Source organism: Thamnophis elegans, chromosome Z (assembly GCF_009769535.1).
Source record: "Thamnophis elegans isolate rThaEle1 chromosome Z, rThaEle1.pri, whole genome shotgun sequence".
NCBI classification, from domain to species: Eukaryota; Metazoa; Chordata; class Lepidosauria; order Squamata; family Colubridae; genus Thamnophis; species Thamnophis elegans.
This window is the reverse complement of record NC_045558.1, coordinates 29,865,881-30,010,059: the sequence shown is the minus strand read 5'-3', so window position 1 is coordinate 30,010,059 and position 144,179 is coordinate 29,865,881. Positions and strand designations below refer to the sequence as shown.

Sequence of the window (144,179 nt, the reverse complement as noted above, 5' to 3'; positions counted from 1 at the left end):
TCCAACAGCAAACCATGGCCACAAAATACCTCCTTCTGCTATTGTGACACATATACTAGCTACGGGTCATCAAGTCAATTCAAACACTGCATTCAAAGTTTTGCTGCACCACTGGAACTCTCATTTTCTGCATTTTGCCGAAGTGATTACCATTAATCGATTGAAGCCTCCTTTGTGTGTGCAGAAACAACTGTATGTCAGTCCACACCTTCTGTGGGCGTAAAGTTTGTCATAGGCTGGTTTCCTCATATGTCACATGCTTAATAACTAACATTATCGCTAGACCCTATGTTCTATGTTGCTTTCAATCGTGTTATTATAAGTTTGGTACTGATGAGTCAATGCGAAATGCTTGAATGTACCACTGTTCGTTTTGTAACTGCATTGTTCAAAATGTTTCTGATTATTTTCATTTTCTGATTTTCTGTATATTGGGAACTCAGAATCACATTTGACTTTTGAGTCGCATATTAGGCTGTGTACCCTGAAAGTGAGCAATACTGAAGCACAAACCTGCAGAGAATTAAACAGAAAGTTGTGTTTTAAATCAGACAAGGATTACTTAAATGCAGTTAATATAATTTCTCATTGTTACTTAACAACTATCTACTTCTGTCACCTTAAAATAACTGGTGTCTGTTTCTAAAGGTGTTCTGGAATCTGTATCCCAATTTTTGGAACACCTAGGTCACAACTAAGATCTGAATGTTTGACTATTCCCTCATTCACTTTGTAAGGCAAAGAGAGTTCTTAAAGATACTTAAATATCAAATGCACAAGTTGCAAAAAAAGGATAAAACAAAAGAAAATGTGAACTCAAATCTCCCTTTAATTTTTGATATTTAAATGTCAGTTTTCCTATTGAAGTGGAAATCACAAGAGGACAGCAACTTTAAAAAGCTTCCAGGGGGAAGGTGCTCATATTGCCTGCCATTCACAAGAATGACACCAAGGCCACATATATATGTAACCAACTATGAAGACAACAATACAATTAATGCTTCCAGTCTTTGGGAAGGTAGGGGGGAAATTCATACACTTATATGTTTTGAGATCAATTTTTGGGATACTTCTGAAAAGCAATTTTCTAAAAATATCATGATACTCTATTCCATTTCTCTTATATAAGATTTCCATTATTACTCCTTAAGTAGCGTTTTCTGGTAACCCAAGATTTGGAACTGATATTAACATATATGATATTCTTTGCATGTCAGTAAACATGAGAATGATAGAAAACACAACTTAAAATATCTAAAGAAGCATCAATTTGGCTCTAAAGCATACACTATTCTGTGTTCAATTCACATAAATTATAGTCTGTCCTATTTACAGATATGTATCTTTATGGATTAAAGTCTGTGTGATTGGAGAACATAAAATACATTAAATTTTACTCATAACATTTGTTTAAATAAACTTGCACAATATTTCATTATTTAGCATAAGAAACACAAAGGAAATACTTCAAATGTCAAGAAAATGCTGGGTATGTGAGGTAATTGTAAAGATTAGAGGCTTTTACTTTATACACATGCAATTATCATTTACTTCAAAGGAAATTATGTGTTTTTATTTCTTAGCAAATTGTTTCTGAATAGATAAGAAGAGGAACTTAATGTTATTACATTGTGCTTATTAATTTATTATATAAATTAATAAGCACTGAAAACTGGATATTTTGGTTTGTTTTGCTAAATATATACATTAGGAAATATTTGCTGATGATGCCTGCTTTAGTTAAATGTGGCTGAGCTGACACTATGTTCTACTGTAATCTGAATTTAGATACTTAATGGACAACAGGATATTTGCTGTTGATATCCTCAAAATCAAAAAAATGTCAACATCTTATGAGCTATGGATAAGCTTTCCCAGATAAGAAGTCCTTTGTTTGCTATACAGAATAAACCAAGAACACCTGTTTATATAATGGAGTCCAATATTATTGTTGTTCTTCCAATTCTTATCAAAAAAAATTTTTTCCTGATTATCTAGTTAGAAATATTTTAATAACACTCCTTTCCCTAGCTGAATCAAAAACTAAAAATCAGCGTAGTCAAGTTTATTAGTAAAACTAGCAATTAACAATTACAAGTAATCAAAAGTCTATTTTATAGGCCTTTAAGATACCTATTTGATATTCACTTCAGTGAATATTTATGCCAAAAAGAATTTAAACTAGACAAGAATTTTGTGTTAGTCTTAGTTAGCACAAAATTCTGGTCTTCCTAGTTAGAAACGGAAGCCTATACTAGAGAACAGTTCTATAGCCGAGGAGTAGAAATAATTGAAAAAGAAACGTGAGATATTTGAATAAATTCCTAACAGTGTCAGCAGATGGATGATGGAATAAACTCTGGTCTTTAGGGATGGCATTAAAGAAGGAGCCTTAAGATTATCTGTCAGTGATGCAACCTGCCCTGAGCAGGCGAATGGATAATCTTATTCACTCTGATCATCATCACAGTATATTTTAGCTCTTGAATCCCAGGAATGACAGATTATAATGGGACCTTAAAGTATATGATGGGAAAGGAACCTGTGGATTCCTAAGGTAATATTGTTTTACAAGTACATGGTTGAAACAGCCTGAAGCCATCTATAAATATTCTTGTATAAGGGAAGAATTCTCCATCCTTTTGTTAAAGTAACAATGTCCCATTCTGCAATTCTCTGCAAAGAATTCTGGGAATTGAAATCCACATGTCTTAAAGTTGCTAAGGTTGAGAAACACTCAAGATGCATAAAGACCTCGTTTTGTCACCCATAATTCTTGAAATCAAGGTCAAGTATCCAGAATTGTGTTTGGGAGTGTTGGTTTGTCGGCAATCTAATCACTCTATTCATTAGCCAACTTCATCAATTCACTTCCAAGCATTGTACTCCCCATCCCATAAGCATTTGTCTGCTGGGTTCCTTCAGTACCACTCACCTCCCACCATCACCTCTATTTTTAGCATCAATTCCTCTCCAATTTTTCAACTACTTTGTTTGGGGAGAATAGGAGGGCCTATAGTGCAATTTTATTTTAATGATATTTGAAATAGTGTCACTAAGTATCTGTATCTTTTTATGCAGCAGCATTGCTTTTTGTTTTTGCAGTATCCAAGAAAATATTGATATGCAGTATTTTAAACTGTTTTTCCTGTTTTTCTTTTTGCCAGTTTCCTAATATTTGTGGCTTTCGATGGCATCCCTGCCTGTCCTCTTTAAAGTAAGAGATGAGGTTGCCCAGCAACTAGTCACTTTCTATTAGTTGTAGCAGGTTATGTTCCTTTCTCACTGGGACTATTTCAACCCTGACTCCTCCTACGTTTCTATACATATTTTAACTGAGAGCTGCATAAATGGAGAAGAGAAGGAAAGAAACTGGAGAATCTCATGCATAATTCTAAAGACAGATCCCATCCCATTTCTTCTGCAATGACACATATGGTAAATGTTTCATCAATAATGTGTGACATGCTGGAAAGGATGGGAAATCAGAACTTGCAAGACTGATGTCAGTCTTTCTAGGCAAAACCACATGAATTAATTCTACTTTATTACAGGGCTACAGGAACAGAACTTTGCAAGTCTGATAGTACAAATCTCCCACTGTCTCTTTTACAGCATGAAAAGTTATAAAGGTTCTTTTCTAAATGCCTTTCTCTCCTGATTATGCAGCTGCAGGGTATGTTTTCCCTTACCTGATCATTCTCTAGGCAGCAACTATCCCTAAATCATTCCCAAATACCATTACATTGCAAAAGAAAGAATGCAGCTATTTAAAAGTAGCTTCTATTATGGATCTGAATCAGGGTTGAAATCCAGCAGGTTCTGACAGGTTCTGGAGAACCAGCAGCAGAAATTTTGAGTTGTTCGGAGAACCAGCAAATGCCACCTCTGGCTTTCCACAGAGTGGAATGGGGATGTTGCAGTATCCTTCCCCTACCACGACCACCAAGCCACGACCACAGAACTGGTAGTAAAAAAATTGTGAAATTTTGAATTTCACCACTGATCTGAATCTACAAGCAATCTAAGAAATAATAAAATTCTCCAGAAACGTTGTCATAAGTAAGAGTTTTTCTTAGAGTTTAGACCAGTGGGTCCCAACGTGGGGCCCACGTCCCACAGAGGGGCAATTTAATTTTTAATGAGGGCAGTTTGAAAATGTGCTATAAACTGCATTTTTTGAAAGCCTGCTAATTGTTCTTATATATTTGTTATGAAGCAGCTGTGTTTCATTTACCTATTGTAGTCTTTGTTAAGTGCATTTCCTAGAGCTTGGTCTGAAAAGAATATCCCAGGTTGGGGGGGGGAGGGAGCAACTGCCAGCCAATCAGATTCCCTCTAAGGATTATGGGACTGGTGGAAAGTGATGATTCAGTGCTAGAAGGGAGTGGGGTTGGGGGGGAAGGAGGAGAATGGACAAAAAGGAGAAAGAGAGGGAGAAAGAGGAGGTGTTGTTGTTGTTGTTGTTGTTTATTGGTCTTGTATGCCACCCACTCCCGAAGGACTCCGGGCGGCTTACAATAAACAAGGGAAGGGGATAAATAGACAAAGCAACACTTTAAAATACACAACATTCACAGTTACCCTGGGGCTGGGTATTTCAAAAGCCTCCCGGCCTCCTGGAGCAGCCAGGACTTAGTGGCTTTGTGTAAGGCTGGGAGGGTAGTAAGGGTCCGGCTCTCCACGGGGAGGTCGTTCCAAAGGGCTGGAGCTGCAACAGAGAAGACTTTCCCCCGGAGAGTTTCCAGCCAACATTGGCTGGCAGATGGAATCCGGAGAAGACCTAGCCTGTGAGATCTGATCGGTCTATGGGAGGTAATCGGCAGGAGGCGGTCTCTCAGGTACCCAGGTCTAATGCCATGTAGGGCTTTATAGGTAACGACCAGCACCTTGAAGCGGGTCCGGAGACTAATGGGTAGCCAGTGCAGCTCGCGGAGGATAGGTGTAATGTGGGTGTACCTGGGTGCACCCACAATTGCTTGCGCGGCTGCATTCTGGACTAGCTGAAGTCTTCGAACACTCTTCAAGGGCAGCCCCATGTAGAGCGCATTACAGTAATCCAGTCTTGAGGTCACAAGGGCGTGAGTGACTATCTGAAGGGCCTCCCGATCCAGGTAGGGTCGCAATTGATGCACCAGGCGAACCTGGGCAAATGTCCCCCTGGTCACAGCAGACAAATGATGTTCTAAAGTCAGCTGTGGATCCAGGAGGACTCCCAAATTGCGAACCCTGTCAGAGGGGCGTATAATTTCACCCCCCAGCCTGAGAGATGGAATACTTGGCCAATCTTTGGGAGGGAACATCAATAGCCACTCGATCTTGTCGGGATTGAGTGCAAGCTTGTTCATGCCCATCCAGATCCTGACAGCCTCCAGGCACTGGCACATCACTTCAACCACTTCACTGAGTTGGCACGGGGTGGACAGATACAACTGCATATCGTCCACATATTGGTGGTATTTAATCCCGTGCCGGCGTATGATCGCACCCAGCGGCTTCATGTAGATGTTAAATAGAAGGGGGGACAGGACCGAACTCTGCGGCACCCCATAGTTAAGGGGCCTAGAGGTCAATCTCTGCCCTCCAACCAACACCGACTGTGACCTGTCCAAGAGGTAGGAGGAGAACCACCGAAGAACGGTGCCTCTCACTCCCACCTCTCGCAACAGAAGGATACTATGGTTGATGGTATCGAAGGCCGCTGAGAGGTCAAAGAGAACAAGGATAGAGGTGTGACCCCTATCCCTGGCTCGCCAGAGATCATCGATCAATGTGACCAAAGCAGTTTCCGTGCTGTAACCAGGCCTGAAACCCGACTGAAAGGAATCCAGATAATCGGTTTCATCCAAGGACTGTCGGAGTTGAGAGGCCACCACTTTCTCAACAACCTTCCCTACAAAGGGCAGGTTGGAGACTGGACGATAGTTGCTCAAAATGGCTTGGTCCAGAGAAGGTTTCTTCAGGAGGGGTCTCACCACCGCATCCTTTAGGAGGAGCGGGAAAATTCCCTCCCGGAGAGGTGTTAACAATCGCCTGGATCCAGTCGCATGTCTCCTCCCTGCTGGTTGAGACCAGCCAGGAGGGGCACAGGTCCAGTATACAAGTGGAGGCACTCACCACCCCCATGGCCTTGTCCACTCCCTCAGGAGAGACAAGTTGAAACTCAATCCATGAAATACGCTCAAGACCTTCCCCCGGTACCTCGGCTGGTACTGTGCAATTGGAGTCCAGCTCTGTCCGAATCCGAGCGACTTTATCCGTTAAATACTGAACAAATTCCTCAGCTCTGCCTTGTAAAGGGTCATCTGCATCCCTCCCTTTCAAGAGGGAGTAGGTTATTCTAAACAAGGCGGCTGGGCGCGATTCAGCGGATGCAATAAGGGCGGCAAAATGCGCACATTTCACCGCCCGTATTGCCACAAGATAGACTCTGATAAAGGCTCTCATCAGTACTCGGTCTGACTCAGATTTACTGGCCCTCTAGCAGCGCTCTAGGCATCTCTTTTGGCGCTTCATCTCCCAGAGTTCCTCGGTGAACCAAGGGGCCCTCCTGGATCCACTGCTTCGGAGAGGTCGCAAAGGCGCAATCCAGTTTAGAGCCCCCGCCGCCGCTGAATTCCAGGCAGCGACTAAGGACTCCACTGGATTGTGGACGAGAGTGTCAGGTATTTCTCCAAGCGCCGTCTGAAATCCCATAGGGTCCATCAGGTGCCTGGGGCGGAACCACCTAATCGGTTCCACCTCCCTACAGTGGGGGATTGGTTTCCGAAAGTCAAGCCTCAGTAGGAAGTGATCAGACCATGACAAGGGCAAGGTCTTGATGCCCTTCAACTCTAGATCACGTCTCCACTGCTCCAAGAGGAATACAAGGTCAAGCGTGTGACCCGCTGAATGAGTCAAACCCTGAATTACTTGGGTCAAATCCATGGCTGTCATGGAAGCCATGAACTCCTGCGCCCCGTCAGAGCATTCACCAAGTGTAGGCAGGTTGAAATCCCCCAGAACCATAAGCCTGGGGAACTCTACCGCCAACTCAGCTACTGACTCGAGGAGCGAGGAGAGGGCTGTTGCAACGTTGTTGGGAGGTAGGTACATTAGCAACAAACCCACTTGACCTCCAAGGTCCAACTTCATCAACAGGGACTCACACCCGACAAGCTCTGGAGCAGGGATCCTATGAGGAACTAAAGACCCTTGGATGATAACGGCCACTCCCCCACCCCTTCTCTGGGGTCGCGGCTGATGAAGCACCTGAAATCCTTCTGGGCACATTTCAGTAGGGGGACTCCTCCCTCCGGGCCCAGCCAGGTTTCAGTAATACATGCCAGGTCTGTCCCCTCATCTAAAATTAGGTCCCGGATGAGGGGAGCTTTGAGAACCACAGACCTGGCATTTAGCAACAACAGCTGGAGTCCAGGGCCCTGACAGTTCTCACCATCTGGCCCTGGAGTGGAACTAGCAGGGCCGGAAGGAGGGATCTCTGTGACGTAGCGAACCCTCCTTCCCCGGTAATGGCTAGCCCTGAAGTTCCTGCCATACCTGCCCCTCCCCATCGTGACCGGAATGTTCCAGCCCACTCCCGCACCCGTAGACCCTGTTTCCCCCCCCTCCCCGTAGCCTCCGCTCTCTCCGGCAGGCCATTGATTTCAAACATTCTAGGACGGGAGATAGGCCTGGGCCCCCTACCACTTCTGCAATGGCACTCTGTGGAGGAGGCACCCGGTTGCTCCCCCAGTCCCCTCATGCATACACAGACACTCACTCATCCGAACCACACGAGTCAATTAAAAATTATAAAATACAATGACAATAAAGGATAAAAGTGGGCACAAGCATCACATATACATCACATACATACCACATACATATCCCATACCAAAGAAAGAAAGAGAGAGAGAGAGAGAGAAAGAAAAAGAGAGAAAAAGGAAGATTGCACAGCTGTTAAAAAAAGTTCAAGTTCAAGTAGTGCAAATAGCTCTTAACATTCAAGATGGTTAAAGTGACTGAAACCCAGCAATGGTCCAAAGAAGGCATACAGGGGAATATCTCATATCCCGCTCTCCTGTAAGTCTGGGAAGGTCCAAAAAGTCCGGGGTGGTTGAGGGGAGCAGAGGGTCTTCTTACACACTGTGAGCACCCCCACTTGTCCAGGGTCCAAAGCACTGCAATGAATGGAATTAAACAAGTGCTGTCTGAAATAATATTCCAGAGGCAGTCGCGAATAATGATAGTCCAAGAGACTGAGGCTGAGGCAGCAAGTTCAGAGGCCCTGGGATTACAGTTAAAGGAGACTGAATATTCCGAAGCCCAGATGGAAAGGAGCCAGATGGCAAGCGGGGGGGGGGTAGAAAAAGGCTCCACAGCAGCGATGATGGGCTGAAGGGGAAACTCACCCAGGGAAGAGGTCCAGTCAAGCAACAAATGGAAGGAAAAGGAAAAGGTGGCAGCGTTGATGTAAAGGCTGAATCAAACAGCAGGGGGGAGGAGGGGCGTCCGGAAGGGCCATGGCGGCGGCAAATGCAGCCAGCCACCAAATTCGCCCATCCTCGGTGGGCGCCCAGATCGTTCTCCTCCGTTTCAGGGTGATGGCTGTGCAAAAGGGTCTCCAGGGGCTCAACAGGCCAGGCAGGCCGGGCAGGCGAAGTCAGAAGATGTCGCAAGCCCTGAGGGCTGGTAGAAAATGCTGCCATCATCCATACGCCGCTGCCGTCGCAGCCATCAAGCAGCAGAGATCGCTGTGAAGCCGCTGAGGGTTGCAAGGCCTGAGATCGTCTGGGAGTGAAGACCTCCCCAGCAAACTGGCCTCTTCGGGTCCCCCAGATCTCAGTCATCCCCGGGGACCCATCCAAAGGGTTATGCCGCCTGCTTGTAAGGTTTCCCAACATTTTCTCCGTCAGCTTGAAACGGAGCAAGAGCCATTCCGAGCTCGCACATGCGCAGAAAGCCAGGTGGGGGATAGTGGAATCCTTGCTGCTTTCTGAGCTTGGTGGTTTTCTTACAGACATTTCATTACCAAATTAGGTAATGAAATGTCAGTAAAAAAAAAAACACCAAGCTCAGAAAGCAGCAAGGTGTCTATCCCCCACCTCCTTTATCCTCCCTCCCCCAACTGCCCATTTAAAGTAGTCTAAGATACCTTCTTTTCCCCCCACAGCAAACTTGTGGCAGCTGTCCGAGCTCCCTCCCCGCATCTTCTTGCCTTCCCTTACGTTGAATTTGCTGGCACTCACCCTGTCTCAAGGCTCTGGGCTCCTATGGGGCGCCTTGCCATGGCGGCTCGACAAGCTCTGGCTTCCTCCTGCTGCTGTTGCCACTGCCGTCTGGCTCCAGGAGAACGCAGCATGGGAGGGCTTGGGGATGCAGCGCGACCGTCGCAAAATACCATCCGTACCGTACCTAGGACGTCCTAGGACACCGGCCACGCCGCATAAGCTCTTGTGCCCGCGCCCATGCTTTTTGGCGGCCTGTCATCTTGGGCAAGTCCAGGGACCTTGCAAAGTATTTTTTTATTATTTTTTTTTGAGTATTTTATTAAGATTTATAGGCCGCCCTTTTCCCTGAGGGGACTCAGGGCGGCTTACAATCATTAGGGAGGGGGTACAATACAAAATAAACAATATATAAACAAAATAAAGTAGTAAAAACACAACATGCATTCTACATTCAACACTCGGGTGGGGCAAATTAAGGACTTATCCCCAGGCCTGTTGGGAGAGCCAGGTCTTGAGGGCTGCGCGGAAGGCCTGGACGGTGGTGAGGGTGCGTATCTCGACAGGGAGATCGTTCCACAGGGTCAGAGCTGCAACAGAAAAGGCTCTCCTCCGTGTAGTCGCCAGTCGACATTGACTGGCGGATGGAATTTGGAGGAGGCCCAGTCTGTGCGATCTTATCGGTCGGAGGGAGGTAATCGGCAGAAGGCGGTCTCTCAAGTACTCAGATCCACTACCATGAAGGGCTTTAAAGGTGGTCAACAGCACCCTGAAGCGCACCCGGAGATCAACAGGTAGCCAGTGCAGCTCGCGGAGGATGGGTGTTATGTGGGCAAACCGCGGTGCGCCCACTATCACTCGCGCGGCCGCATTCTGAACTAACTGCAGTCGCCGGATGCACTTCAGGGGCAGCCCCATGTAGATCACATTGCAGTATTCCAGCCTAGAGATCACAAGGGCTCGAGTGACTGTTGTGAGAGCCTCCCGATTCAGGTAGGGTCGTAACTGGCGGACCAGGCGGACCTGGGCAAATGCCCCCCTGGTCACAGCCGACAGATGATGATCGAGAGTCAGCTGTGGGTCCAGGAGGACTCCTAAGTTACGGACCCTATCTGAGGGGTATAAAATTTGACCCCCCAGCCTGATAGATGGAACATTAGCCAAATTGTTGGGAGGGAAACACAACAGCCACTCGGTCTTGTCCGGGTTGAGTACCAGTTTGTTAGCGCTCATCCAGTTCTTAACGGCCTCCAGACCCTGGTTCATCACATCCACTGCTTCATTGAGTTGGCACGGGGCGGACAGATACAATTGCGTATCGTCCGCATATTGATGGTATTTTATCCCGTGCCTCCGAATGATCTCGCCCAGCGGTTTCATGTATATGTTAAATAGTAGGGGGGATAAGACCGAGCCCTGCGGCACCCCATATTTTAGGGGCCTCAAGGACGATCTCTGCCCCCCTACCAACACCGACTGCGACCTGTCCGAGAGGTAGGAGGAGAACCACTGCAAAACAGTGCCTCCCACCCCCACCTCCCACAGTCGTCGCAGAAGGATACCATGGTCGATGGTATTGAAAGCCGCCGAGAGGTCAAGGAGAACCAGGATGGACGCATGGCCTCCATCTCTGGCCCTCCAGAGATCATCGGTCAATGCGACCAAAGCGGTTTCTGTGCTGTAACCGGGTCTGAAGCCGGACTGGAAGGGGTCAAGGTAGCTAGCTTCATCCAAGGCCCGTTGAAGCTGGAAGGCCACCACCTTCTCAACAACCTTCCCAACAAAGGGAAGGTTGGAGACAGGACGGTAGTTATTTAAAATGGCTGGATCCAAGGATGGTTTCTTCAGGAGGGGTCTCACCACCGCCGTTTTTAGTGCGGCGGGGAAGTGCCCCTCCCGAAGGGAGGCGGTTACGACCGCCTGGATCCAGCCACGTGTCACCTCACTGCTGTTGGCAACCAGCCAGGAGGGACACGGGTCCAGAATACAGGTGGAGGCACTCACAGCTCGAATGGCCTTGTCCACATCCCCAGAGGCAACATCTTGAAACTCAACCCAGAGATGGTTTGCCAAGTGATCCTCTTGTGTCCCGGCTGGATCTGCTGCGGTGGAGTCCAAGTCCGACCAAAACCGAGCAACTTTGTCCACTAAGAATTGGGCATAATCCTCAGCTCTACCCTGCAAGGGTTCCCCCGTATCCCTCCTATTTAGGAGGGAACGGGTTATCCTAAACAGGGCGGCTGGGCGGGACTCAGCGGACGCAACCAAGGTGGCAATATGAGATCTTTTTGCTGCCCTAAGTGCCCTGATGTAATCCTTGGTGCAGGTTGTTAATAGTGCTCAGTTCGACTCGGACTTATCGGACCTCCACAAGTGCTCTAGGCGTCTCCTCCGGCGCTTCTTCTCCCGGAGCTCCTCGGTGAACCAAGGAGGTCTCCGGGATCCACTGACCCGGAGGGGCCGTAGTGGCGCAATCCGGTCAAGAGACTCTGATGCCACCGAGTACCAGGCAGCAGCCAGAGTCTCCGCCGAACTGTGGGCGAGAGTATCAGGAATAACCCCAAGCTCCGTCTGGAACCTCAAGGGGTCCATCAGTCGCCTGGGGCGGAACCACCTGGTCGGTTCCTCCTCCCTACGGTGGGGGTTTGGCCTCCGGAAGTCAAGCCTCAGTAGGCAGTGGTCTGACCACGACAGGGGTATGGTCTCATTTCCCCTCAGACCAAGATCACACATCCACTGCTCCGAGAGAAATACGAGGTCGAGCATGTGACCCGCTGAGTGGGTTGGGCCCCGAATTACCTGGGTCAAGCCCATGGCTGTCATGGAAGCCATGAACTCCTGCGCCCCATCAGAGTGTTCACCGAGCGATGGCAAATTGAAGTCCCCCAGAACCATAAGCCTGGGGAACTCAATTGCCAGCTCGGCTACTGACTCGAGAAGCGAGGGGAGGGCTGCTGCAACACAGTTGGGAGGCAGGTACGTTAGCAGCAGACCCACTTGACCCTTGAGGTCCAACTTCACCAGCAGAGTCTCACACCCGACAAGCTCCGGAGCAGGGACCCTACGAGGTACTAGAGACTCCCGGATAACAATAGCCACACCGCCACCCCTTCCCTGGGCTCTCGGCTGATGAAGCACCTGAAATCCTTCTGGACACATCTCTACAAGGGGGACTCCTCCTTCTGTGCCCAGCCAGGTTTCAGTAATACATGCCAGGTCTGCCCTCTCGTCAGAAATTAAGTCCCGGACGAGAGGAGCCTTGTGAACAACAGACCTGGCATTTACCAACAGCAGCCTGAGACCAGGGTCCTGATTACTCATGCCATCTGGCCTTGGAGTGGGACTCATAGGGCCGGAAGGAGGGATCTCTGTAATATAGCGAACCCTCCTTCCCCGGTAATGGCCAGCCCTAAAGTCCCCGCCGTATCTGCCTCTCCCTGTAGTGACCGTTATGCTCTGACCCACTCCCGTATCCCTGGTCCCCCCAGCCACCCCGATGACCCCCGCGTTCCCCAGCAGGTCCTCCGAGGCACTCATACTCATTCACTCACCCAAGCAGTCTCCACACGGTAATTAAAACACAAAATACAGCAGATAAGTCAATAAAAGTGGAACGATTCGCTCAATCACATGCGTATCCCATGCATATCCCATACAAAGGAAGAAAGAAAAGAAAAAAAGAAAAAAGGCCTTGCGAGGTTCCTGAACTTGTCCAAGATGCCGGCCGCACCGCATAAGCTCCCACCCCTGCCCCTGTGCTTTCTGGCGGCCATGCGGCCCTGCACTATAAGTGAGCCCGGGATCCTTGCAAGGCCGCAAAAGGTCACTGGACTTGCTTATAGTTCAGGGCCATGGCAGGCCGCTCCACATGGCCTGCCGCTGCCCCTCCTGCCCCGCGCTTAATTGCAGCTTAAGTCGGCAGGCAGCAATAGAGAGCTAAGCAGGAAAAAAGGTAAGTGGGTTTAGATAGGGTTCTTAGAGGCAGGTGGAGCGATTGGTGAGCCAGCCAATTAGTGAGCGGTAGGTGGGGCTACGATAGTGCGGATGGGCAGGGGGAGCAATGGAGCAATTTCCAGGCGGGCGGGGGCGACCGAGCAAGCAACAGGGTCAGGGCAGGTGTTCCGGAACTTACTTCTGGGTCCAGTGATGAACCGGTTCGTGAGAACCGGTGTGGACCGGCAGCAACCCACCACTGATTGTAATACATATAAAAGGCATGGCTTTAATCTGATAGTTGTGGCCACCTTCTTGATTTTATATGCACATTCCATTCACACTCCCATAAACCTCCCTGGTTAGATACCTCTTTATGAAGTAGAATGGTACAATCCATTTGTAAATGAAATCATATTTCATTCAATACCACTAGCACTGTTCCCTCTAAGGTGCGCGGCCGTGCACATGGGAAGTAAACATTGCGCAGCAGTTTCCCACTGCCGCACAGAGTCGTTTGCTGGACACGGACTGCAGCGCTTCGGATCTTTCAACAAAGCCTTTCCCCACCCTGCGCTGGGGGGGCGCGCTTGCATGCAAGCCGGTGCCCCAAACAGAGCTGGCTCCAGTCATCTCCTCCCTGCCTTTTCTTCCCTTTTTATGCCCTGTCTCGGACGTGCGGGCACGAATGCTGTGGACTCGCCCACTTAGACGTCGAGGTTGCTGCGTGCTTAGCTGCGGCCGTATCGCCTCTTGTTTTTCCCCCTCCCTCTTACATGCCCCCTTGCGGCAGCGGGCTAATGCCGTCAAAAGGAGTGGGGTGGACTACATGGCACAACTGGGTAAATTATAAACCACAGATTTTAATCCTATTTAATTTTTAATGGTATCAAATTTAGCTATAAAGTGGCTTTACCTACTTTTTTTCCCCTGGGCCTGCTAAATTCTGGTCCCTGGTGATACAATGAGTTAAATGCATTCTGGCCTGGATTTCCTATTGTGCAATTTGTGTCATGGACTTAATCATTTTAAATTCCATAAAATGCCAGTACACATCCTTTCTGCCAAGAGATCAGAAAAAACAATGCTCGAATCTTCTGATATTTAAATGATTTATACTGTTGTTTAGATATATAATTTGGATTACATTTGAAAGCTATGCATTGATTAAATACTACGGAATACAATCCTGCGGCAGTTTTTCTTTCTTTTTTGGTTTTAGAAAAAGATAATTCCCTTTTTAGCCAGGCTTTTTGAATTAGATTAACACCAGTTTTTAAGTAGATTTCAATTTAAAAAAAATCTGTTAGCTGCTTTGAATACCTTGAAGATGAAAAGATGGGGTACAAAACTTAAATTAAAAAAATGTACATTCATTTTGAAAAATAAATGCAATACTTGATTAATTTCACATCTTTATTTAAAATAGTTTTGGCATGGCATATGATTTTATTGACTCAGTTGGAAATGATGTGGATGTTGTATCTGATTCTGAGGTATATATATTCTTAAGTAACATAACATAGCATATAGTCCAAACTATATTTAATTGATCTTACTACTTTAAAGGGGGAGAGTTTCATGATAAATTATTTTATTACATTTATGTTGCATTTATATATTATATTTATTACATTTATATTCCAAATTATATATTTGTATTGTTATTTTAGTGTTTATTGTCAATTTTGATAGATATTATATTGATATATCAATACTGATTTTAATCATACTAAATAATAATTACTGCTATTATTTATCAGCATTAAATATTTACAGTTTTTAATATTGAGTTAATCATATTTTAGAATAATAGGATTATCTTTTAATAGGATAATTGGCAAAATCTAATTCAAATGTGATGGGTTGCATTCCAAAGAAAGGTGAGAAGACAGGTTGCCTGCAAAATGCCAGGACCCCGGCTGTTGGTGCCACGTCTCTCTCTAGCCAGTCTAACAATGTAAAAGCTGAGCAGAGAGCCTTTTTTTTCCAGTGTGAGCGGAAAAGTATAGTGTTTGAGTGGCACATTTTCATGCCTGGCATTCATCAGGCTGAAACCTCGCTCGCAATTGGCGATTGACGCTTGGAATGTTGCGCAAATGTCCAGCAGACGTGACAGCAGTTCAAACTGTTGCTCTCTTAGGTGCTCAGGCATGAAACTGTGCAGCTCAAACACTATACTTTTCCGCTCACACTGAAAAAAAATTAGAGGGAACATTGACCACTAGGTGGCACAGAATCATATGAATGAAAAAACAGATAGTCATATGATCTAAATAATTTAGATTATTTGTAAAATTGTATTTAGTGGCATTTTCTATGGCTTCTCTGAGGCAGATCTTAGATAACACAATCACCCTCAGATATTACAAATGCTTGGCTGGCTCATATTGCTTTTATTAAATAAATATAATCATGGCTACCCATGAAAAATAGCCAGTGACTAAGAAATAGAACTTTGATTTTTACCTGAACAAAATACTCAATTTGTTTTAAGAAATCATTTCTAGAACTTTTTTTTCTGTAGCATATAATCATATTTATAACTATCAATATTTTATGGCTTTGCCTAACTTTCTATTACATATTACACAATAAACTAATATTTACCTGAATATTACTTATTGACAGACTACATTCTTTGATATATACTTGCTGTCATTTTTAGATGACATTGAATATTTTCTAGGCAAACCATTTTTTTACAGAAGAACTGGCATCATTTGCCAATGTATAAAAAGGCTATGTATCACTATTATTTTCTCTATAAATTCAACATGATTGGAATACATTCTCTTAAAAATGTAGCGGTGCCATTGGAAAAGTTTTTTAATTTTTGCTAAATGCATGCATGACCAGCAAGGCCAATGGTTAAGAATGCTGAAATTGTCATACAAACTGCTTTCATGTCAATTCTGCGCATGTGCGAGGAAGATGGCTGCCTGAGCTTTTCGCTCGGGGTTTGAGGAGAAAGGAAACCTCGAAAAAATCGACCCTCTTCTGTAGCCAGACTACTGAAGGGCGAAGCCTGGGTAAGAGGATCTTGAGAGGGTGCTGGAAAAAACGAGCACCTGGAAAAACGCTGTTCGGACGGCTTTGGGCGACGCGGTATCGGGCGGTGCTGAGAAGCCTGCAGGCGGACTCCCCCCCTACAGACGGCGTGGGCGGCGGCTTCTAGCTGACGGACCGCCGCAGCTTGCCTTCCTTGTGAGAAGCAGCGGAGCCGCTGGAACGTGAAGCCTCCCCTCCCTCCTCTTGTGGACGGTGGTTTCCAGCGGATGGCAGTTCCAGCGCTGTGTTAGATTGCCGCGGTCCTGCCTTTGTTCTGCGTGGCGCCGTTGGGCCTTTGAACTGGACGCCCCCCCCCTTTCCACCCTCCATCGTGGATGCAGCGCTCAGCTTTGGACCCAGATTGTCATGGTCCTATTTTGTTCATGCTGCTGAGACGCTGGGTGTGCTGTCCTCAGGGGGGTTGGTGAGTTGTTCCTGAGACGCCGTGGGCCGAAAGGTTAGGCTCGTTGCTGTTATTGCTGCCGACCCAAACGCACCCCCCCCCTTCCATCTCACCCTTTGAACTTCTGACTATCATGGCCTGCCTTTCGGCTCATGTTGCTGTTGCCGCTGCTATCCGTGGCTGCTTTAGGAGCCCCCATTTTAGACGCTTGACTGTCCTTGCCTTTCGACCGGCTTTACCCCCACCTTTACCTTCAAGACCAACATTTTGGAATAAGCTGGGATATTTGAATTCACCTCCGGCCTTGCTGAGACTCCCAGCCATTTTCCTGTATACCATCCTGCACTTTAATTTTGCAGAAAGAAGAAGGCAGGGGACGAATAGGACATGGACAGGGGGCCTGCTTGGCACCTTCTCTCAACTGACATTAACCCTCTAACTATTTCAAACTTTTTAAACTCTTGGGCTTTGCCCCCTTTTGCTGGACTCCACAGAGGAGAAGTTCAAAAACATTAAGTTTCTCCTCTCTTGCGCAATTTTTAAATTGGTACGTTGAGTGTATGGGAGTTGGCTGGAATTGAATGAATGGCCCACTTTTAGTAATTGTTACCTTTGTATTTTATATGTTTTAATATTTTACGTGGGAACTGTTAGTGTGGATAACTGAGAATGTGTGACTCGGAGGACCTGCTGGGGAAGGCGGGGGGTACCGGGGTGGTTGGGGGGACCATGGACATGGGAGTGGGTCGGAGCATAGCGGTCGTGATAGGGAGAGGCAGATATGGCGGGGACCTTAGGGCTGGCCATTACCGGGGAAGGAGGGTTCGCTACATCACAGAGATCCCTCCTTCCGGCCCTAGGAGTCCCACTCCAAGACCAGATGGCGCGAGTAGTCAGGACCCTGGTCTCAGGCTGTTGTCGCTAAATGCCAGGTCTGTTGTTCACAAAGCTCCCCTCGTCCGGGACTTAATTGTTGACGAGAGGGCAGACCTGGCATGTATTACTGAAACCTGGCTGGGCACAGAAGGAGGAGTCCCCCTTGTAGAGATGTGCCCAGAGGGATTTCAGGTGCTTCATCAGCCGAGAGCCCAGGGAAGGGGTGGCGGTGTGGCTATTGTAATCCGGGAGTCTCTGTTACCCTCGTAGGGTCCCTGCTCCGGAGCTTGTCGGGTGTGAGTCTCTGCTGATAAAGTTGGACCTCAAGGGTCAAGTGGGTTTGCTGCTAACGTACCTGCCTCCCAACTGCGTTGCAGCATCCCTCCCCTCGCTCCTCGAGTCAGTAGCCGAGCTGGCAGTTGAGTTCCCCAGGCTTATAGTTCTGGGGGATTTCAATCTGCCATCGCTCGGTGAACGCTCTGATGGGGCGCAGGAGTTCATGGCTTCCATGACAGCCATGGGCTTGACCCAAGTAATTCGGGGCCCAACCCACGCAGCGGGTCACATGCTCGACCTCGTATTTCTCTCGGAGCAGTGGATGTGTGATCTTGGTCTGAGGGGTAATGAGATCCTACCCCTGTCGTGGTCAGACCACTGCCTACTGAGGCTTGACTTCCGGAGGCCAAACCCCCACCGTAGGGAGGAGGAACCGACCAGATGGTTCCGCCCCAGGCGACTCATGGACCCGTTGAGGTTCCAGACGGAGCTTGGGGTTATTCCTGATACTCTCGCCCACAGTTCGGCGGAGACTCTGGCTGCCGCCTGGTACTCGGCGGCGTCGGAGTCTCTCGACCGGATTGCGCCACTACGGCCCCTCCGGGTCAGTGGATCCCGGAGACCTCCCTGGTTTACTGAGGAGCTCCGGGAGAAGAAATGCCGGAGGAGGTGCCTAGAGCACCAGTGGAGGTCCGATAGGTCCGAGGCGAACCGAGCACTCTTAACTACCTGCACCAAGGACTATGTCCGAGCACTAAGAACTGCAAAAAGATCATATATTTCAGCCTTGGTTGCGTCCGCCGAGTCACGCCCAGCCGCCCTGTTTAGGATAACCCGCTCCCTCCTCAATAGGAGGGAAGCGGGAGACCCCTTGCAGGGTAGGGCTGAGGATTATGCTCAATTCTTGGCGGACAAAGTAGCTCGGTTTCGATCGGACTTGGACTCCACCGCAGTAGATCCAGCTGAGACACAGGAGGATCACTTGCCACACCAGTTCTGGGTTGAGTTCCAGGACGTTGCCTCTGGGGATGTGGACAGGGCCATTCGAGCTGTAAGTGCCTCCACTTGTATTCTGGACCCGTGTCCCTCCTGGCTGGTTGCCAACTGCAGGGAGGTGACACATGGCTGGATCCAGGCGGTTGTCACCGCCTCCCTTCGGGAGGGGCACTTCCCCACCGTACTTAAAACGGCGGTGGTGAGACCCCTCCTGAAGAAACCATCGTTAGATCCAGCCATTTTAAACAACTTTCGTCCTGTCTCCAACCTTCCCTTTATCGGGAAGGTTGTCGAGAAGGTGGTGGCCTTTCAGCTCCAACGGGCCTTGGAGGAAGCTAGCTATCTTGACCCCTTCCAGTCCGGCTTCAGACCTGGTTACAGCACAGAAACCGCTTTGGTCGCATTGACCGATGACCTCTGGAGGGCCAGAGATGGAGGCTATGCGTCCATCCTGGTTCTCCTTGACCTCTCAGCGGCTTTCGATACCATCGACCATGGTATCCTTCTGCGACGACTGTGGGAGGTGGGGGTGGGAGGCACCCACCCTTTCTCCCATTCAGTCTCAACTGTCTTATCCCCCCTACTATTTAACATATACATGAAACCGCTGGGCGAGATCATTCGGAGGCACGGGATAAAATACCACCAATATGCGGACGATACGCAATTGTATCTGTCCGCCCCGTGCCAACTCAATGAAGCGGTGGACGTGATGAACCGGGGTCTGGAGGCCGTTAAGAACTGGATGAGTGCTAACAAACTGGTACTCAACCCGGACAAGACCGAGTGGCTGTTGTGCTTCCCCCCCAAGAATTTGGCTAATATACCAACGCTTAGGCTGGGGGGTCAAATTTTATACCCCTCAGATAGGGTCCGCAACTTAGGAGTCCTCCTGGACCCACAGCTGACTTTTGATCACCAGCTGTCAGCTGTGACCAGGGGGGCATTTGCCCAGGTTCGCCTGGTCCGCCAGTTGCGGCCCTACCTAGACCGGGGGGCTCTCACAACAGTCACTCGAGCCCTTGTGATCTCTAGACTGGAATACTGCAATGGTCTCTACATGGGGTTGCCCTTGAAGTGCATCCGGCGACTGCAGCTAGTCCAGAATGCAGCCGCGCGAGTGATAGTGGGCGCACCGCGGTTCGCCCACGTTACACCTGTCCTCCGCGAGCTGCACTGGCTACCTGTTGGTCTCCGGGTGCGCTTCAGGGTACTGATGACCACCTTTAAAGCACTCCATGGTAGTGGATCTGAGTACTTGAGAGACCGCCTTCTGCCGATTACTTCCCTAAATCGACCAATTAGATCGCACAGACTGGGCCTCCTCCGAATCCCATCTGCCAGTCAATGCCGACTGGCGACCACACGGAGGAGAGCCTTTTCTGTTGCTGCTCCGACCCTGTGGAACGAGCTCCCCATGGAGATCCGTACCCTCACCACTATCCAGACCTTCCGCGCAGCCCTCAAGATCTGGCTCTCCCAGCAGGCCTGGGGATAGGCTTCCAATTCACCCGCCCGAGTGTTTGATTGTTGAATGAAAGTTGTGTTTTACTATTTTTTCTTTGTTCACATATTGTTTTGTTTTTGACCTTGCACCCCCCCTCCCCCCCCCCCTGTGGTTGTAAGCCGCCCTGAGTCCCCTCAGGGAAAAGGGCGGCATATAAATCCCAATAAACTACAAACTACAAACTCATGTCGGGTTTAATTGTTCTTGCTTCTCAATAATATTATTGAGATTATTTCTCCATCTCCTTGATCCTCATACTGTGTATTCCTCTTTCCGTTAGCTTACCTTTTCCATCTCAACAATCCTGCAATTTGGGTAACATTATGTAAGGTTCCAAAAATTTCAAAGCGGACTTTTTTTGACAGAATCCAATTACTTTGTTCCTTGTGCTACCCCAAATTGGCTTTCTGGAAAATGGTATTATTTATCTCTGCTATGTACAGCCAAGAAAACAAACTGATGGATGTTCAAGTAAATTTTCATTTGAGGCACAAATGATCAAAATTATCTTACTTCAGATACATTATATGAAGACCTGGTTCTCTGGAAAAGGATCCAATGCTGGGAATGGTGGAAGGAAAAAGAGAAGAAGGCAATAAGCAACAAGTTGGATAGACTCAGTTACAGTGGTGATGAATGCCTTTATTGGAAGACTTGAAAGAAAAGATTAGGGACAGATTATCATAAAGAAAATCTATCCATGTAGTCACTAGGAATTTATCATGATTTGATAAACACAATCAATCAATCAATGATGCAGCACCACTCCAATATTAGCAACAAGAAGTGGGACCTAATGTTTTTCAGACCAATTACTTCATTGTGGAATGTTAAGTTGGATTGTTGTTGTTAGTTGCGAAGTCATGTCCAACCCATCGCGACCCCATGGACAATGTTCCTCCAGGCCTTCCTGTCCTCCACCATCCTCTGGAGTCTATTTAAGCTTACGCTTACTGCTTTGGTGACTCCATCCAGCCACTTCATTCTCTGTCATCCCATTCTTCTTTTGCCTTCGATCTTTCCCAGCATTAGGCTCTTCTCCAGAGAGTCCTTCCTTCTCATTAGGTGGCCAAAGTATTTGAATTTCATCTTCAGGATCTGGCCTTCTAAAGAGCAGTCAGAATTTATATCCTCTAGGACTGACTGGTTTGATCATCTTGCAATCCAAAGGACTCGCGGGAGTCTTCTCCAGCACCATAGTTCAAAGACCTCAATTCTTTGGTGCTCAGCTGTCCTTATGGTCCAACTTTCACAACCATACATTGTAACTGAGAAAACCATAGCCTTGACCATACCCACTTTTGTTGGCAGGATGATGTCTCTGCTTTTTAATGTGTTGTCTAGATTTGCCATAGCTTTCCTCCCCAGGAGCAAGTGTCTTTTAATTTCTTGGCTACAGTCCCCAACTATGGTGATCTTGGAGCCCAGGAAAATAAAATCTGTCACTACTTCTATTTCTTCCCCATCTATGTGCTAGAAATTGAGAGGGCCAGATGCCATGATCTTAATTTTCTTAATATTGAGTTTCTGGCCAACTTTTGCACTCTCCTTCTTCACCCACATCAAGAGTCTTTAGTTCCTCTTCACTTTCTGCCATTAGAGTGGTATCATCTGCATATCTGAGGTTGTTGATATTTCTCCCTGCAATCTTAATTCCAACTTTTGATTCATCTAGCCCCGTCTTTCTCATGATGTGCTCTGCATATAAATTAAATAGACCAGGTGACAGTATACAGCCTTACTGGACTCCTTTCCCAATTTTGAACCAATCAGTGGTTCTGTGTCCAGTTCTCACTGTTGCTTCTTGACCTGCATATAGGTTTATCAAGAGATAAATAAGATGGTCTGGTACTCCCGGCTCTTTAAGAACTTGTCACAATTTGTTGTGATCCACACAATCAAAGGCTTTAGTATAGTCAATGAAGCAGAAGTTGATGTTTTTCTGGAACTCCCTAGCTTTCTCCACCATCCAGTGTACTTTGGCAATTTGATCTCTAGTTCTTCCACCTCTTCGAAATCCTGCCTATACTTCTGGTAGTTCTCGATCCACATACTCCTGGAGCCTAGTTTGTAGGATTTTGTGCATAACTTTACTAGCATGTGAAATGAATGCAACGGTGGGATAGTTTGAACATTCTTTGGCATTGCCTTTCTTAAGTTGGATAACAAATATTTAACCAATTCCCCTTCTACTGCCAATTGTTCTGGCTCAGCCTTCCCTTAATCTTGGTATTCTTTACAAGAAGGACTTTATTTCCTAGAATTCCCAACAATGGGCATTGCTAAGATCCTATATCCGGAGAATGGCCCAGTTAGGAAAGGGTGATTAAGTCCTGAAGGTGCATGACTGATCTTAAGTGAAGTCTCCAGAATCTCCTAGATATCATGGGATTATTGATTTGTCAAAAATAAATTGTCTTATTCATATAAGATCCAGACACAGGACAACTTTTTGGGGGTCCAACAAGCTGACTCAACTTTCTCAACCACATGCCCTCCAAATCTCAGCATTTAAATCATAGAGCCAATAACTAGGAATTATATTTACTCTGCACAATAAAGAGGATCAATTAAACAATCAAATAAGTACACAAAAATCCTTCAAAGTCAGCAGTGATCCACTTTAAATAAAATATTATGAAAAGCAAGCACTGATAGACAGGGAAAATTGCCATTCCCTTTAGCTCAGATGCAGAAATTAACACACAAAGTACAATAACTGGTTTAATGTGCTCAAAAGGTGAGTTCCAAAATGTCAGAGGAATCTACACAAGGGTCAAGCATTACATTATAGCGATGCAAGTTCTGTTCCTCTCCAACAGATGTCAAATATTTATACAGAAACGATACTGCTTGCATCAAATTTTTGACAAAACTGCTGCAAATACTGGCAAATGCCTCTTGAGGACAGCTACTCTGAAGTCACACCAGACAATGAGTCTGAATGTTGGATAAACGTGGTGTGTAGGAAGCAATTAAAATTGCATTCATTATCTAAGGATTTTCTTTAATGTGTCATTGCAGAGTCTTCACTGTGTAATCAAGGCCTTGTTCCTTTTTTTAAAATGTGCATTTCAATCTCTAATGTGTACCATGAAGGCACAGGTAAACCCCCAAGTGGCCTCAACAGCTCTCAGAGGGTGCTGACGATCAGATGACTGCAAAGAACTACAACTCTTCCATTCCCCCGCCCCATCCTATTAGAACCTATCCTTCTATCCCACCCACCCTTTCTCCCATTCAGTCTCAACTGTCAATACCTATACTTTCATCTACCTGCCATCAGAATGGATGAAGCTTCTTGGATGAGAAGCAAAATATTTTCTTCTTCCTCAAGGAAAAAAAAAAGTGCAGTTGCTTTTTGAAGAAAAAAGCACCTTTGAGACAACTATGACCTAGATGGCTGAGAATCTTCACAGATATGCATCGCAAAGGTTGATCACAAACTCTCAGTTGCCTTCTTAACATTTCTCTCTCTCTCTCTCTCTTTCTCTCTCTCTCTCTCTCTTTCTTTCTCTCTCTCTCTCTCTCACACACACACACACGAGCGCAAACAGCAAACTATTGATCATTGAAACTTTGTCTTGGAAAAGCTTCTGCCAGATTAAAATTAAAAACCTGCAATAGAAACACCCCACAACTTTTCATGTGCACGGTCATTACTATGCACAATAAATGCCTGTTAATTATGTAACAGTTTTGCATTGTCCATATGTTTTCTCCAAAACTGCCATATTGTGCTAAAAATTGCATTTTGCTGTATTGAATTGGATAGTGTTATGTGGAAATATATATTCAGTAATTCAAAACAATTGCAAGAGTTTTCCCAGCAGAGTACAATAGAAGGGGGAAAAATGGAATAGTGAATGGGGAAAACATGAAATAAAAGGATGCAATCTATTCGTTTCCTTTTGGCAGCATATTCATTCAAAAAGAGCTGACACTTGCTTTATTAGTTCTCCAGAATGGGCATCCTTCAACGTTTCTCCTAGCCTACTGACATACTTCTGGTACAATTATTCTCATACTTCACTCCACTATCAATAAAAAACCAAAAAATGGAAAGTAGAGTATGGCATCAATTGAGGCATCCATTCTTTTGTCCCTCACATTGTGTTGCCTAAACAATTTGTTGTCATGAGTCAAAGCTGATGTAACCTACTAACAGGTTTTGGGTTTTCCGTCATCACAGCTATTGGTCTATTATTGCAATAATTTTTCAATTATGCATTTCATTAGAGGAATAACATGCTGTTAATGGGAAAGAGAGGTGTTAACTAAGAATATACAGAGTTCTTCAACTGTAACTGTAAAAACCAAAGGTGGTTCCTATTTATCTACTTGCATTTTTTACGTGCTTTCGAACTACTAGGTTGGCAGAAGCTGGGACAAGTAACAAGAGCTCACTCCATTACCCGGCACTAGGGATTTGAACCACTGAACTGCCAACCTTTCTGATTGACAAGCTCAGCATCTTAACCACTGAGCCACCACGTCCCTTTAGCAGCTAACTAGAAGTGTGTAAAAAGTAAGGAAAATAATATTGATGGAAATATGCAGGAACCATTACCTAAGCAAAAAAGCTAAAATATATTTTTAAGTTCACAGTGCTGAGGACATCCAAAAGCAACTGAGGCAGATATCTCCCTACTTCAATACAGTACAAGAAGGGGGAGGAGATACGATACAATCATATTTGCAAGACTCTGTTATTACAATCAGTCACAACTGAAGTAATTATAGTCTTTTCTGTATCGATTTTCTTATCAATTCTACTTGGTGGAACTGACAATGTGAGATCCTCTATTTAAAGTTCATGAATTGATGGGATGGATGGATGGATGGATGGATGGATGGATGGAAGGAAGGATGGATGGATGGATTCATTTTAACTGGATCATATCTATTTGAGGTGCCTGGGGCACAGTTCCATGGGATTATCTGAGATAAGTGTGAATTTGTGACTCTCAATGAAGTGGACAGTGAATTTTCTCTATCTCTTTCAAGCAGGTTTCAGAACAGTATGCAATCTATTTCTTATCCTAATGCCTGAAAGGCAGATCAAAGTTCAATCCTGCCAAGACCAAATGGCCGCACTTTTTTAGCCCCTCCAAATCTGGTGATTTACCATCGTTAGATATGCATAGGGTTGCAGTCTCTCATTCAAGACTGGTTAAATCTGCGGATTGTCTTGGATTCACAGTTTCTGCTTAAAGAATAGGTAGCAATTGTGGCTAAGATCAGATTTACACAGCTTCATCTAGTACACCTGTTATTCCTGTTCTTGGACCAGGAGACATCTCAGACAATTACTCATACTTTACTCACTTCATATTTGGATTACTGCAATACACTCTATGTGGGGCTATTTTGAAGACCACTTGGAAGTTACAATTAATCCAGAATGCATCAGCATGGGCAGTGTTGGATGTGCCTTGGTATATTCATCCACTGCTCTATGAGCTGCTTTAGTTGATGATAAGCTCCTATGTGCAATTCAAGGTCTTGGTTAGTATTTATAAAGCTCTTTATAATGCAGAGCCAGGTTATTTGAGAGACCATCTATCTTCATGATTTCTGCCCATCCAATAATTTCAGACAGAACTGTTCTACTTCATGTGTCCTATGTTCAGAGAATAGACTTACCTAATCATTTGGGAATGGTTTGATTCTGTTGGATGTCAGCAAGTAGTTAGAATCCTGCACACTGCAAACACCATCTCCTACATATTAGATCTATGACCCCTCCTGGCTGACTAAAGCTGCCCCAGAGGTGGCAGGTGGGTAGTGGCAGGTAAGTGGGTGGCGGGTGGTGGCAGGTGGGTGGGTGGTGGCAGGTGGGTGGGTGGTGGCAGGTGGGTGGATGGTGAATTCATCCTTGTTGAAGGGAGTGTTTCCAGCTTTCTTTAAAGAGGCACTAGTGTGCTCCTTACTGAAAAAGACATTGCTGGATCCTACTATGTTGGACATTTTTTGCCCAATCTCCCATGGACCCTCCTAGGAAAGGTGACTTACCTAATCATCTGGGAATGGTTTGATTCTGTTGGATGTCAGGAAGTAGTTAGGATCCTGCACACTGCAAACACAATCATCTACATATTAGATCCATGACCTCTCCTGACTGACTAAAGCTGCCCCAGAGGTGGCAGGAAGGGTGAGAAGTTGATGGTGTTGCAACTCCAGAGGACCCTCATGGCAAAAAACTATCTGGAGTCTGGACTCTTTTCGGTCAGGTTTCAGGCTTTGACATCAGACCAAAATCGCATTGATCATGCTCATAGAAGATCTCTGGCAGCAGTGGGATGTGCTACATCCATATTTATTCTCCTTAACCTTTCAGAGGCTTTTGATACCATTGACCATAGTATTTTTGGGGCCAACTTAGAGAGTTGGGGGTTGGCAGCACATTTTTGTGCTGTTTCACTTCTTTCCTCCAAGGCTGGACTCAATTGGGAATGAGAGGTCCAACTTGCAGCCACTTCTCTGTGGGGTGCCAACGGGTGCTCTCTCTTTTTAACATCCTCACAAAAGTGCTGAAGAAATCATCCATTATTGTGGGATGTGCTGATGCTGATGATACTCAGCTATATATATCCATCCCAGGTGAAGTGAGTAATGCAGTGGGCATTCTTTCACAGTGCCAGGAAGCTTTGGGATTTGGGTGGAAAACAACACACTTCAACTGAACCCTGGTAAGATAGAGTGGCTGTGGATTGGCCCCGCTGTATCCAGTAGTTTATCATCTTCAGTTCTGGATGGATTGCACTACTCCAGACAAACCTGGTGCTAGCTTGGGGGTCCTTGTGGACTCTTGGCTCTTACTTGAAGAACAAAGGGCAGTCATACGCAGGAGAGCCTTTTATCAATTTCATATTGTGCAGCAGTTACGTCCCCTCCTCAACCAGAACGTTCTCCATTTGGTCACTCATGCCCTGGTAATCTTCTGTTTAAACTATTGCATTGTGCTCTACATCAGATTATCCTTGAAAAATATTTGGAAGTTTCAGCTGGTGCAGCTGCATGAGCCATATTGGATGGTCCAAAGAAGAGCAGATATAACTTCTTTGATCTGTGAACTGCACTGGTGCCAGTTTGCTTCTGGGTCCAATTTAAAAGGTTAGTTATCACCTATAAATGTCTACACATCATAGGGCTAGGCTATCTAAGGAATTGGCTTCTCCCCATTACATCATTACATCACTTGATCAGGCAGGGAAGGTGTGCTATAGATCCTGTCAATCAAAGAATTTTGACTGGCAGTGGTCTAGGAAATTAGTCCTCTCTGCCATTTCCCTAGAATTATGGAATATCTTGTCCCCAAATGTGATGTGTGCCCCTACTCTCCTGGCCTTCTGCAAAGGGATTGAAACTTAGTTGTGCAGCCTTGCATGGAGGGCACATATGCAATCATGAAACTGTGGGGCTAGCTGGCCCATGAGAACTGCCCCCCCCCTCTATATTAACTATTGTTAATATTGCTTGGAAATTTTTACCTTTTTGAAATTTTGTTATGTTTTATAATTTTTTTAAAATCTTAAATTTATTTTAATATTTTAATGTTAATTTTACACGTTGTTTATATAATGATTACATTGTAAAGCCCTCTCTGAGGGAGATGGGTGGTTATGAAACAGGTAATATAATCAAATAAATATAACCAATTTTCCTTACCACAATATTGTCAAGTGGGTTGGACTGAGAAAAGGGACAGAGCCAAAGTCATCCAACTGGCTTTCATGGCTAAGACGGGACTTGAAATCACAGTGGCCTGCTTTCTAACCTGGTGCCTTAACCACTGGACCAAACTGGCTGATCAAGTTAACTGGTTAAAATTATCTATCTGGTGTGCCAATTGCATCCATTCCTGAATTGGGAAGCCTTACTGACAGTCATCTTCTGTTTGAATTACTGTAAGGTGATCTACATGGGGCTGCCCTTGAAGGCCCTCTGGAAACTTCAATTAGTCTAGAATATAGTGAATACACAGTTTTGGGTGCCCCACAGTTCACCCAATAACACCTCCTGTCAGAGCTGCACTGGGCTTCCAGTTGCTTTCTGGGTGCAATTCAAAGTGTTGGTTACCATTTTTAAATCCCTATATGTCACAGGACCATCTCTGCTTGAGGATATCTTCCATCCCACTAGGTTACAGGTCTCCTTCCTTTTAAATGTTGCCATTTTATGGGATCTCGAAGTTATGCTTTCGCTGTGGCTCCCCCAGACCTTTGGAACACCTTCTCACCAGAGACCAATGGGACCTCTGCCTTTCAGACTTCCAGAAGGTTATGAAGATCTGACTTTTCCCCTAAGAATTTAACCAGCATGAAGGGGTTGAGTGATGATGTTTTGGTGCCTAGAGTTATTGTATGAAATAGGCAGCCATATAAATTGGGTAAATAAATAAAAAATAAACAAATAATGATTACACACAAAGTCACACAAAGAGACTGTAGGATTTATTAATGCAACACTGGGTAAAAGGGATTTAAATTTTTGCCAGATTCTCTAGTTAAGAGAAGACTCCTGGAGAAAGAAAATCATTTTAACAGGAACAGAGGACAATAAATAGAAAATCACCACATTATTTGCTCAAGCATTAGGATCAGTTGTTACATAAATGATATTACTTGCCCAAGAAAGGCATGCTAAGTATTTGATGAAGCAAAGCCTGTTAGAACTGTAAATAAAACCTATCTACTGAAGTCCAGGGTGCGGATGAGTCAGTTACAAAAACAGGTAGCAACCATGTCAGGAATATAATTGTTATGCCATGCCATCGCTCTGGAAGAAAATGCTTCAGGTGTTTAAGTGTGCTTTTGCTTTCAATTTAAGTTCTACCTGCCATGCTAGACCAAAAAACAGTATGCAATCTCTTACGTTTCATAAGCAAAAGGAGATGAAAAAGAAAATTTCAGACACATCCTGAATGGATTGAAAACTTAAAGAACGTGAACATAGTATTAGAAAACAACCAGTTTCAATGAAGCAAGCTGCACTAGTATTAGCTTAAAAGGAAAAGAAGGGGAGAGGAGAAAACACAAACATCAGAAAGGCTGTCCTACTGCTTTTTTTGCTTTCCTTGAAATTCTTTAGATATCCTTGCCTGAGTCGGAGCTAATTGTTCCAAAACATTTCTCTGAAGAAACCCTGAACACATGAGATACTAAGCTAGGATGAATCTGGGCAAAAACAAAATTGTTGCTCTTCTTCAGTCACTAGATCGTGTCCAACTCTTCACATCTACAAAATAAAAAAGTACCATAGTTGGATTTAATTTTATAGCTAATTTTAAATCAAATTAATAAAAAAACAGTTATTAGCATTTAATAATTTCGTCTAACATACAAAACTGTCCCTTGAGTTGTCTCCATATAATTACATCCATGAAATTTGTTTGCCAAAGTTATTGAAACTAATTGTCATTAAAACACCTACTTCTGTTTTTTTTTTTTTAAAAAAAAACATTCTAGCATCATTTTAGTGTTACATTAAAAATTACAATTTGAAGAAAGAGGTGTATGGAGAGTGGAAGAAGTATATTGGGTTTCTATTTTCTGGGGTATTGTTGACAAGAGGAATTGCTGCAATTATTGTTTAATACTGTATAGTGTTGGCTATGCACAGTATACATGTGAGTGTATGAAAATGAAAAAATAAAAAAGATTACTCATTAAAAAAATTGCAATTTGGTATCCCATTTTGGACGTGCTCTGCCAGTCTTCCTTCCAAATTGACATCTGTTTTTCCCATTACCTGGCATTCCCTCAAGACTTATTAATAGCTTTCAAATAAAGGATTAAGACTACAGAAAGTCCTCAATTTACAATCACAATTGAGCTCAGAATGTAAAGTGAGAAATTTGTTGAGTAAGTTTTGCCCCGTTTTACAACCTTTCTTGTCAGAGCTGTTAAGTTAATCATTCCAGTTGTTAAGTTAGTAACACGATTGTTAAGTAAATTTCCCTCATTGACTTTGTCAGGTGGTCACAAAAGGTGATCATGCGATCCTGGGACATTGCAACTGTGAGAAATATGAGTCACTTGCCAAGCATCTCAATTTTGATCAGGCGATTCTGGGGATATAGCTATGGTTGTCAGTGTGAAAAATGCTCATAATTTGCTTTTTTGTAACTTTGAACGTTCACTAAGTGAACTATTGTAAGTCGAGGACTACTGTAGCTGTTACAGCCACTCATTTTGCTGAAATGAATAGGCAACAGCATTTTTATGGTAAAAAGAAATATTCCATTTCTTCATCTATTGGATCACTGGTCCCACATTTAGTTAAATAAAGGAAGATAACAGTTTTAATACTACCATTCATCTTTTATTTGTATCCCACTTTTATTACTTTTACCAATAACTCAAGGCAGCAAACATATCTAATACACCTTCCTACTATTGTATCCACAACAACAAACCTGTGAAGTGATTTGGGCTGAGCAAGAGTGACTGGCCTAAGATCACCCAGCTGTCTTTCATGGCTGAAGTGGGCTAGAACTTAAGTCTCCTGATTTCTATCCTCATGCCTTAGCCCTGGACTTTTAAACAGAGGGCTTGAAAATTGCTCACAAGATTTCAGTGGGTTAGCTATTCAGCGTTGATAAAATTATGCAGCCAACAATCTTTTTCTCCTTTTTGCTGACTGGAAAATTACTCTTTTTTTTCCCCACCAGCTTCTACTGTTTTTATAATGGTAAGCTCAGAGTACATTCAAATTACATCATTATGAATCCAAAAGCATAGACACTGTACCTCCAGGTTATTAAAGAGATAATAGCTTATTCTCACTTATGCTCAAATTATAGCATTTTTCTTTTTGATAAAACAGAAGAACTTTGAAATTTATTCAAGAACTGTATATACAAATAGCAAATTCATTTTAATTGTAGACCGTGATACAGTTGAAATAGCAGTCTTACGCGAAAAGGTAGTAACCAGCACATTCAAAAAGAATTTTTTTTAACTTTTTTAAAACAGAGAAAGTACAAACCAGCCCAATTAGGACAAAGAATTATTGCAGAGTGTTTGGAGCTATTTTACAACTTTCTTGACATAGTTAAGTGAATCATTACAGTTGTTAAAATTAGTAGTACAGTTGTTAACTAAATTGGCTTCTTCATTGACTTTGCTTATCAGGTCATTAAAGGTGATCACATGACCCGGAACACTATAACCATCATATATATATATATATGAGTCAGTTGCCAAGCCTCTGAATTTTGATCACATGATCATGGAGAAGTTGCAACAGTCGTTAAGTGTTGAAAAGGTCACTTTTTTCACTGATGTTGTAGTTTTTAATTGTTACTAAATAAACTCCTGTAAATTGAGAATTATGCTAACAAGTTTTTGCCCGGTGGATTTTTATAATATGTTGTAATTTATGAAAAGACATCCACACCCACAAAAAAGATACAGGAAATAAGTAATGTAATTCATTCCTTGAAATGATTGACATAATTTATGACAACCTAGGTCAAAGGCATCCAATGGACCAGTGGTTCCCAATGTGGGGCGCACGGGGAGGCAATTTGATTTTTAATGGGAGCAATTTGAACCTTGTTTAAACCAAGTTAATGGCCTTTTGGGCTTCCTCCACTTGAGTAGTTCACTTTTGGAGTGAAGTAAGAATTATATGTCACAGGGGGAGCATCGGGATTTTAGAGATGCTTAGGTAGGGCATGGCCAAAAAAAGGCTGGAAACCACTGTTGTTGACAATATACACACATCCTTGTGTGTGTATATACCGAGGATATGAGAAGTCCAAAGTGTAGCTATGCATGTGGGGAAAAGCACTTCTTTACTAGTTCTAAACCTCTTGTGTGAAACTTTGGAGGATAGGGGATCATTTTCTTTATTATTCACCATTATTCAATGAATATGTACTGTATAATTAATGTGAATTGAATAAAATATTGACACTTCGTGCTTCTGGTGCTTCTGATGACTAAAATAAGCAGGGGATTGTGGTCCAAAATGAAGGACTTTCTTTGGAAAGGCAAAATGGGGACCCATCAGTCGCATAAGAAGATCAAGGTATGTAAAAAGAGAAGTCACCTTCTGGTTGGTGATTCAATCATAAGGGATGTAAATTTAGGAAAGGATATGGAGGTTTTAAAAGAGGTCAGGTGTCTGTCAGGTGCTACTGGCAGCAGAGACAAGAGGCGTATTCTTAAGATAGTCAAGAATGCAAGTAAGGACTGTGACGTTGATGTTATTATACATCCAGGCACAAATGATCTGTCCCAAAAAGATGTACTTTCTATGAAGAATGATTTCCAGAGCTTAGAGTATGAACTTAGTAGGTAGGTTGTAGGCTTATCTTTTCAAAGGTTTTACCAGTATATAAGGAACAAAAAGGGAAGGGCCACCATGTAGCAGAGTTTAATGTGTGGCCTAAGGAGTGGTGGCTTTGCTTTTCTTAGTCATGATGCCTGCATCTGGTCCAATGAAAAACTGTACAAAAGAGATGGTTTGCACCCATCCAAGAAAGGGACTGAGCTACTTGGCATTAAATTCACAGATTTTCTGGATAACCATTTAAACTGAACACCGGGGACGGAGAATTAATTGATACAGAAGATTTCTGTCCCCAGCAATCTAAAACTCATAGGGTTATCAATGCATGTTACATAGATGTTTGTGCGGGTAAGATTATCACTCCTGCTGTCAAGCAAAACCAAGCATTTAATAGTGAGTGCCATACCATGTGCATGAATCATACAAGTGGCAAGAAAATAGGGCAGTCAGGCATTATACAGGTTATGTAGACAGTAAACACAGGGTCAATCAAAATGGACTGAAATGTCTATACACCAATGCACAGAGTATGAGGAATAAATAGGGTGAATTAGAAATTCAAGTAAATGGGGACAGATATGATATTGTTGCCATCACAGAAACATGGTGGGATGAAACCCACAAATGAAACATACAGCCAGAAGGATTTAAATTATTGAAAAGAAATAGACCAAATAAAAGAGGAGGTGGAGTTGCACTATATATAAGAAATAACTACAGCTCTACAGAAATATAGCACAACAATGATGAGAACTATCTTGAATGCATTTGGGTCAATATTAAAGGTTGGGGGGCGGGGAATGACATTGCTATAGGTCTATACTACAGGCCACCCAACCAAGCAGAGGAAGTAGATGAACTTCTTGCCAGTCAGCTAACTAAGGTATGTAGGAAGCACACCACAATAGTAGTGGGGGATTTTAACTACCCTAACATCAACTGGGAAACAAACTCTGCACCAAGTGGAGGATTCAACAAGTTCCTAACGAACCTAGCAGACAACTTTGTTTCCCAAAAAGTAGAGAAGGGAACAAGGGGATTGGCCATATTAGACTTAATTCTCATTAACAGAGAGGAAATGATAGAAGGTGTTGAAGCCATAGGAACCCTTGGAATTCAACATTCTGCAAACACAAGTAGTAGAAAAAAGTCAGACTAGAGTCTTGGATTTTAAGAGAGATAATTTCAATAAACTTAGAGAGAGCTTGGGAAGAATTCCATGGATGAGAATCCTCAAGGGGAAAACAACTCAAGAAGCTTGGGAAATTTTGAAAAATGAGATTACCAAAGCTCAGTCTAGCACAATACCAATGAAGAAGAAAAATAACAGCTCCCAAAAGAAACCAGCATGGCTGCATAAAGAACTCTCTGACAAAGTGAAAGATAAAAAAGTTAACTATAAAAAGTGGAAAGGAGGGGACATAACTAAGGCAGAATATCAGCAAATAGCCCGATCCTGTAAAGATGAAGTGAGGAAAGCTAAGGCTCACAATGAAGAAAGGCTTGCCACAAAAGTAAAAAATAACAAAAAAAGCTTCTTCCAACATGTTAAAAACAAGAAAAAGGTTAAGGAAACAATTGGTCCATTGCTGGGAGAAAGCGGCAAGAAGGTAACAAGCAACAGGAAGAAAGCAGAACTATTTAACTCATTTTTTGCATCTGTCTTTACACAAAGGGATAAACAGTCCAACCTATCAAAAACAGCACCACAAAAATCAGATTAGGAACACAAATTGAAATAGGGAAGAAAATGGTAAGTGAGCACCTGTCTACCCTAGACGAGTTCAAATCACCAGGACCAGACGGATTACACCCCAGGGTTCTGAAGGAACTGGCAGATGAGATCTCAGAACCACTGAACTATATCTTTCAGAGATCCTGGAGCACCGGGGAACTGCCAGAGGACTGGAAAAGAGCTGATGTGGTTTCCATCTTCAAAAAAGGGGGAAAAAATAGATCCAGGAAACTATAGACCTATCAGCCTGACCTCAATACCAGGAAAGATTCTGGAAAAGATAATCAAGCAACAAATTAGTGAACACCTAGAAGTAAACAAAATAATAGCTAAAAGCTAACATGGGTTTTCAAAAACAGATCATGCCAGACTAATCTTATTGCATTCTTTGACAAAGTGACAAAATAAGTGGACCAGAGGAATGCCATTGATTTAGTTTACTTGGACTTCAGTAAGGCATTTGATAAGGTAGACCATAACCTACTACTAGATAAAGTAGAAGAATGTGGGTTGGACAGCATCACCACCAGATGGATTCATAACTGGCTGACCAACCACACTGAACGTGTAGTGCTTAATGGAACTGCATCTACATGGAAGGATGTATGCAGTAGAGTACCCCAACGTTCAGTTTTAGGCCCAGTACTCTTAAACATCTTTATCAATGATTTGGATGAGGGGATAAATGGGGAATCATCAAATTTGCAGATGACACCAAGCTGGCAGGAATAGCCAACACTTCAGAAGACAGGCTTAAGATACAGAAGAATCTTGACAAACTTGAACATTGAGCACTATCTAATAAAATGAAATTAAATGGTGAAAAGAGTAAGCTTCTACATTTAGGCAACAAAAATGAAATGCACGGGTACAGTATAGATACCTTGCTCAATAGTAGTCACTGTGAGAGGGATCTTAGAGTCCTAGTGGACAACCATTTAAATATCAGCCAGCAGTGTGCAGTAGCTGCCAAAAAGCCAACACAGTTCTAGGCTACATAAACAAAGGGATAGAATCAAGATCACGTGAAGTGTTAATACCACTTTATAATGCCTTGGTAAGACCACATTTGGAATACTGCATTCAGTTTTGGTTGCCACAGTGTAGAAAAGAAGTGGAGACTCTAGAAAGAGTGCAGAGAAGAGCAACAAAGATGATTAGGGGACTGGAGACTAAAACATATGAAGAACGGTTGCAGGAACTGGGTATGTCTAGTTTAATGAAAAGAAGGACTAGGGGAGACATGATAGCAGTGTTCCAATATCTCAAGGATTGCCACAAAGAAGATGGAGTCAAACTATTCTCCAAGGCTCCTGAGGGTAGAACAAGAAACAATGGGTAGAAACTAATCAAGGAGAGAAGCAACTTAGAACTGAGGAGAAATTTCCTGACAGTTAGAACAATCAATCAATGGAAGAGCTTGCCTCCAGAAGTAGTGAATGCCCCAACACTGGAAGTCTTTAAGATGTTGGATAGCCATGTGTCTGGAACGGTATAGGGTTTCCTGCCTAGACAGGGGATTGGACTAGAAGACCTCCAAGGTCCCTTTCAACTCTGCTATTGTATTGTATTGGTGGGCTATCATGTGACAGAATGTCAGGCTTGCCCACCTTTCAGCTTCAACCAGATCTTTTATGTTCAATGGACTTATCACTCCGATAGAGAATACATCATTTCTCATACCAACAGCAACCAGTTAGTGTGGAAAATTAGACCTTTTAATGTATAATGCTTTAATGTTTTCTGTTAGCTCATTTGACAGCCTAGATCAGCACTCCTTAATTTGGTGTCCCATAGATGTGTTGGGGATTCCCAGAATTTGCAGTCCATAGAATTTCTATGGTCCATGACCATAGAAATTATGAAAAATGCAATTGAGTTGCACTGGAGGATATTACAGAAGCTCAGGAAATGAAGTCAGCATCAAACAGAATCTAAGGTAAGAGCAATTCAAAGCATAGCTCAAGACACTTTGATGGAAAATTCAGATGGCACACCCCCTTTTTCTTAAATGTAGCATTAAAAGAATTTGTTGAGTTTCAGTGCTAAGAAAAAAATGAAACACATGATCCCTAAGTTCTAATTTTCAGCTTAACTTTGTGTCCAATGGCCAAACCAGCTCTTATCCAGACCTTATAGTAAATGATAGTTATCAGAAAATTTGCTGCCAAGGACATTTAACCTTGATACTCGTCTCTTTGAATTTTTCTTGCCTTTTCCTAGAGAGAACAGCCTCCCACCACAAAGAATTTTTAATTTTTTTTAAAGTTATGTTTATATCTACAGCTTTTTAATAAATGGATTCATGTTTATAAAAGTAATAAATATGCCTTTGCCCAGAACAGGGACAGAGCACACACCTATTTTTGTGGGTGAATAGTTACAAAATGACACTTCATTATCCAAATCATGGTTTCCGCTGGTGGTTCCCACTTCTGAACTGGACTAGTCTGGTTTATAAATTGATGTTAATCAAAATGAACTCAGGAGCAAAATTCTGTATGCTTCATCCAATTTAAAGTGAGAGCTTTGTTATTCTTCCACAATTGCAACCCTGGACATATTGCACTTGGGGCAGCATTCATTAATATTGCAAGGAAGTAGGCTTGAAAATCTCTATGTGGCAAAAACCCTCCTGTTTTGTGATTGGATTCACAGAAGAACCTCTTTCTACTGCTAGTAAAACAAGCAGACCTCCACTTCCATATTCTTAGGCAAATTCTGCTCATTTTTAGCACATCAGTTTATAGGATTTGATGCAGAGAGCAGCCTGATATCAAGTTAATTCCACTAAACATGACATTTCCTGTGAAATGTGGTTTCTGCAATTTGATTAGTACACAACAGGGTTTGTTGTAACTGGAATTACTGATTAGTCTATAACATGTTCTTACCTGTCCATGCTTATTCTATATGTTTGATTGATTACTATCACTGAATTACAGCATCGTATTGTAATTCTAAGCACCATGAAAAGTTCTATTAAACATGTAAACTGTTGCCTTTGGGGCTGAATGGTAGGAAGTCTTCTGGCCTGTAGTGGAAAAGTTACACCTTTACCACTTTGTGGTCCTAACAACTACATCATTAGGTATCTAACCTAACCCCAATAGGTAGCCCATTCTGTCTGCCCCCCCCCACAGACCCTGCAATTACAATCATTAATATATTATTTTGAAATGGAAAACACACTAAAATTAAGATTCAAATAAATTGGATTGTTTGTGTGAAAACTCTTCCCTGAGAAGTAAAAAACCCCAGCTCTGCTGATTTTGCATCACTGAACATTTGTAAGAGTAATATTTATCTTCTAACCAGTTTATGACTTTGGAGCTAGGTTATATATTAAATGGCTCATATAAAGTCTTTACATCTCAACCCTTTCCCACTATTTAAAAAGCAGAAACAGGAGGACAAAATTGTATCATGGAGATACTCCAACATCTACATTCATGACACTTGATTTTCAGGTGCACCTTCCTATTCACTATTCCTGGTGTGGATCCAGTAGCAAGCCTAGTGTCAAAGTACCAAAGAAAAAAAATTAGGCTTTGCCAAGAACTTTCGCTTTCTTTCTGCAGCCTAACCAGAAACCCAAAGTTTAGGACAGATGTTTTCACCCCCACAGACATGTATCAGAGATCCAAGCAAAACTATACATTTATTCCAGAATGCTAAGAATATTGCTATTATACAAATACAGTATAAATTCCAAAGTCACAAAATAAAAAAAGTACAAACTCCATTTAATAAATATATCTAACCATTTCAGTTCATTCAAAATTGAAGAGGGTGGTTTCTACCTTGGATGTTTGACCCAGCAAACCATACAAACTTAGTATAAATATATTTGTACATAATACCATGTTAAGCCAATTAGAAACAAAAGAATGTGATAAACCTGCTGATGAACTACCAAGGGGCAGACAGGAGCTCCTAAAAAGAGCAAGACTACTTTTAAAGTATCTTTTGTGTGTCTGCAGTTTTTTAAACCACATTGTTTCTGTGATTAACAAACAAAAAAGTCAAATACATTGAAAACCCATCTTACTCCAGCTAACTGAAGCCCAATTGCTCTCCACCTTTGCTAGAAAGCATTACAATTTTTCATTGAAAGAATGATACTGTGAATGTGTCAGATATTAACATAAAATAACTTATGCTATCAGCCACCTAGGCCAGAAAAAAATCTATAGGCAAATAAAGAATGAAATTAAATTTTATTTTGGCTGTGAACAAAGACTAGAAAAAGTGCAAAAAGAAAATCTTCTCTTAAAGAACAGAGTGTATGGAAATAAAGGAAACATTATATACACAAAATGAAAGATAGGAAAATAACTAGTATCTGATAATCTATAGATAAGCATTCATTATAAATCTCACTCTCCCTTCCTTCTCTTCAGGTTTTTGCTCCATATAAGAATTACAACTTCTAGAGAAAGAAATGGAGAACAATTAAGGCACCAGAACAGCAGGCAAGGGATGCAATGCCTATCTCAGGAACAGGCATTCTGCTCAATGTACATTTTGGACAAGGACACTGCCATAGTTTTGGCCAGCTCCTCATCCCTCCTGCGCTGCATCTGTGTCTTCCTGCACCACTCCTCATATTCTGGATTGGGACACTGATGATCCAGCACAGCATCATAATGGCCATTGCTAAGCCAGCTCAACCAAATGCTGGCTCGGCTCGGATCCTCGGGGCCCAGGTAATGGGTCATGGTGGAGACGGTGGGACTCTCGGATCTGCCTCCGGTGGTGAGGTGGATATTGACATTCAGCATTTGCCCCATGGCCAGAAGCTCAGGGTAGCCGGCCCAGGTGCCGTCTTGGGCAGCGTTGATGAGGAACTCTCCGACGTCGCCTTCGATGATGGGTGCGAAGTGCTCCAGCTGGTCGGCAATGTAGTGCACTGTCTGCTCGCGAAGATCCCCATGCAGACGCTGGTCCCCATTGATGGCTTTGCAGACGGCCCGGTACAAACAGTTGCCGTCGGGAATGATATGGAAGCGGAAGCGGCCCTTGTGCCGCAGGTACTTGTCTTGCTTCTCTACCTCGGCCAGGTACAGCGCCAGCTTTTCGCTCCGTTCCGTCTGACGCAACTGGCTGGGGCTCGCCGCCTCGGCAACTTTCAATGTGGTGGCGGGCTGAGGTTCAACTGCAAGTCCGGAGTAGGAGCCGGCTGCCGCCGCCGCTTGCAAGGCCTGGCAATGCTCGTTGAAGCGGAGACCACGATTGCTGGGCTCCGGCTGCAATGTTGGCTGGGCGGCGGCCGCGACTTCGCCCCCATTGCTCTCCAGTAGCAACCATGGGTGGGCATTGGAAGCCGCCTGCGGGTCCAGCTCCCTCACCTCTCCGACGGACTCAGAGTGCGGCACCAGTTGGATGGGAACCACTCTCTCCAGCTGCCGGCGGCGGGTCATTTGCGCCGCAGAGCTAAAGACCTGCGGCTGCGGCTGCTGCTGTGGCGGCTTCCTCTGGACGGGCCCCGCCGAGGGCAGCAGTTCTAAGCAAGAGAAGGCGGGCATGTTGCTGGCTGCTCCCGCTGTGACGGCACTCGCGGTCCCTCCTCCGCCACCTACGACGTCGCTCTCAATTCCAGCCGGGTTTTGTCCCGCGGGCTCCGGCGAGACTTTGAACACGACTCCCGGCCCGCTGGACGCGCCGCTTCCCGCTGCCGCTGCCGCCGCTGCTGCCGCTGCGGCCGGATAATGAGTGACGATAGTGCTGTAGAGCTGCATCCTCGGCTCTTTATAGGCTGTTGCGGTGGCGGCGCTCACAGCAACCCAGGAAGGCTGCAGGGGCCGGGCTAGAGAGCAACCACTGCGGCCAGTGCTTTGCCGCCGCCCCTCCGTGCAAGTAGCCAGAAAGGATGAGGCGAGCGAGTAAAAATAGCCTCGGGCATCCCCGCCCCCCCGGCGTCGCCGTCCGGAGACCGCTTCCGCCCCCTCCTCACGCGGGTGGGGAGGCGGGTCCGCAGAAACAGCGCCCCCTCCCTTCGCCCTCCCGTTTTCCTCGGGCCGCGCCGGAGCGGGAATTCCTGCTGCGCCACAGCTCTGGGCGGCTCCCTCCTCCCTTTCGCAGGCCTAGGCCCTCCTGGAAGGTACTGGAGGCCCGGCACAGGGGGAGCGGCCAGGGAAGGCCGGGCCTTGTTTACTTCCCGCCCTTCAGCACGTTGCGAGACACACGTCGCCAAGGTGGGAGGAGCTTGGCGGGAACCCAGCGGTCGCTCCTCGGCCACGTCCCCCGCTGGGGCGTTTGACAAGGCTTCCGGCAGAGGTTGGCCGAGTTTCCCTCCTACCACAGCCGGTTGGCCAAGGCCGTTAGCCGCAAAAACGCACACGCGCGCGCGCACACACAAACAAACTTGGTTTGCTGTCTCCGCCGCCTCAGGAAGGGATGGGGGGGGGGGGCAATAGGAATTACTCAGTTTGGAGTCCCAGGGATTCCCTTTCAACGCTACGAGGAAGTTGCAGTAACAGAAAAGAGCGAAGGAAAGAGAAGAGCCCACCGGTGGGTAGGCACGTCAGGCACGAAGAAACAGGTGGGGGACGGCCACAGAGCTAAGAGCCCGGCTTAAATACAGGGAGAAAATGCCTCTGAGCATGGTTACAATGCCGAAGGAATGCAGAAAGAAATTCTACTGCCCTTCGGCCGCGTCTTTTGCTATTTTTTTTACTTTTTTAATGCAGTTGCTTCTTAAAAGAAGTGTTGTGAGTGAGTATGTGTGTGAATGTTTGTGTGTGTGAGAGGGAATAAATAGTACCCGTTTGATGGAATTGTAGAATACCAAATACATTTTCTCCACAGTTCCTTAGATTTAAAGCTTCCCCAAGTGCATGTTTTCATCTTTGAGTACTATTTGCTCTTTAATATTGCTGTTTGGCTTAAAGTCTGCTGTATCTATATACATTTAAGATGGATACCTACCAAGTTTTTATAGCAGGGGTGGGGGGGAAGCATTGCTTTATATATTAACCTTAAGAAGGCTGCTTTTTTTAGAAAATTCAGATATTTCATAGGTTTCATTCAACCTTACAACTAGTTGTGGGATTCAGAAATGTTTACTACAGATTCTATGGGGGTGGCTTGGTGGGGGTGGCATGGCATGGCTTGGTGGGCTAGCAGGGGAAGGATAGTGTAAAATCTCCATTCTCTCCAGATTATCTGGGATTCAGGAGGCAGAGAATAGATGGGGGTGGGGCCAGTCAGATGTGGTATTTACCGGTTCTCTAAACTATTCAAAGTTTCTGCTACTGGTTCTCCTGAACTGGTCTGAACCTGCTGAATACCACCTCTGCATACAACACTCTTTATATCTATAGACCCAGAACTAGTGAAATGTTGCGGTTCATGGCAGTAGTACTGTACAACATACCAGAACTAATCAAATATACTAACATCAAAATGCCCAGTATCACAGATTTCATCAACCTCTACCTTACTACCTACTTTCAGGTTGATAAACAAATATACCAGCAAATCAGAGAAATACCCATGCGATTACCACCTTCAAGATTCGTGGCAAAGACTGAAATGCAATGTCTAGAAACTACAGTACTCCCACACTTGCAACCAAAAGTATGAATCTGGTATGTAGACAACACCTTTGTTATAATAATAAAAAAAAGAACTACATGACAACATCTTCAAAGGAATAACATTCACAAGGAAGAAGAAAGCAAACCTAACCTACCTAACTATCCACATCAGCTAAGGAAATGGCATCTTTGAAATACAAGTCTATCAAAAACCAACTAAGTATTCCCCTTCCAAAGTAACAAACCATCTTTTCCCAAAAGGAGCTGTGTAAGAACATTATTCAAACGAGCACAAACATAATGCAGAACACCAGAAAAGAGAGATAAACTGCCTATACAATATAGGCATCACATGCAATTTTATACCACTGAAACCCACAATTTCAAAATATGTTAAGTAAACCAAAAGAACCAACAGCCGTTAAGAGGCACATACAGATAAAGCACATTTACACATGGATTCAAAAGAGACAATTAAAAAAATTAAAAAGAAAACAAAAATGCCAGAAAACCTCTGCAAACAACACATAAACAGGGAATACCAGAATTAACATAAGCAATAAACAATGCCCTTATCACAGAACTATCAACTCAGACAAGCAATCAAATAGCCTAACCAAAGAACTATTAAAGTGAAAACAAGCCCTCTACCAACATGGACTGGCCCCAAAAACAGGAGCAAACCCCACTCCTTGTTAGCACTGAAGATGTTACCTATAGAAGTCTGGAATGAAACGTCTGCAAACAAACAGCACCGAAGATTCTGGAAAATTCAAATAGGTTATATGTAATAAACTAGGGATATGTTGATGCTGAATTGCAACATGTGCTGCTTTCTTTTGACGCTGTAATAGCTCCTGATTGAGCAGCAAAACTAAGGAAGTAGTTTACATTTGTCAATATAATCCATATTTTCCCAACAATATTAATCTAGACACATTTCTCACACACAAAAGTATGCAGGAAGTGATAGTGTGTTTTACATCTATTTTAGGGGTAAATGTATCCCTAAACAGAAATATATATATCCAGATAATTCCCTGGTGGAAAGTGAAAATTTTAGCCCAGTATAGCTGCTTAATTTTTATGGTACTGTGCCTGATCAGAAGGAATTACACCAAATTTGATTAATCTTGTTAGAGTTTAGAAGCTGAATCATCATAAATACTTTAATGGGAAACTATGAGAAGGTATTAATGCTATGTAGCGAAGAAGTTGAAAAACAACTCAGAAGAAACCATAATTGCACACCAAATAATTTAAACATTTTTGTCAAGGAAAATCCCTATCCTTGGCCATCAGTAGTTCATCTCCACTTGAAGGGCATTTTTTATCTTCCTTTTTGAAAAAAACAAAACAAAGCATCTAGAAACCCCTGGCTTGGGGCTAAAGTCTGCTTGAAGGACACTTTTTATCTTTTAAAAAAATATCTAGAAGTTGCTATGCACAAGCAATTTGATTACTTGACAAATTGAGGACAAACTGTTATCTGCTTTCTTGTCTTTTAGAAAGAACCCCTGCTCCAGTGATTATTTGGGAGTGAAAGGGGAAAAAAAGTTAGGTTCCATTGTTAATTATTCATAGCAGCAGGATTAACACTTTCTTTCTTTATGAATCAAGTTTATAGTTTTTAATATAATGAGATGTAAATGAATATTTATCTAATAATAGTCAAAAATGCCATGCGTTCTGATTCTATGGTAACATAAACCAAAAAGCTAGTTATTTTCTTTACTTATTGCATATTTATTGTCAATTAGAATTAGATATTGGCATAAGTATATTGTCCTTTAACATGCAATTTGTGAACTTTTAGTTCAAAAAATGAACTAAAGTGAAATCTACCATTATCTTATACTGCTTATCATAAAATCCAAGAATTGGAAAAGATCTGGAATTCTAGTCCAATCCCAAGAACGAATCCAGATATCATTCATACAAATGACTGTCCAATTTTCACTTCCAAACCTCTAGTGATGGAACATTCCAGGAGGATGTTCAAATTGATGAGATATCCAAATTGATATTTATTTATTTTTATAAAATAACACTCTGCATTATGTTATTGAAAAATCCCAAAGTTTAATGGAATTCTTCAATAAGAATTAATCAGATTTTAACTTAAGGCATTAAAATGTATCATAATGCTGCCCCTTCTTAGCCATTTCAGCGAACAAAGTGACTTTTCATCATATTAAATATCCCAAATTGAAGCTAAATACCTTATAATAATATTCCTAATTTTAAATTATATTGAAAGCATTTTAATTTTGAACCAAAGCAAATTCTATGTTAAGTCTAGCCTCACCCATTTTCTGAAATGTGCATATCTAATATCTCATTCAAAGACCAACATTTACTGCTATCATTGCTGTTACTGAGCCAATAAACATCCTTTCCAACTGAAGCCTTCCTCAAATATTTCCTCTCCCTACATTTCTCTCCCAGATTGGAATAAAAACAGACTGGATTTAACTTCCAACACAAAACAAGCAAGACATTAAAAAAAGTACATTGGGAAAGAAAGAAAGAAACCTAACACCTATAAACATATTATCTCCCATACTGATTAATATGTTATTATAAAATTAATTTATCACCCTTTGCCAAACAAGCTCAAAAGATTTTAAACTACCATTTGCAAATGGCTAGCCTGTCATCTATATACAATATTGATAACAAAATAGTTAACAGCAAGAACAATAATAATAAAGACGAAATGTACTCCTATGTTAACAAACTGTTATTGTGAATAACTCAGAAAATCTTCCATTTTGTTATCTATCTCAACTCATCCCAAAGATTAACAGTAATTTGTCCTGGATCAAATTTGTTTCTTAATGCCATTTCCTATCCATTGCTGTCTGATTAAATATAATTTCAAAATTGGTCTATCTTCCCAAAAAAATCCAGATAAAATTTATTCCCGATTAAGTGTGATAAATCTATTCCCTCATCTTCAATCCTCCTGAGGAAAGCTAATTTACTTCTCCACTCAGTGTAATTTCTGCTGTTGTAAAATACTGCAGGCTTGAACTTCAAAAAAATGTATGTCATCAGTTCCGTTAATTTTAAAACTACAATCCCAGTTTCTTTTCAACAAATTAACTAATTCCAAATCATTCCTTTTGTGAATCTAATTTCAGGACAACATGCCTATGTATGTTTGCCATAGCCATTATCATTTCATCAGTTTTTTAAAAGAAGCATTCAACTAAAGATTGCATGTTAAAAAAAATTTTTCAGCCAGTCTGTTCATTTTAATTCAATCCAATTGTTGATCTGTATAAGTTAGCCAGGAAGCAAAAAACATTAAAGCAAAGTGAAGAAATAAATCAAAGGAACAGGGAAGATATTTTCCAGGTATGTCAATCCAAAGTTAAAACAAAGGTTAAAAAAATAAACTCCAAATATTTTGCAAATTAATAAAGTACAAAAAAACCTATGGTGAAAGTCTAATATGATCTAAATCAAATAAAAACACTTCAGCATCCAAGGACGTTTTTCATTTCCATACAGAAAAGCAAAAATTACTCAAAATAATCTAAATCAAAAGAAAGGGGGGGAAAACAGATAAAATCCAGCAAGGGGTTAAAGTAGGTTCAACCAGTCGGTCAACTTTTAACCAGCTGGTCAACTTCTAAAGACAAAAAGCAAGGTAAAGCAGTAAATTCAAAAAGTGGAAGTTAATATCCAGGCATGGTTAGAAAATGAAATGCTGAAAGGAAGTTGGATGCCCTAATTTTCTACCGCTCCCAAAGAGAACTGGAATCTTCAAGACTCTCCTTCCTAGATGGGACCATCACCATCCAAAAGTCATTTGGGTTATTCCTAAGTATTCCCATTCAAATCCAGGGAGCTGCACTTCCAGAGAACCAGCTCTGGCAGCAAAATCAGTAAATTGTCAACAGGACAGGAAAACATTTATACCGTTCAGCAGCCATATTGGGGGAATCCTCAGTCCTGTGATTTTTTTTAAATGATTTTTTGATTCAAGTACTATCTAGATTACTCTGTTTGATTTGTAGGCATCAGCTATGTTCAGCTAAGTGCTGCCATCTCATTTTGGTTGGGTGGGGTGAGGAACCAAAACTGCAACGAGATATAAAGATAGCACATTCAATTTCACTCCAAATTGACTGGCTATTCTTCAGAAGCCTTGTTCTTTGTTCAAATAATCTAAATCTAAATGTATAACAATTTTTTTGAATATTTTTTTGCCATATTGTAGAAAAATTATTTTTGTTAGCTCTCGTCCCAAAAATCTATAGGTCCTGAAATTTTAAGTACTAGGAACACAGCTAAGAACAACAAATCCATCTTTAAAGTTTCAGTCAATTCATATGAATAATCCTGTTAATTTCAAAGGACACATCAAGATCATAGAAATTAATGTTCCTAAGCCATATCTTCAGAGCAGGCAGGTACAGCCAACTCTTATTGAATGTTCACTGAAGTAACTAATGTACACAAAGCAAAATTTATATTTTTCCTGGCTTTTCTTCTTCCTTTATCATGATTATTAATTTTAATAATATCAATTATTATTTAAATAGTTCCATGTATATTAATTTCTGTCAATTTGTGATAATCTCTTGGCCTTTTTCTACAAGTGAGTTACAATGTTCTCCATCCATTCTCAAGTTGGAACAAAACTACCTGTATAAAGGTTCGTGTCCTCATTGCAAATCATTATTTTGACTTCTCTCCTTTTATTCCCAGTTGCTGTCAGTTCCCAGAGTTTCTTCCAAGGTGACAAAACCTAATGGACTTCAAAGATTTAGAGGCTGCCTTTAGATAATGTCAGATGGGGATAAGCTAACAATAATTGCAAGAGCTGAGAGAAGAGGAATGGAGGAAGGTATGGTACCATACTGCTATTTTGTTTTGCTTCATCATTAAACTTTCTTTCCAAAGAACTTCCATGTTGTTTCCAGTGCCTTTCTCCCAACTTGGAACTGAACTAGATGGATTTTCCTTCCAACAGTACCATAGTTAAGTGCCTATGGAAACATGTCTTTTCTCAGGCATCTGGCCTTTTAATGCTCCAAGGCACTGACATAAGGAAAGACTGCAATGGGAAGCATGCAACAGAAGGAATGTTGAGGGGCAACATATGCATTTAACTATATTCTTGGTCACCACATAGTACTTGCCCTTCATTCCTAGTACATGTCATCTTTTGCTGTGGCAAAATGAAACTAAAGTACTAAAGACTACAAAAATGAAGAACTAACTCTGTCCTTTCCCTTCTCCTATTTTGCGAGATCACATGGGACTAAATCATGGGACTATTTTTTATTCCACTGTATTTCTCAATCTTGGAAACTTTAAGATGGCAGGACTTCAACTCCCAGGATTCCCCAGCCAGGCTTGCTGGAAGTTGAAATCTGCCAAGTTGCCAAGGTTGAAAAATACCACATTAAGATGTTAAATTAGATGTTAAGAGCAAATACTTTATTCTTCATTTAAATATTAGTTGATTTAGACATAGCAATGAAATAATTCCAGTTACCTTCATGTGGTCATAAACACCACATAATCTTTGTAATCATTTTTTCAAGGGACCATGCTTTGTCCTTTAACATGCTTTGGAATGCTAACAATCATTCAACAATGTTTCTCAGTACTCTGTAATACTTACATTGTGCCTTCTTCCCAATATTTGATGCTATTTCAAAGTTCATAACTTCCTTGAAAAGTATTAGTGTTTGTAGCATGAAATAAAACTACTTTTTTAATATAAAATTTTCACAATTGGAAAACAACATATTTAAAGAATATGAAGTAATTCTTGATATGACTTCACTGACAATGTGCTATGACATTATGTTCTCTCCCAAGTAATCCGTCTGAATGATTCAGTGTAAAAGTAATCCGTAACATTCCCTTGTATCCTAGCAACTAGCCTGGCAGGCTTGGCATCTCTAGGAAAGCAATACTTTCAGAATGAGTGACAGTGACATCACAGCACATCAGGCAAAGTAGAAGCAAACTTTTTGTTTAAAGAAACAGGCTTACATTTTTTCAATATGTTCACCAAGTAGTAGAAAAAATATTAAATATTTAGCTTTTGGCAGACTCTAGGTGGATTGCAGAGTCTCTATAACACCTATATTTGTTGCAAACTAATGCAGCTGAAAAATAGGTGAAAGAATATGCCAGAGTGATAAACAGATTGCTATCAGAAAAGATACTTTACAAAAGTTTCTTCTTATATAAAGCAATCAAGGCAGGTTTTAAAAAGATGGAACATTAAACATGATTTCAGGAATGTGAAAAGGTATACTTACTTCATATTTTGTATTTGCATTTACTGAACTGTAAATTAATTTCCTTTTTTTATTCTAGAGTTCTGATATTAAGAGTTAAAATAATGACTAGAAAGACTGTCCTTGCAAAATGGCTGTCAAAAGGAATGCAATGAGGCAGTGGTGGGATTCAAATAATTTAACAACCGCTTCTCTGCCCTAATGATTTCTTCCAACAACCAATTTACCAAACTGCTCAGAAAATTAACAACCGTTTCTCCCGAAGTAGTGCGAACTGGCTGAATCCCACCACTGCAATGAGTGCCATCCATGCCAGTAAAATATCATACTATAGGTTGATTAGTAGCCATTATATTTAGCAGAATAGACCAAAATTGAAGTATTTGTATGAAAACTGCTATCTTTCTGTCAGCTTTTTTATAGCAATAGCAATAGCAGTAGACTTATATACCGCTTCATAGGGCTTTCAGCCCTCTCTAAGCGGTTTACAGAGAGTCAGCATATTGCCCCCAACAATCTGGGTCCTCATTTTACCCATCTCGGAAGGATGGAAGGCTGAGTCAACCCTGAGCCGGTGAGATTTGAACCGCTGAACTGCTGATCTAGCAGTAGCCTGCAGTGCTGCATTTAACCACTGCGCCACCTTGGCTCTTTTTCTTCTTCTCTGCAATTTATATAAAAAGATAAAAAATACCGGTACTCTTCTGTTGGAATTACAAAAGAAAACATTATTACATACTTAAGCATAGTTTAATCTTGCTAATCAAGAAAACACGTATCCTACAATTATGTTTCCACTACTGGCATAGTAAGAACTGATTCATGGGTAGAATTTAGAGAGCTGCATAGATTATATGGAAATTAAACTAGCACTGTGTACAAAGCCAATGGCAAAACATTCATGTCCAGTGATGTCAGCCTGCATTAAGATTGCTTTTTTGTCACTAACAAATTCTACAAATGTAACAAATTGACTCTGCAGTTAGACAAGAAAAATATGCTTTATTTTCCCTCTTGTTTAAAAAAATCTGTTTTTTCTCACTTCATGTTCCTATCTCAGTTTTTACATCTATTATCTATTAACAAATCTTGTTAGTGGAGGTGTCACTGTATTTTGTAAATACCTTGTACATATCAGCTCTATAATAAGTAGTAGTCACAGTAGAAGCAAAAGTACTTCATATTACAAACTAACGGCTGAGTTGATTCAAGTCAATATTTGTTTTAACTATGATTTGAAGACATAATAATATGTTACTTTCACTTATCACTAAAGCGTCAGACCTGAGGTTTTCAATGCGGTTCCCTTGGGGGGGGGAGTGACCTGCGTGAGGCTCACCTGGTGACCTTGGGGTGCCTGTCCAATTGACTTGCTAATTTCCACAAAGACAGCACAATGCCAGCCATTCTATGAGCAGGCAAGCCATAAACACACTCCTGGTAGCCATAGTGCCTATAGTATACTATCAAAATGAGTTTCCCCCAGCAAAAAAGATAAAATATCTGCAAACCCACAAGTATTAAATTCACAAACATACTAAGCCAAATCCAAAGAAACTACCTTATAGCTTTGTAAGGCATAACCTTAATTTTATCATCTCTCTTTCTCCAAGAAAGAGAAAATCATAGGGATAGCTCATTACAATATTTCAGCTATTACTAAGTAGAAGAGAAGAAACCTCCAAACATGTATTTCCCCTTTGTACAAAAAAAGAGTTAGACATTAATCACCTCTGCCAAGATTAATCTCTTTATCTTCAGTTTAGCAGGTTGGACATGTGTAATATTCTAGTGGCCATCAAGGTCAATGCCTGCATAAACGTCGTCTTGGACTAGGAAAGGATGATATTAAAGGAATAGATGAAGGATTATGAGACAAGTACTATGGCAACAAAATGACATATAACAAAGTGTCCCGTCCTAAAGGGCAACATTTTTTATAAGCAACAAGTTATTCTTTTTTTTTCCAGGAAATCCTGTGACACCCATATTGGGCTGGGGTATTTTGGGAATTGTAGTTCATATTTACTAAAGATTTTAAAATACTGGTCTATATAACAATGGATATTTAAGTCAGGATACTTGCTGGTACTAAGTAACAAGGTCAACACAAGCCAAACACATAATTAAGCCTAAGTAAATTATTACTTCACTGAGTTTACAAACACATCATATTCCTTTTATCAAATCATTTTCTATATTTTATTATTTGTGGAAATTTAATTTTAAAAAATAACATGCTGACTTCCTTAGTAAAATCCTGAGTTTATAACACACCTCAGTCTTATTAATTTCAACAACAGCAAAATAGTTCATTTAGATCAATAGAACCCAAACTATTAGTGCTGGCTTTCAAAATGTCCAAACTAGCAGTGAGAAATGGAACTTTAATTATGCTGCAGTCTAGTGGCCACTTGAATGTTTTCAGGCAAGGTGTCCTTACCCTTAGTAGTCCTGGTTATTTATGCCTTTTTTTTAAAAAAATCCATAAGTACTACATTCTTACTCGATAAAAAGTAAACCTCCACTAAGCTCAGTGACGATGACTTGGAAGAATGTACCATGTTTTTTAAAAAATATATACATAGGTAATCAATGTTACTAAGGTTAAGGACATAATGCCTGAAAACATTCAAGTGTTCATTAGTTTGTACCATAGTTAGAGTTCCATTTCAATATTTGTATGATCCATGTAAAAAAATTGGAAATCACTTCTTTTTTCTTTCTTTTTTTCCTGCACTTTTGGCTTTGTTTCTTTTTACTTGCTTTACTTTTTTCTTTCTTTTAAGTAAAATGTTAGATTTTTGTTAATTTCTATATTTCTTGTGTAAAATTCTAATTCTCTCTATTATTTAGAGAGAGAGATAAACCAAAGATGGAAAGTCCCCATATCCAGAAAATACCAGTCCAAACCAATAGGTCTTATTAGGGCTGTGTCTGAACTTGTTCTCCCTATCTACCGGTAGATCTCAGAAGCATCCATATACCAAGACCAAACTTCAGCAGCATTATTTGGAGGAGCCAGGGTTGAAATGTACAACTGAGTGTCATCAACATACTGATGATATCTAGCCCCATGCTGATGGAATACTCTACCCAGTGTCCTTATTTACAAGTTAAATTGGAGAAAGGGCAGAACCAGTGCTTTGCAAAGCAGGAACTTTCAGCTAGATCTCTAGATTGATGGTACCAAAACTATATTGCAGTGGGCAGCTATTTTTTTTTTCCAGAATAAGAGTGAATCTATACACCCAGCTTTAATTATTTGAAGTCAGCTATCAGGGGTGACCATCTTCACTGAGTTGCACGGATGAAACAGTATTTATATACAAAGCAGTTTTTGAGTTACAATGGCAATTTGTATCAGAATTTCTGCCATTAAGCGATAATAGTCATAAAGCCCAATGTCACATGAGCTCATCACTTAGCAGTGGCACACCTATTAGTCTCAGCTGCTGTCCTAATCTCTGGACCGCACAAATTGTTGAGCAGGAAGTAGTGGAAGTCACAGGCAAGCAGCATAGAGATGTGCGTAGATGTTGCAGGGCATGGGTGGTACTATAGACAGGTGCCACAGTGTAGCTGGGAAACTGAAGGCCATTGGGACTGTGGCCATCAGTCCATGGGATCTTGTACTCTGTAGCAATAGCAATAGCCCTTAGACTTATATACCACTTCACAGTGCTTTTACAGCCCTCTAAGTGGTTTACAGAGTCAGCATATTGCTTCCAACAATCTAGATCCTTATTTTACCCACTTCAGAAGGATGGAAGTCAACCTTGAGTCTATAATGGAACTTCTCAGGAGAAAAAATGATGGATAATCTTATGGGACTGACCTTCCATACTTGCTTCCCCATCTGTGCTTATAGGAACTTGGCATGGAAGGTGTAAATGGCAGTTCTGTGATTGTGGGATACTGTAACCATCATAAGTGGAAGCCAGTTGCCAAGTCCCCAAAATTGCAGTCAAGTGACTGCAGCAATGCTACAATGGCTGGGACTTCAGACTGATCATAAATATGACTCATTCAGTATTGTCATCTTTGAATGGTCACTAAACGAGTGGTCAAAATCCAAGAATTACCTATATAAACAAATTTCCTTTTTCTGCACATTCTGTTGGCTAAATATTACAGAGACAGCAGAGAATCTATTAATTATTGGTACTAAAAACAAGGTGATGGGTTACAATGGAAAAAGAAATGATTTAATTATTGAGGAAAAAAAGCATTTTAGCTAGTGCAGTTAGCTTGTCCTCTAATGCGAGAGAAGGAGAAATTGAACTGAAATAAATATTGTCTTTTACACATTGAAATTAAAAGTACATTAATAATACAGTAATAAATGTAGACGGTATTAGTGAACCATCATAGACACTTGTTTTTATTAGTTAAGATTAAAGATCAAACAACATAAGGCTCAAATTAAAGAATGGGCCATCTGACTATTGTTTTGAAATACATGATAAGAAACCTATTAAATCCCTCATTTCTCCTCTCCAAAAATATTATTAGTTTAGCTAATATAAGAAGGAAAAGATAAGTATTTTATGAGTCTTTAAATTTTGCCAACTTATTAACTATTAGCACTAAAAATATAGAAGACACAATAATTTAAGGGAGAGACACAGTAATAGGAAAGACAGTAATTTCAGGGAGAGGGATTAGATCAGAAAGAAAGAGTAAATTCCTTTTCACATGATGATGATGCTTTAAAGGTGAAACTACCCATAGTTCTTTTTAAAGCATTTAAACTGAAATCTGATAACAGATATTTTATGTCACTGCCAATTTTAGCTCTTAGTTTAACTTTTGGAACTTTGCTGCCGTAACTTCTCTGTCCACTAAAAATAATTGCTTTTAATTCTATGCTACCATTTCACACTTGTCAGATGACATATATTGAAGGAATTGTGTTGACAATGTACCCATTAATCATCACATAGGAATTCCTCACCATGATAGCCCCTAGTAGCCTATGTATAAAGGTTGGTGAATAGTGTCAAGCAGAAGTATGATCATCAAATAAGAAATATGATCATTCTATAAATGTGTATACAAATAAAAGGTATGGTTTCTAAATATGAACAATAGAGAGGCGTATCTCTTAGCTGTTTTTCAAGAGATAATGAAATAGATAGATAGATAGATAGATAGATAGATAGATAGATAGATAGATAGATAGATAGATATAATAGATGAGAGAGAGATCAGATAGATAGATATATGGGGAATGGATAAATAGATGATGGATGGATGGATGGATGGATGGATGGATGGATGGATGGATGGATGGATGATAAATTTTTTATTTCTTAATCCATATTATTTCCAATCAATTATTTCCTTTAGAAAAAAATGAAATTCTACACTCATATTCATTATACCTTATTGATAGTATTTGATTTAGTAAACTCTAAGCATAAATTATAATCCTAAACAAAATTGTATCGAAAGCCAAATTATTAGAAAGTCTTGGAATGAAATTCCTACAGATTTAGTGAGATGAAAAGCCATATGGCTTACTTCTAATATGTGTTTACATTTGTAGGTATAAAATGCAACTGTCATCCAAATTATTTAGGAGAAATCATATAATTTGATAGGTTGCAATTCTAACAGTTGTAAAAAACTTTCTTGAGCATGAACTGAACACAGTTGAAGCTTCTTCAGAATAAACAAATATCAAATGTAAAATTATCTTTTTTATTATATAATTTCTCAATAGCCTAGGCAAGTAAGTGTCTATGCTGGAACAGTACAATAAGACCTCTAGCAAAAATGTTTCCAATTTCATACTATAAAAATATTCCTATAATAAATAATAGTTTGGGTGTGCTTCACCAAGAACCCTGTATACATTCTATTCTCAGAGTCAGCAAAAAAAGCTTTTAACAATGAAATAATACATTTACAAACAATATTTATATTTATTTATATTCTATTTATATTCATAAATAGCAACTTAATATAATTTTATCACACTTTTTATAACACCATTGCCATCATGAACGATAGACTTGATTGTAGAGGAAAATGGTTCATTTCAGCCTAAAGTGTATTCCTAAATTTTCATTTCAATCATTAATATCAATCAATAGTAAACTATTTCACCATAACTTGGTCATTACAATCAAGAATTAGAATAACACATGTATTACTGAATAAGCTACTTTCACTTAAGAATCATTTTCCAGATTGCTCTATTCATAAATAATTATGAAAATAGAATATGACCAGCAAATTCCGGGACTAAACAACATTACCAGAACTTCTTGGTTATAGGAACTTACAGTGGTACAATATATGGCTGTGATGGCGAACCTATGGCATACATGCCACAGGTGGCACACAGAGTCCTCTCCATGGGCACGTGATTCATCTCCCCAGCACAGCTCTGCTGCACATGTGAGCACACCTCCTGCCGGCTAGCTGGTTTTCAGGTCTCTACTGCGCAGCCACAGTATGCATTCAGGGGGCCACATGCATGCACGGGAACACAGGGTGTGTGCATGCATAGCATTATTAGTGTGCTCTTTTGGCTCACGATGACAAAAAGGTTTGCCATCACTGATCTATGGAGTAGAACTAAGGATTTTGTTCAGCACACGGTACAATAATCCCCTTCTTTCTTTCTGCCCTTCAGGGATTCAGAAAAGAAATTCCTGAAGCACATTTGGAACTCTTTTTTTGTAGGGTTAGTAATAGAAGCTTGCCATTTTCCTCTCTGCTCTCAGTTATATAGGTAGCCCTTGACTTATAGCCATTGATTCAAAGAATGTTCAAAATTACAACATCACTGAAAAAAATATTTAGGACCAGTCCTCACACTTACAACCCTCACAGTCTGTTCCCATAGTCACAATCAAAATTTGGATGTCTGACAGCTGGCATGTATTTATAATAGCCAGTGTCCCGAGACATGTGGATTCCATTTGCAGCCTCGCCACTGGTTTCCAATCAGCAAAGTCAATGGGGGGAAATGGATTCACTTAATGACCAATGATTCAGTTAACAACTGCAATGATTCATTTAACAACTGTGGCAAAAAAGGTTGAAAAATCAGATGCAACTCACTTAGCAACTGCCTTGTTTAGCAATGAAAATTCTGGTCCTAATTGTGATTGTTTAAGTTGAAGACTACATGTATTGTGCATAATCAAGGTGAAGTTATTCTAAATCTTTTTCTTATGCTTACTATTTCAGGGATGAGATTTCATTTAGTCTCTTTTACCAATTAATGGCTTTTGTGTTCTTTCATCAGTGTTCTTCCTGTCTCCTTTTACATCTCCAATATTTATTGGACAAGACTTTTCTGTACTAATGGCAACTCATAGGAGACCTTGTCTATTTTCCAAAACACCAGAACGCAAGACAAGAAACAATGGATGGAAACTAACCAAGGAAAGAAGGAAAACTAAGTAAAAAAACTTCCTATCAGTGAGGACAATTAACCAGTGGAACAGCTTGCTTTCAGATGTTGTAGGTGCTCCATCATTGGAAGCTTTTAAGAAGAGACTGCACAGCCATCTGTCTGAAATGGTATGGGGCCTCCTGCTCAAGCAGGGGGCTGAATTAGAAGACCTGCAAGGTCCCTTCCAACTCTATTATTCTATGTTATTCTATGATGTGGAAGACTGGACTGGATAGAAGACAATCAGGGAACCAGTAATGGTATGTGAAAATGACCGAGAGATTCGAGGGGGGTGGCAGGGGGGATGCTGCCTTCAGTTAAGAAGCCTGCAGCTTCATAATGGATGGAGAAAGACTCAGAAGGGACCTACCCTAAATTCTCAGGCTATTAAAAAAGGCAGAGGATTTGCACTTTCAGACTTGCAAGATTCTGTTAATGTATCCTCACAATATTTGTTTGTTTGTTTGTTTATTTATTTATTTATTTATTAGACTTATATACCGCTTCATAGGGCTTTCAGCCCTCTCTAAGCGGTTTACAGATTTTTTAGCAAATTGAGTCAGCAACTTGCCCCCACAGTCTGGGTCCTCATTTCACCCACCTCGGAAGGATGGAAGGTTGAGTCGACCTTGAACCGGTGAGATTTGAACCGCTGAACTGCAGATCACAGTCAGCTGAAGTGGCCTGCAGTACTGCACCCTAACCATGCGCCACCTCGGCTCATTAAAGTAGAATCAACTCATCTGACATGTTTCCTATGTGGTCCATCTAGGCAACCTGACAGAGTCTAAGAAGAGAGGCTAAACTAGGAAAGTAAAAAATGGAGATAAGTCAGAGAGAGAAATTACCTTGGTATTTTTGCCAAAAATACATGCTCTTACAAAATCTATGAAACAACAAGTGCAACTTGAAAGAGACCTTTATCACTGCCTTCATCCTAGCATCCTTTTGATGTGATGGACAACAAATATGTAATTTTTAGAGGCAGCATGAGAGTGCTAGTTATAATGCAACCTAGTTCCAATATACAAATTCATCTCCAGCTGAGATGGGGACTTCGTTGATGACTAAAATTGCACTTTATATTGAAACTGGAGATAAAGGCTGGATTGGGCCTAGGTATAGGATACATAGGCAGGGATAATCATAGATATATTGGGATTTTTCCCCTTTTTTCTTATTTTGCAATAATAGACTATTAAGTCTCTTTTAAGGTGGTAACAGTTTTATAATCAGAGAGAGAAAAGGTAAATTATAGTTTCCACTCATGTCTCAGTTGGGAATAACAGGAAATCACATCTCTGACTTTGAGCAATCATGCCCCATTCAGCTGCACTGGCAGAAGGATATAAGAAGCCACAAAAAGATGATTTGTAATTTGCTTACCTTTGAACCAAGAGGTTTGGATGGGTGTGTGATGTCTAGTATATCACAATAAACTTATAACCTCAGCTTCCAATTCTTCATCAATCCTCTCTTACACTGAGTTTCCTTAGCCTAATCCTCAGTGCTGTCACTCAGAGCTGTAATCGTTTGTTCAGCCAATGGGAAAACTTTAGTTAGAGCTCCTGGGATCCTGGAGAAATGATGGAAGTTTATCTACAGTAGCCAAGACAGCTGGAAAATTCTGTTAGCTGAAATCCACATAACTGAGTATCTAAGTTGGAAAAACAATAAGTCTGACCATGGTGTTTTACTGATGGTAGGTCAGTAAAATAGCTTCTTCTCCATTTCAACATCCAGCCTAACTTCAACTGTGCACTTTACTGGCCAGAGAATGTAGTTCTTGTCAGAGAAAGGAGTTAAGACATCTTTAGTTTTCTGTTGTCTTTCTCCAATCAAACAAATAACTAAATTGGCTATGTGGAAAACTCTGCTGATCTGAAGGTGAAGGTCAGTCACAACTTACTCTCCTCAAAGTTCACTCCAGCAGAGTCTTCTTCCAGCTAGAATTACTTTTTTGTTCGAGAAGGAATAGAAGAAATACAGTAGTAAATACAGAATGTCCACATTGCTGCCATGGTAACCCATGATTGGTTCTTTGCTAATGTTCTTTCCAAGACTCAAGAAGAGGAAGAAAGATGGCCAAAGCCCATGCACTTCCTACTTCTGCCTACCACTCCAAAGAACATAATGGTCTTAATACCCTTGAGCAGACTTCTACCCTGTTGTCAACCCAGAAGCTGAGCATCTCACCACACATCCTAGAACTTTTAACTCTGCCTTGCGGTTTAGAGGAACTGGAAAAGGACTACCGGTAAAATGCCGAACCAGCTACAGGGAGCATTTTGGGAGGATTCATAATAAAAGTACAAGAGTAAAAGGGAGGGAGAACATCTGGTGGAAGTATGAGGTAGGGTTAGATACTCAAGACTTCTTCAGGTGGGGAAGTATATAAATATATTTGATTTCAAACAAGTTTACCTTTTTAAAAATTGAAATATTCTGCCACTCCAGCCTCCTGTTGTGGGTATATGCCCATAATGGCTTTAAACAATCATCATATAATGATGGAAAAAAACCAAAACATGGAACCAAAAAGGCAGGAGTAATAGAGGAAACAGCAAAACTAAAGCAGAATAAAGCCCAACGTCAAACTTGGTGAAAAATCATTAATTACCTAGAAATAATTAATTGAAGCTGCCCTCAGAAATAATACAGCTCTAATGTATTCAAATTATCTGGGTAAGAACCTGGTGAGATAACTTAGGTTATGTGATAGTGACAATTCATTTAGAAACAATGCACCTTCAAATTACATTGATGGAGTCAGTGATGGAGTCATCAGAACACGATCTCATTCTTAACTTTCATATCATCCTCCTCCTAAAGGACAATTGTCATTTTTAAATAGAGCCAACTCACATGCCTTTAGTTATCATGGGTAACCATACAGTATGTGTGTGTGTGTGTATATATTTGTTTTCTGAGGTTTTCGCGGGTGTTAGTATGTAGGTCTCTAGTTGTTCGGGTTTTCTCCCGCGTAGAATTGGAGATGTCTTGGCAATATATATATAATATATATATAATATAATATATATATAATAATATATATATATTAGATTTTTACAACCCCTGGTAAGCCCCAATTATGGGAGGAAGCTAACTGCTTCCATCATCTGTCCTTCGGCTCGTCACAAGAGTCCATCACGACAGAAACCCAATATTTTTACTGTTGCCTTTGTTATATTTGTGTTTTTTTATTTGTGCTGATAAATAAATAAAGGGAGACTAGTATAGATCTATTTCAAGCTATTTAGCTCTCATCAGCTAGCCACACCCTTACTGGGATTTGAACCTGGGTTATATGGCATACTAGGCACACTAGGCAAAGATCTTAGCCATTAGGCCACAGGCTGTTATCCATTTATCAGCAAATCCCAGTAAGGGTGTGGCTAGCTGATGAGAGCTAAATAGCTTGAAATAGATCTATACTAGTCTCCCTTTATTTATTTATCAGCACAAATAAAAACACACACACACACACACACACACACACACACACACATATATATATATATATATATATATATACACACAAACAGAAATATGTAATACATTACTGAAAGTATACAGTTACTATATGCTATTACATCATAGTCCATATTAAAATAATTACGGTATGTAGTTGGGCCCTATGTAACAACTTATGAGGTAAAACAATTTTCTGCTATTAAATAATGGAGATGAATATTACTGTTGTGCAACCAACTCAGAGGCAGATAGAATTGGGTTTCGAAAAGGCAGCCCAGTTTATTAGATTCCACAAAATGAATGAAACTAGGAAATAAATGTCCTAGGGGAGATAGGACTATTTTTACATTTTTATATATATTGTCTCAGAGGTGCTTTTTTCAAAAGACAGCTGGACTTCCTTTATTTTTCCTTGAAGATGTTTAGCTTCTCATCCAAGAGGTTTCATCAATTCTGACTGGATGGTGGGGAAGATGAAAGGATTATATTTCTTTGCAATCATCTGGTTGTTAGCACTCTCTGAGAGCCATTGAGGCCACATGGGGGTTTATCTGTGCCCTCAGGGTTGAAATCCCTAGTGCCGCGTAATGGAGTGAGCTCCCGTTACTTGTCCCAGCTTCTGCCAACCTAGCAGTTCAAAAGCAAAAAATACTAAGTAGATAAATGGGGACCAACTTTGGTTGGAAGATAACAGCATTCTGTGCATCTTCGGCATTTAGTCATGCCAGCCACATGACCACAGAGACGTCTTTGGACAACACTGACTCTTTGGCTTTGAAACGGGGATGAGTGCTGCCCCCTAGAGTCGGGAACGACTAGCACATATGTACAAGGGGAACCTTTACCTTAAAACATTCATAGACCACCCCAGTCCACATGGACTCTAAAAATTCAGTTGCATCTCTGGGGTCATATTTGGAACCAGGAAAGGTTCCAAATATCCTCCCTGCTCCTGCAAGTGAATATTTTCATATTCCCATTGGAAAAGTTTGAAATATGGCACAAATTCACACGCTGGGAATCACTTGTATAACACAAACGAGGAGTGATTATGGCATGGAGTCATTCAAGACAATTTAAGTATGGCATTATCGTGTGTCTTATTATAGTTTTGCATTAAGAGTTCCCTTTCTGAATGAGCTAAGTTTAGCTTGGATGACGAACATGTTGACTCAGTCTGATTTGATGGTCAGAAGACTAAGCAGTCACTGTATGCATCTGTTTGTCAAAACTGCCAAAGCCGGGGAATCTTTGGATAGTTTCCACCTTCAAGATAGCTAGACATTACGAGCTGTCCCTACAAGACCTTGCTAAGGAAAATAACTGGCTTTTCAAATAAATTGACAGTGGGAATTAAGGAAGCAACAAACCTTTCCTAAATACTTCTGAAGAGTTTTTTATGCTGTTGTAGGCTGAAAATGTCAATATGATGAATCATGTATACGCAGTTAGCTTAGAGTGCAGACTCTTTAGAGAACTACTTGAAGGCACAAGATAGTTAAATTATTTAATCCAGTGTCAGGCAACACATGGGCCCCAAAAGTCTTTCTAAGTCAATCAACCTGAAAAGAGTAATGTAACTAAAGGAGGAAAGTAATAAGTACACAAGAAGCCAATATAAACTGCATTCAATCAATCTGAACTAAATTCAATTTTAGGTATCGTAGCTTTCCTAACATTTTGTAGTGTGGCTATAAGGCTACAAAATGAGGCCTATTTTGATTTAAAAGCCTTCTATGCTAGGGCTAGCAAAAGGTTTATTACGTATGCTGTACATCGGAGGTATTAAGCTCGCAACCTGCGGGCCCAATGTTTCATGCACTGGCCATGCCCACCTTCGGTTTAATGAAGAGGAAAAAAATTGTGATATGTCATGTGATGACAATGGGATGCTGGAAGTTTGACACACCTATTCTACATGCTATAGTCCCTCCCTCCCTCCCTCTCTCTCCCACACACCTGAACCATTAGCTCTGCATGAGAACAGACAATAATTGTAAACCAAGACTGATCAATCATTCAGCTAAGAATCAGGATTCAGAGCAAGACCAATCATGTAAAACCCAGTAGATATTCCAACTCTCACAAATAGTTGAAAAGGACAGTTTTTCTCCTGGTTTTTGCCTAGACAAAATAGTCTCTCCAGATTTAGGTTTCTTCCTTTAAAAGCAACAGATCTGTGGGTCACTTCATGGGATAGCAGACAACTATTTCACTCAAATTCTTTAATAGAATGTAAGAATTTTAACTACAGTATATGATATGGCTCATAGACCGAAAGAAAGAAAACTTGTTATTCCTATATTCTATTTTAAGACCTGTATGTATAATACACATGTCTTACACTGAGACTTAGATAAGTATTTAGTGTTGTTCTTTGATATGGGCCTATGTTTAGGTAGAAGTCCAAAAATACTGGAATTAGAATATTTACTATGTATTGGTTTGGTTTTATGATCTGCTTTTTTTGCAAAACCAGACAATGGATAGATATGACATCAAATAGAAACTGTTGGAGTGCTGAAGGTGACACATTGACGTATCTAAGAGGGCTGGTTAGCTATGTACATAGAATCTATGTTTATAAACCCCACAACTATGAATTAGTCAACCACATTTTGGTCTAATATGTTGGCCAATCCTAGCTCCTCGGTTTAGATTCATTCATTCACTGGGAACCCAGAAAACTGAAATAAATAAACCATAGTAATTACACCTAGAAAAATGTTGTGTGGACACAGCCAAAAAGAGAAAGACTAAGGTGGAAGGGGATGGGGTTCTGAGAACCATTAGTATAGGCTACAGATGCATGAATGACAGGAGTTTATAAGAGGAAAGAGTTTCTCTTGGGTATTTTGAGATAGGTATGTTAAGTACATGGGTCCTATACAATTGGGTAAGAGCTGTGGGCTGACCCTGATTGAAAGGAATTAAATTTAAGTTTTGTAGTTAATCCTGCATCCCTCTTTTTTGTTGCTTTTCTTTGTTGAATTATTTGTTACATCATTTATCTCTGTTTGTTTGAAATGAGTTTGTATTGGAATAGAGCATTATGTAAATTACCTGGTCAAACAGTTACACATTCATAGATTAGATGAGCAAATTGTACTGGATGTAGTTATCTAGATTTCAGATGCAGATTTTCCACATCATCTGCTGTTTTAAGAAATGCCCTGAATTACATCTGGAATTTTCTTTAGACAACTTCATATTTGTTCCTCTATATAATGCCCATCAGGTGGCAGCACACAGCCAACCAGGGCTAATTTCAAAAAGATAAAGGGGATTAGACCTGGCTAACATTTGGCCAAAATGCTTAGGAAACCCCGGAGGCTAGATTGGGAAACTAAAAAAACAAACAAAAGCAAACCCTTAGGAAGAAAATAAAATGGCAAGCCACTTCATATTACTATCAAGAATAAAAGTTCTGGTTGTTTAAAGGGCTCTTTACCTTTCCTAGTTCCTAGCTATACCCGGTGGTGGGATTCAATTTTTTTTACTACCGGTTCTGTTGGCGTGGCTTTGTAGGTGTGGCAGGGAAAGGATACTGCAAAATCCCCATTCCCTCCCCACTCCTGGGAAAAGGTTACTGCAAAATCCCCATTCCCTCCGCACCCCACTAACCTGCTTTCTAACACCGTCTCCTGTTCAGGGGAACAAAAGAAGATCAGCTGGGAGGCTGCAGGGACGGGGCCAGCCTATTTGCTGGTTCTCTGAACCACTCAAAATGTTCTCTACTGGCTCTCTAGAACCTGTCAGAACTGGCTGAAAGCCACCTCTGGCTATACCATCCTCCAAATGAGAGAATTATAACATTTTACTGCAGAATAATAAAACAAAGTACAAAATCAGTCACCCAAAAGCACTGTATTCAAGTTGAAAACTAAGGAACTATAAATAGGCTTGCTTGAAAATATATGGGGATTAATTCCATCCCAGTTATGTTTATTACGCTGAAGATATATAACTAAAACAGAAATGGATCATTTTGTAAATTAAAATGCCAATTTCTATTAGGTAAAGCTCCTCTGCTATTTAAAATAACTACTTTTTTTAAAAAAAATCTGCAGACCTTGCATTTCAGAAGATCTAAGAATAGGTTTTGTCATCTCTGATCATGCCACTCAAACTGAGATAAGTGAAGTAGGAGAACTGAAACAGTCTGCAGCAATGACAAGAACTTTATTAGAGGTAACTTTAATTACCATTTTTCAGATATTCTCTTTTTATCTTTATTGTGCTTTTTACCCTGCCTTGTTTAAGCCTCCAGTTTGAAGTTAGCGTATAAACTGAATTGCATTGAATTGAATTGTTGCAGTGCATGTGATTAATTGCCCTTGTTTATATGAGGACTAGTTCTCATATAAAATCTGTATGGGATTCATATGTCTATTGTCACCATTCTTCAATATTTGCAGTGATCTTCACTGGTATTTACCTTTGCATTTCTGATCAACTTTCTTATTATTTCTCCTTTATTTTCAACTACCCACAAAACATGGAGACAGAAAGTGAAACCAAAATAAAATAAATCCATCATAGTTAGTAATCACCTTTTGTAATCACAACAATTCCAAAAGAAATTATGGATTTATATAACATTTATCTTTTTTTGAATTTTTAGTTTACATACTCTCTCTGTGATGACTTTGCAATGTATAAAAATATTCTGAAAATGCAGTATGAGGAAAAAATACAGGAATATTCATCCAAACTCTGGCTAGAGATAAATGATCGACTGGAAGACATTGAGAAACTTTATAAGCAGGTACAGGTTAACTTCCTTCATTTTCATTTTGCACCTTGCATGATTGTTTTTGTGCTGTCTATAAATAGCTCATAAAAGAATAACCAAGTACCGTATTTTTTTGGAATATAAGACGCACAGGAGTATAAGACACACTGGAGTATAAGATGTACCAAGGTTTTGAAGAAGCAAAAAAAAAAGTTTTTGCCCATTTTCCACAAAAATGGGTTAGTTTTTTGTCAAAAAAGGGGCATGCATAGCCTTTACAGGCTTATAGAGTGCTCCTGGGGGCTGGGGGGGAGGGGACAAAATTGAGCCAAAAATGGCCCGTTTTTCTGCCCTCCCTTACCCCCAGGAGCACTCTGGAAGGCTCCTTAAGGCTATCACGGCCATTTTGGTGAAGGGAGCAGGGTTTTGGGAGGCAAAAATGCTGTATTCAGTGTATAAGACGCACTCAGATTTTCAGCCTCTTTTTTGAGTGAAAAGGGTACGTCTTATACTCCAAAAAATATGGTAATTACAAAAAAACAATCCAATTAATATAAAAATGAGTGCAAGCTTTTAAACTCTTCAGAACTTTTATTTAAGGAGGAGGAAGAAGAAAAGGAGAAGATAAAGAAGATAAAGAAAAAAAAATAGAATAGAATAAATACAATACAATACAATAGTTGAAAAGGTTCTTGGAGATCTTCTAGTCCAACCCCCTGCACAGACAGGAAACTTTATACCATTTCAGAAAAATGGTTGTCCAATCTCTTCTTTAAAATGTCCAGTATTGGAGAATTCACAATTTCTGGAGACAAGTTATTCCACTGGTTAATTGTTCTAACTGTCAGGAAATTTCTTCTTAGTTCTAGCTTGCTCCTCTCCTTTATTAGTTTCATCCATTGCTTCTTGTCCTGCCATTGGGTGCTTTGGAGAATAGCTTGACTCCTTCTTCTTTGTGACAACCCCTGAGATATCAAAACAGTGCTATCATGTCACCGCCCTAGTCCTTCTTTTCATTAAACTAGACATACCCAGTTTCTGCAACCGTTCCTCATATGTTTTAGCCTCCATTTCCCTAATCATCTTTGTTGCTCTTCTCTTCACTCTTTCTAGAGTCTCAACATCTTTTTTACATCATGGTGACCAAAACCGAAGAGTTTGTGTTGTAAGTTAGTCCTAAAATTCAGGCAGTGGGCTGACCTTAAGTGGCATTGGAGCTGCATTAAGGTCCTTTGTGTTTTCAAAACTAATTCCTTGTCTCACGATGGACAATACAGATAGTCCTCAAGTTACAATATTTTGTTTAAATGACTGTTCGAAGTTACAGCAGCACTGAAAAAGGTCACTTGTGAGCATTTTTCACACTTACAACCGTTGCACCATGGTCACATGATCAAAATTGAGATACTTGACAACTGGTTGATATTTATAACAGTTGCAGTGTCCCATGGTCATGTGATCATCTTTTGTGATCTTTTAATGAACCAATAGTGGTATGGTGGCGTGGGTTGCTGGAACTGGCAGCGACCCAGGCCTGCCATGCCCCTGAACCGGTTCGCTGGTCAACAGCACCATCTTGTTTTTAAGTTCTGTTCATATGCAGAACAATTTTAATTGAAGGATGCATGCATGCACTGCACGCATCCAGCGTGTGCACGCACTACATGTACCCAGCGTGTGCACGCACAAAGCATGCACACAAGCAAGCCACCAGTAATGCTGGCCAGAACTCGTCCCTGAATCTGATCCATCAAATTCAGTAATGTCTTCCTTAATCAGGAGATATCCAATAATGCCAGATTAAAATTCTTATGGTGTGCACTCTAAGGGTTTGGCAGGAACTCTGAAGCAGAACACGCTAGACAAATTGACTTATGGATCACACTGTAGAGTAGCTCCATACTTTAATATTAAAAAAAATAAAAAATATTTAAAAAGAGAAATTTGATAACATTTTTTTACAATGGGGGATTGCATGTTTGCTACTTTTTCAGTTTGTTACTACTATTAATGTAATAATTCTATTAATGTAATGAATCCTTTATTTTTTAATTACAGAAAGAAATGAAAACACGATATAGCTACCAACAACAATTAAGTGATGCACTTGCTATTCTTAGAATGAACTATTCAGTGAGTTTTTTATTCTTGCGACTGTGTTTACTTGAGACATCTAATACTACATATGTTCTTTGCTCTGACTTTTTTTATAAATTTTTTTATAAATAGTATGTTATGTTTCTCATTATTACCAGTTTTCACCATCTATTTCATTCTTTCCCTTTACTGTACTATTCTTTTATTGCTTTTTTTCTGTGTTAATAAATTGGCCAGAGTCACTTGGAGTCAGGCCATGTAAAATTTAAATTAAAAAAAAGTAAAAAGATATAACTTACTTCTATTTACTGGATTAAATTTGGTATTTGAAACAAATTATCTCAATGTTTTAACTTTCTGACCAAGAACCTGAATTGATAAAACAACATACAAGTGAAACAATCTGAAAATATATTCTAAAGGACCAATGTGGAAACATGTGAGGTTCTCTTGCATAGATGTTGTCATTCTGCCCAATCATTATGTAAAGCAATTGTTACATAAGAATAAACAGGAGTACTGGAATACATTGGCTTCCCGAATCCCATCTAAACTTTGCCACTCTATCTACTAAAATAAACTCAGAGAGATTAGATATGCATGGTAATGACAAGAAACACTGAATGGTTTCAAAAAGGATTGTATTAATTTATGTAAGCTAATATTGTCAGTGGCTATAAATACTAGTAGCTGTTCATTACATGCTGAATTGTAATCTGCAAACCTTCCACACTGACTACTAAAAGTGAAAGATGCTATCATACTCTAATTTATATTTGTCAATTTCACTGACTCATCCAGCAGGCCACTGTGACATTCAGTGCTGGATTGCACAGATTTAAGACCCAATCCTATTTATCTCAAGTTTAACCGCTAAAGTGGTGATGGTTTGGGCTTTAACTATTGGAAGCTGGAAGTACAGCTACTGCATTCCCCCCTTTATGTTAGTTTAAGATGCCTCTAGGATGGCACTCATTATATTCCGTTACATGAGCTGCATTGGCTGTCAGTTTGCTTCCAGGTGCAATTCAAAGTGCTGGTTTTGACTTTTGAAGCCCTACATAGCATTGGGTCAGACTATAGAGTCAGGCTATATGAGGGAACACCATCTGCCTATCCCATCAGAGCCAGCAGGAGGGGCGTGTTGCACATCCTGTTTACTAAAGAGTTCTATCTGATGGGACTCAGACAGTATGTTTTTTCTGTTGTGGCTTCTGTCCTCTAAAACATTATGCCCGCTCAGGAGAGGAAGTTAGCTCTATCTCTGTTAGCCTTTTGAAAGCCCCTGAAAATGTTGGTTTTCCAGCAGTCGTGGATCCCATGAGGAAATCTACATGATGGTCATATTGGGTTTAGCTTGATGTTCACCTCCTGCATTATTGTTTTTATTTATATTTTATAAGTTTTTTTTAAACTGCTGAGACATTCTTTTGTTAGTAATACATGGCCCAGAGTCATCTTCAGTTAGATGGGCACTAGCTCAATTTATTAAATAAATAAATATTTCCCCCTCTTCTGCTGTGATTTCCACTATTTCCTAATCTAAACACCTCCATACCAGGGAAATAATTTCTCCATGTTTTATCTTGAGAGTTAATTAAAGTTTAGGAAGTTAGCGGGATATAAACTGCTGTATCATAAAATATCAGACCTCTCCCTGCCTTCCTTGGCTACCTCGTAATTAAAATAAACACAAAAGCTCTTATTCTTTCTCCAACATTGGTGGAGACAATGGTCATGCATGGGTTAATTCAGTAACCAATAGAACTGAGTCTACCAAAGTAATGTGATCGCCTCAGAGGACTGTCCTCCCGCTTTTTTAGACTCAGTTCGATCTGAACTGGCTATGCTGCTTTCTCTTCAACTTTAGTAGATATTATAATTACCTTTAACTGAATATTTTTCTAAATTTCACCCAAATTACATCCAAATTAGAAGAAATCAGTAGATAGCTCCTCAGATCTAAGTCTCTCAATTAGCCCCTGGGCTTCTTGGAGAGACTCACCAGAGCTTCTTCGAGACTTCTGCCTCCTGAGTTTACCGGCAATTCAGAGGTTCTCCTGCAAGCAGAGCCTCTCAGCAACGGCCACTGGAGGCTCCGCTCAGCGCTGCTGCCTCTGCTGGCCTCCTTGCCGCCAAGCCCGCAGCCACTTCCAAGCGCCGCCAAAGTCGCCAGCAGCCACCAAAAGCCGCCAGCAGCCAAATAAAAGCCGCTGCTGCTACACACCACCGCTGCCCCTCAGCGCTCCCGTCTCACTGGATCACCACTGCTGCTTCCCTCGACCTCCGCAGCTTCTCCACAGGGCCTTTGACGCCCTCACTCATTCTGCGGCCTCTGCTACTTCATGGCGCCTGTCCCATAGGCTCTGTAGCCTCAGTGGCCATTTTGTTTTGGCGCGAAGATTTCCAGTGGACATTTTGGGAGCTTCAAGGAGTCGTGAGTACAGACCATGGACTCATCTCCTGCCCCTGAGCCACAAGTGTCTCTACCCACCAATGAGACCCCTTCTTCTGGGACCCGCAATGCAAGCCTGCCCCAGAAGCCTCCCCCACGGAGCCCTCTCCCAAGGCCCCCAGGAAGTCCTATAGGGGTGTAGCCAAGCCACAGGCAAAGGACAGTGCCACCCAGGTTCCTCCCAGCAAGGCCAAGACAAACCACACTGAATCCCATCTATTTCAGGCCCAGAGGCCTTCTCAGCCTAGTCCTCCTCCTGACATCCTCTGATTCAGAGGATGATCCCTCCCCTGCTGCATCCATCATTCAACTTGAGGATGCCAGGGGCTCAAGTGGTCTCGCCTACAGTGGGGATGAATCTGAGGGTGGCAGGAGCATCACTCCAGATGAGGAGCCCCTCTACCAGGAGGAAATTTCCCCTCTTCCCCGCCACTGCCACCGCTGTTACTCACCTGGTATGGCAGACATGATATCTGAGGACATTAAACATGGCGTAACAGCTCCCTTAAACATAGGTCTTCTAACCACTCTACTCCATGCAGGTCTGCTTCTTCCTCTGGTTCCAGATGCAGGGATGGTGATCTCTCAACTTCTTCATCATATGAGCTCCCTGGCACGCCCAGTCATCCTTCAGTTTTTGGCAAAACGGAACGTACAGCAAGAGATTCAGATCTCTCGGAAGACGAAGGTCTTCTCACTGACCCACCTGCATTTGTTGTTTTGTTCAAACCTGTTGTCTTTCGCTCTCTCCTCTTTAAGGCCAAGATATCGCTGGCATCCCTTCTCCTAAAGCACCTCAAGGAACGGAAGCGGACAAGGCGGACACTACTGACCTCCTCTTCATCCAGCCTAAGGTGGAAAAGGAGATGATTCCATCTCCCAGGCTCTTCATAGACGTCATCCAGAACCAATGGGCATCACCAGGTACAGGTCCCCTCCCCAATACCTTGGACAAGCGCTTGTATAATGTGGGACCAGAACTCACCAAGGCTTTAGAGGTACTTTCTATTGACTTACCTATAATTGGCCTTTCTTCTCCTAACACAGCCTCAGCAGTTCCTGAGGAGGCTCTTCGCCCTGAAGACAAGAGAATAGAACCAACTCTGGTCCATAGTCACCAGGCCTCAGCTTGGTCCTTTAGGGCGGGTACCTCTGCTTCATTCTTTAGTCGCTCTGCTCTCTTATGGCTAAGGCAACTCCAAGCGAAGCTTCCGGCTAGGGATTTTAGGGCTCGCAGGGATATTAACAAAATAAAGGTGGCCCTAGAATACACTGCAGATGCTTCCTTGGACGCAGCCCGTTTTGCACCCAAGACCATAGCATCCCCCATCCCCACCCATCGTCTGCTTTGGCTAAAGCAGTGGCAGGCAGAAGCCCGTGCCAAGTGGAGGCTAGCCTCCTTTCCCTATTCTTCATCCCTTCTCTTTGGGGTCCCATTGGATGCTGTATTGGTAGAGTCCAAGGATAAGCGGAAGGTCTTGCCACTAAGAAACAAGAGGGTTGCAGTCAATCCTTTTATCGCAGGCAGCCCTTTTGGGGTCAGGACGGGGGTTCCTCCAGCTCCCGTCTATAATGTCAGGCTCCCCCCAGACAGGGCCCTTCTTTTTCCAACAGGTCAAGAAGAAACAGCCAGAGATTCCAGCCCAGAAAGTCATTCAGGGACAATACCAACCGATCCTACTAGAGGCAGAAGTGACTGCCTGGAGGAGCTCCCCATAGGGGGACGTCTGTCGACCTTCGTGGATCGTTGGGACAATATCACCAACGACGTGTGGGTCAGGTCCACGATCAGATTCGGCCTTCTCTTGGACTTGCACTCCAGCCCTCCGAACCACTTTGTCCCGTGCCCCATATCCAGGGACCCTCAAAAGAGGCTTCTAGTAGAGCAGGCCATGCATCATCTGCTCCTCATTCGGGCCATTCAATCTGTGCCTCCAGGCCAGGTGGGACGGGAGTTCTACTCTCATCTCTTTATCGTGTCGAAGTCTTCGGATGGCTGGAGAGCAATCCTCGATCTCAAATTCTTAAATCAATTCATCAGGTACAGGAGGTTCAAAATGCACACTCTCCTGTCAATCCTAGAGAGTATGCACAAACATGATCTCCACATCAGTGGACCTCACGGAGGCTTACCTCCACGTACCCATTCACAAACAACACAGACGGTTCCTCCAATTTGTCTATGTGGGCCATCACTTTCAGTATCGGGCCCTCCCCTTCGGGCTGTCATCAGCCTCAAGGGTCTTCACCAAGCTCTTGTCAGTCGTAGTAGCCCACTTAGGTACCAGACCCATTCGGATCTTTTGCTACCTGGACGACATCCTCCTGTTGGCCAGGTCACGCAACTAGGCCCTGCGGGATCTTCAGAACACCTTGCAGGTGCTTCAGGAGGTAGGATTCTCCATCAATCAGGAGAAAAGCCACCTTGTTCCTACCTCTTGTCTAGTGCACTTGGGAGCCCTCATCGACTCCGCTCAAGGGAAGGTCTTCCTGTCTCGGGAATGACAGATCAGCCTCAGGGACTCAGCCTTCAAGTATGGAGAAGACAGCAGGCACCTCTTCTCCAGCTGTCTCAACTGTTGGGGAAGATGGTCTCTTGCTTCTCCATTCTTGGGCGCGGCTTCACAGCGGCTGCCTCCAGTGGTTTCTTCTGCCATTCCAGAAGACCAAAAGCAGCTGTTCCCTAGCAAAAGTCAGATTGATTCCAGAGGTCCTTCACTCTCTGGACTGGTGGATATCCCCAGCCATCTCTCAGGGGTCCCTCTTCAGGGAACCTCCTCGTCTCGTAGTTACAAGGGACACGAGTTTGACGGGTTGGGTGCTCACCTGGAGGATCAGATAGCTTAGTGTCTCTGGTACAACTCCGACCTTTCCCACAGTATGAATTGGCTAGAGTTGAGGACCATCCATCTACCTCTCCTTCAGTTCCAATCTTCAGTTCGCAATACACATGTGCTAATTCGGACAGACAACACAACAGCCAAGACACATGTTAACCGCCAGGGGTGGGACGAGAGCAGTTTCCCTCATGGAGTCTGCCTTTCACCTAGGGATCTGGGCGGAAGCCAACTTTCTCTCCCTCCACGCCGAACACATCTCAGGATCCAACAACACCAGAGCAGACTGATTGAGCCGCACAACAATCGATCCTGCGGAGTGGGCCCTCAACCATCGCATCTTCAAACAACTGTCAACCAGGTACGGGACCCCGGTACTAGATCTCTTCATAACAGCATCCAACAATCAACTGCCCAGGTACCTGTCTCGCTACACAACACTAGGCGCGGAAGGAACAGATGCCTTAAGGTGCAGGTGGTCCCACGGTCTCCTATATGCCTTCCCTCCCTTCCCCCTGATACAGAAAGTCATTCAGAAAATGATAAGAGGAAGAGGCCAAGCTCATCCTACTCGCCCCCCATTGGCTGCACCATCCATGGTTCGTGGACCTAGTCAACCTCTCTGGGCCTAGAGTGATATCTTTCCCTGATACCTTCCCTTCTTCACCAGGGATCCATCCACCATCCCAACCTATCTTGGCTCCGCCTAACCGCATGGAGGCTGAGCGGAAGGTCTTGAGGGTGGCAAATCTTTCTGAGACGGTAATTCAAACTATTCAGGCTTCTTGACGCCCGGCCACTAATAGGATCTACGAATCAACATGGCAGACTTTCAGCACAAGAAGCCTTTCTAGAGAGGTTTCACCCCTGGAAGCTTCGGTTCCCAGGTTTTGGAGTTCCTGCAACAGGGACTAGATAAAGGACTTGTGCGTAACACCTTACAGAGGCAGATGTCGGCTCTCTCTTCGATTCTCTCTCTTCACCAGGATAAGCCTCTCTCCTTGCACCCTCATGTATGCCGCTTCATTAAGGGCGCATCTAATCTCTGCCCTCCTGTCATTTACCGCTTCCTCTAGTGGGATCTAACCAAAGTCCTTGACTTTCTCACTGAACCACCCTTCGAGCCTCTCAGGTTGGCCTCCCTGCCTCACCTCACATTGAAAACAACCTTTCCAGTGGCTATCACGTCTGCACGACAGGTCTCAGAATTGACGGCCCTTTCCATCCATTCCGACTTGTGTACTTTTCACTCAGACTGCATGGTCCTTCAACTTGATCCCACCTTTGTCCCAAAGGTCAATTCGGCCTTTCATCGGTCTCTGGATCTCACTCTACCAAACTTTTGCCCTAATCCCTCTCACAGTCTCAAGCGCAAATGGCACAGGTTAGACGTAAGGCGGGCTCTTAAAATCTATATTGCCAAGATGGCTGCCTTTAGGCGCACCTAAGCATTCTGTGTGTCTTTCCATCCCACAAACAAGGGTCTAAAGGCTTCTCCATCTATGGTTGTGTACTGGATCTGGTCAACTATAACTAGAGCTTACCTGGCGAGTCACCTCACGCCTCCATCCAACATCACGGCGCATTCCACACGTAGCGCAGATACATCAGCAGCGTGGACAAGGCAGGCCTCAGTGGAAGAGATCTGCAAGGCAGCCACCTGGGCGACCCCCAATTCCTTTATCCGCCATTATAAGTTGGACAGATACGCATCAGCAGATGCGGCATTCGGATGGTGGGTGCTTCAACAAGTTCTTCCCTCTTCAAGCTCCTAGCCCAGTCCCATTCCCACCTAGGGACACGCCCAACTTTGGTACGTCCCATGCATGACCGCTGTCTCCACCAACGTTGGAGAATGGGGAGTTGGTTCTTACCTGATACATCCCTTCTCGAGGCAGTGGAGACAGCGGTCGTCCCCACCCTTGGGGTCCTGGCCTAGTTCGCAGAGGGAGTTCTGGAGCTAGGCTAGAGTTTCAGAGGATTGAAAGCAGTCGACTAACGCACAGCAGTCTACTTATCTCCTTCGTCACAAAAGCGGGAGGACACTCCTCTGAGGTGATGACATCACTTTGGTAGACTCAGTTCTATTGGTTACTGACTGAGTTAACCCATGCATGACCGCTGTCTCCACCTGCCTCGAGAAGGAGCGTATCAGGTAAGAACCAACGCCACATTTTCTTTAGATTAGACCAAAAAGAATGGTAAAACACATTCATAAACCATATGTTTCCTGAAGCTACTCATGTTGTTGTAACTGGACAACTAATTGCAATGGAATCTCTTATATTCTTCCTTTTGTTTTGACAGAAATATGTGCAAGTGGATGAACAATGCAAAATAGATTTATCAGCTGCAAAAATAGATAAGTTAAGGAGAATCATTGATGAGCAAACAGATAAAATCGAATATTTAACAGCGATGTTAGAGGAAGAGAAAGACATGAGAGATGAAAAGGTATGTTGTTTTTCACAGCCATTAAAGAAATTAGGCCAGCTGTAGGATCTGCTTCATTGAAGCTTGTGGTCCAGCAGGTCTGATGCAAGCCATCAAAGATAAATATGCCTTAAAATAAATATTTTTTCCCAATTTTGTTGCAGGAGTCTCTCTCTGTCTCTCCCTCTCCCTCTTTCTCTCCCTCTCTTACACTAAGTCATTAAATTGAGCTCACCTTGGCTTACCCTGGGTCTTTTGTGTATCTTCAAATAACCATTAACTTACCTATTTTGGAGTTACAGAATGAAATAAGGTCATCTGTGTCATTTTTTAATAAATAACTGGGAGCACAGAGTAAATAGAAGTGACACAAACTGAATGAAATAGCAAAAACCTTAAAAGACAGAGATAGCTTTAAAACATTCTTGAAAGTTAGAAAATTGAATAGATAATAACAAATGAAATAGCAATCAATGTACATTTTATCATTAAAAAAAGAAAGCAATAATATACTAGCCTTGATCTTGATTAAAATGCCAAGAAGCTTTTTCCCTAATTAATTTATACTCCAAGAAAAATTCCTGTTCAAATTCAAACATTTTCAGAAAATAAAATTTAATTTAGAAATTTTGTATAAGGTTCTTTGATTCTGAAAATACTTTTTATAGGAAATGCAACCACCAGTTAGGGAAGATTTGGTTTTCTGAAACAGGAGATTTGTCTTCAAACTTATCTATTGTCAAGTATTAAATTCTGGAAGCTAATAACTGATGTTAATTTTCAGACATAGACAAATTTGGTATGCACATATAGCACCTTTGGTTTAATAGACAGTGTTCTAAATAGACAGGATCTAAATACAGTAGAACTCTAATAGAGTATTTTCAGAAACTATTATGTCAGTTAGAAAGCTATGGAATATAATTCCTTTAAAAACTTGATTCTTTTTCCCATGCCATATTGACATTATGGGGAAAGCCAACATTAAAAATTGAAAAAAGATGGTGATATGAAAAAATTGGATGAAACCTCAGATATTGACTTTGGACCACTTGATACATGATGATAAGAGACAATATATGTGTTAAGAGACAACTATCATCTAACATGTCAATGGGGAGTCTCAGTCATCCAGGACATGGTTGTCCCACAGGCGTTTTTTTCAAGAAGCAACTGGACTTTCTGGTTTTTCTTCGAAAACATTTCGCTTCTCATCCAAGAAGCTTTTTCAGTTCTACCAGCTGTAACCCAATGGCAATATTTACAACTAGAAACCTCTGTTAACAACATTGTTTGGACCATTAACATTTTCAGCTTATCAGATATTCAAGATATAAAACAGTTAAATCTTTTAAAACAAAACAAAAAACTACTACAGGTAGTTCTTGGGTTACAACAGTTTATTTAATGACTGTTCAAAGTTGTAACAGCACTTTAAAAAGTAACTTTTGACCATTTTTCACACTTATGACCATTGTGGCACGTCATGATCACATGATCAAAATTCAGACACTTGGTAACTGACTCATATTTATTATGGTTGCAGTGTCTCAGGGTCATGTAATCATTTTTTACAATCTTCGGACAAGGAAAATCAATGGAAAATCCAGATTTTCTTAACAACCATGTTACTAACTTAAAACTGCAGTGATTCATTTAACAACTATGACAAGAAAGATTGTAAAATAGAACAAAGCTCCATGTTAACAAATGTTTCACTTAGCAACAGAATTTGGGCTCAGTTGTGGTCATATGTTGAGGACTACCTGTTAATTTCAGTAAGTCAATTTGATATGCAGATGGTAAGAGATGAGTAGAAGGAAGAATTAGAGGTTCCCCAGTTTAGACACTGAGAGTGTGTCTTAACTTCTATAACTAGAGTGCCAGTGGATCTTAGCCTACAAATTATACAAGAAAAAATGGTATTGAGAATTGTAACTTCAAATTGTAATTTTTAACAGTTTATACAAAATCTAATAAAACAAGTTTAAAATTAATTAGAAGCATATAAAATATAAATTACCACTTTAAAACAAGAAAATCATGGTCAGTGGCCAAAGTGATTGTAAAAGCTTCAAACCACTAAAGATAAAGGTTCACCACACACATATGTGCTAGTCGTTCCCGACTCTAAGGGGCAGTGCTCATCTACGTTTCAAAGCCAAAGAGCCAAGCGCTGTCTAAAAACGTCTCCATGGTCATGTGGCTGACAGGACTAACTGCCAAAGGCTCATGGAACGCTGTTACCTTCCCACCAAAGGCATCCCCTTTTTTCTACTTGCATTTTTATCTGTTTTCGAAGTGCTAGCTTGGCAGAAGCTGGGACAAGTAACAGGAGGTCACTCCCTTACGTGGCACTAGGGATCCAAACCATTTCCAGATTTCAAAACTTAGCAAAAGAACAATGATTAAGGTATTGGGCTTAGTGGCTTGAAGGACCCTTTCTAACATTACAGGGAATCTTCGACTTACAATCACAACTGTGCCCAGAATTTTGATAATAATGAATGCTCGATAAGCAAATGATGTGGTTGTTAATCACATTGTAAGCCTGAATCCATCTTATCAATTGGTCATTTTTTGCAGAAAAGGGCAACAAACTTTGCAAAATGGGATCATATTATTGTAGGACACTGCAACCAGTTGCAAATGGTAACCAATTGCCAAGCACCCAAAATGACTGCAGGGGTGATGCAACAGTTGTAATAGGTCATAAATTACTTTTTTTAGTCTGTTCTAACTTCAGGTGCTCATTAGGAAAATAGCCACAAGTTAAGGACAACCTGTATAATTGTGTATGTTTGCGTGTTCATGTTAACCAATTATCTTTGCTTATTTAAATTAAATCAAATCAAGTGAAATGCTGTCTTCTTCTTGCTCTTCCTTGAATAATAAACCTGTACAACAGCTCCCTCTTGTGGATCTAATCATACTAACATACATATGTAGATTTTTCCTTAGAAGGAAGAAACAAAAATATTACAAAAGGCTACAGAAGCTTGTTCCTCCTAATGGGATTTTTGTGCAAAATCTAGTTTGATTTTGCAGTCCAACTTACCTTCATCCATTGTAATTGCTGCATAGCAATTTTTCTGGGGCAGAAAACATTGGGATAAAATCAGCAGTGTGGCATGTATTGGTATATAAAAGTTATAAGAGAGTGAAAGGTGTAAAAGTTTGGATTCACTTTCTAAAGGACAACTTGGAGATTAGAGGCAGTGATGGGATACAATGCCAACAGCACTTTTCTTTCCTAAAGTTGAATGGCTTTTAAGTTGCTATATTCAAAATGGCAGAGTACTGGCCTCAACTGGCCCAAATATTATTAATGTATGCAAAGGTTTTATGACCCAACTCTTATCTTTATCCATGTAATGTATGTGTGCCTCTCCTGATTTAGCAATATATGGGAAATCTGAACAAGGTGAGACATCAGAGAGAGCTGCCCTCTGAGAAAGGTCAAGCAGGAATTAACTTTTAAACAGTCCCAATTTATAGTACTTTTAAATCAGAACTCCTGATTTAAATAAAGTCTTGCAAGCATTTTTAAAAGACAACTGCAAACTACATTATAGAATTTCACCAGAGAGTACAATGTGCTATTTATTCCCACAAAACAAGACAGACAGACAGACAGACACACACACACACACACACACACACACACACACACACACACACTATTGGTATAGTCCAGGAATGCTTTGGTGCTTACCTTTGCTAGCAGTTTCGTCTACAAAGGTAAGTGAATCTGCGGTGCCACATGATTTAGATTAGTAACCTAGACTAATATAAATTGTGTGTCACAGCTGATTGTCTGAAAACCTGGTTCACCTGAACTAGTAGCATTTTTTTTACTACCAGTTCAGGAGAATGGATAGCAAACCGGTCCAAACGAGTAGTATTTCACCCCTGATATAGTTCCATCTGTCACAATTAAAATATTTTCCTATTAAGCAATTTATAATTTTTATATTGATGCTAAGAGGCCATAAATATGCTGATTCTGTAAAGGAGTGTTGCAGTCAAAAGTCATGTTTCTTGAGTATAATCACGCATACGAGATTTGTGCTACATACGGAAAAAGTTAGAGATAGCTTTCTAAACATACCATAACATTTTATTCTAGAACCACTAGTGGGAGCTAGCCAACAGGAAGTAAGGGTTAGATCAACGTTTAAGTCCACACTCAGCTATACCGACTCAGACATTAAATCAGTAACTTCAAGCCAGTCACTTTCCTTCAGCCTAAGATACCTCGTAGGATTGTTATTGAAATAAAATGAAAAAAAATTCTGATGTAAAGTTACACTGGATTCTAAGGGAAGGAATTGTGGAGATATAAAATAATTAAGAGAGGGATTGGATCTGAATCTAAAGGCATTAATCAGATAGTCCTTGACTTACAATAGTTCATTTAATGACTGCTCAAAGTTACAATGGCATTGGAAAACGTGACTTAATTACTATTTTTGGCAAGCAAAGTCAATGGTAAAGCCCTTAACAACTGTGTTACTAACTTGACAACTGCAGTGATTCACTTAGCAATGGTGAAGCTATTAGGGCGAATGTCGACTTTCTCTATTTTGGTTAATTGATATTAAAATAATTTAAATTAAGAGTATTAATAATTTTTTACTTTATTATTAGTAGGCATTATTCCGTCAGTTTTGATTAAAACCAAGAGCATAGTATATTAAATAAATTATGAAATAATAAGAATAAAATTATAATCATATTATACAATTATTATTAACTTATTAAATAGTTTAAATAATTAATTAAATTTTATAAAGACAATTCTATCGCTCATGCTATAAAAACACAGAGCGTGAGATACACTTAAACCAAGCCAATCATTTTATAATGGTAAATTGCAAAATGACATCTATGCTTTATTAAATGCAAAATGTGATGTTGCTTTCAACTTTCAAATGTCTGATTTACTACCTGTTTTTAGTAAGCTGGAACCCTTTCCTGGAACTGCCTGCTGGTGCCCTTAGGCTCCCAGATTTGGATTTGGGAAGTATATTTATCATGACACAATTTGTTTTCTTAGCAGTTCTTATGTGTAATGGGTGGGGGAGCAAGTGTTAAACTTCAATCATGCAAAAAAATCACAGCCTATCCTTGGATTAAAATATAAAGCGCCAATGCAGCTTAATTGGATTAAATGTCTGCATTCAAATAGGCTTGCTTGAATTTTAAAGTAATTTATTTCCATTCCTTTGAAAATTCACTTGATTACTAGAGTGTTTACAACTTGTTTACTTTTTTACAACTTGTTACTACGTATTTTTATATGTATTTATTTACTACATATTTAAATACTATGTATTTTTTCCAACTAAATGTGGTTCCTGATATCTCAGCTGATGCTAACTATTAAGCCTGTTAAAATCAGCAGTCCCAAACCTTTGCGGTTTGGCAGCCTGGCTGGAAGACTGAGAGGGGAACTGAAGTGTGCAAGCAATGGGCCTGGGCACATGCATACACAACTCCACTCATGTGAGCGGTGGGTCACCACTCACATGCAGGTGTGCCGGTCCACTTCTCATGTGCCCCAGTTCTGAATAGGCCCCCACCCGGTAGTGAGCCAGGGCCCAGAGTTTGGGGACCCCTGTATTAAGTCATGATACTGTTGATTTGAAACTGGGGGTTTCCTTTGTAACCACGCATGGTGGAATGTGAATGCACATTAGTGCATTCAGAGGGAATGCACTAATCACTCCTTTATATTTATGAACATCTAGAGGCAGATCTTTACTGAGGATTATTGAAGCTCTTATGGGTTTTTTCCCCATCTTTCTTTTTTCTTTTTAATACTGAGCAGAAGCGCTACTTTGCTACTAATTTGCCTGAACCACTTGGATTGTGCTGGAGGCTGCAAATGGTATCATAAGCGTCTGATGAGAGGCAAGGAAACAAATGAAGCAAAGTATATTGCACCAACTCAATACAAGCTCTTCCCCAAACATAATTAAGTGATACTAATCAAGTAAAGTACAAAAGAGCTTGCACTGTGATTTTATGACTCACATTTTACCATTTTGGCATCATCATTCAAAGCTAGGCAACCTTGTTGTGTCATCATTTCAGAGATATTTCTTTACTTAAGCAGAGAAACAGAATGACCAAAGGGGGGGGGAGCAGTGAAAATAGGACTTCAACTTCCTGCTGACTTTCCCATTGAATTTTTTTCTGGGAATCTGGCAGGAAGCATTGGAAATTTACCTCTCTTCCTCCTCCCTATCCTTCCTTTCTCTTTCTTCCCCCTCCCTTCCCAGCTGGCAGATAAATAACTGCCGCTGAGCAGGAAAGGGAGCAAAGGATTGTGAGACTGCCTGGGAAACTGTCATGGAATCACTGAAAATGAAAATCACATGACCATAGTCTCGGCCTAGCTGAAGCAAATAGCACTGAGCAATCATGACCTTTTTCACATTTCGAATCTCCACGGTCACATGATCAAAATTTGGATGCTTTGCAACTGACTCATATTGACAGTTGCAGTGTTCTGAGACTACATGATCCCCTTTTATGACCTTCTGACAAGCAAAGTCAATGAAGAAGCCAGATTCACTTAACAACTATATTATTAACTTAACAACTGCAGTGATTCAGTTAACTGTGGCAAGAAAGGTCATAAAGTGGGGCAAAATTCACTTAACAACTGTCTCACTTAGCAATATAAATTTTGGGTTTAATTGTGGTCGTAAGTCGAGAACTACTTGTACTGAAATGTTTATTACTGTATATTTTCATTAAAAGAGCCTTTTTTGCTCTTTCTGCTTTTTACGATAGCAAGCATAAATAGGACAACGAATAAAAATGATTGCCTTTACAAAATAAATTACACAAATGTTCAAAACAACTAGAACAGAAGTTTGGGGACCCCTGGAGAACTAATCAGACATATAATGGTCTTCTTATCTGAAGGAAATCTGGTTTTAAAATCCAAGGGAAATTTTCTATTGTAACTTGTTCTCCCATTTTCCTTTTGCTTTTACAAATTTCTTGCCAATTTCTTTGTCCCTGTACCAGATAGCATTGTGGCATGGTCTTTTTAATTCTTTTAATCCTTTTTCTGATTTCTTTTTCTGTTTTCTCAGACTCATAGTGGTTTGTTTGCCTCCAACTGCCATCCTGACTCCTTTTTGGGGTATTCTCAAGTTGATCTGAATTTTTAATAATTTGCTTCTTTTCCTGCTTTTTTGCCCTTTTCTACCTTTCCCCTCTTCTTACGTTCTAATATTACCAACATATCTAACAAATTTCTGCTAACAAATTTGTGCTTTAAGGATTGTCCTAAACTATTATATGATTTCTTTATTCCTGGAAGTTCTAACATTTCTCCGATTCACATTATTGTACTGTCAAATGTTTCCTCTTTAAAAACACAGAAACAGAGAAAACTGATGGCAAAAAAGTCCATTCAGTCTCTCCTTTGAGTGTTCAGTTTGTGTTTTTTTTCTTTTTAATTATTTATTATATTGTTATTGTTCTTATTATTATGGTTTGTCGCACAGTCAGGAAATGTTTCAGGCTGGATTTGGCCTTTTTGTCTGCCTCTTGAGCCCTTCCCAAAGATCTAGGATAGGTAGATGTGGATGTGTTAGAGCGTTAGAGGTATTGTCACAGGATGTAAGCTATTAGAATAAAATATAGAATAGAATATACTTTATTGGCCAAATGTGATTGAATACACAAGGAAGTTGAGTCTGGTGCATAAACTCTCAGTGTACATACAAACAACAAAATAATATATTCATAAGATACTAATAGAAGAAGGTAGCAGAAAAGATGAGAAGCATAATATTACATATTATTACATATTACAGCCTTATTACATGTGTAAATACCCTTAGGCATAAGACAGTACTGTGGTGATTAAGTGTTCAGGAGAGTGATGTGATGAGGGGGGGAAATGTCCCTGTGCCTAGTTGTTTCAGCATGCCATGCCCTATAACAGTGTTAGATAGAGAAACCAGTTATTTAATAAGATGTAACACATTACATGCCTAGTGAAGCCAATGAGCCCATTAGGGTGTAACTATGAGTCATGGGACAGAACTTCAAAAATAATGGGATGTTGTTTGTTTCTAAGAATTACTTTCTTTTTCTTCCCTAAAACTCATCTTGCCCCCAAATAACATTACCTAGCTTACCTGTTCTTTTTGGCCTTCTGAATGTTCTATGGATTTTTGTTGTAGGGTAGTTGTCTAATTTGGCACAATGTAGCTGTCTTTTTTTCCCATTCTGGAAAGATGTATTAGAGGCTTTAACTTGTCACCACAAAATCTCCTACAATTCCCTCCTTTGAAGTTTGACATATTTTATTATTTTAAGTTTCATTGTCCCTCAAAGATGTTCATGTTACGCAAGGTGTTAATTGCAGGTCCAATCATTATGCTACTTAATCTGACCAATGATTCAACTTAAACTCCAATGCATAAAATGACAGATTGTACCATCAGCAAAGCTGTAGTAGTCACTAGAGGCTGAACCAGGACATAAGCAACAATTCCAAATATAGTTAGCAAACCAATTTTCAAACACTGCTTAACCATGTGAATATGGAAGAAAACCAGATATTTGAAGCTCTATCTATTACTGCGTCAAAAGCATGTGCCAGTTCATATGACTCTGAACATAGGTATGGATCTTGGAGAATGCCTAGATTTGGTAGACCAACCCAAAGAGGCCAAACTGGATGACAGTGCCCAATAAACTGTGAAACGTTTTATCAGGAAAAGGAAAAGTGTGTGGCACATTAAAACATTGTGGAATTGAAAGTTACTATGCAAAAACATGAACTTTATGAACTCTCTATCATTCTCAGATGCCTAACTGGAAGAAATAAGTCAACATAGAATAATATACGTATATATAAGTTGAACATGTCTAAACTATGTTTCTAAAGTGTATTTTGCCATAAATATATTCTATATAGCATTTCAGTTTACTATATTGTCAGTATCATAGTACTCATTTTTATTTCTATCTTCAGATGATCTAGAAAAGAATTTAATAAATATCTTAAAAAATTAATAATACTGCATGTTTAAGTAATTGAGCTATTTACTGTTAGGTTTCAGGGTGATTTTTTTTTACTTGTTTCAACTCCCCCCCCTCCCCTTCCCCTTTCATTAAAAGAAATATGCAGCAGTAAAATCTCAACAGCTATTTAACAATATATGCAAATGTTCTAAATAGCTTTGAAGCAGACAAGAAGAAAGAGTAGTTCTCCAAATAAGCTTGGATGCATACAAAGTCTTTTCCATAATGAATGTGGCCAGATTTTAACAAAGGCCATGCATAATAAAAATGTAAATGAGTTTGCTTTACTAAAAGTATAACTTTAAAGTCTTTTGTTGTAATGCTGTTCTGAAACTTTCCTACGAGGTTATCACTGCTTGCATGGAGATTTACCCAAAACTTTCAATGGCATTTAAAAAAAAGAAACTCAAAACCCAATAGCCTATGTGTGATGTGCATGCAAAACTGCTCTAAAGCTGAGAATATGAATTGGCTATGGGTGGCTTCAGCACGAAGCAAAAAGCCAACTATATTGCCGTAAGACTGCCTGACGGACTTCATGTGGCTCCCAGCCTAGAAATTTCTCCAATTTTGACATGTGATGTACTCGTCACTGCAATGGCAGCCCTGTCACTGAGAAATGGCACAAAAGACAACAAGGCACCCCCTCCCTCTCCTTAGCCCTGCACATTGCAGCCCCCTGGAGCTGTCTGCCCATGGTTTCCCTGGCCTGCCTAGTTACAGACAGCCCTTCTAAAATGAGAGATAAGGGTGGGTGGACTGGATAGGCCCCAGCTGCCTTTGGGATGCAGCTTCCACAATAAATTGGCCTGAATGATGAGGGCAAACAAACAGTATGATATGTATTATGCCTGTCAATAATACATCCCCACATGTTTCCATCTTTGTATGAGCGGGACCAAAGCTTTTCTTCGGCAAGTTCTATTTCGTCTCCTAGATTTTCCTTCCATTCATATTATAACTTACATGACAGGATTCAGAAATTTTTTATGATAGCGGCATTGTATAACCATTGTGTGTCCGTCCCCCACTCATCCCAGCATCAGATTTACATTTTGTTGTCCTTTTATGCCTCTTGCTTTAGAAATAGATGGCTTCTTAATCTTTCAGCTTCAACGTGAAGGGTACGTTGATGTGGAGTGGCATCGGCAACAGATGCGAGAGTTGAGAGAGCAAATAGGTAGCCTGATTGAAAAAAACTCACAGCTTCAAGAAATTGTGAAACTGGGAGCGAGAGAACAGACTTACTTAGGTAAATTTTACTTGTAAATCAAATAAAGCATATGCGGAGAAAGAGAAGTAGTAAGAAAACTAAATGGCAGATTAGTGTCTAACCAGCAATTGTTCATTTCTTTCCAATTTGCTCTGTAATTTGAGTTGGTCTTGAACTTTGATATGCTTAGTGGAATTAACTTATATTAAATATATGCTTATTTTCTGGTTTTTATTCTGGTAAAAAGAAGGTATTTTATCTATGAATGTCAAAATGTTGACTATTAATAGATTAATAATTATTTTTACTTCTAATAAGACAACAGTATCCACTCCTACTAAATAATAAATGAAGAAATTTAGGAAAATGTCTATTACATATCACAGTAGGTTTTCTTTTCCTTGCTGCACATTGGAAAGTGGAAAATTAGAAATTTGCAATCATAAATCATTTCTACGTCCTAGAAATTAAGAGTTTTAGAGCAATTAAGTTCATATCCAAACCAGATTTCAAGACATACAAATAATAACAAAGAGCAATGATGCACATGTAGCAAAAACAAAATACAAAAATATACTATTGGATGAGAATATAAATTAGTAGAAAGCCAACATTTTTGCAGTTTTATCATCTCTGATGACTTGCCCATATCTCTGGCAATATTTAGAACCACCTGCTAAAGCATTTTGTATCAGCTGTGACTAGCAGCACGAATGAATATTAATGAAAAGCAAAGGGTGCTCAGACACACTTGGCTCTTGAACTTATTTCTTAATCTCCCTCTCTCTGACCAGCCAGCTAAACAGCAGGAAGAATTCTGTGAAGGTCAAGGGCAGTTGTGAAGGTCACCAGTCTGCTCCTGCCTTCATCTACCGTGCACCCGGCTGACCTGCAGTGCACAATATGAATCTATTCAAATAGCCATGTAATTTCATGGTGTGCTTTATCCTGCCTTACCCTTATTTCTTTCAGAGAGCGAACTAAAACTTTTGCAGAACAAAATGGAAAAAGAAGTGAAGTTAACGGAAAAGGTACTGTATCCTTTACTTATTTAGGTCTATAATTAATTGATTAACTTGTACAATAGATGCAGGAGTCTAGGAATTCACAATATTTTAAAAATGATTCCTACTATTCTATTGTTCCGAGCTTGTTAACTTTTATACATTGTTTTCAAAATATAGAATTTCTGTGGAAAACTTGCATCCTGAAGTTAATCCGGATTAGATGCAGGATGGAAAAGCAAAATGAAATACCATATAATATAAATGGAAAGTAATATGATGTTCCTGATTTGCCAAGTTTGGTGCTATTCCATATACTAGGAATTTCATATGGTTGAAATTTTGGAAACAGAATGGAATCATTGATAAAAATAACAATAATAATTTATTATTTATAATTATAAATATGATGTATATACTAGGAGGGTTCCACAATTCTTGATATATGATGTGGTACCAGTCCACGGCCCATTTAGAACTGGGCTGCCCAAGTGGTACATGAGTGCAGGAACCTCCATTTGCACAAGCAACAGATGGCAAAACCATCCCTTCCCTGCTACTGCCAATCTGCAGAACTGGAAAGGTTGGGGATTGCTGCATTAGAGGAATTTTGTAAGTAGTCAAGAGTAGAGAAGTTAGTAAATAAAATTAAACATACACTTTTTAAAATTTCCAGGTTGGTAATGGGTGAAAGGATATAAAGGACTTTTCTTTGTTGCTTTAGATCAAATATGTCCAAACCAGGGCCTATGGGCCACATGTGGCCCTGGACAGTTAGTAGTGCAGCCCCACAAGATCATAAACTTTAATATTATTATGAAATGATATATACATTAACTATACATTATATACATTAACTATTTTATATATAGCCCAAGACAATTCCTCTTCATTCAATGCAATCCAGGCAAGTCAAAAGGCTGGACCCCCATGCTTTTCACCTTGGACATTGTGGTATTTCTGAAAGTGGGATTGAATTAAATGGCAGGAAAATGTTTTGATGATAGAAAAGGGAGGAAAGTCATCCCTGTTGGATTTGTGGAATCTAACAATCATTCTGTTGAGGGAGGCTTTGATTAAACCCTTAACGTTTATTTTGGTAATTTCACTGCTGAACGAATAAAAAAATCAGAGATATTTTAAGCCTCATCTTTCAAACCAGTACTTAAGAAGAATTCAGGTTTAGAATTATATATGAGGACAAGGAAGGGAAATGAATAAGGAAATTGATATTTACTGTATTTTTCGGAGTATACAGTAAGACACACCTTTTTTCTTCAAAAAAGAGGCTGAAAATCAGGGTGTGTCTTATATATCGAATACAGCATTTTTGGCCTCCCGAAGCCCCACCTCCTTCACAAAAATGGCCGTACATACCCTAATGGGAGCTTTCAGAGAGCTGGGGGCTGGGAAGGGCAGAAATTAACAAATAACGGGCCGTTTTTTCCCCCAGCCCCCAGCAGCACTCTATAAGCCTCCATACGACTATGCATGCAATTTTTTTTGACAAAAAACGGGCCCTTTTTTGCGAAAACAGACTGTTTTTGGCTCATTTTTGGCCCCTTCACACACACACACCAGGATCACTCTGCAAGCTCCCCCCAGGCTATTCATGTCCTTTTTTGTTTTTTTTTGGTGGGGGGGGGAAATGGGCCCATTTTTGGGAGGTTTGCCGATTGCAAAAACTTTTTTTTTCCTTTTGGAAAGCTCTTTAACTGATTGATGAGAATTACATTGATCAAGTGCTGTGCCAGCAGAAAGGAAGTCTTAGGTGCTGCAGATTGTCAGCGATTTCCTTCTCCAGCACATGGATAAATACACCTGAAAACATCTCCCTATCTCTCTCTCTCTCTTTCTCTCTCTCTATCCCTCTACCTACCTACCTACCTATACTTTCTCCCCCCCACCTACCTACTGTATTTCTCTATCTCTCTATCTATTTCTCTCTCTCTCTCTCTCTCCCTCCCTCCCTCCCTCCCTCTCTTTATCTACCCAGCTACCTACCTAACTACTCTCTCTCCCTACCTACTGTATTTCTCTCTATCCCTCTGTCTACCTACTTTTTTTAAAATTTGCCTCTTCAAAACCTTGGTGCATCTTATACTCCAGTGTGTCTTATACTCCAAAAAATAAGGTATGTTCATGTCTGAGGTAAGAATTTGTTCACATTAATGTTTTCTTGAACCTTGGTTGCCTGTAAATGCCCTGGACAGAAATGTGTCTGTTTGTTAAAAAAAAAAAAAAAGGAGCTCTATTACAACTAAAATGTGGCTTCTCCCAAAATGTTCAGAAAGAGAGATTGTGTCATTCAGATTGTTATCATTCAGATCAATTTATATGTAATATAGAGCTGGATAAATTCAAACAGCCAAAACGCTTATAAGATTTAACAATAGCAATTTCCATTGGAACTAAGTAATCTGAGGCAGTAGAGCAGGGGTGTCAAACTTGCAGTGTCACGGTGGTGTCATGTAACATATCAGGACATTTTCCCCCTTCATTAAAGCAGGCATGGCTATGGCCAGTGTGTGATGCATCTGGCCCATGGGCTGCAAGTTTGACCTGCAGTAGAGAATCACTTTTATCTGGTAATGATGGGCTAGTTCTGACTAATAGCAAGTACTGTTCTACTCCATGCCAATACTTCTGAACTAAAGAGCTGGGGAATTTAAAAAGTTAATAGTCCAAGTTTCCTTTAATTGTTAAATTTAATATAATTTTTCAATGCACATATTTCCAGACAACTTCCAAACGATCTACTGTGTTTTCCCCAAAGTAGGACATGTCCTGATAATAAGCCCTATCTGGCTTTTCAGGACCTGTGCTAAAATAAGCCCCTCCAAACTACTTAAACGCATGTGCCTGCCATTTCCACTTATTGCTTTACACGCAAAAACTGAAATGAGGCAAGACTGGAGGGGAGAAGGGGGGACATGCCCCATGCACCCCACATGCCCTTACCGTACCTGCTGGTACAGCTGATGGCCGGGCAAAAAGAGTCCCCGTTGCAAAAACAGAGAGAGCCCAGCAACGCGCCTCACACCCCATTCCTTTCCTGGCAAAAAGGGCCTGCTGCAAAAAGAGTGGCTGGCCAGCAACGTGCCACATGCCATATTCCCTCCCTGGCAAAGGAATAAGCCCTGTGTCCCATTTCTTCCCGAGCAAAGCAACGCACCTCACACCCCATTCCTTCCCTGGCAAAAAGAGCCCACCGCAAGAAGAGCAGCAGGTCACCAAAGCGCTTCGCTCCCCCTTCCTTCTCTGGCAAAGCAATGCACCTCATGCCCCATTCCTTCCCATGCACAAAGGGCCCATTGCAAAAAGAGCGGCAGGCTAGCAATGTGCCTCCTGCCTTGTTCCTTCCCTTGCAAAACAACGCGCCTCATGCCCTATTCTTTTCCATGCAAAAAGAGCCCGCCGCAAGAAGAGCAGCAGGCCAGCATGTGTTCCATTCCTTCCCATGCAAAAAGAACACATCCCACCCTGCCCCAATGGCAACAGCATCCTGGCTGTTTCTCTTCCCCACCATCTCTTTAGTGAGATGGGTGACAGGTGGGATGGACAAGAAGCAAGGTATGCATCCTAGCAGTTCCTGAGACTTGCAGCTCTGTCGCATTCCTCGCCGTTTTGTCCAGGGAAGCATCTTGTAAAAAAAAAACTCAGGCAGGGTGGGAGGTGTTGAGACGCGCGTCTTACCAGACCCTGTCGGTTCCATCGCATCTCTAGGTCAGTCTGTGCAGGGAAACACCTTGCACGGTAAAGAAAAACTTCTCACGAGTTCAAGAAGTTAATTGCTTGCACTTGCAAAAAGTTTTTCTTTACTGTGCAAGATGTTTCCCTGCATAGACTGGCCAAGAGACGCGATTGAGCTGCCAGTGTCCAATGAGACTCACAGCCTGGCCTACCTCATCCCCCATCCCATCTGCTATCCCCAAATTGTTTCTCACTGCGAGACGTGCCTCTTACCGGAGAGTGGCAGCTCCATCACATTCCTTGCTGTTTTTTCCAGGGAAGCACCTTATATAAAAAAAAACCTCACAAGTTCAATCAAACTTCATCGCATTCCTCACCATTGTGTCCAGGAAAGCACCTTGTAAAAACTTCTCCTTGGACGTTTAAAAAGTTTGATTGAGGGGGGAGCGTTTCTTGATGCCGCAACGACACGACAAGCAATCCTGGGGCTCCAGGATTGCTGTTGATATCTCTGTTCCTAAACTGTTCTGAAGGAACAGTGATAGAAAAGAGCATGTCCTGCTGATCTCAGGGGCATCGCAAAGCCCCTGATTGATCCAGGAGAAAGCTTTTTTTGCCAGCTACAAGATAAGCAGCCAAAATGGCTGCAGAAGGTTGGGACAAGCCTCTGAAACAGAAGCAGTACAGGAGTTGTGTCGAAATGGTGAGAGAAAAAAATATTATTAAAGAATGGAAAACCCAAAGAATTGGAATTTAAAATAAAATTGAAGACAGAAGAAAATAAATGGCGAATTAACCGTGGTTTAAGACTATCGTGTTATCTTTTCTACCTTAAGGTTGTTTGCTTTCTATGGATGGACTTTTTACAAATGCCTCTTACTTTTAAACTGGACTGGTCTCTTTTTTTCCTTCTTCCTCTATACTTTTTCCATTTTTTGTATTCATGGATTAAAAGCTTCTTCTCTCATAAGCCTTGGACAGAGCGTAATTTTTAAACATTTTTTACCTCTTTCAGAACTTGGTGTTTACAGAGAAAGGCAGAAACAGATGGAAAAGAGGTAACACTGCCATCTAGTGGCTAGAGGCTTGGCAATATCTGATAAAGCTATAAGCTTTGTTTACTGAAAGGCTCAGTGGAAAACGTTTTGTTTATACAGGTGTTCCTTTGAAGGAAAGAGAAAGCTTTGATTTGAAAAACTCCACTGCATTTGTTTTGGCAGTGTTTATAACCTGGAAAATGGCACAACGTGAAGAAGAAAAGGCACTAACTTTGCAAAGAATTTTCTTAGAAATTCAAAAAGTTTTAATAATTACAGAGAGAATTGAAAAGAGACTTGAAATTATAGATCAAAATACAGAAAGTACGGGGACAGTGATGAAGTTTGAGGACAGAGCTGCAAAAATAATAGAGACATATGAAAGTGATAAGAAAATTGTTGATACTGACAGCAAACTGAGAGTGGAGGGAAATGCCAAGAGTGAAATACGGAAAGGAGAAATCGATGAACTGGAACTTTATTTCAGATGTCAGAAAATAGATGAAGAAAGGAGAGAAAATTTGGCAGAAATAATGAGAGTAATCTCGGCAGAAGCACTAATGATAACAAAAGTTAAGCTGATAAAAAGAGCAGATAGAGGGTTTCGAATTCCTATATGACATGCAATGAACAACAAGTTCTTAAGAGAAATTCACATAAGACTTATCAAGAAAACACTTAGAATACAGACTTTACAAATGGAAAGAGATATTGGACTACACTATCTCTGGAAGGATACAGGATGATGAAATGAAATGTCACAATAAATTTTAGTTAAGTGTAGTTAAATTTTGAGTGCTATGTACAAAGTAATAATAGCTATAGTCAAATACATGATTAATAATGATCAGAAAGCATTTATATATACTAGATAGATAATATGAAATTTTATACAGTACTGTAAATGAGGGTTATGGAGATCATGCTGAAAAGCCTTTTTATAAAAGATAAACAATTTTATATAGAATAGAATATAAAGATGTAATATCATTGGATGATTTCAGGATGATGTAATAAAATGTCATAATATAAATTTACTTTAAATTTAATATGCCTTATGTTGAAAGAATGTAATAATAGCTAGCTTAATGGTTGTTTATTAATTATATCAATTTGTATACAAGTATATTAGAATTATGATCCCATTCCTAATAATGGGAAAAAACATGGAATTGAAAATTATTATAGAATGTTATTAATGCTAAAATAATAGAATGATGTCACAATAAATTTTAGTTAAATATTGTTACATTTTGAGTGCTATGTACAACGTAATAATAGTTATAGTCAAATAAATAATAATGATAACAAAGCATTTATATATACTAGATTGATAATATGAAATCTTTTACAAACTGTAAGTGGGGATCATGGAGATGATGTTGAAAAGCCTTTTTATAAAAGATAAAGAATTCTATGTAGAATAGAATTTAAAGATGTAATATTGGATGATTTCAGGATGATGTAATAAAATGTCATAATATAAATTTACTTCAAATTTAATATGCCTTATGTTGAAAGGATGTAATAATAGCTAGGCTTAATGGATGTTTAATTATAACAATTTGTATACATGTACATTAGATTGAGGATACTAATAATGGGGGGGACATGGAATTGAAAATTATTAGAGAATATTATCAATGCTAAAATTATAGAATGACTTAGAATAGGAGGAAACATAATAACAATGTGTACAAAAATATCTTGATTGTCAATATGTGAATTTTGATAAAATTCAAGTGATGACTATGGAAAGGACACCTTGTAACCAATTGACATACTATGTGTAATTGAAGAGGCTTTTATGTTATATGTGTTGTGTGTTTGTGTTTGTCTGAAAATTAAAAAAAAAATTTTTTTTAAAAAGTTTGATTGAACTCACGAGAAGGGTTTTTATACGTGTATTCCTGGACACAATAGTGAGGAACACGACGGAGCTGGAAAGGTAAGATGCGTGTCTCGCTTCTCACCCACCCCACCTGCCAGAAAATAATAAGCTCCCCCCCCCAATAATAAGGCCAAGGCCATATTTCAGGGATCAAAAGACCCTGTCTTATTTTCAGGGAAACCTCTAAAGCTTCATTTTTTTTTTTAATTAGTTAACAAATGGTTTTGACTTACTGAAGGCGGAACTTGACAGAGAGAAAGAAAAACTGCAAGCAAAGATTCAGGTAAGATTATTTTCAAAAGAATTAAACTGTTAAAAATATTTTTGGTTTTCAGTCTACCTCTACTAAGCCTAGAAAACAATCGGGCCACCAGTTTCAGCCAACAGGACAGGCTCTCGGCCAAGCAGGCACATGCAGGGATTCAAGCTGCCTTGGGGCAGGACATTACCTTTGCCACCCCCGTCGCCGGTCCTGTCATGCGGGCTAAACTGAGCTCAGAGGCTTTTTGGGCCCCGGGAAGGGCTGGCAGGAGAGGCCGGAGTGGAGGACAGGCCCGCCCACCCATTCCTTCCGTCCCAAGGAATTCCACTCGGGACGGAGCACAGTTCAATGTAGCTTAAGCCTCCGTTTAAAATTCCATTTAAAGGGCAACTTCTTAATCTGTGTTTAAGTAAGTAAGAAAGAAAGAAAAAAGGGAGGGAGGGAGGAATGGAAAGAAAGAAGAAAAGAGAGGGAGGAATGGAAAGAAAGAAGAAAAGGGAGGGGGAATGGAAAGAAAAAAAGAAAGGGATGGGGAATGGAAGAAAGAAAGAGAGAGAGAGAGAGAGAGAGAAAACTGGGTGGGGGGAACGGAATGTAAAAAAAGTAAACTTAATAAAGTGAAACTCATATAAACCACAAACTGCTGCTATCAGCAGGCAGGGAGGTTGTTTTATCCTGGAAAATCCCAGCCTGGCTGATCTTCTCCCAAACCAAGATTCGCAAATTAATCACTATGCTTTAATTATGTTCAATTTGTAATAATGAAAATACATCCTGCAGATCAGATATTCTCCAGTGTGCTACTTGGAGAGTCCAAGCGTGGGTTAACACAGTGTATCTGCCCTAGGACTGAGTGAGTTTTTTCTCTTGCCCTCGCCTCCCTTTGCCTCCATTATTCAGTTTAAAAAACTCAGTCCTCCCGTTTGGACTGTTCTGGGGAGCACTCCAGCCCTGGGGCAGATAACTGGATTCCGCATACTGTTTAAAATAGTCTAAATTAGTTTAAATTAGTTTTTGCCTTAAGTTTTTTCATTCAAGTTTCCTACAAGGATCGGAAGATCGGTTTACAGCTAATTTGAGTGCTGAGAGGGCTCTGGGCCATTTCTTCGCCCGCTGGTCGCACGTGGAGCGGGGAACGAGAGTCACTTGTCTGGCAGTGGCCGGTGAGCAAGGGGACAGTGGGAGGCTTCCCGCCCCACGTTGAGTCCCATCGGGCCGTTGCAGAGCTCGCGCAGTGCGCCTGAGCATTCCGACAAGGGCAGCGGTGCTCTCCTTGCCTGTAGAGGCGGCGGCCATTATTGTAGTTCATATGCTTGGCTGCCATTTTTAGGAACCTCGTGGACGGAGGAGGCATTTGTGCGCCTTCAGAGCGAGGAAGAACATTCTCAGCCCCTCAGTTACAGACCGCCACTGAGGAACGCGGGCCTTGTCCGGGGCGCCAGCCAGGCCTGCTTTCCTGTTCCCCACCACTCGGAGCTTCTGAGGGCAGCAGGAGGAGGGAATCTGACTCTCGGGCGGCCCTCTCCTCCCCATTTGATCTGCGGGCGCACTTTAGCCAACTGGCTAGGTGCCCAGTGCCCAGCTGCTCCGCCAAACGCAGCAAGCTAAACCCTCCATCAAAGGGAAGTAAAGGAGGGAAGGGTGCCAGTAAGAAGGCCTCCCTGGGACCTCTGGGGCTGGTGATAGTGCCAGGGAGGGCTCCTGACCAGCAGGGGCCGTTGTGGCCAAGGCTCCGCAACCACAAAGGTCTCCGGTGCCTGTGGGCCATGAGTTGGGCTCGCCCCTGTGGCATGGGGAAGTACAGGACTCCCACTCCTTCCAAGGCAGAAGATCCCTTCCCTGATAGAGGAAAGGTCTGGGGGTGCAGGGGAGAGGCCCAACTCAAGGAGGCCCAGGAGCGGGTCTGGTCTATCTAGGCCAAGACCTAGGGAGGACAAAAATCCGGCATTATCAGCGAAGATGAGGAAGGTCTTCTTCATTGCCATATCCCAAGGGATCGCTGAGGGCATTAAACACAGAGAGACGGGGACATCTGGGCCCCCCAAGTCTAAGTTGGCCTCAGGTTCCACTCAGGTTTGGGCTCCGGCCTCTCTGGGCACTTCAGTTGCCATGGAGGAGTCAGTTTGGGAGGAAGAGGAGGAGGCTGGAAGTTTTGAGCTGTCGGAGGTTGAGGATTTACCTCCTGACAAGCCAGCCTTTACCAGCTTGTTCAAGCCATCATTGTTTAAATCTATTTTACATAAGGCCAAGGCAGCTACCGACTTGGGTTCTACAAATAAGGGGACAGCTGCTGCATCCTCTTCAACCAAGGATCCCAAAGAGGGTTTGTTCAAAGAGACCGCCCCCACTCAGGAGTTAATTCCAATTCCAGATCTATTCCTGGACGTGGTCCAGAGGCAGTAGGTTCAGCCTGGTACCTTGACCAATCCTAGCGGAGGGGATAAATCCCTTTATTCCGTGGAGAGTAAGATGGAAGACGTGCTGAAACTGCCCGAGGTGGATGCTCCGGTGGTTTCCTTAAAATCAACTGTCACAAGTCTTTTTTATTTCCATTTCATTCTATACAATCACATGTTTACTGTGCAACCGAGGCATATAACATTGGGTAATAAACACAGCCCTCACTTTTATAGAAAATGCCCCCTACAGTACAAACCCAATATACCGCCTTAGCCCACCATACACCCTCTTTCATCCCCCTCCAACTTTCATTCTTCCTTCTCTCATACCCCTCTACACCTACTTCCCCTCCCCCTCTATCTAACCCTAACCCTATCGCTCCCTCTCTTAATCCATTCCCTCCCTTCCTTCTCCTCCTCCTCTCTATCACCCTCTCTACTCTCCTTCTTCTTTCACTCAGCTCCTCCCTTCGGTATACTTCTATTACCTTCCAATATATTCAGTTTGTTCTGTTTTGACACTAACATTAAAAAACCACAGTATACAAGTGCAATCATGCTTTAAAATTTAACACATATTATATTTTCCCCCTCCCCCCCTCCCCCTAGATCCCCACCTCCCTTCCCTCCCCCCGACTTCCCAGAGCCCATACATGGTATAACTTTTTGACAATCACAGTCTAAAATATCTCTACATTGAACTCAGCTTCTTGCTGTTACCCAAATTTTTAACAGTTTAAGTTATTACTGATTTTAAGCATTAGCTATCTGGAGTTTCTTAGTCCCATATTTGCTTTGTATATAATCAATCCATTTTTTCCAGTCTCGTTTATACCTCTCGTTTGAATGTTCTTTAAGATATGCTGAAATTTTTGCCATTTCGGCTAAGTTTATAACCTTCAAAGTCCATTCTTGAATTGTAGGCAGGTCTTTCTTCTTCCAGTATTGCGCCACCAAGAGTCTTGCTGCCGTTATTAAGTACAAAACCAAATTTATCTCTACTGCTACAAAGTCAATACATATACCTAGTAAAAACAACTGGGGAGTGAATTTTATCCTTTTTTTGAAGATATTTTGCAGGATCCACCAAATTTTTATCCAAAATGCCTTAACATTACGACATGTCCACCATATATGAAAATACGTAGCATCAAAAGAACCACATCTCCAACATTTAGGCTGAACATTTGAATACATAGAAGCAAGCTTTTTGGGATCTAAGTGCCATCTATAAAACATCTTATAAAAATTTTCTCTCAAATTTTGTGCTTGTGTAAATTTTACATTTCTTACCCATATTTTTTCCCATGTGTCCAGCATTATAGGTTCTTCAATATTCTGAGCCCATTTTATCATACAGTCTTTAACCATTTCGGTTTCTGAATCCATCTGTATTAATACATTATATATCCTCTTTATGTGCATTAAACTTTGATCTCTTATTTGTTTAAACAAGTTATCCTCAGCTATTACAAAGCCTGTTTTTTGGTCTATTTTCCACCTGGCCTGTAATTGGCCATACTGAAACCACGTTTGAACTACCTTCTCTTTTTTAAGTACCTCTAAGGATTTTAATTGCAACACCCCTCTTTCTATAATAAGAAGTTGTCTATAAGTGGTTCTATCATGTTTTTGTTCTATATTCATATTTTCAATTGCATGTCTAGGAATTGCCCACATGGGCAATTTGTCATTTAGTTTATGTTGATATTTTTTCCAAACCCGCAATAAGGCATTTCTTAAAATATGATTTTTGAAATTCTTATCCAGTTTTTTGTTAAATAACAAGTAAGCATACCAACCATATACCAAATCATGTCCCTCAATATTCAATATTCTGTCATTGGTTAAATGGATCCGATCACTAATTGCAGATAAGACCACTGTATCATAATATAATTATAAATTTGGTAATTTCAATCCTCCTCTTTCGCGTACATCTTGCATTATTTTCATCTTTACCCTCGGCTTCTTTCCTGCCCATACAAATTTGTTGATACCCTTCTGCCATTCTAAAAGATTCACATCTCTTTTGAGTATTGGTAACATTTGAAACAAAAATAAATTTTTTGGTAAAATATTCATTTTCACTGCCTCTATCCTTCCCAGCAAAGATAAATGCAGTTTCTCCCACCTTTTCATCTCCGTTTGTATACTATGCCAGAGTGGTTCATAATTATGCTTGTATAATTTCCCATTTGAAGTTAAAATTTTAACTCCAAGATATTTGACTTTTTTAACAACCTCACATCCTAACATCACTCCCAATTCTTCCTTCTGTTTGGTATTCATATTCATTGCTAATATTTTGGTTTTTCCTAAATTAATTTTAAATCCAGAGACTTGACCATATTGATTAATCGTATTCATTAAAACCTTACTAGATTCCTGCGGTTGTTTCAATATTATAACCAAGTCGTCCGCAAAGGCACGGACTCTGTATTCTTGCTGTCTGATCTTGATCCCTTTTAAAGCATCCAAGCTTTACTGTTATTCAACAGTACTTCCAAAGTTATAATAAACAATAGTGGGGACAAAGGACAACCCTGTCTTGTACCTTTTTCTATTTGAAAGGAATCTGTTAAACTTCCATTGACTATAATTTGGGCTTTTTGCTGCTGATATATTGCACCAATTGATCTTAAAAAGCCATCTCCTATCTGCATTTTTTGCAGTATCTTCAACAAGAATTGCCAATTGACTCGATCAAAGGCTTTCTCAGCATCCAAAAATATGAATGCGGCAGGGATTTGATTATTCTTTCCCAAGTATTCTAAAGCATTAATAATTAACCTGACATTGCTCTTCATCTGTCTGCCCTGTATAAAACCTGTATGGTCAGTATGTATCAGTTGTTGGATAACCACCATTAACCTATTTGCTAATATTTTAGTAAAAATTTTATAATCTACATTAAGTAATGAAATAGGTCTATAATTTTTCGGCTGAGTAAGATCTTGGTCTTCTTTGGGTATCAACGATATGAACGCTGTCTTCCATGAAGGGGGCACTTTACCTTCCGATTGAATTTTATTAAATAATTCTCTAAGAGGTTCTACCATTTCTAACTGTAAGTTTTTATAGTAAACAGCTGTTAAGCCATCTGTACCTGGTGCTTTCCCTAGCTTTAATTGTTTGATTACCTGCAGGATTTCCCCAGAGGTTATTGGTTGGTTCAACCTATACCTATGTTCTTTGCTAACTAGGGGGCTTTTCTCTTTATCTAAGTATTTATTTATGTCTAAGTCCCTAATTTTGTCCCCTTTATACAACTCTGTAAAAAATTCTCGAAATCCCTTTTGGATCTCTTCCTGTTGAAACATTTCCTTCCCTCTGTAACACAATTTGGATACATTTCAAATTTTCCTTTTTTTCCTAATCTGATAAGCCAACCACCTACCGGGTTTATTTGCATTGCAGAAAGTATTATGCTTGGCATATAATAAACTGGTGGCTACCTGGTCAGAGATCAGCATATCAAATTGAGATTTTAATATGGAAATTGCTTCTTTAGTCTTTGTATCACCTGGGTTCAGTATTAATTCCTGCTCTTTCCCTTTAATTTCCTCTTCCAATTCTTTACGTTTTTGCCCTTGTTTATGTCTATGTATTTTATTTATGTTTATCAATACTCCTCTCATATAGGCTTTGCTTGCATCCCATACATATTCCATAGGTGTACCCTTATTCATGTTAAAAACAAAGTATTCAGATAACAATTTTTTACAATCATTAACATACTTTTCATATCTGAATAAATTTTCATTCAGTCTCCAGGACCTTCTTGCCTGAACTACCCTTCCCAGCTCCATCCAAACTGGGTTATGATCCGAAAGGACTCTGACCGTAATCTTTGTCTTCTTCACCCTAGAAAGTAAATCATTAGTAATTAATATAAAGTCGATCCTTGAAAAAGATTGATGTCTGTCGGAAAAGAAGGTAAAGTCATATTCTTCTGCATGCCTTTCACGCCAAACATCTCGCAGTTCGAAGTCGTCCATCATGTCAAAAAAGGATTTGGGTAATTTAGCTCGGAATTTAGTATTCGGGCGAGATGTCTTCTTATCTCTTTTGGTGTCAATCACGCCATTCCAATCACCCAATAGTATGCACGACTTAAAGTCCCACTGTACTAATTTAGCATGGAGATTTCTATAAAATCCATCTTGTTGTTGATTAGGAGCATAAATTCCCAAAAGCAATGTCTTTTTCCCTTCTAAGATTAAATCTAATGCGATATATCTTCCAAAGGGATCTGCTTCGATTAGCTCAGCTTTAATGTCTTTCCTTAAGTATACTACTATACCATTTTTTTTTCCGTAGCAGAGGTCACAAAATGTTGACCACGTTTGGGATTGAACAGATATTTTTGATCAGTTATTTTGATATGAGTTTCCTGCAAACAAATTATGTCATTCTTGGACTGTTTAAGATAATGAAATATTTTCTTTCTCTTCTGTGCAGAGTTCAGTCCATTAACATTCCATGTCAAAATCTTAGTTGTCATTTTTGGTTGCCTGAAGCTTTTTTAGAGCTTTCCGCATGGCCTGTCTCACCTTGGGTCTAGCTCCTCCCACAGCTTCTGAGCTTGTTGCTGTAGCTCCTTGGTCAATGGCCGATGATTGTAGAGATTGTTGCGTTGTGGCTTGTTTTTCTGTTTGTCTGGTGGTCATATGGTTAGATCTTTGTTCCTTAACCCCTTGCCCTTCCGGGAGGGGGAGATGATACGTTTTGTCTGGTGATTGTGTAGTTTGCTGTTTCTCTTGTCCTGCTCGTGGTTTTTCTCCATATCCCGATGGTTCAGGGTGCCCCACTTTCAAAATCTTATGATAGAAATCTCGAGCTTTCCATACAGAGTTAAGACGATATCTTTGCTTATCAAATGTAACTATAATGCCAAACGGGGCATCCCATCTGTACTGTATCTGGCGCTTTCTGAGCTCTTCCACCAAAAAAGCATAATCTCTTCTGGCTCTTAGCATTTGAGGTGGTATCTCTTTCAAAACCATCAAATCCTGTCCGCCAATTTGAAGCTTGGTATTGTAGGACTCTTGTAATATCTTATTTCTGGATTCTCTTGTAACAAAATATATTACCACGTCTCGGGGGAGTTGCTTTTGTTTTGCCGCCCAGGAATTGACGCGAAAATTTTTATCAATCTGCCAATCAAAATTGGATCCCGGTTTTTCCACCAGACAGTCAAAGGCCTCAGAAAACATCTGCTTTAAGTTCTCCTGTCTCTCTTCGCGCAGCCCCCTAACTCTTAATGCAAGTTCCATCTGGTTATACTGTATCATAATCATTTGTTTTTCAGCATTTTCAACTTTTCGTTCCACCTCTTCGGTTTTAGATGTCAAATTAGTTTTAGCTTCATTGAGAATCTCTAAGTTATCTTCTATTCCAGAAATATATTCTGTCAGTACGTTTACAATTCCCATCATATCATCATTCATTTTGGTAATCTTGGTATCAAATTTATCATATGAGACTTTTATCTCATTGCTTATCTCTTTCCTTATTTCATCTCTGAACTCTCTGAGAGCTTCCAAATTCTGTTCCCTTGATTCTCTGAACATTTCCAACAAAAATTCTTTTGTTAATACATCTCCACTAGGGGGGCATAGAAGGTGGGGGCTGCGACTTTGTGCCAGGTATGGGAGAGGCAGATTTAGGAAGTAATTTTGCAGGATTCGATTTGGAAGGCATAATCTTAATCAAACCACTATGCCGAGAAGAGAAAAGAAAAAAAAATTCTCCCTTTTTTGCCAAGAATTTTACGGAGGATTACAAAGGGCTGGCATTACGCCAAAACAGTTCAACAAAACAAAACAAAAAACAGAGAAAAGCCCTGTTTGGAATGTCTCTATGTCAACAAAGAGCCTTTGAGAACTTTTAATTAGATAAGGGAGAGTCTTCAAAGGGAATGAGGCTAATTAGATCGTGAAAGGCTGCCAAAATATACCATCATTGCAAATACAAAAGCTGGAGAATCGCCATCTTGAAAACTTTTTAACACTGAAGCTTGAGTTTTCCTAAAAAAACAGACGTAAAGTTCTCAAATATGAGCTCTGCTTGTATTAATTTCATTAAAAAAAAAATTTCAATAATTTGTCCTAAGAGGGGGTTCTTCGCCTTGTGCCGTTAATACAGCAGAGAAATCTGGCCGGAGATGACTCAGCTTTAAAAAAAAACCCCACCCCTCGTTTGCAGCAGAAAAAAAAAGCTGCAAACTGCAAGGAAAAGTTCTTACCGGCTGAGCCGCTCACTGCAATCTTCTTTGTCTGAAGTTTGAGTTATCTAAAGGATGTTTAATTAGATAACGAGCCAGAAGTCTGGGAGCGGCTCAATTAAGCCGCTGCCGACGGCCATATCCCTCCCTGGAAGTCTGGTTTCCTTAAAATCAAGCTCGAACCTGCCAGCAGACAGAGCGAGGGTCTCAAGTCGGAGGATAAATGATCTGAGAAGGCTTGCCATAAGATGTACCAGGCAGCCGCCTAGGCTATCAGAGCATAGACCTCGGCCTCTTTCTTCATCAGGGTGTCCCTTCTTTGGCTCAGGCAGCTGAGGGCTAGGCCTCCCACCAGGGGATCCCAGTGGAAGCATGACCTCAGCAAGATTATTACGGCTGTGGAATACTCAGCGGATGCCTTGTTGAACGCCGCCAAGTTTGCTTTTAGAGCGTTGGCTTCCAAAGTTATTTCGCGTTGGCTGCTGTGGCTTCATCACTGGCCAGCTAACATGAAGGCCAAATGGAAGCTAGCTTCCGCCCCGTTTAAAGGGGGGGGCAGCTCTTTGGGGATGCCCTGGACAAGTTTGTTATCGAAATGAAGGACAAACATAAGATTCTCCCAGCCACCTTGAAGAAGAACGAGCACAAGGGCTCTGGTTCCTTCTGGAAGCAGTCCTTTCAGGCTCAGGATGCTAACCAGCCGTCCACTTCTTCCGCCTATCAGAGATCCTACTCCCAGGGTGGGGATAGTAGTCAGGACAGGGGTTCCTTTGGGTCACGCGGCAGACAACAACAGCAGCATTCCTTTCGGAAGCCGTACCCGGGTGGGAACAATTCCCACCAGTTCTGTAAGGGCAAGTGACCATCACAGGGGTCCTCCCATAGGGGTTGGCTACAGTTATACAATGATGTATGGGAGAAGATCACCATAGACTCTTGGGTACTCAACACGATCAGGAGGGGCCTGGTGTTAGAGTTCCTGTCCTTTCCACAAAGGACGTTCATTCGGTGCCCGACTCCAAAGAGTACCTTGAAGAGGTCCCTTATGTAGGCGGAAATTGCCCACCTCCTCCAGATCAGGGTCCTAGAACCCGTGCCCTGGGAACAGGAAAGACAGGGATTCTATTCCATACTGTTCTTAGTTCCCAAGAACTCTGGGGGGTGGAGGGCCATCTTGGATCTGAAACGCCTAAATCAACATCTGGCATACAAAAGGTTCAAGATGCAGTCACTCCACTTCATTCTGGACTGCGTCAGGTGGGGAGATCTTCTCACATCAATAGATCTAAAGGAGGCCTACCTGCATGTACCAATCCATCAGCACACAGATGGTTCCTGAGGTTCTTCTACGACAGGAGGCACTACCAGTACCGGGCTCTGCTGTTCGGCCTCTCGTCTGCGCCCAGGACCTTCACAAAGATCCTAGCAGTGGTGGCAGCCCATCTCAGGAACCACCCGATTCGTCTAGAATACTACCTGGATGACATCATCATTCCACAAGCCAGAATCAAGCCAGGTGAGATGTCCAGCTGACCATTCGCACGTTGCGTCTGCATGGCTTCTTGGTGAATTTGGAGAAAAGCCAGTTGGAGCCAACCACGCACATCCAACATCTAGGCGCGATCATAGACTCTCTCACCTGTCAGGTATTTCTCTCTCCAGACCGCCTGCAGAACCTCAGGCGCAGAGTGCAGCAGTGTCGGAGATCCAGGTCAGTGCCGATCGTCACACTATCACATGACAGCGGGATCATGATCTCTTGGTTGAAGGTGGTTCCCTGGGCGCGTCTCCATGCCAGGGAGCTACAATGGTTTCTCCTGCCGATGCAGAGGGCCAAGACCAGCAACTCGTCGAGACGAGTGAGGGTCCCCCCCAAGGTCCTCCGGTCTCTTGCCTGGTGGAAGATGGCGGCGGTTGAGAAGGGGTGCCTCTTCAAGGAACCCGAGCAGATTGTGGTGACTTCAGATGCCTGCCTTCTCGGGTAGGGGGGCTCACTGTCAGGGCCAACTCACACAAGGACTGTGGACCCAGAGGGAGGCCTCCCAGAGCATAAACTGGTTGGAGCTGAATGCTGCCCGCCTCGCCCTAAGGCGATTCTCAAGCCTGGTTGTGGGGCACCATGTACTGTTGCTGACAGACAACATGGCCACGAAGGCACACATAAACAGGCAGGGCGGCACCACTTCATAAAGCTCATGGCAGAGACAGAATCTCTGGGCAGGTAGCAGAATGCCACCTGCATCCATCAAAGCAGACCACATCTCGGTCTCAGGAGGCGGATTGGTTGAGCCGGCAGCAGATCGACCATCTGAATGGCAACTGCATCTGGACCTGTTCCAACAGATTGTGAGGAGATTCGGCCAACCGCAAGTAGACCTTTTTGCCACACATGCCAACACACATCTGCCATGGTTCCTTTCCTGATACCGTTCTCAGTGGGAGGAGGAGACAGATGCATTGAGGTTTAAATGACCCCCAGGACTATTGTACACATTCCCTCCTCTACCTCTCATTCTGCACATGGTGTCCAAGCTACTTGCAGAAGATGCGGAGATCCTCCTGGTCTCCTCCCATTGGCCCAGGAGGTCCTGGTATGCAGATCTAGTAGGTCTCAGTGCAGAGACCGTGGAGGATTCCTCAGGAATAGATATCCCTCTGCCAGGGGGCAGTTCGCCATCCGGATCCTCAGTGGCTGCAACTAGCTGTCTGGCACGAGGGGGAGCTCCTGAGGAAGCAGAAGATCTCAGACAAGGTCATTCAAACTATCCAGGCGTCCAGGAGGCCTTCGACCACCAGGATATACGAGGTGACCTGGGTTGCATTTTCTTCCTGGTGCCAGAAACAGGACATAAGGGATGTGTCTGTTTCGGTTCCCCAGTTGCTGAACTTTCTGCAGGAGGGTTTGGACAGGGGATTGGCCCCCAGCACCCTCCGGTGTCAGGTCGCGGCCCTGTCTACCATCCTCATCAAAGGGTCCTCCCGTCCCTTGAGCCAACACGCACAGGGCAAGAGTTTCCTGAAGGGAGCGACGAACATCAGTCCCGTGCGGTTCACCGGTACGCATCCTGGGACCTGCCACTGGTTCTTCGAGCCTTGACGGTGGTGCCGTTCGAGCCGCTTCGACAAGCAAGTCTTCACCATCTGACTCTCAAGATGGCATTTCTCGTGGCCATCACGTCTGCACGACGGGTGTCCGAGTTAGCGTCTCTCTCCGTCAGGTCAGATCTATGCATCAAACTTGCTTATGAACATCAGGGCAGGTGAGCTCCTAGGCAGGTGATTGCGCATTTGACAAGGAGCGCTGCCTCTTCTGCGGCTTGGGTGACCCAGGCATCTATTCTCGACATTTGCAGAGCGGCCACGTGGGCTTCTCCCACTGCATTTATCAGGAACTATAAAATTGACGCCTTTGCCTCAGCCGAAGCCTCTTTGGGGCGAAGAATTCTACAGAAGGTCACAAAGGCTTTGGAGATTCAGGTCTCTCCCCACCCAGGGACACTATAGTTTGGGCATGTCCCACGCTTGGACTCTCCAAGCAGCACACTAGAGAAAGACCGTTGGCTTACCTGAACAGTCGTTCTCAGTGTGCTGCGAGGAGAGTCCACTCCCACCCCGGGTCCTCGCGGATGCGAGGGAAATGACTGGATGTGACTGTTGAACGGGCTTCCTGCTCGGTGGTTCTTTGTTTTTTAAACTGAATAATGGAGGCAAAGGGAGGCGTGGCCAAGAGAAAAAACTCAGTCCTAGGGCAGATAGACTGTGTTAACCCACGCTTGGACTCTCCTCGCAGCGCCCTGAGAACGACCGTTCAGGTAAGCCAACGGTCTTTTATATTACAGTTCATAACAGTAGCAAAATTACAGTTTTGAAGTAACAACAAAAATAATTTTATGGTTGGGGTTACCACAACATGAGGAAATGTATTAAAGGGTTGCGGCATTGGGAAGATTGAAAACCATTATATTAACACAAGATGAATTAATTTGCGGTTTTTAAAAAGTTACTGAAATATGTCTTATAACACATCTATTGGTTAAATATTTTTGTAAAATACTTTTGTCCTTAATTTTTTATAAGTGCAAGAAAATTCACATATGAGAACATCATTGATTATATTGGAACTTGGTTCTATACATTAGTTTGATTGTAAATTAAGGCAAATAAACACCTCCCTTCTAGTGCTAGAAATTCCCATCACTTTTATTATTGCAATTTTGTTCAATTCTATTTTATCTTTATTCTTAAGGAACTAAAAGAAGCTCAAGATGCTGCTGCAAAATTAAAAGAAACTGGAGCTCAGCCATTAGCAAAGGTAAGTTAGTCTATTGACTCTGAATGTATTTTATTTTATTGTAATGGTAGTCCTCAACTTATGACCACAAGTGTGATCAAAATTTTCATTGTAGGTAACTGCAGCTGTAAGTCAATAATGGATCCAATGTTACAACAATTTTTAGACTGATTGTTAAGCAAATCACCTGGTCGTTGAGTCATGTTGTTGTTAACCAAATTCAATTTCAATGGGTGGTTTTTTACCAGAAATCGGTAAAAAAAAGATCATAAATCATGACCACATAATTTTAGGACACTATTGTTAAGTAGAAGCCAGTCGTCAAGTACCCAAATTGTGATCACAGGACTATGGGAGTGGAACATTGATTGTAAGTGCAAGGACAGGTTGTAAGCTCTTTTTTTCTGAGGCCATTATGACTTTAAGCAAATGGTTATAAGTCAAGGACCAATTTCCATATATAACATTTTATTTTGCTGTTTTTGAATTAAACACATTTCAGCTCCTTAGTCAGATTTAATGGAACATATGAGTGATTTAAAGGGACACAGTGGCTCGATGGCTAAAAGGCTAAGCTTGTCGATCAGAAATGTTGGCAGTTCGGTGGATCAAATCCCTAGCACCGCCTAATGGAGTGAGCTCCCGTTACTTGTCTCAGCTTCTGCCAACCAAGCAGTTTGAAAGCATGTAAAAATGCAAGTAGAAAAATAGGAACCACCTTTGGTGGGAAGGAACAGCATTCCGTGCGCCTTCGGCATTTAGTCATGCCGGCCACATGACCACAGAGACATCCTCGGACAGCGCTGGCTCTTCAGTTTTGAAACAGATATTAGCACCTACCCCTAAAGTCACGAACGATTAACACATATGTACGAGGGGAACCTTTACCTTTTCTGAGTGATTTGCATAGTTTACCTGAAGGCACCCTTATACAATATTCTGTGCTAAAAATAGATGAAGGATCTTACCAAAGGAGGCCAAAAGTTTTGTCTAGCCCAGTCCTGTTTCCAGCTGTGGCCAGTCAAACATTTCCACTGATAAGACATGAAACTAACAGACTGCCTTTGTTTGCTATTCACAAGTCTGATTTAAGAACATTAAAGTGCATTTAGCTAATAGCTACATGCAAATTTTTTTAGAAATAATTGCACAAGGATACATAAATATTAATATATAAATATATATTCTTACATGAAGATATACATTAGATGTAAATAATAAACTAATGCTACCTACATAGCGGAGGAAAACAATGGGATTAAAGAAATCACATGCTTTATAATTTGTTTAAAAATAACTATAGAAAAAAAATCTGAAAGCGGAACATGGAAGCTGTTCGCTGAGGATCGAACATGATGATTGAAATCGATGGAAATGAAGTTTCACAAAACTCATTTTGCTCCATATTTGTTTTCAATAGATTCTCAAAAAATTATGAATAAATTTAGAAATTCAGATTAGATGGTTTAACACCTGAAACTCTAGCAAGACTTCATAAAACACTTTGTGCAATGGTCATATCTTAAGCAAGTTTTAAAAACCAAATATTTGCAACTATTCACTTTATTACAAAATCATCTTTGTGGTTTTTTAACATTTTTTCATTCCGCATGTTCCAATGTATGGATGAGTCAGTTGGTGCTTTAAGTAATAAAGGATTGTTTTTGTATTCCTTCCTAAAGATATTCTTAATATCGAGTTTGATAAAACTGTGTTTGACTAAAGGCTACTGTTATCCTACATCTTTCTCAAACTTCAAATAAAGGCACACAGCAAGCAAGCACTCAGAAGTTAATGTCTAAATCCATGTATAACTCACCTGTTCCTTTGATGCTGCATTGGCTGCAAGAGGAATTTGCTTTCCTTTATTAATCAAAGCTATATTTGTAAAAGTGTGACATGTAGTGGGAAAGTCACACATGCTGAGATTAGCTGGACTGGAAAGCAGTCCCCAAAAGAAAGGAGAGAAATATGATCAGTTAATTATAATGTGGTAAATAGTTTTGAAATATCTCTGATTTGTTTTCAGATAAAAGAAGTAATGTGTTATCAAGACGTTTGTGTTTGCTACTTTTAAGAGGGTAACTCAGTAACTAATATATTAGTGTCAATATTCCGTTAAACATGCATTTCTAGTAAATCATTTTGTAGCATCAACTGCTTAGACTCACAGCTCTGGGATGCAAAAATCCAAACAGCCAATAAATGGCACAAAAAGCATACAGAAAACTAACTCTTTGCTGCCTTCTATTAACTGTCCTGATTTTTACAGTACAGCTTTTTATGTGAGAAGGTTAGTAAACAGAATTATCTGGTTACTTTGGGCTGTTATTCAGAGGCATACTGGAAACTGTACAATGAAGTTCATGAAGCAGCATAAGAGAAAATAGAATATAATTGTAGTTAAACATATGTATGCTTTGTTCAATATTTGTCTTCTAACATAGATTTAGCGAAGTAGCTGGAATTATGGGTAGATACAGTAGTGGGCACCTGTCAGGATTTCAAAAGGTTCCTTACATCTTATATTTGTATATATCTGAGCCATATTTGTACAAGAAAAAATATTTTGTATTAAAAATAAAAACCAAAGTAAGTTTAATACATTTTAATCAGCACAAGTTCTTGAGTTGCCTGATCCTTGTATATGTATAATTACAATTGTGTAATATATTTGTTTAGCTGTTGAACAGTGCAGGTCAATCAGGAAACACAGTTGTTGTTCTTCACAAAGGGAAACTATTTTATTAATTGATTTATTATGTGCAATCAAATTGGTGTTGACTCTCAATGACTAGATAGCTAGACCTCAATGGATGATTTGTCCTCAAACTAGGCCTTTCAGATCTTCCAATAGTGCACTCATTGCTGCTGCAATCAAATCCACCCAGCTTGATGCTGGTCATCCCCTTCTTTTTCCTACTACGTATATTTTCCACCTTTGTTCATTTATATGTATCCCACCTTTATTATTTTTATTTAAAAAACTCAAGGTGGCAAACATATCCAACCCACATTCTTCTTCCCATTTTCCCCACAGCAACAATCCTATGAGGTGGGCTGAGAGAGAGTGACTGGCCCAAGGTCACCCAGCCGGCTTTCATGGCTAAAACGAGTCCTGAACATGGTCTCCTGCTTTTCTAGGTCTGATGCTTAGCCATTATGCCAAACTACCTCTCCCTATAGACTTCTCAGGAGAACTCAATTATACCCAAAGTATGATCCTTGAGCCTGGTTATTTGGACTTTAAATGAAAACTCCAGACTGATTTGTTCTATATTTGTTTATTTCTTGGCTATCCATCTCTTCTCAGGGGTTTCTCCAACATCAAAGTTCAAAAGCATCAATATCCTATTTCTACAAAGTCCAACTTTTCTCCACATAGAATTATAGAGAAAACCACTGACTATTCAGTTTTGATCTCTGCAAGTATAATCACATTGTGACATCTAAATATATTGTCTTTATTGCTATCCCACCAAGTGCTACTCTGTGACATATATTGGAATTTTGCTGTTGACAGTCAACACTGAAAGGCAAAATTTTACATTTATTCAAGAAAAACCAAAATCACAGGTATAGAACAGATGGTGCCTGGCTCAAAGCAATAATTTTGAGAGGGATCTAGGGGTCCTAGTGGACAAGTATGAGATAGGAGTGTGCTGCAGCTGCCAAAAAAGTCAATGCAATCCTAGGCTTCATTAACAGAAGGATAATATCAAGACCACATGAAGTGTTACTACCACTTTATATTGCACTGGTGAGATATCACACTTGGAATACTGCATCCAGCTTTGGTCAGTACAAAGACTCCAGTGCACAGAAGAGCAATAAAAATGATTAGAGGACTGGTGGCTAAACCATATAATGAAGAGTTACAGGAACTGAGAATTTCAAGTCTAATGAAAGAAGGAGTAGGAATGAGATGATAGTATAACCAAAAATCAGACCAGGACTCAAAAAGATATTTAAAGACCACTGATCCCCCAGACAAGCACAATCCAGAGCGCACTGAAGGTGTAACCAATTTTGTTGTATACATGATGTACAATGACAATAAAGGCTATACTATGTCTCCTTGAATGGGACGAAATGTTGGCAACCAAATCGCCAAGCTCGGAGCTCAAATCAACAACTTCACTATCAACCCAAACTACTAATATACAAAGACATTTCATACAACAATATATTGGTTTTTCATCTTGAAGTTTTAAAACCACACTAATTTTCCAGTTCAGCTTCCTTCCTATATATTCATCATATAGGTTGGGGGGGGAAATTAAGAGAGAATATATAGCCTTGTCTCGTTGTTTGCCAACCTGGAACAGTCTATTTTGCCATATTGTGAAAGGCAGGAATCCAGGCTGCAATTTCCTGTCTAGTCTTTAGGTTTCACACAAGGAAATATGATATTCTGGGATTGCCATTTTCTTAAGCACTTTCTACAGGTTGACATAGTTGATGCAGTTGAAGTATTTTCTATAATCAATGAAAAACATGCAAGCTTCTTTTTAGTGTTCTTTGGCTTTCTCAATTAACCAGCACAGATCAGCTATAATGTTTCTTGTTCCCTGAACAAGAAGCAAATATGAACATTTGGCATCTTTCTCTTGATATGTAGCTCTCTAACATACATAATCCTAAAAATTATTTTGCTAACATGAAAATTACAATTCAATCTAATTGATTGAATACGCTGTAGTTTTCCTTTCTTGATATTGGTACATAGACTTACCTTTTCCATTTTGTTGGCCACTGTATTCTCCAAATTTCCTGTATAATTTTGTTAGAATCTTTCTGGGTCTTTTTCTGTTGCTTCCATATTTGTGTAGATTTTTCCATCAATTTTGTAAACTTCCAACTTGGTAATGACCGGAATGCTGATTCAACAACACCTTCTAGTACTGGAGGCTCATATGATTAGCAAGTATTATTTTAAAGTTACCTTGAATGCTGCTATCTCTACTGTACATAATTTTAGTCCTCAATTTACAACTATTCATTTCATGACCAAAATCACAACAGCACTGAAAGAAGTGGTTTATGACTATTTTTTCAAAATTTACAACAGTTGCAACATGGCATGGTCACATAATTAATATTCGGAAGCGTGGCAACTCACATTTTTTTCAATGGCTCCACTGTCTTGGAGTCATAAGATCACCTTTTGCAACCTTCTGACAAGCAAAGTTAATGGGAGAAGACAGGATCACTTAATAACCATGTGATTCACTTAACAACTGCAATGACTTGCTTAACTACTGTGGCAAGAAAGGTTGCAGAATGCGGCAAAACTTACTTAACCACTGCTTTCTTTTAAATGGAAAAGTTGGGCTCAATTGTGGTCATAAGTCAAGGACTTCCTTTATATTCCATCCATCTTTATTTCATATTCTTTGAACCACTTACTGTCCTATTCTTTGGCAGCAATCACAATATAATACAGGCAATCCATCATTTCTATTTGCTAAGAATGCCTCTCAGATTTCCTAGGATACAAAAGCATTTTTATAGAGCCATTTTTAAGAGCCGTGGTAGCACAGTGGTTAGAATGCCATACTGCAGGCTATTTCTGCTGACTGCAGGCTGCCTGCAATTTGGCAGTTGAAATCTCACCAGGCTCAGGGTTAATTCAGCCTTCCATCCTTCTGAGGTCAATAAAATTAGGACCCAAATTGTTGGGAGCAATATGCTGACTCTGTGAAACTGTTTAGAGAGGGCTGTAAAGTCCTGATTCAGCTGATTCTAAGGTTAGCACCTCATTTAATTGCATTTAACTTCCTAATTGTTTATATATTTTAAAACTATCACACAGCCCTGATTGGCACCAGATGAGATACCTTGCAGGTATACTGGGAATCAAAGATACCAGCGAAGAAACTTAGAGTAATTTCTTTAGAAACCGAGAATGCTTTCTTTAACAAACCTTGGTTTTAAATATTCAACTTAGGATCTGTAGAAGACCATTGCTCTGATCTGAAGTTAATATATACACATGTCTGAAAGTAATATATAACAGCAATAAAATTCTGTTGACATATATAATAGTTTAAGGCAGAAATAACTAACTTTTCCCCCTCTAAAGGGCCATATTCATTTCTATTGTTGCTTTGTTTTCCAAAGCCTGCAGTTAGCATCCTGTGTATAAAGTTCATCTTATTTCAAATGTGTTTCGTCTACAACAGGAGGATATCATAGGCACCTAACAAATCAGATTTGTCCTGTGGAGTGAAAATTAAAAATAGGGTTTTTGCCCATTGTGTTCATCCTCCCACATTAGTTTCCTTATCTTACTTGCCTTTTTCATCCTAGCTGTGCATTAGCTTTTTATTGCTGTTTTTAAATCTTTTTTGTTACTTTGACAATGCTGTGACTAGACTAGACAGCTCCATTATCTTATAAATTGCCATTCAGCCTTTCAAATCTTGTTATTATTGTGTTTTATTCATTTCTAATATTTATAAACCATAAGAAGCAGGAATCTGTGAAACAGCCATCAAAGGATGAACAAAGGTGAGAGCAGGGGAGTTTCCCTCAGGAGAATATTTGAGGTGCTAGACAAGATCCACTCCCCAACACACACACAACTAGCCAAACTTTGAAATGAGATTTATATCAGGGCTTAATGCCTGAGAGTTATTTTACAAAAGATCATTCATGTCTTAAATTGAAGGATTATTAATTGTATTTTATAGAAAGGCTCAGATCTGGAAGGAACAGTGAAAAAGGGCCGAAAAAAAGACACCAAAGGGAAAACTGTCAAAGAGACAGCCAGTAAAGAGGCAGCTCTTAAACCAAAAACCACCAAAGACACAACCACCAAAGAAGCAGGCACCAAAGAAGCAGCCGCCAAAGAAGCAGCCACCAAAGAAGCAGCCACCAAAGGAGATGGGACAAGTGAAATTTGTGATGAGGTATTAAGCTATTTTTCTAAGCTAAGACAATCCTGATCCCCAAATCACATCTTCATTCTCAGCTGCAGCATTGTCCTCATAATTTTTCTCAAAGACCTTTGTAACCATAGGGCAAAATGAAGAGGGAGTAAGGAATTTTCTGTTTTTCCTTGGGGTTATCCTGACAGGTGGCACGTTCCACACTACATTCCACTAGCATTCCTCATTAGGTGTTCAAATTGAGAAATTACTCTAGAGCAGGGGTCTCCAACCTTGGCAACTTCCTCAGCCAGCTAGGGAATTCTGGGAGTTGAAGTCTGCCAGGCTTAAAGTTGCCAAGGCTGGAGATCCCTGCTCTAGAGAAGATGCATCTTTTCTCTGGACGAAAAACCTAAAAGTGAGATTAGGGTAAGATTTATTGGTTTTGTAAGGATGTATTAATCAGTTTAATAAGCCACAACATGCAGAAGCTCTGTAATCATGTTTGTTTGTTCGTTTCATTTATGGGCCATCCATCTTATCTCATGCTCTGTCTTTTCAATAACTATTCCCTCTTTGTCACAGTTTTCAGTTAATCACAATTTCTCATTATGTCAACTCCCCAACTGCTTTTCAGTACGAAAATAAGCCAGAAATAGAAATTGTTTTAGACAGGTGTGGTAACTGTAATGTCCTGCTTGGACATAACTGAAGTTTTGTTGTATAATTACTGCGAACAAAGGAAGAAATTGGCAGAATAACAATGGAGAATATATTTAACTCAGTCGATATGCTAAGCCCTCTTTCTCTCTCTTCAAACTGGGCCAGCAAATGAACAAAAATATAAACTCTTTTAGTTAGAATTCAATTACTGGCCACTGTACCTATGGGTGGAGCAGCTAATGACCTGGTGACCTCTACAATTCTAACAAGACCAGTTAGCATTCCAGAGACTCTGGAAGTTGGAAGCAATGTTCCCCACTAGGGAAGCAGGACCTAATAACAAAATCAGCATTACATCTCTGAGGCGTAAGTCCCATCTACGGTGGTTCTCCTCTTACCTCTCGGACAGGTCGCAGTCGGTGTTGGTCGGAGGGCAGAGATCGACCCCTAGGCCCCTGAATTACGGGGTGCCGCAGGGTTCAGTCCTGTCCCCCCTCCTGTTTAATATCTACATGAAGCCGCTGGGTGAGATCATTCAACAGCACGGGATAAAATACCATCAGTATGCAGACGATACACAGTTGTATCTGTCCGCCCTGTCCCAACTCAGTGAAGCGGTTGACGTGATGTGCCAGTGCCGCGAGGCTGTTAGGGTCTGGATGGGGGTTAACAAGCTTGTACTCAATCCGGATAAGACCGAGTGGCTGGTGTGTTTCCCTCCTACTAATTGGCCAAGTTTTCCATCTCTCAGGCTGGGGGGTCAAAAAGTACGCCCCTCAGACAGGGTTCACAATTTGGAAGTCCTCCTGGACTCACAGCTGACTTTCGAACACCACTTGTCGGCTGTGACCAGGGGGGCATTTGCCCAGGTTCGCCTGGTGCACCAGTTGCGTCCCTACCTGAACCGGGAGGCCCTCACAACAGTCACTCGTGCCCTTGTGACCTCTAGACTGGACTACTGCAACGTGCTCTACATGGGGCAGCCCTTGAAGAGCATTCGGAGACTTCAGCTTGTCCAGAATGCAGCCACGCGAGCGATCGTGGGTGCACCTCGGTTCACCCACGTAACACCTATCCTCCGCGAGCTGCACTGGCTGCCTATTGATCTTAGGATATGCTTCAAGGCGCTAGTCGTCACTTATAAAGCCCTTCATGGTATTGGACCTGGATATTTGAGAGACCACCTGCTGCCAATTACCTCCAATAGACCGATCAGATCCCACAGATTAGACCTCCGAATTCCATCCGCCGGGCAATGCTGACTGGCGACTACCCGGAGGAGAGCCTTCTCTGTGGCTGCTCCGACCCTCTGGAAAGAACTCCCCATGGAGATTCGAACCCTCACTACCCTCCAGGCCTTCCGCAAAGCCCTTAAAACCTGGCTGTTCCGACAGGCCTGGGGCTAAAGAGCTTTTGCCCCCCCCCCTCGAATGGTATGGTTGTTGTGTGCTTTTAAATTATGTATTGTTCTGTTCGTCTTTTTTTTATCCCTTATCTGTACCCCCTTCCCTGACTTGGATTGTGAGCCGCCCTGAGTCCCCTTCGGGGAAAAGGGCGGCATATAAATGCAATAAATTCAATTTAATTCAATTCAAATCTTTTTTGTCAATGAGACTGCAGATAGTTAGGAGAGGGCAGTTTTGATGAAGATAGTAAGATCTGGTAGATGCCCTTAGTTATTGCCATTTGTAGACAGTAGACATCATACTCCTGATCTTCACAAATCACTACCTTTTTCAATAGCATTCGAACTAATCTGTTTTTACATGACATCTTTTTTTATCTAGAATTAAAAATACTTTTAGATTTTTAAACAAGATGTAGGTTTTTGAATAAACCTGCTGTACATACTGTAAGTACATACTGTTTTCTAAAGCTTTTGTATAACCCATAGCCTTCTCAGCTGCTGTGTATTTTTGGTTAATAATTACATTCAGTAGTTTTAATGTGGTGTATGGTAGGTAGGTTTTTTACTACAGGTAGTCCTCGACTTATGACCAGTATTAAGCCCCAAATTTCTGTTTTGGAGAGACATTTGTTAAGTGAATTTTGCCTCATTTTATGACTTTTCTTGACATGGATGGTAAGTGAATCTGACTTCCCCATTGGTTTTGCTTGTCAGAAGATCAAAAGAGGTAATCACAGGACCTCAGGACACTGCAACCATCATAAATATGAATCTGAATTTTGATCATGTGACCATGGGGATGCTGCCAATGGTCGTAAGTGTGAAAAATGATTATAAGGCACTTTTTTCAACGCTGTTGTAACTTCAAACACTAAATGAACTGATGTAAATCGAGGACTACATGTAATGGCTCCAATTCTAAGGGAATTTGGCCATGGAGATAAATTTTTTAGATAGATTAGGTAGGTAGGTAGGTAGGTAGGTAGGTAGGTAGGTAGGTAGGTAGGTAGGTAGGAGGTAGGTAGGTAGGTAGGTAGGTAGCGATAGATAGATAGATAGATAGATAGATAGATAGATAGATAGATAGATAGATAGATTGATTGATAGAAGATAATCTTAAATGAATAAATATTTCTCTCTGCTCAACTGTTACAACTGTGTTCAGCATCTTCCATACATCCATAATTAATGCATGGTTCATATGTGTGTGTGTCTGTGTCTATGTGCATGTGCTGCAAATTATATTTCAAAAGGGAATGGCGGCTGAGAGAAAAGCATTATATAATGAAATAAAAAGGCTTAAGAAAGCTGAAGAGGAAGCAAGATTGCAAGCACTAAAGTAAGTGCACAAGAATGTATGTATAAGACAATCATGCCATATTTACGTGGCAATACGGGCGGAGAAATCTGCGCATTTTGCTGCCCTTATTGAATCCACTGAATCGCGCCCAGCCGCCTTGTTTAGAATAACCCGCTCCCTCTTGAAAGGGAGGGACACGGATGACCCTTTACAAGGTAGAGCTGAGAAATTTGTTCAGTTTCTAACGGATAAAGTTGCTCGGATTCGGACAGACCTGGACTCCAATTGCACGGTACCAGCCGAGGTACCGGGGGAAGGTCTTGAGCAGAGCTTATGGAGCGAGTTTCAACTTGTCGCTCCTGAGGAAGTGGACAAGGCCATGGGAGCGGTGAGTGCCTCCAGTTGTATACTGGACCCGTGCCCCTCCTGGCTGGTTTCGACCAGCAGGGAGGTAACACGCGGCTGGATCCAGATGATAGTTAACACCTCTCTCTGGGAGGGATCCTTTCCGCTCCTCTTAAAGGATGCGGTGGTGAGACCCCTCCTGAAGAAACCTTCTCTGGATCCAGCCATTTTGAGCAACTATCATCCAGTCTCCAACCTGCCCTTTGTAGGGAAGGTTGTTGAGAAAGTGATGGCCTTTCAACTCCGGCAGTCCTTGGATGAAACTGATTATCTGAATTCCTTTCAGTCAGGATTCAGGCCTGGCTACAGCACGGAAACTGCTTTGGTCGTGCTAATTGATGATCTCTGGAGAGCCAGGGATAGGGGTCATTCCTCTATCCTAGTGCTCCTTGACCTCTCAGCGGCCTTCGATACCATCGACCATGGTATCCTTCTGCGACGGTTGCAGGAGGTGGGAGTGGGAGGCACTCTTCGGTGGTTCTCCTCTTACTTCTCGGACAGGTCGCAGTCAGTGTTGGTCGGAGGACAGAGGTCGACCCCTAGGCCCCTCAACTATGGGGTACCACAGGGTTCGGTCCTGTCCCCCCTCCTATTTAACATCTACATGAAGCCACTGGGTGAGATCATGCGCCGGCACGGGATTAAATATCACCAATATGCGGATGATACACAGTTGTATCTGTCCACCCCGTGCCAACTCAGTGAAGCGGTAGAAGTGATGTGCCAGTGCCTGGAGGCTGTTAGGGTCTGGATGGGAACGAACAAGCTTGCACTCAATCCCGATAAGACTGAGTGGCTATTGATGCTCCCTCCCAAAGATAGTCCAGCTATTCCATCACTCAGCCTGGGGGGTGAAATTATACGCCCCTCAGAGAGGATTCGCAATTTGGGAGTCCTCCTGGACCCACAGCTGACTTTAGAACATCATTTGTCGGCTGTGACCAGGGGGGCCTTTGCCCAGGTTCGCCTGGTGCACCAATTGCGACCCTACCTGGACCGAGAGGCCCTTCGGATAGTCACTCACACACTCGTGACCTCAAGTCTGGACTACTGTAACGCGCTCTACATGGGGCTGCCCTTGAAGAGAGTTCGAAGACTTCAGCTTGTCCAGAATGCAGCCGCGCGAGCGATTGTGGGTGCACCTCGGTACACCCACATCACACCTATCCTCCGTGAGCTGCATTGGCTGCCCATTGGTCTCCGGACACGCTTCAAGGTGCTAGTCGTTACTTTTAAAGCCCTTCATGGTATCGGACCTGGGTATTTGAGAGACCGCCTGCTGCCAATTACCTCCCTAAGACCGATTAGATCCCACAGACTAGGTCTCCTCCGAATTCCATCTGCCGGCCAATGTCGGCTGGCAACTCCCTGGGGGAGGGCCTTCTCTGTGGCTGCTCCGGCCCTCTGGAACAATCTCCCCATCGAGATCCGGACTCTTACCACCCTTCCGGCTTTTCGCAAAGCTACTAAGACCTGGTTGTTCTGGCAGGCCTGGGGCTGTTGAATCTTCGAGCCCCATCCGAGGTATGAATGTTGCCGTATTTTTAAATTGTTTGTCTTTTTACTTTTATTTTGTACCCCCCTTCCCCTCAGATTGTTAGCCGCTCTGAGTCTCTCGGGAATAGGGCAGCATACAAATTAAATAAACCTTTAAATAAAATTTATAAATATTCCTCCTTCTTTTTTCAGACTTCAGAAGGAATTCAGTGAGTTGAATCAATGTTGGGAATTAAAGTTTGATATTCTAAAGAGAAGGTATTATGTTACTAATAATATCTATTTGATTGTATTTGATTGTATTAACACATCATACCACAAATACACATATCTTGTGTGGTTGCTTTGTTGTATACTTTGTTGAACCCATCATTGTGGCCTATTTCACCCATAATCCTAAGTACAGCACTCAAACATAGTAATGACAAAACTTCTTTGGACATTTTAAAGTGTTGGTAAAATACATTCGCAACTAGAATTAGTCCAGAATCCTATAAGCAAATTATGTAACTCTTTTTGTGCATCACCTAAATGACAGTTAAAATTAGTAGGCTGAGAAAAGATTTCAAAATGCATTTTATTCTTCATTGAAATACTGAAGAAAGAAAACTAAAAGAAATTTGCTGGAGAGGAAAAATAGAAGTCAGAGAAACTTTGAGGAATTGTGTGTTGGCAGTGAAGTCTGAAAAGCTCATCTTTTTTTCATTTGCTGAATAGTGGATAATTACAAGGACTGTATCTTGTGAGCTGCTGTTTGTCTAGGTCAAGGGTGCTAAGCTCAAGACCTAGGGGGTTGGATTCAGCCCGCGGGGTGCTTACATCTGGCCTGCAGGGCCGCCCTAGAAACAGCAGGGGACTGGCCCGCCATGCCTCTGCCAGCAAAAACAGAGCTGGCAGAGAGTTGCAGGAAACCATTTCACCTAAAAACGGAGCTCAGGAGCCCATTTTCGCTGGCAGAGCTCTCGGGCCACACAGGCGTCTCCAACATGAGTGACATCAAGCTGGCCATGTCCACCTTGGTGACGCTCTCCCTCCAAGGTCAAACACAACCCTGATGTGACCATCAATGAAATTGAGTTTGACACCCCTGGTCTAGGTGGATGATTCTTTATTGAGTAAGCAAAGGCTGAAAAGCAATATCAGGCAGCCTCGTTCCAAGGAAAAGTGAAATGAATGAGCAATCAGGAATTGACATGAGGATTTTGGTGGTTGGGGAATATACTTGCAAATTTCCCCTCTGTTAGGTGTTTGTACAACACATGAATAGATGCAACCATAATAACGGATGTTAATGAAACATATGCAAGCAAACAACCAAGCTCAGAGAAGCACCAAGAACTCCATAGTCAAAATATGCAAGTCTCAGAAGCGAGGCGTGGGAGGAGTCACATGTGGGTATTATCACAGCCCATTTGCCTGGAGACTGAGGTATTTTGAGGCCACTCCCTCTACTACTCCTTGTGACTCCCCAGATTAACCTCAGTCTTCGACCCAGAAGAAGTAGTTTTTGACTCTCCATTGGTTTCAAGGTTCTTTTGGTTACTTTAAATTTGTCTGTAGCCTTTTTCGCACTTGTGATTTCTTCCACCTTTCTTCCCTGCGTCTCTGTGTTGTTGAAGCCTTTTTCTTTGCACAAGCCAAGCTTGCTGCATTACTGGGGAGCCCCCAAGCCGCTGGCCAGTTAAAGGGGAGGCTCCAGGCCGCACGCCATAGGGCGCTGTCCACGCGACCCCTGGTTCCATCAGAAGGGGTCGCGGAGTGCTCAGGAGGCTTCTGAGGGAGCAGCTCGGTTGAAGCCGGCTTGCAATCGGACCACGTGGTCGGAGGTCACCATCTTGGGATGCACGTGGAGGGGCACGAAGATCAGCGCACTTGTCTGCAGCCGCTGCAAGCACCCAGGAACACCACCAGGGAGGATCCTTCGGGCCTGTGCTCTGCCAGTAATCCGGGGAGGACCCCTTTGTTTCGGCGATGGGCCGGCCTCTTTGGGTCGCAGATTGGCAGTGTGGTTGTGGATTGCGCTGGTCTGAAGGAGCTCCGGACTGCAACGCAGAAGCCCAGGCCGGTTGGCAGCGTGAATGAAAGTGGGAAGGCAACAACCATGAGTAAAGCGATGGCAGATGCAACGAGGAGTGCGGGGTGGTGGCTGCCCCTAGATCACCAGGTGATTCAGGTCCGGGCAAGGGGACTTCCCAAGGAACTACCCCTGTAACAAGGGGGAGGTCGGCCTCAAGAAAGGCCATCTCTAAATCTACTAGAAGGAGGGAGCCCAACAAGGGTGGCATCAGCAGGGTGGTTGGTAGAAGGATAAGGGAGGAAATCAGCCCTTCCCCATCCAGGTCACGATCTCCTCTCAGGCCTTTACCCTTGCCAGAGGTCCAACTGTGTTCTCCTGGTTCCCCATGTGGCTCTGCGAAGGGGGCTACTCCCCTATCCCCCCCTCTGTCTCCTGCCCAGTCCTCAGGACACCGAGGAGACCCCTTTGGCTTCAGGGTATCTGTTTCCTCCAGGCCACGCTTGGCTCCTCAATTGGCAGAGCCCCTAGCTTTTCGCCAGGTTATCCAGAGCTTTCTGAAGGGTTTCAAGATGTGATTGCCCGTGCCATTGCTCAGAGCATCACATCGGGCATGCAACATCAATTTCAAGCCTCTAGATGAAAATCTTCTCATGGTACCCTATGAGGTCATCCAGACCAACCCCAATCTTCTGCAGCTAGAGAGCGCAGATTGGATTCCCCTTCCACGGCTAGTGAGGGGTCAGGATTGGAAGAGGAGGGGCAGAAGGATGTGGCCTTCTCTGAGGACGAAGATTCCCAAGTTCCAGAGCCCCTGCTATTGCTGACTTGTTTCCTCCCGCCTCATTTGGTTCCCTGCTTTGCAAGGCCAGGGCTATTGCAGATCTGGACAGCACTCCAGCCCCTTCTCAAACAGCTATTGCCTCCACCTCCAGTTGTGGGACCAAGAAGGGGCCCTTTTATAAGCCACACGTGGAAAAGGAAGAGATTCCTACCCCTGAGTTATTCATGGAGGTACTCAAATCTCAGTGGGCTAGGCCAGTGTTTTTCAACCTTTTTTGTGCAAAGGCACACTTTTTTCATGAAAAAAATCACGAGGCACACCACCATTAGAAAATGTTAAAAAAATTTAACTCTGTGCCTATATTGACTATATATAAAGTAATTCTCTTGAATAGGAATCAAATAAACAAAAAGAACGAGGCAAGCCACGTTTATTTGCCTCTAAATAAAACTGCTAAAACTACAACTGTGCTTATAATCTTACTTCAATTTTCCTTCCACCCTGACACACACACACCGAATCTACTTGCAATAGGACAACATGGGAATGTTTCCACAAGACATTTATACATGGTTAACCATGGTTTATTGAATTCATCCACTAATTTCTATTGGTTCTCATATAGATTGGGCTTACACAACACTTCTAGCTCTAGCATGGAAAAACTGTTGGCTAATGTGGAATTATGGCAGACCCCTCCTCCCGCCCCAAAAGACGAGGCAAGCCACGTTGAAGCAAACAGCCTCCGCCACAATTTTTTTAAAAAAAAAACCAATGTCAGTTGTAGGAAAGGGGAAGAATGGCTGGAGGGGGAAGGGATTTTATGAATTACCTCTCTCTCTCTCTCACACACACACACACACACATTCTCCCACGCACAGAGCGGGAAAGGCGAGCAGCGACGCCGGGCTGCTTCCTCCTCCGCCGCCACCGCCTTCACTACCCAGCATACAAAAGCGAGGGCCGGCCGGCGGGGGCTGCTTTCGCCGCGGCTGTCAGTCCCGGCGAAGGCCGCGCGTTGCTTAGCCTTAGCCGCCGGACCCACTCCTAGCCCTTCTGGAGAGCGCAACGTGCACATTCCCTCTCTCTCAATTTCTCTTGGCTTGCAGCTGCAGCTGCTCTCAGGCAGGGTCAGCCCAGAGCCTGCAATGACAAGCCCCACCCTTGCGCGGCTCCCTCTTCCTCGGGCTCGTCGTCCCCTGGAGAAAATAGGATCGCGCACGTGTGCAACGGCCACAGGGCTTGCCCTAGCTCTGGTTCGGGTGAAAGGGACGGCGGCGGCGGGAGATTAAGCGAATTCGCCCCGAAGGCTCCCAAGACAACAGAGGCCGAGTTCAGAAAGCGCATTTTAAAAACGATTTTTTGGGGGAGGGGGGGCGAGTGTTTTTCCCACGGCACACCTCACACTGTGCCGCAGCACACTAGTGTGCCGCGGCACAGTGGTTGAAAAACACTGGGCTAAGCCAGGCACTTTCCCCACTCCAGGCAGTAATGATCGCAGGTTTTACAATCTTAACACAACCTTTGCCCAAGCACTGCAGGTTCCAGATATAGATGTCCCAGTGGCTGGGCTGGCCTCCGCCTCCGCGGTGGTAACTGGTGATATTTCCAATTGTCTGAAGGCAGAAGATAAAAAGGCGGAGCTGGTTCTGCGCAAGACCTTTTAGGCTGTATCGTGGGCGATCAGGGTGGCTGCTGCTGTTTCGTTTTTCAACAGGTCCACTCTGCTTTGGCTGGAACAGCTTAACAATCAAACCTCCACTTCAGACGTGAGACTATTGCAAGATATCAAGAAGTTGATGGTGGCTACCCAGTTTTCAGTTGACGCTACACTGGATGTGGTCAAGTATTCTTCCAGGGATCTTTCTTCTTCGGTGGCTTCCAGGCGCCTCCTCTGGCTGCATAATTGGCAAGCAGAGTCGCAGGCAAAGTGGCATTTGGCAGGGGTGGAGTACACAGGAGACAAGCTGTTCGGAGCCTCCCTTGACCCTATTCTTATCGAGGACAAGAACAAGCGCAAGATCTTCCCTTCCACGACCAAGCGCTCTGACCAATGCCCTGCACCCTACCCCAGGAGGTCCTCCTATCGACCCCCTGAGCAGGACTTCCAACAGCCGAGGTATTCTGCTCCCAGATACCCCAGACAGGGGGATAGGAATTTCTCTAGGGACAGGGACAGGTACCAACAACCCAGTAAGCGTCCCTTTCGAGAGCGGGTGGCTGTCCCTTCCACAGGAACAGGTGATTCGGGATCGGATTTCCTGATCAGCCTTTCCTTGTTTGCGGATCACTGGAATCGCATCACCACTGATGCATGGGTTCTTCAGTTGGTTGAGTTTGGTTTGCAGTTAGAGTTTCGTTCCCATCCCCCGACTAGGTTCTGTCTTTTCTCTTCCTCCAAGAATCCTGCTAAGCATTCCCTGATGCGCAAGGCCATTCGGCATTTACTAGACATCAGGTCAGTAGAGTTGGTCCCGAAAGAGGAGAAGGGTTTAGGGTTTTATTCCAATCTGTTCGTAGTTCCTAAAAGTTCAGGGGGGTGGAGGACAATTTTAGACCTCAAGTTGTTGAACTCCAGACTGGTCTACCGGAAATTTAAGATGGCTTCCCTCAAGTCCATCTTAGAAGGTATCAGACAGGGTGACTTCTTAGCATCCATTGATCTCACAGAAGTGTACCTCTCTATCATGATTGCATCGAACCACCGTAAATTCCTTAGGTTTGCATATGGAGGGGTGCATTACCAATACTTTGGGTTGGCGTCTGCCCCCACGACCTTCACCAAGGTGTTAGCTGTAGCTGCAAGTCATCTCCAGTCCTTTCTAGTCCGGTTACATTGCTATTTAGATAACGTTCTCGTGCTGGCCACTACCGCAGACCAAGCTTAGAGGGACCTGGCCCTATTGCCACCCTCCAGACCCTAGGGTTCTCGATCAATCTCGAGAAGAGTCATCTCACCCCTACCACTAAGCTCCAAAATTTAGGAACCATCATTGATTCAGTGCCTTGTGAGGTGTTTTTGTCACAGGAGCATAGGGACAATATCTTGGAGTTGATCCGGGAGATCCGCAAGACACGTTCTGTTCCCGTAGTCCTTCTCTCCAGGCTCCTGGGAAAGTTTATCTCCTGCATTGGGATAGTGCTTTGGGCTCGCCTCCACATCAGAAAGCTACAGTGGTTCCTGCTACCACACCAGAGAGACGGGATGTGTGACGCCCTCTTCAAGGTCCTGGTGCCATCCCAGGTATTTCTCTCCTGTTGGTGGATGTCCCCGGCACTGTCCAAGAGCTCTCTCTTCAGGGAACCAGACAGGTTGATTCTGACTACGGTCACGAGCCTGTTCAGCTGGGGGGCACACTTCAGTCTCAGATAGCTCAAGGAAGGTGGACGCCCATGAATCTACAAAAGAACATCAACTGGCTAGGACTCAGGGCGATTCACTTTGTGCTGCAACACTTCAAGGAGGCGGTGGCCAGTCAACATCTCCTGGTCCTGACGGACAACGTGGCAGCCAAAGCTCATGTGAAAAAACTAGGGGGCATGCACTCCTTGGCGCTTCACTATGAGGCAGTTCGGCTGGACAACTGGGTGGAGAGGAATCTCTTGTCGATTCGGGCAGAACACATCTCAGGCGTGGACAACCGACAAGTAGACTGGCTCAGCAGGGAGACAGTGGACCATGGGGAGTGGCAGTTGCATCCTAGCATCTTTGAGCAGATTTGCCAGAGATTCGGTGGGCCGACAGTGGATCTCTTTGCCACCCCATTGAACGCCCAGGTTCCAAGTTTCATCTGGCGGTTCCTGGCCCGAAGAGCGGTGAATGTCAACCCCCTTTGCTGCAGATGGCTGTCAGACCTCCTTTACCCCTTCCTCTCCTTCCAGGGTTCTGAGGAAGCTAGTGCTAGAGAGGGCAGAGGTGATCCTGATAGCGCCCCACTGGCCCCGGCGTCCCTGGTTTGTGGGCCTAGTGGGTCTGTCAATTCTGCCTCATTGGAGGATTCCCGGGGAGGAAGTAGCTCCGCGCCAGGGGAGACTGGATCATCCGGATCTGGGGTGGCTCTAATCAATTGCTTGGTGCTTGAGCGGGAACAGCTGAGGGAGGCACAGTTCTCAGCCAGGGTGATCAGGACTATTGAAGCTTCCAGAAGGAAGTCCACCACATGCATTTATGATAAGACATGGAGTTCCTTTGTAACCTGGTGCAGGTCAGCCCAGGTAGATCCAACCTCGGCATCAGCGCCGCAGGTACTGGAGTTTCTCCAGGATAGGTTGGAAAAAGGTCTGGCCCCCAGTACCCTCAGAAGGCAGGTCTTGGCCTTGGCCACAGTCATTGGGGAGGTAGGTTCTAGGACCTTATCCCAGCACCCGGTCATAAAGCGGTTCCTCAGAATGGCGGCTAATCTTCGACCCCCAATGATCCATCGGTTCCCACCTGGGACCTTCTCTCAGTGCTCCAAGCGCTTACAGAGGTGCCCTTCGAGCCTCTGCAGGAGGTAACCTTCCAGCTCCTCACACTCAAGGTGGCGTTCCTGGTAGCCATCACCTCAGCTAGGCAGGTGTCTGAGATCAATGCCTTATCTGCCAGGGCAGATTTGTGTACCTTTCACGACAACAGGGTGGTTCTCAGATTCGACCTGGCTTTCCTTCCCAAGGTCAACACCCCCTTCCATAGGTAGTGCTGGTGCTCCCGGACTTCTGTCTGGCACCTTCCAGAGAAAGGGAAAGGTCCTGGCACTGCCTGGACATGTGTAGGGCGCTGCATATATATACCTTAAACGCACAGCCACCTTCAGGAGGTTGGAGGCGCTTTTCTTCTCCTTCCAGCCTTCTACAAGGGAGGCTAAGGTATCACCTGCCTCCATCAGCAGATGGATTAGGCTAGCCATCACCAAGGCCTGTGAGGCAAGGGGGATCCCGGTTCCAGAAGGCATAACCGCGCACTCCACCAGGAGTGCGGCAACCTTTGCGGCCTGGGCTACCCAGGCACCTAATTGAGGACATCTGCAGGGCGGCCACTTGGGCCTCGCCCTCTCCCTTCATTAGGCATTACTGGCTGGATGTCTATGCCTCTGCGGAGGCATCATTTGGTAGGAGAGTTCTTCAGAGAGTGCTGGACACTTGGGGGGCTCAGGCCCAATAATTCCCTCCCATGAACATCTAGCTTTGGTATGTCCCACATGTGACTCTTCCCATGCCTCGCTTCTGAGACTGTCAGTTGGTCTTACCTGAACTGCATGTCTAGAAGCTGGCGTGGGAACAGTCACTACCTGCCCATTCAGTACGTGCCTGCGCATGGGGGCCTGAGGGAGATTAGTTGTGGGTCAGTCAGGCCTGGGGGAGGGAGTTGTTGTTTTGTGTTTTCCTGTTCCCTTCCTTCCCAGACTCTCCTTGGACTGGACCATCGGTTAATCTGGGGAGTCATGAGGAGGAGTATAGGGAGTGGCCTCAAAATTACCTCAGTCTTCAGGCAAATGGGCCGTGATAATACCCACATGTGACTGCTCCCACGCCAGCTTCTGGACATGCACTTCAGGTAAGACCAACTGATATTTAGTTTTAAAGACAGTGGATTTTACTCAACTTTAAAAATTAAAAGCCAAATCCTGTGACAGGAGAAACCAATAGGAAAAGATTCTCAGTATCAATGGGAACTCCTAAAGAAGGAAACATGAAAAGCAAAATTGAAAGAAATTTCAATGAGAAGAAAAAATATGAAAGGAAGCCAATGTAGCTATGCAAAAAACTTGCTAAAGACATGAAAACAAAGCAGAACACATACAGGAAATTGAAAGATTGCCAGATCACAAAGCAAAATACAGACAAGTAGCCCAGAATTGTAAATCCAATGTCAGAAAAATGAAAGTTAAGAATGAGCTGAGGTTGGCTAAGAATGCTAAGACCAATCAAAAGGTCTTTGTTAAATATAATTAAAATTAAAATAGTGACACAAACTGCCTAATAGAAAAGGCAAAATGCTAACAGCTAGCAAAAAAAAAACCCCGATTTAATTCCCATTTTGTTTCCAACTTTTCTAACAAAGAAACTCTGTGTATCCAACCAGGAAATTGCAAAGTGCAGGATTAAAGTTTGAAATTGATATAAATATGATCTGGAAATATTTTTTACACTGAGTTTAAATTTCCAGGAATAGATAAAATACATCCTAGGTCAGTGATGACTAACCTTTTCTGGACTGAGTGCCCAAAATGCCCCTCCGCATGTTCCCCCACATGCATGTGCATGCCCCCTCACGCATGTGCCCCCCTCATGAATGTGCAGCAGAGACCTGAAGACCAACTGGCTGGTGGGAAACATCGCATGCACAGCAGAGCTGAACTGGGGGGACAGGTCGAGTGCCCACAGAGAGGGTGCACACATGCCATAGGTTCGCATCACGGTCCTGGGTCCTGAAACAACTAGCTGATAGTCCAGTTAAATCCTTACGTTCTGTTCTTGAGAAATCTCCGAAAACAGTTGAAGCGCCAAATCTTAACAGGAGGCAAATATTGCTACCTCCAAATATGGGAATATGGGAAGGAGGAGATTCAACATTCCAGATTATAAAGGAAAAGGATATTTTGTTATAATATTTAAAAATAGCTTGTGGTAGCATTTGTCCAATTTGCTATTATTTAGGCTGGAATTTACAGGGTTTTTTGCTTGTTAACTAGCAAAGTTCACTGTCTTTGAATATGGGGACTTGCAGGAATAATTTACAATGGGACACTGAGTGGATGGGTGCACTGAACCTAAATATGTATTGGGGAACTTATATAAAACTTTCAGTGTCAACTCTACTCTAATGAAAATGATGCTGCAGGGGGCCAGACATTTAATTAATTTAAAATTTGGATTCTTTCCATTTATTTCTAGCCTGCATGCTATTAAGAATGAGATGCATGTTAGACAATCACTACAACAATCAGTGAAATTCAGACGCCCATTACTAAATGAAAGGGTAGGTATAATAGGTACCCATGTTCCGTATTTTTTTTTCTTTAAATCTAAAAGCACATGCTATTTTTGAAATTTAGAGTATAGAAGGGACCTGATTTCTGATTTATGTGGCTCTTCTGATATTAGCATGAAGCCTAGTTTGGGGATAAACACAAAATTCGACCTTTCATTTGAGGTGTTTTTTGTTTTGTGGATGCTTCTGTACATCATAACGGGATTCAACATCAGTAGTGGGATTCAAAAAAATTTACTACTGGTTATGTGGGCGTGGCTTGGTAGCCGTGGTGTGGTTTGGTGGGCGAGGCAGAGGAAGGATACTGTAAAATCTCCATTCCCTCCCCACTCCAGGGGAAGTTTACAGCAAAATCCCCATTCCCTCCCAATCAGCTGGGACTAGGGAGGCAGAGAATAGATGGAGGCAGGGTCAATCAGAGGTGGTATTTATTGGTTCTCCTAACTATTCAAAATTTCCTCTACCGGTTCTCCAGAACCAGTTAGAACCTGCTCAATACCACCTCTGGCTTACATGACCTGCATGGATGTAATGATATCTCTTGCGAGTTGTGATTCATTTGGTGAATTAGGAGCTCTAGATCACACAATGTCTTGTCCTTCTGATTTGGAGATTGAACATTAACTTTCATTTGTCTTATACTGGCAGTTGTTCTTAATATGAACACCAATGCCAACAAGGATTCCTTCATAAATCTACATTCCAAACTTTTCTATAACTTCATTTTTTTAGTAATGATTTTGAAAATGCTAGGATAGAGTATGAATTATGGCATGAGTTTTCAATGGCCACTAAATCATTTGAATTATGTTTTACTTTCCAGAGAGCTGTACCTATACACATCCAGAATCGAACTCAGAATCCTCCACATAAGCGCCGTTGGATCTCAAGTAGTTTGTATATGCCGTGTTCACCTCTGGTGTGTAATTTAATATATGACTAATAATTTTGTTGCTAATGCTGCTAACTTTCCTGTCAGTCAGTCAGGGCCTGGAAGATTACTAGCATGATTAGAAGAGATGGTAAAGTATTATAAATTCACAATCCAGGCCACCCTCAATTATGTGTAGCTTTTGTCAGAATTAAGAAAACAACCATGGCATTATGATGTAAGTTCTTTCCCTTTTGTACATGCATGTGGTATCACAGTACACATAGAAAATAGGCAGAGTCTGCCACGATGTCACAAAGATGTCCCTCATAGACTTCCGGGGGAGGAGCTGTCGCCATCAGGAGCTCAACGGAGCTCCCTTCAGAGTTCTGGTCTGTATATCTTATAAGATCTATAGATATCTCCCCTTTCTGGCAGAAAGGGGCAGGGAGAAGTTCAGTCGTTAGGATCTCTTTGTAATTCACAGCTTTTTTTCCCCGCTGTGAACGGAGAAGAGGTTCAACAATAGCTGAGCTTTTACTCCAGCCAGTTCTTCTCAGCTGCTTTTTTTTTTTGCAGCCCTAGGCAGGTTGCCCCCCCCCCCTCAGGACAAAGCTAAGCTATTTAAAATCAATTCGAGCGGGGACCATTCCTGAGAAATCCTTTTTATTACTATTCAAATACCAGCTTCAATTTTGTAAAAGGCTTCTTTGTCTAGCTGCGTTACAAGATGGCGATTTTATAGCTTCTGCATTTGATATGTGACGTACTCAATCAGCCCTACTCTCCTGAAGACTTCTCCTTATTAACTGTTAGAAGATTACAAATAGTATCCCATCTAAGGCTGAGGGGAGCAGAGACTTTGTTTGTTGGCTTGTTTGTTTGCTCGTTTTTTTTTATTTTTTTATAATGGCTCCCAAATTGAAGCAGTCCAAGCGCTTCCTTAATAACACATCTCAAGAAATTGCTATAAAGTCGCTGCCCTTGCCTCCTACGCCCTCTACTGGAGACTTGTTAACACAAAAATTTCTTTTTGAAACCCTTAAAAATTTCAGACAGGAAGTCAATCAACTTATATCGGATTTATATGATAAATTTGATGCCAAAATTGCTCAAACAAAGGAGGATATGATCGGAATTATGACAGTTATGACAGACTATATTGCTGGAATGGAGGATAAATTGGAACTTTTGGAAGAAACTAACTCTAATTTGACATCTAAAATTCAAACGTTACAACAGGAAATTGAAAATGCTCAAAAACAACTTGTCATGATAAATTATAATAAGACTGCGTTTGCAATAAGAGTTAGAGGATTGCGTGAAAAGGAACAGGAGAATTTGAAACAGACCTTTCTTGAGGCTCTCAGCCGTTCGGTGGGAAGTCCGGGACTTAACTTTGATTGGCAGATTCAAAAAATTTACCGCCAGAACTCGTGTGTAGCAAAACAGCGACAGCTTCCGAGGGACATAATTATATATTTCACCACAAGGGAATCCAGAAATGCGATAATACAGAAGCTCTACAATAAGAGGCTGAGAATTGATGGACAGGACTTGATTGTTTTTAAAGAAATACCATCTCAAATATTAAGAGCAAGGAGAGACTACACTTTCTTAACTGAAGAACTCAGAAATTCTCAGATTCAGTATAAATGGGAAGTACCATCTGGCATTACAGTCACATTTGAGAATCAAAAACATCGTCTTAATTCTGTTTGTGAAGCCCGAGATTTTTATTACAAGATCCTGAGGGCGGGATTTCCTGAATCATCCGGACTTGGAGAAAGACAAGGAGAAGGAGAAGACAAGCAGCGGGACACGTGGCTACAAGGCGGAGGGCGTTGCTTTCCTCTTCCGGAAGGGCAGAAGAGTAAAGAATAAAGATCCAGCGATGCCTTTAAAATACTTTTTAAATTTTTAGTTTGAATAAAACTTCATGATTCCTGTCTGGTATAAAATGGCAAAGCTGTATATCGATGATGAGATATTGAGACTGAAGGAAGCGGTGCTGATTTTGGACATATATTGTATGGAACCTATATAAGACTCGTTTGAACTCTAATTTAAATTGCGCATGAATTATCTTTCCGGGCGAGGAGAGCGGAGATCGTGATTTTCTTGAATTGTGGTTTGGGATGAATGGAGTTGGGAGGTGCGGGGTAGATGGAAGGGTAGTGAAAGTTCAATTAGATTACTTTGAGTCAAAATGTAAGCTGATTTTTGTATGAATTGCTATCTGAATGTAAGGTTAAGAAAGATTAGTTGGAGAGTCTCCAGGAAGGTGGAGTAAATATGAGAGGAGTAATGGATGAGGATAAAATATACATGTGGACACGGGTAAAGGCAGGATGGAAGGTATAAAATTTATATGTGGATGTGGGTAAGGGCAGGATGGGAGGTGTTGGAAATGAAAAATGAAAGAAGCACTTGAGTCTTTAAATGGCTTTACAGAAAGGTTTGGATATTTGGATAAAAAAGAGATAAATTAAAGGTTTGGATATATAGATAAAGTGATAAGGCCCTTAGTTGGAGAATTCCATTTGAGTAACTTGCTTGGTTCCAATATAGTTTGAAATCCTGCAAGTAATAAAATAACTGAAATTAGGAATGAGGTACATTGTTTAAGATTTAAAGATGATGGGAAGCTGAGTTAATGTAGTGGGTTTGTTGATTTTTCCTGTTTTTCCTTTTTTGTGTGTGTGTCTTGGGTTTTTTTTTGTTTTTTTTACTATTTCTCTTTTTTGTTTTTCCTTTATTTTTCATCTTTTAACTTTAAAGTTAGTTGGTTTTAATATACTCCAGTGCTTGATAAAGAATTATGCCGGGTATGGGACCTGGGAAGTCGTAAGGGGGTTAGGGAGGGGGGTCTACCGGGGGGGGGAGGGGGGAGGGTGGAAATACAGTTTCAATTTTCAGAACAATAAGAATGCACTTGTATACTGTTGCTCTCTTTTCTTTTTTTTCTTTTTCTCTTTTATTTTCTCTTTTTTATTTTTCTTAATTTTAGTGCAAAATATAAACTGAATAGATTAATGAATTGTAGAGATACACCAAAGTGAGGAGTAGAGGGAAAGAAGAGGGAGAAGCAAAGAGGGAGTGAGAGGGGAATGTAAGGAGGGTGAGATGGAGGGAAGGGGAGATGTCTGAGGGGGAAGGGAAGTAGAAGAGGGGAATGTTGGAGGGGAGAAATGAAAGTTGGAGGGGGAGAAGAAAGGGTGTATGGGGGATCGAAGTGTCATGTTGGTTTTCCATGGTGGAAGATTTATTGATTTTTTTTTATTATGCACAGTATATAAGTGATTGTATAAAATGAAATGAAAATGAAATAAAACAGTTTTAAAGAAGCCAAAAAAATAAAAATAAAACAATGAAAAAGAAAAAAAAAAAGAAAAAAAAAAGATGTCCCTCATAGCCCCCACTTCCCAGGAATGCTGCCACAATCCCTATTTGCCATATAGTTCTCAGTTAGAGATATAATCAATGCTGAACTGAGTTAAATACATTCAGAATAATCTTGCTATTTGGTTTTTAATATATATATAGATAGTCTTTAACTTACAGGCATTAATGGGGCAGAATGTCCATTGTTAAGTAGGGTTGTTGTTAAATGAGTTATATTCAATTTTACAACTGTTTTTGCTAAAGTTGTTACATGATTCACTGTAAACAAACCCAGCTTCCCCCATTGACCTTGCTTGTTGGATGCCGGGTGAGAAGGTCACAAATGCTGACTCATGACTCCATTTACAATTGTAAATTCAGGCCAAGCACCTAAATTTTGATCATATGACTATGGAGATGTCACAATGATTATGAGGACTAGTCATAAGTCAATTTTTTTAGTATCATAATTTTGAATAATTGCTAAACAAATGGTGGAAAATTACTCATATGAGAGGCTGAAAGTGAGAATAATTGGTCCAATGCATTCTGAAATTTGTGCTTTTTGTTTGTTTGTTTGGTTTTTTTTAGCAATTTATAGAGCTATTCATCTCACCGCAATGCTTCTGGGTGGTTTACAAGGATTGAAAGAATCATAACAGTGTTGTGCAAAATTCAGACAATAGCACAATACTAAGATGAAATGGCCATCTGCTCATTCAAAATCATTGGGTCCCAAACAGGGATACACTTCAAAATTTTAGCAAGGGTTCTCTGCCTGGTTGCTGGGTGGGCGGGGGGATGGTGGGCACTGCCTAGTCAGCCTCCTGCACCACAGTGGGGAGGTGTTCTTTCCCTCCTTGGGCTCTGGAAGCTTTCCTTGAGCCCCTGGGAAGGTAAAAACGGCCTCCCCAGGCTCCGGGGGCCCTATAGAGGCCAGAAAGGGGCCATTTCTGGCCTTCCAGTAGGCCCAGTTTTCTCCTTTTCTCGAGCCTCCATATGCACCCTGCACGTTCCTGCATCCAAAACAGGCCACGTGGGGACTTCTGGGAGGGGTGGGGTGGGCATAGCCAGCCAGGAGTGGGATTTGGGGGTTCTCCAAACTGCACAGAATCTTAGCTAAGGTTCTCCTGAACCTCTGCAAATCAACACCCCTGGCCAAATTTACAGCAGCCCACCCCTGGCCAAATTTACAAGAAGGAGGAACCCCCCATAAAATAGAAAAGCAAGCATTTTATATAGTAGTTTAGGGCTACAGGGTGGAAATGTTCTTTGAAATAAGTACTAAAAAGGAAAATAGGTAGCTTCTATTAAATCAGTGCTTTGTTAGATGTCATGCCCTTTTTGGCATCCATTTTATGAATTAGCAAACCTGTCTTCAGCCTCCATTTTGGGAAAGTATCTGAAACATGGACTCAAAATTCCATTTTTGCCCAAGAACTCTGAAAGTCTGATTAATCCTCCTTTGTGTTAGCATCACTTATTTTTGAATGACTGGATTCACCTATCGTCCTAAGGCACAGGTTGTTTAATTGTGGTCCATTAAACAAACTGCAATGGTAATAAATCATGCTTTGCAAATCTTAGTGGCTGGATTCACCCAACACACTAAACCAAAACCGAACAAGCCACATTATAGCCTTCTTCAAGATAAATTAACTCAGTCAGAATGTTTAAAATATATATTAAAGTTGCAATGTCAAGAATTAAATTTTATCTGTTCCACATATATATTTATTTTGCTCAAAATTTCTACAATTTATCAATTCTCAAATGTTATAATATGCATTAACATTACCATATCAATCAACCATATACATGCACTGATTCTCTAAAGTTTCTTGTAATTTAATTGTATAAGACTCTTTAATAACAAAATATTTAATTTCAGCCGGAGATAACTACTGAGATAGATGTTGAGTCAGATGATGAAGATGCTAACAGTCCAGCTACACCTGCAGTACCCAATGCTTTAACACCAGGCAAGTAATTTTTCTTTAACATATGGCAAGTGTTCTTCCTTTCATTTCATATGGCATCAATTATCTTGGTTACTTTTAAATCTTCAGATTTCTATTTATTTTCTTGCTGATTATAATGTAAACAGATTCCTCAATTTAAAAACATTGCCCATAATTCTGTTGTTTATTTTATTTACCAACAGAAGCAGTTAAACTTTATTTTTCAAGACACTTTTTCTTTTGCTGTTTATAGTACACAGAACTGGCTACAAGAGCCAGAAATACTCAGCCTTTGTATGGGGTGAGTGTATGTAAAATAAACAAACAGACATATTAGTTTATTTCAATAGATACTATCACAAGGGCTTCCATTAGTGAACCTTCTGCACTGATAGAGATACTGGCTAATCATGTATGTGAACTTCCAAAACTTTAATAAATCTAGTGTCTTTGTTAGTAGGATTGAGCAACAATTTAGATTCAAAATAGACATTCTCTAAGGCAGAACACCATCAATATATTCTTCCCTGCTCTAAGTATAAAATATTTAATCCAAGCAAAGCTATTTTGCTATTTGAAGAAAATCTTATGGATGAAATTTTTATACCTTGGTATTACTAGAAATACCACTGTCCCTACACCAGGTGATCTGATGCTTTTAACTAGAGCAGTATTTCTCAAATTTGGCAATTTGAAATGACTCTCAACTCTCAGAATTCCTCAGCCAGTATGTTGTTTTGGGAATTCTGGGATTTGAATGCCACACACCTTTATGTTGAGAAACACTGAACTAGAAAGAAATCAGATTACTCTGATAACTTCTAAATGCCAAGAATATGCTTTATCCAAAAGCATGTGTTGTGTGAATGTAGCTATCGTGACTTACAAATCATTGCTACAATTTAAAGTGATGTGAATTCATCCCATTGTGATTTATTGAATAAATAATGGTTTTAAAATAATGGTTTAACCCAACAGCTGAAAACTATCATTTTGACCAATGTGATTAGTCCTAGACAACTATGTAAACTGTAGTAGCAACTCAGGGAAGATCAATTGCCACATCATCATTTTCTGCTTTGCTTTGGAGAATTTTATTGTCTCTTCTCAATCAGTGATAAAATAGATAATGGACAACATCCAAGCTTTCCACCCTGTGAAAAGAAAATTCCATGTTTACTTTTCCGGACTGAAGAAGATTTTTCTCACAGTCTGGTAGCCAGGCAGTATTTGCTCTTTGTTATCTGTAGAAACAGTCTTAATGAGTAAGAAAGACACGGACCTCTAAGAGAAAACTGCCAAGGAATACCAACTCTTTGCATAGTTTGTCAAAAGGAGAAAGCTTAAATAAAACTATCTGATACACAGAAGCAGCTCAGGTTATTTGGATAGATTGCATTGTTTGTTTCTTCTTCTTTTTCAGCTGAAACAAGTCAAAAAGAAGATCAGATTTAAACGCTAGGGGAAGTCAGGATTTTTTGTAACATAAATTTAAACTCTGTATCTCATTTATTAATGAAAACTCTTTGAAACACAACGTTTGGATCTGTTGTTGTGTAATATTATGTACTATTATGTAATCATCTGTTCAAGTCAGTGGAGAATTTCATCAGAATAAAAATTTCAAAATTGTGGTATGGGAAAAATTTCCCTATGATACTGTCATAATTAAATACTTTTAAGATTTGGGGTTAGCTGTGAAAAGTTCATTAACTTTTCCCATTTCCCATTACAACCAAGGGAACGAGTTGGCTTGATTAATGAACTATAATAAGTATGAATTACCAATTAATATTGTTTAGAGTAATCTTCTGAAGGTTCAGCAAACCTTCAGATGGTTGAATTTAAGACCCATAATCCCCTGCTAAATTATCCAGAAGAGAAGAATGCTTTATCTTACCAGGCTAGAAATGGGGAGATTGTGAGTTCCAGATGTACCTTTAGCATTGAAAAATTGGCTGGCTGACTTTGAATCAGTCACTCTCTCTCAATTCAACTCACTCATAGGATTGCTATTGTGGAGAAAATAGGAGGAGGAAGATGTATTGGTTATGATCACTTCCTTGATTTATTTTGTAGAAATAAGGTGGGATACAAATAAATACCGTGTTTTTGGAGTATAAGACACACTTTTTCCCCCTAAAAGAGGGTAAAAATTTGGGTGAGTCTTGTACATTGAATGTAGCCAAAAACGTGAGACATGGAAGAGGTGATGGTCTGTGGTAATCCCTGCAGTCTGGAACAGCTGATTGGGGGTATTCTGGGAGGCTGATCCACCCACCAATTAGCTGCTTATGCTGAATCAGACTGCACTAATGTGCTGAAGCTGACCTGACTGTTTGCTATTTTCTGCAAGGACGTGTCAGAGTTTGCAGCAGCAATCACATTCAGAAAGCACACACAAGTAACTGATTCAGCAGGATTAAATAACTTCTCTTTATATATAATATAACACATTAAGTAAATATACTATACCAAAAGCAGGTTTTCCAACATGGTAGTTCAGCAGAGGAGAGAAGTTTCACTTTCAGTTTTAGTTTCAGATATCAGCAAAGCATGCAGCTTTAGTACAGAACAAGCCACACCCAGGCTTCTTGGTGTCTCCTTCCTTGTTGTTCACACAGCAAATACTGTTTGTTTCCAAACAGCTCTCAACTCTCTCACACATTGACAGGACGCTAGCCAGATGAATACCATGGAAGCTGGTAGGCAGACACAGATTTTTTTTCTTATTTTCCTCCCCAAAACTAAGAAGCATCTTATACTCTGAAAAATATGGTAATCATTGACTCACAACCAATCGTTTAATGATTGTTCAAAGTTACAGTGGTACTAAAAAAATGACATGACCAGTTTTCACAGTTATGACCATTTCAGCATTCCGACAGCCATGCGATCAAACTTTGGGTGTTTGTTACTCAGCATGTATGTATGATGGTTATAGGATTTAAGGGTCCTGGGACTGTCATTTCTTCTTCCTAAGAAGTTTCTTAGGGAGCTCCTGACAAGACAAAGTCAATGAGGAAAGCCAGATTCACTTAACAACCATATGATTCACTTAACAACTTCATGATTATCAACCATTCAAAAAGGTCATAAAATGGGGCAATGATTAATTTAACATCTGTCTTGCTTAGAAATGGTAATTTTTGTGGTTGTAAGTTGAGGACTATCTGTACTGCTCCTTCGATCAAAGAAAAGAGCAACCTTGGGGTTGCTTTAAAATCGCAGTGAGACAGGAAAGTTATTTTCTGCCCTTTCTGCCCATGTAAAGAAGTTCCTTTTTTTTTTGAAAAAGAATGCTGGATTTAATAGGCAGATGGTCTCATCAAGTAGGCGCTAAGGTTTTGATACTTTTTCTTTAAAATTTGATCATGAGCTAGACTGTTGTTTCAAAAAGAAAAAACGAAAAGTGTAAATACTTTTGTATTGTATTTCAATGGAGTAAAATAAGAAACTCTTCAGGGATCTGCATCTGATGCTTTTCTACTTCCTTATAAATTAAAATGTAGTTCAATTAAATAGGCGCAAAATAATTTCCATAATTTAACCTTGAAAGTTATGAAACATAAACTGTAGCTAAAGGGAAATTATCTTGGGTCAAAGAAGATAGCTTAATGAAGACGTTGAATCAGAGCACAGCATTGAAAGGGGCAAATTTCATGATAAGGATCATTACGAAAGGAGTTGAAAATACCGTATTTATCGGCGTATAACACGCAGTTTTAAAACTAAAATTGCAAGCTTAAACCCTGCCTGCGTGTTATACGCCGATACGCCGGGTCCCAAACTGCCTGCTCCAGCTGATTCACCGGCACCCATGAAAGGAAGTTTTCTTCCCTACTGAAACAGAAGCCGCAGCAGGAGAGCGAGGCTGCTGCCAGCCGTTTCACCTTGCGCAGCGAATTTGACTGGGTCCCGGGGCTTCTGCCGGGCGGCAGAAGCCCGGGAAGGCGAAAGGAAGTTTTCTTCCCTACTGAAACGGACGCTGGCCGCAGGAGAGCGAGGCTGCTGCCAGCCGTTTCACCTTGCGCAGCGAATTTGACTGGGTCCCGGGGCTTCTGCCGGGCGGCAGAAGCCCGGGAAGGCGAAAGGAAGTTTTCTTCCCTACTGAAACGGACGCTGGCCGCAGGAGAGCGAGGCTGCTGCCAGCCGTTTCACCTTGAAGGTGAAACGGCCGGCAGCAGCCTCGCTCTCCATGGATACTTTGACCTTCCCACAGTTGCTTTTCTGAGCAACTGGGAGACAGAAGGGACGCAATCTCCTTTCATTCTCCCTCTGCCTTATTCACTCGTTCGGGCAGCAGAGAACGAAAGAAAATTGCATAGCCAAGGACAAAGGAGCCTGCAGCCTCCTTCATTCAAATGTTCAGGCAGCGGGGATGGGGGGGGGGGGCTTTCTCGCATGCCTTCTTTCTCTGAAGCGCTGCAAACCTTGGGATTGTGTAGCAGCCAAAGATCGCCTGGTTAAAAAGGAGGAAGAGGAGGCTCCACTAGTCCGGAGCCCATCCGCGGTGGCAGGGATCCCCCACACACATACACACACACACAAGGAGGGAGGAGAGACAGAGAGAGAGACAGACACACACAGAGAATGACAAGAGAGACAGAGAGAGGGAGGGGGGGAGATAGAGGTAAAGAGCCACACAGAGAGTGAGAGACAAACAGATACAGGGAGAGGGAGGGGGAGAGGGAGGGAGTGTTTATGCACAGAAGGAAGATTTAAAACTTCGGAGTGAATCCGGGAAGAGGGAAGAGATGGAGGACTGACTTTTCACTCCGATTTCTGAGCCCCCAGCTGTTAGTGACGGAGAAGGATGAAGGAAGAGATTGCATTTTTGTTAGGCTGAAAGAGCTGTGGCGTTTTAAAGAAGTCCCGTTCTTTTTATTTAAGCACGAAAGGAAAAATCTCCAAAAAGCCCGGGGAAATGTTCCTTGCAAAGCATCACGGTCTCAGAGAATGCAAATGAAGGTGCTTATCTCCCTGCCCGGCTCGGAGTCATGCTGAGTCCTATTCAGAGGGCGGAGGGACGCTGTGCTTTTTTTGTTTGTTTGTTTATGTTCTCACAACCATGCAAAGGTGGGTTTTGTGCTACAAGGATCTTTCTTTCTTTCTTTCCCTGTCTGCGGTTCCTTGCAGTTGCTTCTGTTTAAAGCACCGTTTCTCATTCCTTGCAAAACTGGGGCAGGACTGCCTCTCCTTGCAGCAGGCTCGGTTGCAAAATGTTTCCCTGATTTGGTTTATAAGTTCGCAGCAAGGCAATCCAACAAATAGGAAAGTTTTAATAAGATTTTCTGACTTTATTTGGTCTCTGCTGCCACCCCCAACCCCAACCCCTCCCAAGGAGAGAGTGGGAAGGAGAGGAAGGAAGGAGGGAGGGGGAAGGAAAAGAAGGGAGGGGGGAGAAGATGGAAGGAGAAAAGATGGAAAGAAGGAGGAAGATGGAAGAAGAAAGGAAGAAAAAGAAGAAGGGAGGGAGAAAAGAGGGAAGGAAGTGGGAAGAAAAGGGGAAGAGAGGGAAAGAGCAGAAAGACGAGGAGGATGAAGTTGATAGGCAAGAGGAAGGAGGAAGGAAGGAAGAAAGAAAAAGGGAGGGAGAGAGGAAAGAAGAAAAGATGGAACTAGAAAGGAAAGAAGGGAGGGAGGAAAGAGGAAGACAGGGAAAGAGCAGAAAGACAAAGGTGAAGGTAGATAGGCAGAAGGAAGGAAGAAATAGGAAGGAGGGAAGGTGAAAGGATGGAAGGAGGAAGGAACAGAAGCGAAGAGGAAGAGAGAAATGGAAAGAGCAGAAAGACAGAAAAGATAGATAGGTAAAAGAAAGGAAGTTGAAAGAATGGAAGGAGGAAGGAAGAGAAAAGGAGGAAGGGAGTGAGTGAGGAAAGAAGAGAGGATGGAAGGAGAAAGGAAGGAAGAGAAGAAAGTTTGCCTTTTAAGAGGAGTTAATGTTATAATTCATGTTCTAATGTTATAAATTTTAATCCAACATTAAGTTCCGAGCTTCCAAGTCATTTATTTTTAATGAAAAAAAATTTTACTCAAATTTTTGTGTTAAAATGGGGGGTGCGTGTTATACGCCGGTGCGTGTTATACGCCGATAAATACGGTAATATTACCAACATTATAATGCCTTTCTACAAATATACATATAATATTTACTGCATCTGGAATACCATATATATGTCTGATTGGCATGCTTGAAAAAAGGTTGAAAAAGTGCAGAAAAAGGCAAACAAAATACCTAGAGATGTTAAGTACCTTCTACAGAAGAAGTGACTAGAACATACAGGACTTTTTTGGTTTCGAAAAAAGAGGGGCAAGAGGAAAATGGTCAAGGTATATTAAACCATGCTGTCATCGTCATCAGCAATTCAGTCGTGTCTGATTCTTGGCCGTTCTATGGATCAACTCTTCAAACCCCTCTGTCTCTCACTACCTTCTTCAGATCTGGCATGATTATCCTGGTTTCATCAGGCCATGGAAAAAATAGATGCAACAAAGTTTTCCTCCTTTTCTCAAGCCTAAGAACCAGAAGGCACCTATTGGGAAAGACATTTAGAACAGACAAAAGAAAATTCACCATCACACAGTGCATAATTAATCTTTTGAAATTATTACCAGTGAACTGAGTGACCTCCACTAAGCTGGAAAATTTTTAAAGCTTTTTCTGGAAGACAGATCACTCAGGGGTCTTGTAGTTTTGGAGATCAAATGATATTTCAAGGTTGGGGGAAAATGGTTCCTAATTCAAATTGCAAAAGAACAATAGCCAGCGAAGAGTGTGGCTCTATATTCTTCTTGTAAACATCTCAAAACTATCTGGTTAGCCAGTGTGAGAAACATTTAAACCCTCTCTAACATGAAAACGCAATAGAAAAAAAATTGTTCATTTTTGGCTGCACTCGTTGAGATCATAAAAGGGTGCAAGTCAACGCAGAGCCACAAGCCTGCTTTCTGCATTGTTAACCATATCCGTTCAACATCATCTAAGAAAATACAGTATTTCCAGCAATGAGTCCAAAGGCATTGACAGCAGCTTTTCGAAGATCATAAGAAGAACAATTGTGTTTCTTGTTGTTATAAATGTATATACTATCCAATCCCAAAATGAATAAAGTTAATTGGAGCCTAAACCAATTTTTTAAATTATTATTTTCTATCAGTGATGCAGTCATTGGCTAGTTAGTTTATTTTTTTAAGTGAAACACCTTTTAATTGTTAACGGAATTAATTAAACCAACTGAACTTCAAAGAATATACAATATTTACCCAGTCATGACAGTACTGTTGCAGTGAAATAATTTATAGAGCTTTGGTTTCTGATTTTCTCTTTCTAAAAGAACACATTTATTATGTAAACTTGACTTTTTCTTCCAGCAAAAAGACACAGGAATGTCAGATCCTTAGAACTGGGGTGACAGTATCTTATTGAAACATTATGGTGATAACTTTATCAGCAGTGTGTGACATAGGGCGGCACCAGACCATAACATGTGCCTTTGTCATAGGTGTCTACAAACATTTCAGATAAATTGCTTGTCTGTTTTGAAAGAAAGCCGATGCCTCCTTACCTCTCTCATCTACTTTGTTGTAGAATTTAACTTTTTAATGTACGATTTTTGAATTTGAAACTAAAGAGCCAGTCTGAAGGACAAAACTCAGATGCAACATTACTAGTGACACTTTAAATGGAATTTTTCATTCAGACTTTGACATTAAACTAGAAAGGCCTTTTCGCTGTGACCATACAAGCATAATAAATTCTGTATGTTTGTGATACTGAATGAATCTTGCCCATATGCTGCACTGCAAGGCTACATGAATGAAGCATTTACCAAATCAGGCCCACCACATTAAACAGAAAAACAATCTTTATTCATGGTAACTTATCAGTTTCAATTAATCAACCTTAACAATGGAAATTCTGATGTGCTCAAGCAACTTGAAAGCAATAGGTCATCTCCAGGGCAGCCATGTTGTGTCTTTGTGTTCATGGCTTCAAACAAAGCAACATCTCCCATAAATGTCCATATTCAATTCCATATAGCCTGCATAGCTGTTTTTAAGCACTGAAGCTCACTACCCTCGCTAATGTATCCACCTTCTCAAAGATGTGTACTGGGTTTGTGTGCATTTTTGTTGTTGCTAGATGTAATGGTTTTCTACTATTTTGAAGCTCTGTTAAGATCAAACAAAGGAAAAGACATTTCCATTGGATGACCATCCTTTCAGTTCCTCTGCTGCTATGTGAATAAGCATTGTGCAAGCCACTCCAGTGGAATTGAAAGGGGGTAACCATTGGTTTGATTTGGTTACACGGTTTCGTAAAGCGCTCCCTCCCACTGCCTTAGGGTCTGTGAAAGGTCCGTGACCCGTTTAGAACTGCCAAGTGAAATGTCATGTTGCCCCTCCCAAATGAGAGTATCTGCATTCATTTGATCAGTATAAAAAATGATTGGGGATGGGAAGATCAGGGCTTTTGAATTGCAATTTATAGCAGTTTACAAAAATGCACATTGTTGGAAAAGAAAACATGGAAGTGTTTCTTTCTAAATTGCATTACCTGTGAAATGTCATTAGTCTTTTTTAGGATATTTGCATCCAATTTTTACTATGAAACCTGAGATAGGCTTGAAGAAAAGAAAGAAGCTAACTTTTCTTCTTTGTGTTAACTCTTATCCACTTGTTGTCACGCTCAATTTCACATTAACATCCAAACATCTGGGATATCAATTTTTATGCCAGTTTTGCAAAGCCCTTGTTTGAACTTTTCTTTTAATGATAATTGCCTCTGCGCTAGCTAGTGCTTTAAATCAACTTTAAACTCATATTTTCTTATCTAGAGATACTTTATAAATAGATATTTAAATGCATTTCTGTTTAATTTCATAGTATTTGCAAATGATAATTGGTTACATTTAGATGGATTTTTATTTTTTTTCCTATTGTCATCTCCTCCCTATTCTTTCCCAGATATTTTTATGCAAAAAAGCTTTTTAAAATATTCAGACAATATAAAATAATCCATTGTATTGGAGGCCCCTATCTGAATACATTGGTAAATTTCAGTTCAAATGCATTGAAGCTTTATACTTGGCTGCTTCAGTCTCTGTCTCTGTCTCTCTCTGTTTCTCTCTCCCTCCCTCCCTCCCTCCCTGTAAAACCTGATTTTCAAGTGGGTGTATATACTAAAATTTCCAGAACAGAGGACTGAGGTTCCAAATAGAAAGGGACAAGCAATATTTAATTAGCAGTGCATGACTCTTTGAACTGGACACTTGGCTGACTTTCTCCTGTATGCTTTTCCTGCCAAAGAATTAGAGGTTTGCTGTCACTACTTGCAGTGGAAATGGAGAGTAGTTATTTATAGAAATTCTCTCACAGATGTCTGCGCACCTGCTTCCCAAACTTCGGAAGGTTTTGAACAGGACAGCAGTATTTCACTAAAAGCTGCATTGGTGACGTCACCTGATTAACTGCTAAGCCTGAAGACGTCACTTTCCACACAAGAGCAACCTGTGTGTGAACAATAAGACGTTTGCGCAGCAGCTGGAATAGAAGCTCACATGTAAATGAATGCTGTGTATGAAAGAATAGCATCCGAGCCTTTTTGGTGGCATTCGCCTCTGCCTGAGAATTCTCAGCTAATAGGGATCCACAATGGAGATGCCACCGTTTTGTCCTGACAGAAGTTTCTGTGCCTTGAACAGCTGCATCTGGCAGAAGTTCAACAAGTGTAATTTTTCCCAGCCAGGAGGGGCATGGGGGGGGGGGAGACTGCACCTGCTGAACTTCTGTCTTTCACAAAACTCTTAGCAGTACAGGAAGCCTGTTAGTAAAAGACATCCTCCCTAATTTCACTGTGTTCTACAGACAAGTAGTCTGTTGTTGAAAACCACTTCACCTCTTTTCAATGACTGCTTTTTTTAAAAAAACACCTTGCATTCCCTATACTATGTATAGACGTTGTAGCACATCTGATCACATGGCAGGTGAAATGGAAAGACCCACTAAGTTAAGGGATTTCACCCAAGAATGGACCTAAGTTCCTTCTTTTACATGTGAACCTTGTTCACAGTTATACCATGATCTTAGGTGCATTTACTCAGATGTTCTAAAGCCCAGTGAAGCTTCCAGAGAGATGTATAAATGAGGAAAAATGTTGGATACAGTCTTATACATATCTATTCCAAAATAAGCCGCACTGAACTCAAATAAATTTACTGTCAGAAAACTGGATGTAAAATTGCAACCAAAGTTTTTTAGCCTCTTAGCCACACAATGTCTTATGGATTATTTTACTTAATCCCCATCTTCTCCCAATCTCTTAAAGGTTCTCCAGTTCAGGAAACTGAATTTCAGCCTAAGAGGTAGTAGGCTATAACGAATGAAAGTGCTAGATTTTGTAGAAATTCCTGGGTTCAAAATTATACCTAACAATAAATGCCATTGGCTGAATTTGGGTCAGGTTGTCTGCCTTCCTCTCCTCCCACTTTCTTTTAGGGTAAATTAACACAGCAGGATAGAGCTATGCTATTAGAATTGTATTAGTATTAATGTTGCATGCTTTAAAGTTATTAAAACCATAAACTTTGCATTAGAAAAATAATGCTAACCAAAGATTCAAGTTCGGTGTGCCAGTCTGCCAGAAGACAAGTAAGTACAAGAAATGGATAGGCTACTAATGGGTTTCAAAGTAGAAAAAATATATAGTAAATATCTAATGCATATTTACAAAGAGCCAATACAGGTCTGAGCAGTGAATTTGTGTATGTGTGTTGTGTGTGTGTGTTATGCTTTAGAGTCTAATTAATGTTAGAAATTTATGTTACATAAATCCAAACCCATTGTTTATAACTAGTTATTCAATGAAATCATTTCTCCTTCTTTCTAAACTATTTCTAAACTATTCAAAAGCATTTTCATTCATTGGTCCAAAAATGACACTCAGAAAAACATTTCTTAGTAATAAAATTGACAGGTTGTGTATTTTATGTGGATTGTTGTTTTTTTGTTTGCAAACTCTAGTTTTATTCAGTTGAGCCAAGATTCCGAGTTTATACAACACAGAGAGCCATGATGTAACCACATACTGTAGGTTTGGTTTATCCCACACATTAGGTTAAAATGTTATAGAGTCATTTTTATTCCTATGTATCATGCAAACAAAAGCAAACATTCTATAGATGCATAACCAATTTTTAACAATATCCAGCAAGTTTTCTCCTAAAAATGTGTCGGTAGAATTTTGACCTGTTTTTAATGAAGTAGCATAAAACTCAAACCAAACTAATACAGTTCTTGAATGTTTAGAGACAGATTGTACCATGTTTATACTGGCATATACCATAGGCAGACCATTGAGTATACTGATGAGGGGCTTTTTTCAATCCAGAAATCTTAACAGTCTTAGCTCACAGACCAGAC

At 41.5% G+C, this 144,179-nt stretch overlaps 2 protein-coding genes and 1 long non-coding RNA gene across 7 annotated transcripts; 2 read left to right on the top strand and 1 right to left on the bottom strand.

Moving 5' to 3' along the window:
• Positions 1 to 37,931: 37,931 nt before the first annotated feature.
• Positions 37,932 to 40,349, bottom strand: OTUD1 (OTU deubiquitinase 1). The gene has a single exon (XM_032235013.1). The coding sequence runs from the start codon at positions 40,028 to 40,030 to the stop codon at positions 38,786 to 38,788; it is 1,245 nt and encodes a 414-aa protein (XP_032090904.1). The 5' UTR covers positions 40,031 to 40,349; the 3' UTR covers positions 37,932 to 38,785.
• Positions 40,350 to 40,578: 229 nt separating this feature from the next.
• LOC116520708 lies at positions 40,579 to 55,522 on the top strand. The gene is made up of 4 exons (XR_004256828.1): positions 40,579 to 40,833; positions 41,748 to 41,881; positions 46,553 to 46,691; positions 55,367 to 55,522. It is a non-coding gene; the product is annotated as an uncharacterized LOC116520708 (long non-coding RNA).
• A 26-nt stretch (positions 55,523 to 55,548) lies between these two features.
• CZH10orf67 (chromosome Z C10orf67 homolog) lies at positions 55,549 to 134,388 on the top strand. Of its 5 annotated transcripts, XM_032235010.1 has the most exons (16): positions 55,650 to 55,776; positions 63,061 to 63,181; positions 63,615 to 63,758; positions 65,784 to 65,858; positions 73,422 to 73,568; positions 83,718 to 83,859; positions 84,793 to 84,851; positions 91,657 to 91,728; positions 104,582 to 104,647; positions 111,322 to 111,540; positions 114,823 to 114,908; positions 116,964 to 117,029; positions 126,443 to 126,527; positions 127,363 to 127,458; positions 132,686 to 132,776; positions 134,179 to 134,388. In XM_032235010.1, exons 2-16 carry the CDS (start codon positions 63,161 to 63,163, stop codon positions 134,208 to 134,210), a joined length of 1,401 nt encoding a protein of 466 aa, XP_032090901.1. In that variant the 5' UTR covers positions 55,650 to 55,776; positions 63,061 to 63,160; the 3' UTR covers positions 134,211 to 134,388. The 5 variants fall into 5 exon arrangements, with proteins under 5 accessions (XP_032090898.1, XP_032090902.1, XP_032090901.1 ...); XM_032235011.1 differs by lacking the exon at positions 63,061 to 63,181 and having other exon boundaries at positions 55,628 to 55,776; XM_032235012.1 differs by lacking the exons at positions 55,650 to 55,776; positions 63,061 to 63,181; positions 63,615 to 63,758 and adding exons at positions 69,037 to 69,201; positions 71,328 to 71,475.
• The last annotated feature ends 9,791 nt before the right edge of the window (positions 134,389 to 144,179 follow it).

Coding starts and splice junctions, on each gene's coding strand:
- OTUD1 (XM_032235013.1), bottom strand. CDS start 40,030: ATGCAGCTCTACAGCACTATCGTCACTCATTATCCGGCCGCAGCGGCA.
- CZH10orf67 (XM_032235007.1), top strand. CDS start 69,144: ATGATTCCATCTCCCAGGCTCTTCATAGACGTCATCCAGAACCAATGG. Junction 69,202..69,324: donor GAACCAATGGGCATCACCAG/GTACAGGTCCCC, acceptor CTCCTAACACAG/CCTCAGCAGTTCCTGAGGAG.